Source organism: Camelus ferus, chromosome 19, assembly GCF_009834535.1.
Source record: "Camelus ferus isolate YT-003-E chromosome 19, BCGSAC_Cfer_1.0, whole genome shotgun sequence".
In the NCBI taxonomy this organism is placed as follows: Eukaryota; Metazoa; Chordata; class Mammalia; order Artiodactyla; family Camelidae; genus Camelus; species Camelus ferus.
Genome location: NC_045714.1, coordinates 16,241,744 through 16,366,998, shown reverse-complemented (window position 1 = coordinate 16,366,998; position 125,255 = coordinate 16,241,744). Strand labels below are relative to the sequence as shown.

Here is a 125,255-nt window from a genome sequence, read left to right as displayed (position 1 = left end):
GCCTCCAAGACTGAGAGAGAGTAAGCGCTTCATGAGGCCACCACCCGGTCTGGTATTCGCTACATTCCCAGCAAGTCTGTGTTATGGGACCATGGCCTCTGTGGGCCCGATGCCCACAAGTCTCTCCCCCCCCCGCCGCCGTCCTAGCCCCTCCCCCTCCGTCCTGGCCCCTCCCCACTGCCGTCCTAGCCCCACCCCTCGCCATCCTAGCCCCACCCCTCTCCATCCTAGCCCCACCCCTCGCCGTCCTGGCCCCTCCCCCTCGCCGTCCTGGCCCCTCCCCACCGCCGTCCTGGCCCCTCCCCTCGCCGTCCTGGCCCCACCCCTCGCCATCCTGGCCCCACCCCTTGCCGTCCTAGCCCCACCCCTCGCCGTCCTAGCCCCACCCCTCGCCGTCCTAGCCCCACCCCTCGCCGTCCTGGCCCCTCCCCCTCGCCGTCCTGGCCCCTCCCCGCCGCCGTCCTGGCCCCCCCTCTCCCGTCCTGGCCCCTCCCCTGCCGTCCTAGCCCCCACCCCTCGCCGTCCTAGCCCCACCCCTCGCCGGCCTAGCCCCACCCCCTCGCCGGCCTAGCCCCTCTCCCTGCTACCCCGGCTCTGCTGCCCGACTCCGTGAGCACGGCCTTGGTCGCTGGGGGCCTCGGCCTTCTCACTGATGGTCGCCCCGGCTCCAGGTGGTCTCAGCCATGCTCACTGCGCCTGGGCCTCTCTCCCCTCCGTGACTCTGCCAGGGCCGTGGTGTATTTCTCTCCAGCTCTGGGTCTCATCCCCAGGGGCTGGACCTGATTCGTCTTTCCTGGGCTGGCCCCCCAGCCTGCGTGGTACACGTTACCAGGGCCTCGGTCCAGATTTGGTACATGGACTAATGAACTGTTGATATTGATACATACCGTGTTAGTAAACATTATACATAGTGTTGAGAGGATGGGAGCGCCTCCTTCAAAAAAAAGTAACGAGTTTAAAATAAGAAGAAAAGGAACGCGCGTGAGGCCAGCGAAGGCCCCGGGTGGGGCAGCTCCGGGAGTGGCGCTGCGAAGCGGGAGCCCGGCGGGGCTGCTGTGTCTCCGTGCAGATTTCTTTGGGTTTCGCCCATTTGCGTTAAACGCAAATGTCTGGCTTCCAGAATGGACAGGGAATAAAATCTTTCCAGATTCTCCCAGACGACTTACAGCCATAAATTTTGTTGACTTTTGAACACTTCATAAAACTTAAACCTGCTGAGAAGCTGATTTGCTATTTTATCTTTTTAAAAAGTACTGGGTTCCCCCTATAGCGCATATTTGTCCGCTAACCTGCAAAACCTCTGTATGAAAAATGGGAGGTGGGGCAGTTAGCTGAATTAAGAGCCTGCTCTGACCTAGCATAGATCTTTTGGGCGCAAAGAAATTTACTTCTAGTGAAAAGTCTTCCATTTGAAGGACTGTAGGTATAAATAAATCCTGGATCTACAGATTCTATTTCTGTGAAATTCACATAAATTTAAAAAGAAAGAAAACCTCCCAGATTGAAATACATCATTTCCAGGGATGCTGTAAAGCAGGTTGAAAAATCCTGAACCAGAAAGACCCACTCATCTTCTTGGATCATATTTTGTGCTGAAACTACAAGGGAACAGCCTTTGCAGCAGCTCCAGTGACCAAGTGTCAGACTCCAAGAGGAAAACTAAGGTGAAATGACATCATAAGAGTTGTTCCTGTTTTACTTCTGTTTCAGAGGTAGAAACAACACTGAAGTGTACAAAGCCAGTGTGGCTTCCCGCTTACTCCCGCTGTGCTGACGCGGGGCGTCTGTGTGTCTGTGAGGACACCCTCATCTAAGGCAAAGGCCTCGAGGAGCCTGGGCGCCTGATTTGCGTGGAAGGTCACGTCTAGACCCAGAAATTAGGAGCCTCCCTTCTGGTCACCCCTTCTGAGCAGCAAAGTCTGATGAGGCAGAAAAGCAAACAGGTATAAACCCAGCACTTTGTGCATGGAGCTGAGGCTGGGACCTTTCCTGGCTTGTGTGCCATCTCTGGGTGACCTTCGTAAATCCCAGCCAAGACTGAGAGCCTGCGCTGAGACCTCAGCTGGAATAAATTGGTGCGAGGCTCTGTCAGCAACTTGTGGCTCATAACAGTGTCGACTGGAAGAAAATGCACAAGCTGAAAGCTGAGAGCTATGTTTTATTCAGTGGACATTTCTGAGGACTTAAGCCCAGGATGACAGCCTCTCGGACCACCTGAGGGACTGCTCCGAAGTGGCGACATACAGCCAGGATGTATGAGGTTTTGCAGGACTAGGTAGTCAGAACCTCGAAAGATTACCGTTAACTAAAGAAAGCCAGTTAAGGAATTCGGTGCTTTTCTATGTGTGGGAAGGTGCAAAGGCCTGGGCTCATTGAAATCACTCCTTTCATCTGCACCTTAGCTCTCTGTGGCCAGTGTCCTGTTTTTCCACATCCTGAGTCCCCTCTGGGGGCACCACTGGGGCGGTGGGGGGTGGGGGCTGCCTGCTTGTCTGCATCCTGAGTTCCCCCTCACTGTCGGGGGGACGGTGGCGGCTGGTGACGTGATGGCCGCAGCATCCTGTGTTTACTGATATGGCTGCAACATTTTTCATTCACAACAGATGTTTTATTACGGCCCCCAGCTTGGTGGGTCAGGAGCTTAGGGGGGCTCAGCAGAGATTCTTCCGCTCTGAGTGAAGAGGCGAGAGCACTGGGGATGCTCAGCGGGTGGACAGGCTGGTCTGAGGGTCCAAGGTGGTTTGTTCACGTACCTGCTGCCTTGATGCTCGGGTCTGGGGGGCCAAGCCCAGCTGACTCCCTCGGGGTCCCCCCGTGGCCTCTCCTGCTCTCCCCAGTGAGTGGTTGGACTTCTTCCAGGGAGACCCGGCGGGCCAGCAGACCCACGAGCCGCAGGCGTCTCACGACCTTACCACAGGCCTCCAGGAGGGCTCCTCTGTCACGTGCGAACATCCAGCGGTTAAGCAAGTCACCGAAGCAGCCGCAGTCGGGTCTGGGAGAGGCACGGGCTCCCCTCCTCAAGGGAGAAACGGCGGAGGATCTGGCCATTGGTGGCGCCGTGGTCTCGTTTTCACCATCATGGGTAGCACAGTAATCCTGGGTTTTAAAAAAAGATCGTCATTAGGGACGATCCCAGGGTGACACAGCCGGCAACACAGTCTACACTTGAGGAAATCCAGAACCTTCTGAGAGCTGCCGGGCCCAGGGCCGGCGTTCCCTGGAGTCGGCCCCCCGAGGCAGGCTGGGGGAGGCGGCTTCCTTGGAGGCCTCGGAAGCAGGACATCGAGGGTGCTCCTGACGACACTCTTCCAGGGAGGCGAGCAGGCTGCACCGGTCCCCGTGCCCCCGAACCGACCACAGCCACGGCGCCGGGCATTCCTCGAATGTCGGCTGCAGGGATGGACGCCAGGGACGGAAACCCGGGACCCACCCAGCGCCAAGTGCTTCACCTCCGCCTCTCCCTCGGGGTCGCTGACCTCCCCCTGGGTTGGAACGCCGTAGGGATCTTGCAAATGCAAGGGCTGTTCTTTACATGAACCATGAGGCACTTGAAGACATGCGCTGCCTTAGTCTATCAAGGCGTCGCCAACGGCGAACTTCCCGCGGAGTCCACACCTGCTGGAGAGAGGAGGCCCTCCTCTCCGGTCCTGCTCTTCCCCCAGGCCCATCTGGGGCCCCTCTCGACCCCCTCACCCCCCCAAGGCCCCGCCCCCTAATACCACCGCGTCGAGGGTCCGAGCACATGCATTTGGAGGGGCACGTTCAGTCCACAGCAGACGCTACGTCTTGTTTTGGGTCACATCCCTTTTGAGAAGCCCAGAGCCCAGCACAGCATCCACCCCAGGGATGCTGATCAGCGCGCGGTTGAATTCATGAATGAAAGAAATCACGGCCTTTGAATTTGCATCTGTCAAAAGTAACGGCGTTTCCCGAGGGCAGCGCTGATGGCCACGTGGAAGGGGGTGCGGCAGCTGCAGAGGTGCTGCACCCCGGCTCCGCCTCAGGCTGGGCGTGGGCTTGGGGTGGGTGCGCCGCACTTAGCGCCTGAGTGCTGGGGCGAAGACAGCGCACGGAGCTGGAGGAAGCACCCCCTTTATGGAGCACCTGCTGGCCTCTTATTTCCGGGGGAAACCCTGAGCTTGTCTTCAGATCAGCGGAGGATTTGGGCAGGCGGGGGCAGGGGGTCCTGGCCGCAGCAGATCCCTCCCTCCAGGGAGCTCATGCCACAAAACCCAACACACTGTCACCCACCGCTCAGCTGAACTGCCTGGACATTTTAAGGCGCCCTGAGAAAATTCAATTTCATGAGTAACAAAAAGTTTGGTTTTTGCAGCCATCTATTTCGAAAATGTCAATGTTCTTCTAAAGGAAACACGAGCAGGATTTGTCTTCCCTGAAATTGAATTTTTGTTCAATAGAGAAACCTTTATTGACACTGCAGGCTCCGTGCAAGGGCAGGCTTACGGGGCCCGGGAGGGGATGAGGGCTCCCAGACGGGAGTGACAAGCCAGCCGGGGCCGGGTTTGTCGTCCTGCAACCAACACGGAGACCAGGGAAGGTGGATGATCAGGAGTCCAGGCCCCACCGAGACGTTCCTGCTGAGGGCTGGGTCAGTGTGCCTTGACCTTGGGGACCACGTCTCCTGGATCTGGTGCCAGGAGCACAGGCGCCTGCTGCATCTGACTGACCCGGGGCCCCTGCGGTTTTGGTGAAGAGTCAGGGCAGGAGCAGAAGTTTCCGTCTGAAGGAGTCGGGCCCCTGGAGAGGCGCCAGTTGTCGGGATGGTGGTGCACACACGTCTGCCCGACCCTCTACCCCCACTCACGGTTCGCATTCACGGGCAACTGCTGGACTTTCAGGCCCCTCTGGGCCAGTCGGACTCTCCCCACTCAGGTCAGGCCCGTCCACACCGATCGGAAGACACAGACACGTGTGCACCTAAGACGAGCCCCTCCCCTGGATGCAGCATTTCATCCTGGGCTGCGGTCTCTCCCACCCTGGGTGCGTCCTCTCTCTGCTGGACACGGTCAGCGTTGATGGCTGGCACCTAGCAAGGCAGTGAGCCAGGTGTGTCAACATGTGGGGCTGGGGGTCCATGTCCGTCATAAACTTAGGTCAAGACTAACAATAAATTAAATGCTGACTGTGACCAACTCACAACTAAGAAGTTGAGAACCCGGGGTGGCGGCCTCTGAGCTTCGTAAAAAAGCTGAAGATGAAGGAATGTGCTGGGCAGTCCCGGAGCCTGAGGCCCAGACGCGGTTCCATGGTGGGAGCTCTGTGCTCACTCTCCCTCCAGAGTGTAAAACACCCGGAACGTGATCCCTGTGTGTGCGCATGCGTGTGCGAGAGTGTGTGTGTGTGTGTGTGTGTGCGCGAGTGTGTGTTCGTGCGTGTACAAGAGTGTGTGCGAGAGTGTGTGTGTGCATGTGTGTGTGTACACACGTGCGTGCGAGTGTGCACCTGCGTTTCAGGCTGGGACGTGGGAAGCAGCTCCTTTCCCGCAGCGCGTCCTCTGACGTCCCCGACTGTAGCAGCAAGCCCCTCCAGCCTGGGATCCTCTCCAGCCCGGGGGGGCGTCATGGCCTCTCGCCGTGTGCACTGCGGGCAGGCTGTGGGTTCCGCTGGGTCAGTATGACTCTTGGCTCAGAAAATTATTGATCTGCCCCTTGGGCTCAAAGCAAGTCATGTTGATTGCATCGTTTTATTCCTTCAGTATTTTTGGTCTTCAGTAAAATTCCATAATTTCCTCAGTAAGTCCTGTTTTTTAAAGGGATGTATCCCTCATTGGTCTCCCCTCATTTTTTTATTCTCTTTCTCCAAACTTTTCCAGCCACATCTTCTTCAAGACCTTGTCAGGATCGCCAAAGACCTTCCCCTGCCCACTGCGCTTCCCACTCCTAGAACTCCTTGAACTAATTCTGTCACTCGGGGCCAGACTGGGCGTGCCCACCTGGAGATCTGGGTGCCCCCCAGGCCCCTAAATCAGCTCCATACCCAGGCTTCTCCATTTCAGTAAAGGACGCACCATTCACGCATTGCTCTAGCCCAAGTGCAAGGAATAGTCTTTAGGCCGTCTCCCAAATCCACGCCCAACCCAGCAGTAAGACTTCTCAGCTCAACCCTGGAAACATTTCCCAGATTTGCATCTTCCTGCCACGCCCACAGGTAACCCAAGGCCGATTCATCGTGAGCCCTTCCCTGGACATCACCGGTCACCTGTTTCCCTGCTGCAAGTCATCTGAAGTGAACTTCTAGACGTGTGAGTCTGATCACGGCAGCTTCGCACCCACGCCTCCACGAGCCTCGCTGTGCGTGCCCTAAAACCCCCAGCCCTCGTGACCCACAGGCCGGACGCTGTCCAGCTACCGGAGCGCATCATGTTCTCCAGAAGTGGGCAGACCTACGTGCTCGCCCTCTTCCCTGATGCTCTGGGTGAGACAGAGCGCACACCGGGCACCACACCGGTTCCTGAAACCAGACCTTAAGAAACTGGCAGCCTCCATGTCCCAGCACTTCAAACACTTGATCTTGGGGCCACGAGCTGTCGTGTAGGAAGCCCAGCTCTGCTCCTGCGGGGACCACACAGAGACCTGGACACGGGGATGGAGGGCGGCTGAGCCCAGCCTCCCAGCTGTCTGCACCAGGGTAGCAGAGGCCCAGAAGCCGCCTGGACCCTGCCGGCTAGACCAGCTGTGAGCTGACCACATCAAGTAACCCTGGTCAACACCCGGTGCTGAAGAATCACCCACTGTGAGCGGAACAGAGCAGTGGTCTTGTGTCTGCAACAGCGGCTAACAGGAACGGAGGGCGTCCGCCCTTCCTTCCACAAGGAGGACCCTGAAGCGTCCCTGCCCGCTCGTACTGGGGGCCTGCTGCCAAGGACACCCTGGGAAGCCCTGATAAAGGCTACTGCTTACTGCTCCTGCCTGGCAGAAAGCAGATACATCAAGAAATAATGAACTTCACTCTCAGTTCTCAGCTTCCTTCAGCTGAGATCATCAGAGAGAAACAAGTTTCACTGCACGCGCGGCCTGAGGGCGGCGTCCTCTGGAGTCCATGCTTCACTCTTTCACAGGGTTGCATTTCACTCCCTGTTTTGTGGCACACGAGTGACTTAAGTTGGGAGAGAAGAGACAAGAGAAAAATTTAAACTGAAAAGTAAAAGCTTAAGAATTTGGTAGTAGATCAGTCTGTGGAGAGTGGGACTCCACGGGTAAACCTTTCATGACTGATGCAAAACTGCGATGAACCGCGTGTGCCTCCGGGGGCGGGGCGTGCCGCTCGGCAGGACGCGGGCCCAGCGCCCACAGCGCCGCGCACCCTTCCACGGGGAGCGCGCCTCCGCGATGCGCCTTCTCGTCTTACTCTTTAGGAATGTTTTCTTTTGTTTTTACCTGCACGTCTCTGGTGGGCGGGAGAGTGGATATGTTACTGTATTTCTGGCATTTTTATTGTTAGAAATGTTGGATGTTACTGGATGTGCATTAAAACGAGACCGCTCTGTAACTCTTGAACCTAGTTAACGATTTGGTTTCCCCTCCCTGCGGTGTTTCTGTTCACCTGTATCCCTCTCCCCTTTTTAAGAATGGAAGCGTTTATGTGTTGTCTTATTCATAAACAGACAACACTGGCTTTTTCTCTGATTTTTCCATGGATCAAATGCATATTTATTCGGGGAGAGGGTGGAGCTCAGTGGTAGAGCGCGTGTGTGGCATGCACAGGGTCCTGGGTTCAGTCCCCAGTCCCTCCATTAAATAAATAATTACATAAATAAACCTAGTTACCCCCCCCCAAATTTTAAATGCATATATGTTCCACTTTGCCAGAATAACTCAGGGGGATAACTTGTCCCGAGATGGCACATGTCAGCGGAGCCCGGGCTGCCCCGGTGAACACGCACAAGCCGAGCACAGGGGCCGTCCAGGCGTGTGCTCGACGTCACGTCAAAGGCATAGATTTGCACGAAATCTGGCCCCTGCTGTTAAAGGGCTGTGCGTCAGTGGGAAACAGGCTATGATAAGATTTCATCCTTGGCTGAGCGTGGTAAAGCCTGAGCAGACGTGGCTCAGTTGGCCCTTGATAGAAATAAACTTCAGTCAAAGAGCTGACGGGGACGTGAGCCAGTGTCAGAGATCTGCCATCAGAAACCTCAGGACCCACCCCGAGCTTCCTCCCTGAGTCTTCCCAGTGGAAGTGGAGGAAGTGAAGCAGATGAGAACTTCCTGTCCCGAGAGAGGGTGGGAGACTGACGGGACGGGGACAGACGGCAGCCCTCCCCAAGCACTCGGCGCTGTAAGTGCTCCCTCTCACGGTCTCCCCTCGACGGCCCTAGTGTGAGTGTGACGGCACACCTGCTCCCCGCTCAGCTGCTGACGCGCCGATTGCGGTGCATTCGCATTTGGTGCCTTCGGTGTTCTCTGTTCTCAGCCTCCTTAACCACTGTTTAATTAACGACTTCGCTGATGTGTTGGACTGTCCTCGTGTTTGGCATGTGTCTGTGAGGGACCTAACGGGGCCGGCGGCCCGGCTTCCCCTCTGCCCTGCCCCCTCCCGGGCACCTGGCACCAGCTGCCCTTCCTGCTGGGCAACCCCCCAGCCCCCCAACATCCCCTGCCCCCGTCTCCCTTCAAACCAAACCCCATCTCTCCAGGGCCCCTCAGGTCACAGGGAGGGTGTTGGGGACTCAGACCGCACGAGGCTTGGGTTGCTCTGACTGGTGGCTTAAATGCTGAGGCCCTCGTGGTGGGGGCAGGGCACGAGGACTCAGGCGTCCCTCAGCAGACACTTGTACTTGTCCATCCTTAATCCAAAGTGGGGGTGAAGTGCTCTTCAGCTCCGACACCAAGTCAGATGCAGCCAGGAGACGCTGGGGCACCACCCCACGAGCACAGCCACCGTGCTCCTGGCGTTGGACCCCGGCACGGCCTCTGACGTGCACTGAGCTCTGGTCTAAGGACTTCCCGCGTGAAGGAACTTAGTCTCCCCAAAACGAATGTATGAGGCGGGCAAGGTCATCGTCCCCACCTTACAGGTGGGGAAACTGGGGCACAAGCCACGCGATTTGCCCAAGACGTGTAGGTGGTTTGTAGCAGAGGCAGGTTTTGAAGCGAAGCTGCCCCAGCCGCAGTCAGGGCGTCTGTGACCGGTGCCGGTGAACCCACGCCACGTCCTGGTCGGAGCCGCCGTGGGCGTCAAGCGCCTGCTGTGTGTCTGAGGCCCAGCGACGGGGGTGGAAGCGTACAGCACGGCCCTGCCCTGCCCTGTTCACAAGGAACGTCCGTTCTTACTAGGAATTAAGGGTTTGCGTGGATTAGTGAATCCCTCAGGTGTGTTTAAAATCTGATGGTGCGAGGACGTGACTGCTCGCCACCGGGTCAGGTGAGCAGCGGCAGCGTGGTGGGCAACGGGGCTCTCGACAGTGAGAGGAAGTTTTCTCAACAGAATACAACTTCTTAATCCCAGTTACAGTCCGGTGGAGACCCCGACAAGCAACTCTGATGTGAAAAAATCTTACATTTTGAACCACAAACCTTGAACTATGACTCAGGAAGTAATGACAATTTGGGGTCCCAAGCACACCCCAAGATTGAATTTTGGGGTTTGTTGCAGGACCCTCTGGCCTAGAAGCCTCTGCAGAAAATCACTGTGGTGAAGGAAGTGATCATTAACGGCTGTGCTCATTCTGCCCCAAACGCACCTTTTCCTGAGGCGCCTCGTGTCTCCAACATCGGGCTTCCCCGCGCGCCCCCACCCCCGGCACAGCCAAGCTAGCACACGTCTCTCTGGTTTTCAGCACCAGCTGAGTAAATGAAGCATCCCCATGGGGCCCCTGAAGTTGTGCGTCCTGCACGTGAAGGAGGAGCGGCCTGGACCAGAGCCCGCTGCCCAGACGTCCCAAGGACGAGGGCAGGTGGCCGCAAAGAAGGAGGCAGTTTTTGCTGTCATCTTAAAAACGAATCATCACCGCTGTGGCCGTGCTGTGGACAAGCGTCCCCTCCCACAATCCCGTGTTTGCGAATAGGACTTGGAAGTTCTAAATTGTCGCTGATTACTTGATTATCTCAGCTTGGAGCCGGCTGCGTAGCGACTTCCCAGTAGGGTGCTGAGCTGCTAGTTCACGAACTCCTTCTGAAAAAGCTTTTCAGGAAATTTGTAACAAATCCATTAAATTAAAATGGATCTGTGCTACCTTGAGAGGTAACTGAACCACGTGGGGCCAGTCCAAGTGATGCTCCTTTAATCTGTTTCTTCCTCCAACCCAAGGAAGCTCCCACGGACTCCTCTGCAGTGAGCGAGGCAAGCCCGACTTTCACCGTCAGGGCTGCTACGACTGGCGCGGGGGCAAGTCAGATCTCTCACGGGATACGTTTGGAACGTCCTGTTTAATCAGACATCTGTCTAGTCGCGGTCTAACTTTGCATACAGTGAGCTGGAAATCCTTCGCACGTGTAGGCGCGTTTCTGAGTTGGGGTTCTCACTCTGAAGAAGCAGAGTCGCAACTCTGGCTGCACTTCAGAACCACCTGGGGGCTCCGAGAAACCCAGACGCCCGGGCCCCACTCCAGGCCGGCTCGGTCAGAACGTCTAGCAGGGGACCCAGGCATCAGCATTTCCTTTAAAGCCCCGTGAGGGCTTCCCCTGTGCTGCCCAGGGCGGTGGTTTTCAGCCCTGTGCGTGCGGGAGCCTCACGGGAGGGCACAGTGGAGAAGACGGCTGTCCCCGCTCCCACCCCCAGGACCCCGTCTGCTGGGGCTGGTTTGGGGCTGAGCTTTCACTGTTGGCCTGGAAGTCACACTCTCCAGAGGCAGGACTGCAGGCCTGTTCAGAAAACCCGAGTCCAAGTCCCAGTAAATCAGGGCATCTAAGCCTCATTTTCAACATCCGCAGAATGGGCACAGCAGTGAGTCCTGCCCACAGTCCTGAGAGAATCCAGCGGGACTTCTGCGCACAACCTTGGTAAAACTTCAGGTCTGCCGTATTTGGGGTCTTGCAACTGACAATGAATAGAAACTCTTAAAGGATAATATCCAAAAAGGTAACATCGTGACCTGAATGCAAATGTAAACATGCATTTTATTGACTTCATTAATTAATGATAAGATACAAAAACAGGCTGAAAGTAGCATCTAAGAGCAGGAACGTGATCGGCCATCAGGATGCTGACATGAGCTCCCTCAGAGAAGAAAAACCGAGTACTATTTCAGGCAGTAAAATGTAATGTTTGGAAAAAAAACAGAATGTCGGGCTAATCCTCTCTTCAGGCTGGAGATCAAGTCCATCTCCACGGAGGAAAGGAACTTGCATTGCTCTGAATGGCACGCACCTGCATCACGTGGACGCAAAGCACCCGCCTCACCGCCTGTCGTCCACAAGCCCGCCTCTGTCTGCAGGAACGGCAGGCCAGCAGGGATGGGGCCAGTGTGGAATCGGACGTGCCTGCGGGCGGGCCCACGCCGCCAGGGCCCCAGCGCAGGCCCTCGTGCGCGGCAGCCCGCGCGAGGCCATCGGGAAAGGTCTGCAGACGGCTCCCGCCCGACGCCCCAGCGCGTGGGCTCTTCCCTCCGACTTCTCCTTCTGCCTGGGCGCCCCGGGGGCCCAGCCGCTGGGCACCCGTCCCATCCACTAGACAGCGCCTCCTTGGATCCCACTGGTAGGATTATTTGTGCAAAATGAAAAACTAATCAGCCATTTGAGGAAACCGAGAGGAAGCAGCACTTCCTTAAGTGGCTCCACACACATGCTCAAAACCTCTGACGGAAACGCGAGTGGAGGGACTGGAAAAAGAGGTGGAATCACGTAACACCATTGCTTGTCAAGGGAAAGGTGCAGAGGTTCAGCTTCCTACACTGAAAACCCTGCCACGGGTCTCTGGAAGAGCCCACTGTCCGCCCTGCATGACGCCAGGCCTCTGAACACGTAGAAAGGGGCCAGATTTCCTTTTCAAAAGTCTGGTAGAACTTCCACCCGAAACTGCAAGGAGTCCTCCCCGATTTTTTTTTAAAAGAGGAAAAGCTGAGAAATAAACATTCCTGAAATGGTGACACGAAGCGTGAGAGCTTGTCTGCATTTGTGTAAAAACTGGCTGTTGAGCGCATTTTGATGGCACCCTGTGAAAAACGCTCTCGTGGACCCCTCACCCTCTTGGCTTGTGGTTTTTCTAGAATTTCAAGCTGCAGTGGATTTGCTGAGTCTCAGGGGCGCACAGATCAGTGTACAAGACAGCACCACACTGTTGGGCAAAGTTCTGGTTCCGATTAAACCCCCAGCCGCCCTGGACAGGAACGTCTGCCCTGGTCCCACCTCCCCAAAGTCTGTGCCCGTCAGGGGCTAACCTGGGGTCTGGGGGACACTCAGAGCCCCTCCCTGGCCGTCTTCTCATCCCTTTGACCATCTCTGCATCCATTTCCTGAGAGGCTAGCCCACGTGTTTTGCCCGTTTTTTAAATTTGTCTGTTTATTTTTATAGAAGTGCAGTCAGTTACAACATGTCAGTTCCTGGCGTGTAGCACAGTGTCCCAGTCACGCATATACATGCATGCATTTGTTTTCATGTTCTTCACAGAAGGTTACGCTTTTTTGGCAGGCAGCTGTATACCTATCAGAGTATTTTCTAAAATAATTTAAAACCCTGAGAATCTAGGAGATCCGGAGACACTCGCCCACGTGTATCTGCAAATTCCTTTGGTGATGTCCAGCCCCAAGGCCCCGCTAACTGCGACTTCAACACAATTTATGATTCCATTCAAGGGCCTGATTGCATTTACTTTGCTGGTGACAGACTCAATTCATTTCCCCCAGGAAAAATGATGCATTAGCCGTCAGGCTCCTGGTCCGGGGACGGCACGTCTTCCCAGAGCCCTGGCTCTGCACCCGGGGCCCGGCCTGGGCTCCTGAGATGTCATCACCAGCCGGTCAGGCGCCGGCTCGCCTGCGCAGAGGCCAGGGCGGTGCCCACTGACCTGCCATCCTGGGGAACCGGCAGGACGATTCCGTCAGCTGCAAAGCAGGTGCCTGATGAAGGAAGCCGGACAAGCACGGGAGACCTGGCTTGTGGAACGGCCGGTTTTGGCAGGCTGGCGCGCCGCTCACCGGGAGGACCGACGGGCTCATACAGCGCGGGCAGGTCCGAGCCGGGAGGTGCGTGCAGACCGGCCGCCGTCCACCCTTGTCAGAGCTGGTCCTCATGGGAGCGCCCCCTCCACCTCTCCCAGAGCCTGTCAGCCCCGCACACGGCCACCTTGAAACCCACCCTCTGCAGACATCAGGGGAACCGGGTGCGGGAGCCTGTGAGCCGCGGGCCCGGGTGCTGCGGCTGCTGCTCCATCCTTGTTGGCGGCCGGTTTGGCAGGGTGCTTGTGTTAGACGGAGTGGACGTCTGGAATTTGTATGTTTTCTGGAGACAGAAAAGGAAAGCGCATGAGCGGAAGCTGCCCAGCTGGCCACACATTTGGGGACCAAGCCCTCCCATGACCAAGAGGGGCCTGTGGATTCTCAGGCGAGGGCTGATCAGGCAGGTAAAGACACACGTCAGTGTCCAGAGCAGCCCACCCTCCCTGGGCTCCTCCCCGAGGGCTGGCTGGGCGGGGAGCCCGAGTGGGCGGAGCTGGGCCCCCAGCTGGGAAGACAAGCAGCAGGGGAAGCCCTGCGGGAAGGTCAGAAGTGGCCTGTGCAGCCTGTTCGCTGCCTGACTTTGCCACCTTAGGTCCTGGTGGCGGGTGCTTCCTTCTTTCTTGGAGACAAGTCTTTTTTTTTTTTTTTTTTTTTTTTTTTTAATCAAAGCTACTTAGCTTTGTCTTTATTTTGGGTTTTTTTTTGGGGGGGTGTAGGTAATTAGGTTTACTTATTTATTTGAATGGAGGGACTGGGGATTGAACCATGGACCTCGTGCATGCTAAGCACGCGTTCCACCACTGAGCTCTCCCCTCCTCCTTGAAGATCAGTCTTGCTTTGACATCACCTCTACTCCACTCTCTCTCCCCGTGGCAGTAACTTGGAGGGGCTCCCCAATCATGAAACGCACTCACAAGTGTGAACCTGAGAAACGAGACGTGCCAGCAGGGCCCACCCACCTTCTCAGAAGCGACCTCATGCCCTGGCTGTGGAAACTGGGCACAGGTTTCAGGCAAATTCCTGGAGGTGCAACAGGACTGGGAGCAGAACTGGGTTTCCAGGGCTGGGACCCCTGAAGTCCCGCCAGCAGAGGAGGACCCGGGGCCTGGGAGGGGAGGGGCTGCATCCCCCAGACCCACGGCCCTCTCCTTGCAGACTTTCTGGGGCGGCACCAGGTCCGTGATCACAGGCCCTGCAGAGGGCATGGTCTGGGAGTGCCAGGGTCCTGGGGAGTCTGCCCGGAGTCACTGGGGAGGGACCGCGTGGGAGTCGCGGGCATGGTGAAGGCAGGGCTGATGGATGAGCCCGTTGGTAGTAAGCAATGTGCTCTGTCCCCGTCCGTCCCTGAGAGGTCCTTCTGACTGGTGACAAGGGGCTCCTGAGAAGCCCTTTCTCCTCCCTCACAGACGCGCAGCTTGACTCCGAGATCCGCCAGGTTAACAGCTGGGCCTCCATGTGAGAACACGAGCCGACCAGTCAGAGGACCAGTCAGGGGACGTACAGAGACAGGCCTAAAGGCAGCTCCGCGCTGCAGGGCCACCCGTCCCTGCCCTCCCCGGGCCGCGGTGACACCCGGCAGGCTCGGAGGAGAAGACGGATTTAGTGAGAAAGAACATGAAAACGAACACGTGTGTGTGTGTGTGTGACTGGGACAGTGTGCCGCACGCCAGAAACCGACACGCTGTAACTGACGGTACTTCAACCAGAACGAAGAGAAAACAAAAAACGAAAAAAGAATTTTAAAAAAAGAGAGGACGAGGCGCTTCTGAATCCCAAATTATTTTAATACAGGCCAGTCCTTCTCCTCCTTCGATTTGCCTGGAATCAGCTCCACAGGACAGACAGGCGACAGGGACCCGCAGGCCCTGTTAAACAACCACAAACCTGAAACCAGAAAAGGTATCAGGTGCACAGAGGAGACAGATTTCGGCGACCCTCCAAGTTCTAGTCTTTTCTGCCAGCGCCGCCCGGGAAGCGTGGTGAGTTCCCAGCTGTGGTGACACAGGTGAGCCAGGCTGCCCAACCCGTCCGGACCAGGAGGAAAGTGGGGGGACGGAGGACCAGGACCGGAGGCGGCACAGAGGAAACCAGAGAACCTTTCAGGACAGAGACCATGAGGACCAGAGGAGCAAAGGAGGAAGGAAGCGGGGAAATCTAGCACCACCCTAAATACTCGGGGCTTCGGGCACCCCTTCCTCCCCCGAGCAATCACAGGCCGCTGCCTGCTCTCGGGACGGGCCGGGAGCGCTGCCTGGCGGGCAGACCCCACCCTGGCGCCTTGGCTGCCTCTCCACCGCCTGCCGGGACTCATGGTCTGGGGAGCGTTGAAGCTCCTGCTGAGCTCTGGTCCCAAGGAAAACAAATCACAGTAAACACAACGTCGGGGACCTGAGGTCGGGCGGGAGGTGCGGCCGTCAGTGATCCCGCCGTCTCTGGGCACCGACGGCATCGTCCGCCTGTACCTGCAGCTGGGCTTCCCCGCGTGGCCTCCCTCCATGTCCCTCCAAACACTTCCCTGACCTCAGCGCGGGGGGAGCCCCTAGGAGTGAAACCGACTCCACAGAAAGTCATTCCTCCCTGCGCTCCTTTCCGTCCTCTGTGCCGCAGCCCTCTCCTCGCCCGACGTCAGAATCCATCCTTCTTCTCCCTCGGACCCGTTTCTTGTGTCTTCCTCACCAGAGTCTTGTCTCCACCTCCTGCAGGGCGCTTTTGTCTTCTCTGTGACCCAGCACTCGCTCTGCAAAGCGTCTGTCGCCCGGGGCCCTGCGGCCTTGCAGGCTGCCGCGTTGCCCTTCAGAACCCGCTGCCAGCCGGGGGAGCGGCGCCTGCTGCATTTCCCATGACACTGCGATGTGTGCGACCTGCTCTCGGCGGCCCCCCGGAGCCAGGGGCCCTGCCGGCCCGCTGCGGTGCTGTCCTCCGCCCACAGACGCCAAGTTCGGAGACGCCGCGCGTGACAGCGGGGACGGAGCTGAAGCGTTCGCCCCCCTCAGCTCCCTGGAGCACACCCCGCGTAGGGAACGGGCACAGGTCCCCAGACACAGCCTGCGCGCCAGCGGCCCTGCAGGCTTCCCGGGGGCAGACGGCGCTCCGCAGCGGAACCTGCCGGCCCTGCGCCGCCGCCGCCGCCCGGGGACGCCGTGTCAGAGAGCGCAGCTCCCGCACCTCCAGGCACGCTCCTCTCAGCCCCGCCTCCCAGCCAGCCGGCTCCGCGGGAAGGGGCCTCGTGCGCTGCTCCTCCTGCAGTGTGGGCCCTCGTTTTCAATGTGAAGAAACTTGTGATCTTGTTGGGAGATGGCTAAGCCTGTAGAAATTAAAGAATCGTTAACAGGGGGCCACGGTGTTGGCCTGTAGGGACCTCTCAGCTTCACCCAAAGGGGACTAGGAAAAGAACACTTTAAAGGTAAGACCTCCCTGGGTCGCATTTTGCAGCCCAGGGTCATGCTTGGGGAAGAGGGGGTCACAGAAGAGGCGGCCACAGACTCCTAAGGCCAGAGCTCACCCCTCCATCCTCCGCCTTCGGACAGGAGGGACTGCGCCCCCTGCAGACGCAGGTCCCCGGGGACACGCTCCGGCCCCGCGCCCGCCCTCTGCACGTGTCCTCGCGCTGGCCATTGGGAAGGGCTGCTCTGGGCTCTCCAGGCTGGTTGCCCAGAGTGTTCTGAGGATGCTGTCCAGGGAGAGCCCGGACGCCCACCGCTCAGGCTTCGAGCCCTGGTGAGCGGGTGGTCTCTGCTCAGGGATCTGGGTTAGACCGTCAGGGACTCCGGCCGCGAGGTCCTCGACTGGTCTGTGTGGGAGTCTGTCACCCCTTTCTGCCAACAGCAGAGCAAGAGAAAGCAGCAGTCAACCCCCCACCCCAAGCCTCCGCTGTTACTTCCCTGAGATGAGGAAACGTGGCCTCACAGAGAACAGAAGCCAAGGAGAAGCGCTGTCTAGCTGCCCAGAAGAGGGTCTTCTCTAAGACGGGGTAGGGGGGCCTCCAGCCCAGAGTCCCCGGGCTTATTGCAGATTGTTCTGAAATAAACCCACTGGGAGGAGACCCACGTGCATGAGAAAGGAACTCAACTCGCAAGGGGTGTGGTCCCAGGGAGAGCCAGCCCCCCGGGGACCCCCGCCCCGCGCTCGCTACAGCCCAGCGGCCCTGTCTCCTCGGGGAAATTCAAAGAAAGAGAAAAACCCAGAAAACTCAGTTCCGCTGAGGCGGGAAATCCCACAAAAAGGCCGGCAGGACCCCTAGGCAGGGCCGCTGCTCTCCTCGCCGCACCGACCGGTTCCCTGGCCCAGAGTCTCTATCTCACTTTTTGCCTCTAAAGCCGCTAACTTACACCTAGATTTCTATTGGTTCCCTGAGCTCACTTCTGATTGGTTATTACTCTCACTCCTGATTGGTTATTACTCTCACTTCTGATTGGTTATTACTCTCACTTTTGACTGGTCTACTTCCCTAACTTCTGATTGGTCCATTTGTAGTACTTCATTTGCATGGGGCTCACTCCTGATTGGTCTATTTCTACAAAGCTTGTTCCTGGTTGGTCAACTTCTGTTGTACTTTATTTGCATATGATGTTGCAAAGGGTAAAACTGGCAGCCTATAAAGGCCTGTGTAACGCAACAGCCGGCGTCCGGAGCTTGAAGTGTTATCTCGTCTGGGCCTGTTTTCATAATAAACCTGAGTTATCCACCTTTCAGAGTGCTGCTTGGTCTCTCGACCGCTTCCTGGTGGCTGTCCCAACTGAGTCGTAACACCGGGCTGTAACACGTTTTTCAGCCACACCGCCACGTGGACATTTATCCTCATGTCTGCAAAAGAACTGAAGTGCAGAAGAACACCCTTAATTCACAGGGTGCCTTGAAATTCCGACATCTTCCTCCCAGTCTCCGTCTCTTTGACCCCAATGACTACCGCCCCACGAGGCCTCCTTTCCCCCAAACACTGCCGGCACCAGCCGGGCCTCAGGCCTTCACGGGGACCTTCCCACAGCTGCAGTCTGTCCTCGCTTTACCCTCGGACCGTGGACAGAGGCGGCGACGGCCCCAGGCAGCGGAACCCTCACCCCTTAGAAGAGGCGACGAGTGAGGGAGGAGGTCACACGCCCGACAGTTCACGCCGTTCTTTCATTCCCCTCAGCGTTTGTCAAGCCGCAGGTTCTGTTCCTTGGCACGTCGTTCTGCACCCCCAGTCTCCTCCCACATCCAGGTGCCCCCTCGCAAAGGGGGATTTCTGACACCCCTTTAGGGGTGATCGCAAAGGTGGGTTCTGCTTCTCCCGGGGGTGTGCGCAGGAACGCTCCTGGAGGCTCTACACTTTGTTTATAAACCTTTAAGTCACGTAGTCACAGTGCTGCAACTTGCTTTAGCCTGAGCTGAGATTTTGAAAAATGTTGCAAAGTTGACACCTTTGGAGAATCAAATGATACTCGCCACCCAGCTGTCACTTTTCCCCAGAAAGTGTCCCACCCACCCACCCACTCCTCCCCACAACCAGCGGCGGGCCGACCAAAACTCTGCACCTGGTGCCCGTCACTGGTGAGGCAATTAAAACACAGGAATCATCCTGTGAACAAAGCGTCAGAGGGAAATTACCCAAAAACTATTGCAATTTGATGCTGTATTAGCTTTTACGGAGCGCGGCGTGGTGCAGGGCTTCTTGAGGAGGAGAACCTCCACCTCCAGGTGGACACCCCACTCCCTCGAAACGCAGCATTTAACCAGCCAGGGCTGGGAAATGAGCCTGCTTAGAAGTTCATATTTAAGCACATGACCGAGGGATGGTTACTCATCTCATCCTTGGTTTTTCTGAACTGTTGAGTTGTTGGCCAGAAAGTGAGGCATAGCAACGTCCCCGTTTTCCATGAGAGCCGACCGCGCACAGCGTGGCAGTGTCAGGGCGTCTTCGCGACTCTGTTTGCCGCTGACCGTGGAGGGAGGCGTTAACCTGACCAAAGGGGAGCAGTGCCTCTGTCCCGTCCTGGGAGCTCACCCTGGGCCCTTGGCATTTCCTGGGTGCAGGAGCCTCTGTTCTCCCTGGGGTTCCCCTGGGACCACACCTGGCGTTGGTTCTAAGGAGGTGGCAGTTCTCCAGGAAGGTAGGTGTCTGGTTCTGGTGCCACCCTGGCCTCAGGGACCGTCACAGGGCAGAAGGACCCCCCTGAGTCCCTGGAGCAGTTTCCTGTCCACTCCCTGCTTCCACATCCTCTGCCGTGTAAACACTTGACCAGGCGGAAGTGTTCTGGGACCCAAAGTCACGGCGACCCAAGCGAGCAGAGAGGTCGGCGCTGTGTGAATCGTGGCCTTTGTCTCCGGGGCGCCCGGAGGACTGCGCTCTGAGGGCACACCTGCAGGGACGGGACGTGCTGTGTGCTCACGTGTGGGCACTGGGGCTTGAGTTGTGGTGCATAGATCATAACCTGTAGCGTGTATCTTCACAACACAAGAGGTGGGGGACGACCAGATGACCCACGCGTGGACGATTTCCCAAACGAGCCCTGGGGGAGCTGTGTGCTAGGTCACCACCAGCTTGTTACAAAAGTTAAGAACCGGCGGAGGGCATCTACGCGGAGCACGTGGGGTGAAGAGCAACTCTCAGGATTTACTGTGAAGTTAAAGAAAGGAGAGAAAACCAGGTCAGAGGGAATGTAAATAGGACACGGTATTTTGCATAAAATGGAAAGGGAAACGTGAAAACGTCCCTGCATGTGAATCCGTGAATCGTTTTGTTTCAGAAACGCTGGGAGGACACACCAGGCATGCATTCCCCTGGTAACTGTTTGTGGATATTCTGATAAAGCAGCGGGAGAAGGAGCCGAGGGGGACAGAGGGTGGGATTTTGACCGTGCAGTGCACGTTCGTGCAGTTTTAGCAGTTGAGCGACGTCAGTGTCTTACATGTTCTAAAAAGTTAAAATACAGTAAAAGTGAGTGAATCGCAAATGCCGCCACCTGAGACAAGCCTGCGACAGATGGAAACATCGCCGCTCGGAGGAAGCGATCACTCCCAGGGACCCTGAGCACAGCCCTCTGGCCGCGTGTCTGCGGAGGGTGCGTCCCGCTGAGAGTCCATCGTCTCCACCCACGGCTCTCGTGTTGGTGACCCTGACACAAAGATGTTGCCGCTCCTCCAGGCACCTTGCACGGAAAAGGAGCGACACACAGGCCAGTGTTACCAACCATGCTCTTGGGTAGAAGAGACCAGGTGCAACTGTGAACATTCAGAAAAAGACCCATAACATAGAATTTTAATTGGAAAATTTTAGAAGACGTAAAGGCCTCGTCACCCTTGGTGGTGGGACCTCAGTGCCCAGGCGGTGGCTTCTTAGCGCCACTGGACACGTTTGCTTGGGTGTGATTCCAGAAGCACCACCGCTGGGCGAGGAAGGGAACCTGGGAAGGGAAGGCCACCTGCACGAGTGGACCCTGCGGGGGTCGCCGGGGCCGCAAAGAGACGTGTGTTTGCCCTCCTGGGGGGTGGGAGCGGGGACCCCGCCATCTCCATCCACCTTTGGTTGAGGGGCACCTCCAGGGCACCAGCTCGCGGGATACACCCCCGCCGGCCCTGAGGCCAGGGCACCCCCCACCACCCGGGGACAAAGGCGCAGCGTCCCCAGCCCATGGGGAGGCACCTGCTCACGTGGCCTGTGGGGTGTGTCCGGCTGGGAGCCACAGCCGGTCCTGGGATGGACACTGAGCAGGGATGGGCCCTCTGCTCCCCAGTGTCTGTCCCCTGGTGTCTGCCTGGCCCAGGACCCCACCGCCCGCCCGGCCAGAGCACCTTTGAGAAAATTGGCTCGTTTTCCTGAAAACATTCTGGCCACACCTCATACCACTTCTGTCCTCAGAATAATTAGCTCACTCGTAGGGAAATACGCCCTGGAAATTATCTGAGAGAGTGGACTCGGCACACCCTAGTGGGAAGCGGTATTGCCTCGGGTTCCGGGAAGGCCGTGTGGCCTTGAACTTCCCTGTGGGCCTCGGAGGCCCTGCTGTGAGGCTGAACCCCGTGTCACTTAGTGGGTCAGGGCCGCTGTGACCTGGCCTGTTTGTCCTCCTCTTTCTCACTATGCACTGAGCGAAAGCCAACTAGCCCAAGTTCTATTCCTTCATAAACCACCCCTCCTGCCGCAGCCCTGCCTCCTCCCCAGAAGGAGGGACCGTCGAGGTGACAGACCCGCGCCCCCCGGTTTCCCACACGACAGGAGTGAGACCCACCGGGGTCAGGTGCTACTTAGGGGAAAGTCACAACGCAGCATCGCCGTGCGGCCCCCGGCGGGTGGCTCCTCCGGGGCTCAGGCTCGCACCTGTGCCCAGAGCCGGGCCCTCGGGCCCCAGAGGGAGCAGCGACGTTACCCCAGACGCCCAGCAGACTCACCAGCGCTCGCTCGTTAGGACTAGAACGTCCTCTCTGGTGGGTAGCTCATCACCACTATGTTTAAAAACCTACCACAACCCGTGAACCCCCGCGGGGCAGGCCTCCCTCCGGCATGGGTTCTGTGGGCTCTGAGCAAAGCCCTGAGCGGCGGGAGACGGGCGGCGGGCAGCAGCAGGTCTTGAGCGGGAGGCTGTGTGACAGCAGGAGTGCCCGCTCCCGCCGGGCTGGGCGCACGGGGCCACAGGGACGCGGCTGTCACAGCCAGCTCTGCAGGCTGGGTCTGGGACAAACCGGCGCGTGCTGCCTGGGGGGCTCAGGTCCCTCTCGCCTGCCCACAGCCCACGCCGCTCCAGAAGCAGGGACGGGGCCAAAAACGTGCTGCACAACAATGAACAAACGAGGAAGCCGCCACGGCGCAGCCTCTGTGCCCTCGGAGCCGGGACGGGCGCACACTCAGGGGCCGAGGGCCAGCGGCCGACAGCTCTCACTCTGGACTGAGGTCGAAGCCCTCTGGTCACCCTCCGCCTGGCCAGCCCCTCCTCCGTGTCCCCGTCACCATTCCACGCCTGTGCGACACTCCCCAGGGTGGGTGCGGCCATGGGAGCAAAGTGCCTGGCCCCTGCCCTGGGCTTGCTCAGCGGCTTTTGGACCAGAGACAACAGCCGCGAACACACGCGTGGCCGCTGGGTCTTGGAGGAGGACAGGCGTCCCTGGTAGCACCTGCGGCCCCGGCCTTGTGGGTAAGAGCGTCTCTTTCCTTGCGAAAGTGTCCCAACCTGGACAGTAACGACACGGCCACCCTGTGCTCTGGGGCCTCCAGGCGCCTGTCACACACCTGGACTTAGGAAGCTGAGAGTCCGCCCGCGTCTCTCACCCCAGCAGGCGAGGGAAACAGACGCATGAAGTACGCAGGTTTCCCAGCAGGTCCTCCCCGCCCGTCCGTCTCCAAGGTGAGGGGCGGGAAGAGTCAGGGGCATCACCGCTGTGACGCCAAACACCCGCTCACGGAGAACTATCTCGAAAATGACGAGCAGTCAGCCCTGGCTGGAAGGCCGCACGCAGCGCAGTTCTCCAGCGTCACGTGGTTCCACCCTCGCAGTGACCCTGGGTGGAAATGAGGGCCCCCAGGGCTCAGGGTCCCCCAACGCAGGTGGGAATCCCAGCCTCGGGCAGAGGCCACCGGGGCCCGTCCCGGTCCCTCCAACGCCCTCAGCCGCGGGGCTGGACGCCGCAGCCGCGGTGAGATGCCTGTCAGCCCCTGCTTTCTCCCCGCTGATTTCCGACATCCAATTAATCTTCCAAACGTTCGGCCCGGGGGAGGGAGGAGCGGGCAGAAGCCTCAGGTAACCGTAATGAAGCACTAATCAGCCTCATTTCTGCAAATGCGCGGCTCCCCCTTCGTCCCAGGCGGACGGCCCGTCCCCGCGGTGTTTACATGTGTGCTAACAGGAGATATCAAGAGGCGAGGCGAGCCCAGATGCAAATACCCGAGTGCGACGCTGTGGCCTCAATTAGCGGGGCTGCTGGCAGGGAAGCGGGACTTATCTGCCTTTCTCAGCCCTGCAGGCTTTGTTGGATATGAAAGGACATTTGGCACAAATTAACTTTCTCTTATTGGAAGAACAGAGCAGGGAGACGAAGCTCCCTCGCGCGCATGAGTGTCGGGGCAGCAGGGCTGCGGTGGCTGCGGACGAGGTCCGTCTGCTGGGGCAGATTGTCTTCAGCGGGAAGAGGTCCCCCAGGCCTGGGGCGATCTGAAATAAAACAATTCAGACAACCCCAGCGGCCCCCAGGGCTCGCAGAGCGCACAGCACCGCTCTGAGGGGACGCTGGCAAGCGAGGTCAGCGCTCCCTGGGCTTCACGCAGGGTTCCCTCCTCTCGCACTGCTTTGGAACCGGTGGAGGTGGGTTCCAGTTACAGACGCCCCGGCGGCCGGGCAGGTGGCCGCTGTGGCCTGGCTGCCCGCACGGCGATGGGCGCGTGGGAGACAGCGGGGCCCGAGGGCCCGAGGGGCCTCAGCTGGTGGGCAGGAAGTCAGGTGCAACCGGGGTAGGTCCCTGAGAAGTCGCCCCTCGAGGGCGTGCGGCTGAGGCTGCTGGAGGCGCGGGAGGACCGGGTCGGGAGGAGGTCACAGGAAAGGCACATGCCGCGGACACCCAGCATCGAGTGGAGACACCGGCCGCCCCTGGAGCCTGAGGCCATGAGAAGTGAGCCCAGCGCTGAGACGACGCAGTGGGCCGCCTTCCACACTGCGCCCGGGGGAGAGGCTCGCTCAGTGCACAGAGCCCTGAGGGCGGGCGGGGCTCGGGCGGCGTGGGGGGCCCCTTCCTCGGCAGGCCGCTCCTCCGCCCCGGGTGCCCGTTTCCTCATCTGTGAGACGGACGGGATTAGCATCTGCCACACGGGGTTGAACGGGGTTAAGTGAGAAAATACGTGCAAAATTCTTAAAGCAGGCTCTGAATGGGAAGGCCACCCAAGGATCTTGGGAGACCGAGCCCCTAGGGAGGAGGCCTGCGAGGGCCGGGCGGGGGGTGCCCGCTGGCCCTGCAGGGCCGAGTCCCTGCGGTGAACGTCTCGGTGAAAGGAGGGGAAACCCAGGGCTTCTTGGGCTAAGAAACAAAAGGGTCGGTGAGGCTGGGCCTGACTGTCCACCACATCCAGTATCCAGAGCTTGTATTCATATAAAAACGATCGAATAAATGTAGCAGCAGCTGAATCATCAAGGCAAGAAATAAAGCGGTTCTTTTGTGAGGGACGTGCGTGAACAGTGAAGATGAAGGTTTATGGGTTTTGTTTTTTTTAATGTGAGAGACTTTGCTAAGTGTTTAAATTGTTGAGAAGAGATGGTTAAGGGTTCAGGGTGTGGGGCGGGAGGGCACAGACTCGCTCTCAAAGCCCCCAGCCGCCCACATGTCTCTCCTTCCCAAACTCCCAGCTGTCTTTTACTGTGAGTTGTGGGACAACGGACTTCCAAATGATCATTTGGGGAGTTTTGGCAATTTGATTGCTCCCACCAGGATATCGCCAACTCGGGCGGTTGTAACAGGAAAATGAGGCAGTTACATCAAGGGAGGCAGAGGTCTCTGCGTGGAGGTCGGAGGACGGAGGGTCCACACGGGCATCTGAGCAAAGGAGGTCACCTTGGGGCGTGAGTCGGGGAGGAATGGAAATGTGACCGCTTCCCCTGGCTGCGTGGACTCCTGAGGTGTCGTGGAAGGTCCCCGCTGCCGCGGGCGCATGCTCTGAGGGCAGGTGGAACCGTAGCCGCTGAGACACAGGGGCACGTGGCTCCCGAGCGTCCAGAGGGGAGGGCAGAGCCACCCTGGTGCAGGTTGTGGGGGGCTGTGCAGAACTTAGGCAGCAGGGATGCAAAAAGCGTGGTTCTCTCTTTGGTGGGGGGACCAGGAACGGAAGGACGGGTGCAGGACAGGTGTGGCTGCAGGTGGGTGACGGGGCGGCACTTTGGGGGCAGCTGCGGAGAGGGTGGAGGGTGGTCAGACGCTGGATGTGTTTAGGGGGTGAAGCCAGCGTCACCTGCTGATGGGCTGAATGGGGGCTGTGGGTTTAAAAAGCCTCGAGGAGGAAGCTCTTGTTCCCTGCCTGCCCAGCTGGAAGGAGAGAGGCCCCACTCACAGGTCCAGGAGGGAGCGCCGGGCAGCAGGTGCGCAGGGAGGGCGGGCGCCCTGTCTGGGGCACGTGCAGCGTCTCCATGATTTGATTTCTCTCTGCAGAGGAGTGAGAACTTTTGCATAATGTGGAATTATTTCAATTCATTCCAAAAACAGTCCCCGCGTCTTGCCTTCGCTCCTTTACATAACTCAACATTATACAGCTTTCTAACAATAACTCCAAGAGCGCCCTCACTTCCTGCTGCAACCCAGGTTTCTATTTTCTCCTCTGAAATGACAGCGCTCGGCGGGCGCTATGCTCCTCGCTGTGGGGAAGGCTGGCGTGCCTGAGATCAGACACATGCAGGTGGAGAGGGAGCTTCGTCCTGGGGTGAGGGCGTTGGCCCTCCAGCGCCTGGCTTCTACCTCTGCTCAGTGAGAAACGTGTTGTCTCATTCTCTGCGTAAAAAGTTTAGCTCAGAAATGCCACAGGGACACTCAGCACGAGATGGAGGGCTGGGCGGCGGGTTCTGCCCACCACATCCTCCCCAGGACCCCTCCCCGCGATGGGAGCCCCGCCCTCTGTTCCTGCAGGGCCGGCTGGTTTTCCACGTGGGGGTCTGATGGGGGGGTCCTGGATGGACCCTTCAGAGACACTTAAGTCGACTTCACCTTAAGAGGCCCACGGCTTTCTCTGCCTCCTGCCGCTGGCTCCACGCCAGGAACTGGGGTCAGACCCCCTCAGAGACCCCGAAGGGAACCCAGGAGTAGAAGGTAGAGACTCCATGAGCTTGTATGAGAAAACATGTAACTTTACTTCACTTACGTCTAACTGAAAATTAGAATTTCCTTCTATTATAAATGTTGGCCAAAAGGGGGGAAAAAAACCGTGAAATATTAGCAGTACTTGTTTTTGTCACCAATAAAAACCCCAGGTGTTTTCATATCTCATCACAATGGTCGTTTGGCCCATGAATTTAAGATGACGTCTGTTACCACATCACAACCTCTGAAATAGTTTAGTAAGCGGTCTCTTTCCTGTTACTGTAATTCATTTTATTTTTTAATCTTATGTATTTTATTTTATGTACCTAAAAATAGTCTTCTGAGGAAGACTGTGTGGGCTTCCAAGCTCCTAGAAAACAGGGGTGGTGTTTTGTTTCTCTTGTGACCCAGCCCCAGGGATAGGGACCAACATGGGATGTCGTTTCCTCCCTCTCCCATGCACAGTACACCAGGTTCCCAAGGGATTTCAGTGTCGTTCAAACAGACTTTGAGTGGCTACAAACTGTTGAGAACCCACATGTTGACTTATCCATTTGGTATTGATCAGAATTGGTTCACCACCCATCCATCCACCCACCCATCTATCCACCCACCCATCTACCCATTCATCAACCCATCCACCCATCCAGTCACTTGACAAGGCACACAACACAAAACGCAGTGTACCATGTGTGGACCAAAGCTCATGAATCAGGGATAGCTTACTGATCTTATAATTTGAGAAAAAAAATATGACACAAGTGTCACAGAGAGGTAAAAACTGAAGGTTGAATACTTCTAGGAGAGGAAATGAGGTTGAAGGGCTCAGACTTTGAAAGCAGAAGAGTTCTGGGTCTGGAGTGCAGCCCTTGTTAGACTGGCCGGAGCTGACCCCAGCCTTCTGCTTCCTCGTCTGTGCAAAGGAAGTGACACTATCTGGGCCTACGTTTTTAAGGGCTCACAGTGCTGTGTGACACTGCGGAGGGAGAGCCGCACCCTCAAAGCGACAGGGTGCTGGGGGTGCTCTCGAGTGCAAGGTTCGAGCTCCAGCTGGAGGGTGTCATTCACAGACTTTCTTTGTCTCCCGCAACCAGCCACCTCTTTCCAAACCCCCCTCCCACCCTTGCTTGCCCTCATGTTTCCACCTGCACACCTTCGCTGCTGGCCAGCCGCGGGGCCCATTTCTTAAGGAAGAAGAGGAGCACGTGGAGGGGTGCCCTCCTCGGGGAACCCCAGGGTCTTCGCATGTTTCCGAATCATCTGCCTGTCAACAGATGATCACAGGACGCAAAACCTAACAAAAACTGAGAAACCGGAAAATAACGCAAGCCTGCCTGTGAAGCAGTGTCCCCTGGCTGACGACCTCCTTGGTCCTCAGAGGAGAGCCCTAGGTATTTATTAGAGGAGGGTGACCGTGCCCGGAAAGATGGACTGGGGGGCATGCGAGGGTGAGCCCTGGTGTGAAGGAGGCAGGCCTGGGCCCGTGTCTGCTAACTGCGAGCACAGGGACTTTGGGGAAGCAACTTAACCTTCTGCGATGGCTGGGACGTTTGCTCCAGAGCTGCTGAATTACATCTCTGTGGATAAGGATTAATTAGTGAAGGGGGATTCCCTGAAGCAACCAAGGGTCACATGCTCCCATGGACAGGATTTCATTCCATCTTCACCATATCTTAGGACTCAAATATTAGTAGCCCAGTGTTTGCAGTCTTTGCAAGATACTAACCTATTCAATGCTTTCATCCCAAATAATCTCATGGAATTAATATGATCATGTTTTAATATTATATAGATATATCATAGATATTATAGATACAGGTGTGTGTTTTTCAGAACAGGTGATGTCACCTGCCAGATTAAAAGGCACTGAAGTATCAAAAGCGTCAATTACTAGTTTGCTCCTTTCCAAAAAGCGTTGCAGGAAGTGGTGCCTGACAAACACATGTTTCTCGTGGAATCACGGGAAAGCCCAGACAAGCCATGGACCTGAGCTTTATGCACAGAGCAGAGACCGAAGCCTTCCTGGGGCTCTCGAGGCGTGAAGCTTCGCTGTAAGTCTCGAAAATACTTCCCATGACTTTTTTTTTAATGATTGTTCTTCAGGGCAATGAAAATACAAATACAAACTGTGCTGAACAGTGACGGGTCCACTTCACTGTCGACCTCGCGCCACACCTGCCCCCGCGCTCACGGACGTGCCCGTGACGCGCGCGTCAGTTTCTGGGTGGATGGCGCACGCGTGCCAAGAAGGTTTCCTTATAAGCGGGGTTGCAGGAGTCGCGCCCTCCTGCTCTCCGCCTGGCTCTGCCCTTCAGCAAATCTGCAGCCCCGTCAGCAGGGGCAGCGCGCAAGGAGGAGAAGTGCAAACGCAAAACCGTCCGTGTCTTGCCGGGAACTGAGAACATGGGCCTGAGGAAGGACGCCCGCCCCCCTCGAGCTGGCGTGCAGGCTCCGACCGCGCGCGGGATTCTCCGGTGGCTGCGCTCCGGTCCCGCCTGTACCTGTGGGTGATCGTGACGTGCCTGGATTGTGTGTGTGACCGCGGGGCTTTATGGAAAAAGCACGCATCGTGTTTACGAATCTGGAAAAGGTCGGTGTCACTGAGAGAGTAGCTGGGGCCACACCTGAGGAGGCAGATCGACCCCTCTTCACCTGAATTTGGAGGTCCCTCTCCATCCGCTCACCCAGCTTCTCTGCAGAGGACCCTCTGGCAAGAGGGGCAGACTGTTAAAGAAATGAACCCACCTTCAGTCGACGCTCTTCCCCGGCCGTCACGAGGCTGAACGCTTTCCTTCAGCGTCCCCACGTCGCCGTTTTGAAAACGGCCGTGGACTGAATCTCCGGCACCCACGCGAACTGCGGCTCCCGCCGGCAAGCCCAAAACTGACGCCCCCGCACCCGCCTCAGGAAAACAGCCAGGCCGCTGAGCGACGAACGGAATATGGCAATTACACGCTGCCTTGCTCTTAATTTAAGATCATTTTATTGAATCTTTTTAAAATAGATTCAGAATCCACCAGAACCTGTAAGGGAGGGTCCCGCTGCTGCGCACCGGAGGGAAACGTCACACTTCCAGGAGGACAGTGCCGGGCGGGTCCTGGGAGGGCGGCTCCTGGGAGGGCGGCTCCTATGGGGGAGGGGGCTCCTGGGAGGGTGGCTCCTGGGGGGGCTCCTGAGAGGGCGGGTCCTAAGGGGGCTCCTTGGGGCGAGTCCTGGGAGGGAGGGTCCTGGGGGGGGCTCCTGGGGGCGGGTCCTGGGAGGGCGGCTCCTGGGGGGCGGCTCCTGGTCAGCGCAGGAGGCTTCCTGCTTGCAGGTGCACAGACCACGACCCCCTTCACCGCCACGCAGGGGGCGTGCCCTTAGGGCCAAGCCTTGTCGCCTTTCCTGGGAAATTATACAGAAGGAAACCCCGTAAACATCAGCTTGAAGACTCTGCCGTGACTCCGTCCCATCGCGGCCCTGGGATCCTCGCTGAACGTTTGCAAGTCTCGTTCCTCGTGTGTCTGTGTGTGACACTGCGGCGCTTTTGAAAGCAGACCTACAGTCAAGAAGACGTTTCTAGACAAGGGCTGTGTGGCTGCACGTTGTCAATAATCTCTGCGAGGAAGCAGACTGGCCCTTCTCTTTGGCACGTGGGTTACTTCGAGCTGAAAACAGTCCGGGCGCGAAGCCCCGGGAAGGCGCCTTGACCTCCCCCGGGGCCGCAGGCTCGTGGGCGGGCGCCGGGCCCGGAAGGGAGCGCCGCCGGGTCGGCTGCAGGGCTAGCGGGCTGTGCGGCCAGAGCCCAGCAGGGCCCTCCGGGGCACCCTGTCCCGCCGTCCCTGCCCAGCCCCCTAGACCGCTGCCCGCGCACTCTTCCGTCTCCACGTCCGTCGCCGTCTCCCTCTGACGTCCCAAACCGCTGCCCGCAGCGTCTTCGTTTCTCTCTGGCCGAAGATGACATTTACGGCGAGGAGCTCAGTCCCCGGTCCCCCACGGGCACACGTTGCCGCACTTCTGTCTGTCTCCTGTTAGTCGGCTTCACGCCAGGTTAGTCCGCAGACCATCGACAAGAACCTGGAAGGGTGAAGGGAAACTTCCTCCCCGACATCCCCATGGAGAGACTTCCCTGAAATGGCAGTTGCATCATGAAGATGGAACCCCACCCCTGCCGTGACCCCCACTCGCGTGTCCAGGCCCTTGCTGGGTGGTGGACTTCACTCCAGACATTTTGCGCACCATCCCATTGTTTCCCGTGAGCCAGGATTACCATTACCACCAGCTAAAAATGGACTTGGAGGCCTCTTGGCGGGTCGGTAACTTCCCCCAGGTCAGCAGCTCAAAGCCTCGTGGCGTCACCAGCACCCTCGTGGGGTTGCAAGGCCAGACAGTCTGGCTGCTCACTCTGCCTGGACTAGTTAAAGCGGCTCAATTTAATTGCCAAAATATCGATTCCATGCAAGGTACCCGCCAGCCTGCCCAGCTGTCATCGCCCACCCAAGCTCGGCGCCTGTCCCGCCAGCAGCCACGATGGCAGACATCACCCCGGGCCCTCCCAGTGGAGCTGAGCCGCCTCCGGCGAATCACGACTTCACCTCTCTGACCTCAGCTTCGAGCTGAGTCGGGAAGAACCGCACCTCTGTCTCTGACTCAGGCGTCTGATCACGAGCTTGGTGTCGCTGCTTCGACGGCTCGATGCCCCGTCTCCGAGCAGGTCTCAGCTCCCCGTCAGCAGCCCGCAAGCCTCCCTCTCACGGCGACGTGGCTCCACCCAGCCGGTCGCACCGAACCCTGGCCTCATCGCAGGCTCATTTCTTACTCCCGCACCCAGCGTCTAATCCATTAGGAGACCCCAGTGCTCTGCCTGCAGAGGGAGCCTCCTGCAGCCCCTGGTACCCACCTGGACCTGAGCCACACCGCCGCCCTCATCACCCAGCCCCCAGCTAAGCGGGCTCCCCGCTTCCCCGACCTCCCACAACACCCCACCTCAAACATTCACAATCCAACAGCCAGTCAGCCCCTCAAAACACATGCCGAGCCGGGCCAGCCCTCAGCTCACATCCGTGAGTGTCACACCCCGCTCAGAGTGAGGTCGCAGGACGCCCGCCCCCTCGCTCCTTCTCCAGCAAGACACCCGCTGTGGCCGCGGGGCCACGTCCGGCTGTTCCCTCTGCCGGAGCGCTCCTGCCCAATTTCCACGTGGCTGACCCCCTCTGCAGGGGGATGGCCCTGGCGACCCTCACTCCATTCCCCCGGTACTTCCTTCTTACAGAGGGACCGTCATCTGGATGTCCCTCAGACCCTGCTGAGCGCCACACGAGCGGGGGTCCCAGCCTCAGCCTCAGGCCGCAGCCTCTGCTGGAGCCCCTGGCCACCTCCGCACGCGGACGGGATGAGAGGCACACCGGGTGCCACTGGTCCTGACTCGGGTGAGAGGCGCCACCAGGAGGGCCATGCAGCGTGTGAGGGTCGCGGGGTCACTCCCCACGGGGCACAGGCCCTAGACTGCGCCGGCATCCCCCGCAGACGCCCGCCTGAGGGCCCTTGGTCACGTGTGCTCTGACGCAGGTTACAGCCAGTGGCAGACCTCTGGGAAGCAGGCCAGCCGGGATCCTCTCCCTCGGAGTGGAAGTCCACGTCCCGACCGTCCTCTGACGGGCCTGGCGAGTAGACACTGGCTCCTGGGCCCCTCGGGGCAGGCCACTCTGACATGCTGGCTGCACTCAGATGCCTGAATTCCTCCGGGGCCCCCTTCCCGTCCACTACCTCTGTCCCCACAGGGACTCCCTGGGGTCCTCCACAAGGTGACCTGTTTGCAACCCAACCCTGCCTCTGGTATACGTGCGGCCAAATCCAACCTGGGCACCTTCAGACGCAGAATGCGAGTGTGGACCGTGGACAGAAGCCACGTATGGAGGGGGCAGCTTCTCCATCTGGTCTACCTCCCTCCTGTGAGCAACCATGAGGACGAGGTGTCTCAGCAGAAACTGACCATAGACCGAGGGGTGCCCGTGTGCGTGCGTTTACAACACACACGTGCATTATACATGTGTCTAGAAGAGCATCCTTGCCCTTGCAGGGCTCTGCTCGGTTTCGACAAGCGAAGATCTCAGCTTTTCTAAAGGAAGGTGCTGTGAGTCGACAGGATTCTGGTTGCCTGGAGATTATCTTGCTGATACGCTGGCTGGCTTTTCTATTTCTAAAGAAACTTATTTCACTGCTCCTCTTGCAAAATGCTGAGAGCTCTCTGCTTCTTAACACGCCTCCACATCCCTCTTCAAGGCGGGCCGAGCGTCGCCCGTGCCGTGGCTCCAGCCGGCTCAGTGTTCAGCTCGGCCGCCGGTGCCGGGGCGTGCGAGGCACAGACCCTCCTGTCTGCCCTGCTTCCTTCTGCGCGTCAAGGTGCACGCACAGCTGGTAAGGGCAGCTGCTCGGCCACCCAGCACAGGGAGGGGCACCGCTGCTCCCGGAGACTCCCAGACCGACTCCACTGACGTCGTGAGGCCGGAGCCGAAGGAACACGCTTCGGGGGTCCGCTGCCCACAGGTTTACACGCGCTGCTCTGCAGGGAAGGAGTCGGGGGGCTGCGGGCCTCTGCGGGGAGGGCGTGTGGGGAGTGACCGGGAGGCTTGCTGCCTTTCGTCCGGACACTCAGCAAACCAAGAAGGAACTTGGCTTGGAGGGAGGGCACGGAGATTGGTCCTAAAAGACAAACGCTGGGTCGCAGCCGCCCCAGGATCAGGTGGGAACAGCCGGGAGGTCCTGAGCCGGGTCAGCATCCAGGTGAGCTGCGAGTCCCAGACACACTCAAGCGGGAAAGGTGCCCGGGAGGTCACAGTGCGTCCATCCATTCTACCGCTGATGGGCATGTGAGTCATTCCCAGAGTCCTGCGTCATAGGTGTGCTGCTGTGGGCACTCTGGTACCCGTCTCTGGTGTAAATGTGGCACGATTCCGGCATGATCTCAGTGTCGTGGATTCCAGGTATGTTCCGTCTTGGTGGGGGCTCCGAAGCTCTTTTCCAAGTGGTTCCACAAATTCAAATTCACACTAGAAATGCATTAGAATTCAGTTTGCTCCACAGCCTTCCCAACAGTTGGCTGAAATACCATCACACTGGCCTTCGAGGAAACGCAAATACAGGCGAAATGTAATACACACACATGGGGTGTGATGTACATCCACTGGGACGTCATAGGCACACACGGGGGTGTGACGTGTGCACTGGGGCGTGATGTGCACGCACAGGGGTGTGACGTGTGCACGGGGACGTGATGTGCACGTGCGAGTGTGACGTATATACTGAAATACATGCACTGAATCGTAATGTGTGTATACGTAACTGTTTTCTTGATGACAAGGTATCAGTTTATCTTTTCATGTTTATTTGCCCCTAAAATATCTCTTACGCAATACTTCTTCGAGGCTTGTATTTTTGTAATCAGTTGTCTGTATTTATCTTTTTAAAACAGCACTTTTCATATGAAGTAATTATAGATTTACAGGAAGTTGCAAAGACAGTACAGAGAGGCCCCAGGACCCAGCTATTCCCAGTGGCTACAGCTTCGATAATTTGTGCACAAAATCCAAGTCAGGAGAGTACCACTGCTTCTGTTACGCAGCACGTTGGTTCAAGACGTCACAGGCACGGTGACCCGTTCCTTGCTGTCTCTGAGTTGGCGTCCACGGTTCGGACGGCCCGTCGTTTATTTAACCACCATCTGTTTGGAACACCCTGGGTGCGTTCAGATTTTAGCTACTACAAATAAATAGCTACTGCTGTGAAGAATCGTGCACAGATGTTTACGCTGACTTAAGTTTTTGTGTCTCTGAGATAAGTGCCCAGGAGTGAACTCGATGGTCACATAGGAAGTGTATGTTTAGTGTAGCTTGGTTTTTTTTTTTTAAGAAACTGCCAAACTCTTTCCCAGAGTGTCTGCCCGCTCACGTGTCCAGTGCCGAGCGGCGCAGCTTCTCTGCAGCAGAACCGAGCGTTGACAGCATCTTTTTTTTTAATTTCAGTTGTTCTAATGGGCGAGTAGTGACAGCTCACCGTGGTCTCCTTTTGTCCCCCCGCCGAAGAGCTAGCGACACTGAGCGCCTCTTCGTGTGCCTGCTTCACGCCTGGGCGCCGCCTTCGGCGAAACGCCTCCCCGGGCCTTCTGCCCACTTTCCCCGCAAATTCGTGTTGAGTTTTGGAAGAGCATCAGGTACTCCAGGTGCGAGACCTTCGTCAGACAGGTGGGTCCCAGACTCCTCCTCCCAGCTCTAGTTTGTCCTCTGATCCTCTTAGCAAGAGTGGAGCAAAGGGTTTGAGTTTTGATGAACCCTGTCTGCATCTTAGTAATTTTTACTGTATAATTTGGGCAAGAGCTACGTCTCAAACGTGTGTGTGTGTCTGTGTGTGTGTCTGTGTGTGTGTGTCTGTGTGTGTGTGTCTGTGTCTGTGTCTGTGTGTTTGTGTCTGTGTGTGTGTCTGTGTGTGTGTGTCTGTCTGTGTGTGTGTGTCTGTGTGTGTGTGTCTGTGTGTGTGTGTGTGTCTGTGTGTGTGTGTCTGTGTGTGTGTGTCTGTCTGTGTGTGTGTGTCTGTGTGTGTGTCTGTGTGTGTGTGTGTGTCTGTGTGTGTGTGTCTGTGTGTGTGTGTCTGTCTGTGTGTGTGTGTCTGTGTGTGTGTGTGTCTGTGTGTGTGTGTGTGTCTGTGTGTGTGTGTCTGTGTGTGTGTGTCTCTGTGTGTGTGTGTCTGTGTGCAAACGTGTGTGTGTGTCTGTGTGTGTGTCTGTGTGTGTGTGTCTGTGTGTGTGTGCTGTGTGTGTGGCTGTGTGTGTGTGTCTGTGTGTGTGTCTGTGTGTGTGTGTGTGTGTGTGTGTCTGTGTGTGTCTGTGTGTGTGTATGTCTGTATGTGTGTGTGTGTCTGTGTCTGTGTGTGTATGTGTGTGTGTGTCTGTGTGTGTGTGTCTGTGTCTGTGTGTGTGTGTCTGTGTGTGTGTGTGTCTGTGTGTGTGTCTGTGTCTGTGGGTGGGTGTGGTGTGTGTGTCTGTGTGGTGTGTGGTTGTCTGTGTGTCTGTGTGTGTTGTGTGGGTGTGTGTGTGTGTGGATGTGGTGGTGTGTCTGTGTTGTGTGCCTGTGTGTGTCTGGTGTGTGTGTGTCTGTGTGTGTGTGTGTGTCTGTGTGTCTGTGTGTGTCTGTGTGTGTGTATGTGTCTGTGTGTGTGGTGTCTGTGTGTGTGTGTGTCTGTGTGTGTGTCTGTGTGTGTGGTGTCTGTGTGTGTGTGTGTGTTGTGTTGTGTGCCTGTGTGTGTCTGTGTGTGTGTGTCTGTGTGTCGTGTGTGTCTGTGTGTGTGTGTGTCTGTGTCTGTGTTGTGTGTGTCTGTGTCTGTGTGTGTGTCTGTGTCTGGTGGGGTGTGTGTGTGTGTCTGTGTGTGTCTGGGTGTGTCTGTGTGTGTGTGTGTATGTGTGTGTGTGTGTCTGTGTGTGTGTGCCTGTGTGTGTCTGTGTGTGTGTGTGTGTGTCTGTGTGTGTGTGGTGTGTGTGTGTCTGTGTTGTGTCTGTGTGTGTCTGTGTCTGTGTGTGTGTCTGTGTCGTGTGTGTCTGTGTCGTGTGTGTGGTGTGTTGTGTGTGTGTGTGTGTGTGTGTGCCTGTGTGTGTGTCTGTGTGTGTGTGTCTGTGTGTGTGTGTCTGTGTCTGTGTGTCTGTGTGTCTGTGTGTGTGTCTGTGTCTGTGTGTGTGTGTCTGTGTGTCTGTGGTGTCGTGTGTGTGTCTGTGTGTGTGTGTGTCTGTGTGTGTGTGTGTATGCTGTGTGTGCTGTGTGGTCTGTGTGTGTGTGTCTGTGTGTCTGTGTGTGTCTGTGTGTGTGTGTGTCTGTGTCTGTGTCTGTGTGTGTCTGTGTCTGTGTGTGTGTCTGTGTCTGTGTGTGTCTGTGTCTGTGTGTGTGTGTGCCTGTGTGTGTGTGGCTGCGTGTGTGTGTCTGTGTGTGTGTGTCTGTGTGTGTGTGTGTCTGTGTGTGTGTGTGTCTGTGTGTGTGTGTGTGGCTGCGTGTGTGTGTGTGTGTCTGTGTGTGTGTGTTCGGGTCGGCCGCTCTCCGGCCCAGCAGCCGGCTGGCCTGTCCTCCCAGGGGCCTGAAGCCCTCCCCGCGCCCACACTCAGCCCTGAGCTCGCCGGCCCCCCGGGCCGAGAGCGCCCCCGGCACGTGCCCTGAGTCCAGCCGGGCAGCCGGGCGAGCAGATGGCACTGCAGGCCCGCGCTAGCGGTGGCGCCGCCGGGCTAGTTCTGAGCCAGTTCTCGTGCCCCTTATTCAGATTTTTATTATTTTCCTAGTTGTTTCCTGGAGATGCCGACCCTCTGCTGCCTGAGTTCTGCAAGGACAGCACGTTCACCCTCAGACTGTGACGTCTGGAAATGAGGGACCGTTAACCGAATCCACGTGGCTCGCAGCCGGGCACGCCCCCAGGAGCCGGCGCCGAGTGCCCGTTCCCCAGAGACGCCGCGTCACCAGGGCTTCTCCCGATGTAACAGCCCCCGCCGCGCTCTGCCGCCCTGTCCACACTCTCCCTCCTGTCGCCCCACCTTCGGGCCGTAACCGGCTCCTCTGTCCCGAGTCTCCATGGGCTGCGTGGCCACCTCCCTCCCTCCGCCCTGCGCCCCCTTGGGACCTCTGCATTGTCCCCCAACACCCCCAACCCCACCAGCCTCCCCTCCCGCCCCCTTCCAAGCTCCCTCCTTTCTTCCTGTCACCAGCGTAGTCTATTCTCTGCCCCCCAGTCATGGATTCTTTCTCGTTCCCTCTTGTCACCTTGACCTGAGCCTCAGTTCACGTTACCAGCATTGGGACCTTGGAGAAGATACTTTTTTTTAAAAAATTGTTATTGTTCCCATGAGCCTCAGCTTCCTTGTGCATAAGATGGGGGGACAATGCCTTGGATCTCTGTCGTGCGGGTCGGACCTCACTCGTGGGCAGTATCGGCTGCTGACCTCTGGAAGCAGACGTGATGGTCCAGCAACGCCAAGCACTCACTGTCCCATTGCCCCTCACGGCGTTCCTACAAGCCAGCACCCTCACCATGTACACCTCACAGGTGAGAAACGGGTGCTCAGAGCGGTGAAGGCAGGGGAGCCAGGGCGGAGCCTAGCCTGGCCCAGAGCTGCTCCCCTCCCCCGAACGGGCCATCACCAGGGCCCGGCCAGAACCACAAACATCCAGCAGCTCAGTGGGAGCCTTGCCAGCAACCCTCTGCAGGAGGCAGAACTGCCACCCCCAGTTCACCGAGGATGGAGCTCTCTCGTGGGAATTGCACCCACATTCTGGAGCTCTGGGGAGCTGGCTTGTCTCAAGGGTGGTCCGAGCGTCTCCCCTGCCCCCACCAGCGTATGCAGGCCATTCCCCTTTCGGGAGATGGATTGCCTCCCTTCCCCTTGAGTCCAAGCCTAGCAGCTCACTCAGCTGCTGATGGGGATGAGATCTGGGGCTTCTGGGCTGGGTCCTGAGAGGCCTGCGGACTCCACCCGAGCCCCGTGCCCTCGGAGCACTTGGTCTTGGGAGTCAGAAGGCCACCCCGCTGCTAGATGGACGCAGGGAGAGGCCCCGAGACTGAGGAGACGTTGCCAGGGCTCACTCGCAGGCAGGGCCCCGACACCAGGCAGGCGCCGAGCCCTTACTTTGCTGAGGCCGACCTGTGAGGCTCAGAGAGGCTGTGAGGAGCTGGGTGAGAGCGATGAAGCCAGAATCAGGGACCCTGAGTGAGGTGGGCACCCGCGTGTTAGGATTTCATTGCCCTCGTTCTATTCTCGCTTGTGCTAAGTCTCTCATCCTGTTTATTCTTTCAGTAAAGTTTGACATCTGGTGATAAAGGCCGGGACTGAGCTCTCCCGCTCCTGCTGAACGCGCAGAGGTGCCTGGTCCTTTCTCTAGAACTGCGCTGGTCTGGACACGAATCGCCTCATGAGGCCCTTCTGGGGATTAATCTCCTCGCTCCCGCTCCCCAGCAGTGAGAGCTGAGGGCTGAGAGGGTGCGTGTTAAAGGCCCTCAACCCCAGAGGAAAACGGCTGTCAGTGCGGTGACGGCTGTCCGCTGGCACCCCCCACCGTGGTCGCCGCGCAGCGTGGGCGCCGCCAGATCGCGCTGTACGCCTCAGACGAGCACTCACATGTCGGTCACAGCTCAGCTGAAAGAACGACTTGGGAAACGTTATTTTGAAGAGGGCGCCGAGCGGTGGGGGCAGGTCTTTGGCTCCGGGTCATGCGTGGCTGGTTCGGCAGGTGCACGGGCGCAGCTGGTGGAGAGCCGAACGCTCAGCTTCCCGGGAAACGCACTGGCCCCCGGGGCCTGCGACAGCCGCAGCCCAGCCCAGGAGAACGGCCCCTTCCTGGGGGCGGCGCCGGTTTCCCGGACCGGATCCCCTTCCTGAACGAGACCCTCGGGACCTCAGACCTGCTCAGGCTGCCGCCCTCCTTCCTCAGCACCTGCCCTCCGTCCTGCTTTCCCCCAGACGCTCCCGCCCCAGCTTCTCTGCCCTGCGCTCTGTCCCCACGGGCTGATCCCCGTGGACGAGCTGGTGCGTTGCTGGCTGAGAACGACCGGCGGAGGTGGGAGGTTTGGAGTAGAGAGAAACCAGGTGTCTCCCCCGATGCCCCCGTTCAGGCAGCTGGCTCGGACAGTGCCTGTGCTCCTGCGAGGACCGATCCTGCCAGGGGACCATCCCCCAGGGCAGCCAGCTTTGCGCCTTCACCCCACCTGGTCTGGCCCGTGGCCCTGCCCCCCACCTCCCAGTGCTGCTTCCACGGAAGCCTCTTCGTCTGAACCTCCTGGGGCCAAGCCTGCCCCGGGACTGTTCCCGAACCTCTCTGGGCCCCTGGCTCCACACCCCATACCTCTGCGGGAGGAGCCCCACCCCGATGCAGTGGCCATAGCCCCGGGCGTCCACTCCAATCAGGCCCCCTTTGCGTTTACCCCAATCCCTCCCGCCTGTCAGAGAAAGGAACCAGAAAGGGCTGACTTCGTCTTGACCTAGAAGACGCAAACTCTCGGAAACTGTAGGTAGGGGGCTGTCAGTCTGCGACCCCAGCTTAGCTGGACTGTGGATCCCATCCCACTGGGTTGGCAGGAACACGCCCCGTTTAATTTGGGGGTGCTTCCATCAGGAACGTGCTGTGTCGGGAGCCCCGGGGTCTGGGGTTCAGGCTGCCTGGAAGGGGTCCGTGCCTGGGGAGGGCTCTTGGGCAGCGCTCACCGCCTGCTCAGGCTTCCCCTACGGCCCGAGCCCTGTCTTTTCTTGCACTCATGTCCTCCACGGCCACAGGAGGGAGGGAGCCTTCTCCACGCCTGCGTGCCCCTCCTGAGCTCAGCCGGCACCTCTGCTGGCCGTCTCCTCTGCCTCCTAGACCCTCTCCCACCCCATCAGCCCTGGAAACTCTCACTCCTGCTTTGGGAGAGCCCCTCTCTCCTCCCACCTTCTCCTACCCCATTTCCCCTCTCCATCCACCACCAGCCCTGAGAAATCCTCAGGCTCAGGGCTGTGGACACAAAAGCCAGGAAACCTCTCGGGTTCAGCTCCCTCCCTCCCTCCCCTGGGGCTCAGAACCGGGGCCCCCAGGTGGCTGGGAAGGGGGACGTTCAGGAGGAGACAATCTTTGTCTCAGAAGCATCTCAGAAGATCGCCAAGCCCACCGGGCAGAAACGCGACAGCCAGGTAGTCCTGTTCTTGGGGGAAAGGAGCGGGGTCCACGCAGGCACGGAGCCCTGGCTTCAGCCCCTACGGTGTCCGGCCTTCACTGGGCTGTTTGTCTGCTTTCCCTGAACCGGGGTCTTCTGAATGGACCTTGTGCCAAGAAGGCATCTGGGGAAAAAAGTTCTCAAGATACCCTCAGGCACCTTCTTTTGAAGGCCTTTTCAGACACCACGTATCTTTTTCTTAAAAACAAGGGGCTCCTCTCTGCTGTGGAGGGACCTCACCTCCCCCGCGCTGGCCGCCCACGCCACCACCGTCATGGACGGAGCCCACCGACTCCCTCCTGGCAGGTGAGCCGGGCCCAGGCTCGGGGCTCCTGCAACCCGTCAGCCGGGCTGGGAAGTCTGTCTCCCGACACTGAAGACCCCGCAGTGGCCTGGGTGCCGGCTCGGCCCCGATGCAGCACCACGTGAATGGAGAGAGATTTACACCTGACAGCACCGGGCGCCAGGCGGCAGCAGCCGACACGCTGCCTCCCGGAGAGCGGTCTGTGTGCTCGGCCTTGGCGGGGTGGCCCCGCCCGCCAGGCTCCCGCGCGATTGACAGACTGAGCGCCTTCTAGTTACTCTTCCTGAGAAAGGTTACTTGGCTGTTTTCCCGCAGACGCCGCGGCACTGGGGTGCGGCTGGGCAGACGGGGTGCTCACGACAGTCTGGCTCACACTGGGTGAAGTGGGCGCCCTGCAGGACGAAGCAGACAGAGGACCGATGACCGTGGGTTGTCCTCGATGGCCCCAGGGTGTGGCGTGGGCAGCTGTGAGGGCCCCTGTCTTGACCTGGAGTTTGCATGACAGTGGGGTTGGTTTGCCGTCCCCAGCCCACAGGCCCACGGCCGCTCACCTTCACGGCTGGACGTGTGAGCGCCCCCTTCAGGAGGAGAGCGCAGAACGGCTCTCGCCTGCCCTTTGATCGTGTTCACCAGGGAAGTATTTCACACTGTCTCTGAATGTTTTTGTACATCAATTACGTCTCCATTAAAGGAATAAAATTTCTGATGATGGAAAAGGGCTAAACATCTTGCTGATTAAGCCGTGCACTCTTCTTATGACATCCTTACCCTTAATGGAAACATTCTGCATTAATTCAGCCTAAGGCCCTGGTCTCCAGCTCCTCCAGAACCTGGACACCCAGCTAGACCCGCAGCGCTGAAGCGCGGCACCGGAACTGCCAAGGTCGCCTCCACTGCCCTGTGCGCTGCGGAGACGCACTTTCTGCTTCCAGCATCTCAAACGGCCCTGTGAGGACCTCATCGTCGCGAGGCCAGCGGCTCCAGAGTGGGAACCAGAGGTGCGCCCCACTGCCTGTTGGAGGGGCCCCAGGAGCTGCGTGCAGGGATGTGTGTGCACGGGGTGGAGCTGAGAAGCTGGGTGGCGGGTCCCAGAGATCGGGGAGCCCCTGGGACCACGGGACCAGAGCCCCGGAGTGGTGGTGACACTGCCAGGGCACAGCAGAGGGTCACTGGTCGGAGCCAGAGCCACATCACGGCCGCCTCCTGCTGGACGGGGTGCCCAGAGGGGTCGAGAGGTTCACCCAGGGGCCACACAGGAAGCAGAGAAGGGACGAGAAACACCTGCTCCTCCCTCCCTCACTCCCTCCCCCTCCCGCCAGAGCCTCCATCGTCCAGCCCCGCCCCGACGCGGCTGGCCCAGGGCTGAGGAAGGGCAGGTCCTGCAGGACAGGGGCAGGGAGAGCAAGGTGGAAGGGGCAATCCCGGAGCTGGCCCACTGCCCGCCTCCTCAGATCTCTTAAAGATGAGTCTCCGGGATGAGGTGTGACAGGTGCGTCATTGTCACTGGTCCCTTCATCAGAATCAGGATTCAGTCTCGCCCCTGACAACCAGCCCTCCTGACGGCCCCTCCTCTGTTCCCCACCTGGGTGGGCTGAGCACTACTCCCCGACGCGCACCTCCGGCGACACCCAGAGCCCTTCCCGGCGACGCAGAGCACTGACCAGAAGGCCCGCGCGTCCGCTGCCTCTCCTCCCTTCTCTGCCCTTGGCACCGCGAGGATGGCTGCTTTCTCGTCAGTCCTCAATCCGGGCCTGTCTCCCTGCGTCCCTGTTGAGTGTGGCGGGAACCCGGGGGTGGGCTGTCCTGCAGCCGCAGCGTTACCGGCCAGGTCTCCTCGGACTGATCCTGGCCAGTGAGCAGCTCTCAGCAGCAGCGGGTCCACACCCGCTTTCTTCCCCAGAAGGTCACCATGCCAGACGCCAGCCTGGTGGGTGTGCCAGGGACCCAGGTGTGGCTTGTGTCCCCACCTGGGGACAGAGAGGTGGAAGCACCAGAGCACAGCACAGCGAGCAGCCTGAGCTCAGGGCTGGCCAGCCCCCCGGATCCCAGAGCCCCACCAGTGCCCACGGCATCCCCGTTGAGGACGGGGGCCCTTCCAGCCGTGCAGAACCCACCTCCTTAGAGGGCGGCTACCACTGGCGCTCGGGGTGCAGCCTCCCTCCCAGCTGAAACAGTGGCCTGGCCCCCCTGCCCTTCCAGCAGGTCTGAGCACGTCAGGAAGGTGGGGGCGGTGGGGGGGGACAACTGGGGCCCGATTTGCAGCTCTGTCCCCATTTCCTCCTGAGCCCCACGGGGGAGACCACCCCACTCTGACTGGAGAGAGGCCGGAAGGAGAGGCGTCTTGGAGGCCCCATCTGTCCTGGGCACAGGCCACCCTGCAGGAGGCCCGGGGAGGGCGGGCACGCAGGGCTGACAGCATCTGGGCGACCGGGCAGGACCCCTGGGATCCCCGCCACTTCGGTGCAGTAAGCCTTGCGGAGTGTCCAGGGAAGGGACACAAAATGATTACATTCTCCGTTGTAAATTGACTCTGGGAAGATGAAACTTTCAGGGACAGCGTGAGATTACTAAGCTATGGTTCGTGGGAAACATGATAGTTTTTTTCTTTCAAACTTCTGTTAAGACGCCTACTCCGTCCTGGGCCCTTGTGCAGGGGAGAGCTGGCCACGGGGCGCGTGCGTGAGGATGCTCCAGGTTGCGGCAGCCTTTCTTTGAGAGCAGCCTCTTTCCTAGCGACAGCACCTCTTCTGTCTGCGGTGGCTTTGCTTTCTTTCCCTTTGTGAGATGTGTCCCTCGACACACGGAAGCATCACGGACATAATTCGATAACCCAGCTTCGGGGGTAAAAGCCATTCATTTGTTTTATGGGACGTCTGCCGTTTCAACAAGACGCGGCTGGAGGGTCATTAAGCACTTCGACTGTTCACTTACCACACTTGCACGTCTGATGTGCTTTTTTCCGTGTTAGCTCTGTCTTGGTTGAACTGAGTTGATTTTTATCACACTGGTTTTCACTGTAATGATAAAATGCAGTGAAGTCATTGTCACCTCACCCTTCCTCCTTCAGGTAAGTGGGGACCGGAGTCTGAGTTGGGAAGAGAGACAGAGAGGGAGAGGGCGGGGACCTCACACCACTCAGGGATCTGCAGCCGGGCCGGGCTGGGCCGGGGCAGGAGGAGACACCGTCCCAGTACCGCCGGCCCCGCCTCGGCCTGGGGCACCGCCCGGCCCTCCTGCGCCTCCTGCCGCCCTGCCTGTAACTCCGGCAGGACCTCCCGCCTTCTGGCTTGTCTCCTCTTCCGATGCGCATCTCAAGCCCCTCTCGGCCAGGAAGTCTGCCCTGAGGGTTATTCCTCTGAGAGTCTTTTATCTCAGCCTGGAACATTCACAGCTGAAAAACCCAAGCCGAACAGCACAGGACAACACGGTCTCCTCGCCCCGCCCACAGGCAGCTGGTCCCGGATCCTCGCACAGGACCTGTGCCCACATGTGTCGTCGGCACAGCACCGCAGACCTGCTGCCTTCGCCTGCATCCTGCAGGGAGCTGCTGGGACGCCCCCAGGGCTGTCTTTCTGGGGACAGGGAACGTGGGTATCTACCCGGTGACCCCGTCCCTCATTGGTGGTCCTGGGGCGTTGCCTCCTCGGCACTTCAGGAAGCCCCGCAGGTGCCCAGGGAGCTGGGGCAGCGACACAGACCCACACAGGTGCAGGTGAGGCCCTGTCAGGACTCGCAGAACTGACCATCCCAGCTGCAGGCGACCTCGGACAGGAGCCCGCGGGACGCAGGTGGGCCATCGACGTTCCTGCCACATCTTTTCAGCCGAGCCCAGCCCGAATGATGTCCACGCTCCAGTCCCCCGGCTCACAGGCGCGGCCTGGAGCAGCAAACGGACCTGGAGCTGCAGGAGGCACGTGGGCCGCCTCACATGCCCCCGAAAGACCAGTTACACGGGAACAGATCGCACTGTCTGCAGCCCGGCCCCAAGCGTCACTCACCGAGAGTGTTTGCTCAGAAAGCATCTGGACCCCAGACACTCGGAGACAGTGAACAGCGTCGAGCCCACGCCCCAGAGGGACTCAGGGAGGGACTCGGGGACAGAGAGGGTCCCGCCTGAGCTGCGCCCTCTGGAGCTCCAAGTGTTGTTTGTGTCAAAATCATGGATCCGAGCCCCTTGCTGCGCCTTGTGGGAGTTTCCCGCCGGCCCTCAGACCAGCCTGCGCAGCATCTGGGCAGCTCTCCTGGGCTGCTTCTCTAACCTCTAAAGCCGAGGCATCAGTGAACTGCTCTGGGGGGTGACCTGTGCAGGAGGGTCCCCGGCTCCTTTCCCCGACGCTGCTTCTGCAGGCCCGAAGGCCAGCAGCGGTCTGTACGTCGGAAGTGATGGGGGAACCAGGACTGGGGAGGTCCAGGCCCCGGCCCAGCTCCTTCCCAGCAGGGCCTGTGGGGATGACAGCGTATTCAGAAAACGGCAGGCAGGACGGAGGGTCAGAGGTCAGAGGTCAAGTGGAGTTCGGCCCCAGGCCCCTCGGAGGCTCAGACAAGAGGTGGCCGAGTCTCTGGGACACGGGGACGAGTGGCGGGGCTTCCGCCGGGAGAGGGAGTGGCCGTGACGCCCCGTCCAGCCTCCAGGCCGGGTTCTGCCCCAGCCTTCCTGGGTTCACGTCTCTCAGAAAAAGCATGGTGACGTGCGGGGCTCTGCCTGATGGCAAAGGAGGCATGAAGGCGCCTCACAAACTGAGAGACGACACAGATGCGAGTGGAGCCGTTTCTGTTTACCGTCACGTAACCAGGCTGCGCTCATCAGCGGGCAGCTCAGACGGAAGCGCGTTTGGGAAAGTTTGCCCTTGTCCTTGGTAACACAGCTGCCTGAGGCTGGGCTGCCTCGGGGCCGAGGGCGGACGATCCTCCCGCTGCTGTTGTTCTCATAGTCATTAAGCACTGTTAGCAGATGCTGTCGCTGACCTTGAACTGGACCTGGGCATCCAAGCCTGGGCTGCGGCCGGGAGGTGGGCTTCTCAAGGGGGGCTGCCCTGGGCCAGGCAAACCCTTCACCTGGAGACGCTGGGAGGCGACCCCAGCCCCCACGGGCGATGTCGGGCGAGCAGCTCAGCCCCTGCTTCTGGGTGGACGGCTGCCTCGGAAGCACTGACGGTCCAGCGCCCAGCGGGTCCAGGCCGAGGTCACACTTCTCCTGAACCACGTCTCTGCCCAGGTCCCCTGCCGGATCCCCTCACTCCCCTGCAGGTTCCTCCTGAGAGCCTTCTGGCTATAAATCTCATGCTCAGGCTGTGTTCCCGGGAACCAACCTCAGTCAATGCAGAAACACTTCACTGAGGACCTTCTGTTGAGACAGGGCAGCGTGTGTGTGCACACGAGGTGCACACACTTGCACTGCGGGCGAGGCCGTTTTCCCCGGTCCTGCGACCGGCACACGGCAGAGCTGGGACCTGAGCCCCGCTCACCACGTGGCGTGTGGCCGCCCCTCTCACCGGAAACCAGAGCTCTACGGTTTTCACCTTCTGTCTCGGGTGTTGGAGCCCAGGATTGTGTGCCTTCAGACCCAGCGCGGCTGTGCGAGTGTCGCTGGAGCCGCCCCCAGCGCTGGCCGTGGGCGGGGACGGCCGGGCCGTCTGCCCCTCCTCGACGCGCGTCTGCACGTGGCCTGCAGCGGCCGGGGTCCGGGGACCCCGTGTCCCTGCCCGCTCTCCGGTGACATGGGCGCATCCTAACTGGATGCATGGCCGATCCAGCGGAGAATTCTGATCATTAAAGCAGGCTCGATGAGGTGCCTGTTACAGAGCTCGGACTCGGGGATCTCAGACTGAGGGGACACCCTGCCTCCACCCTGCGGGCTCCGCGTGGGCCCAGGGGGAAGTCGGGCCCAGGGGGAAGTCGGCCCCAGGGGCAGAGCGCGCAGCAGGCAGGGCGCTGGCTCCCGCTGGCCTCCCCTCCAGCCGTCTCCTGCGGGAACTCCCGAGCCTTCCCGGCCACCCTCCAGCTTCCACTCTTTTCCCTCCTGAATGAACTGCGAGGAGGGCGAAGGCACGTTCTGCTAATGAAAGTATTTAACTCGGCCTTTTCTCTTGGCGGTGGGAGCTCCTGAGGGCAAAACTGTACAATGGGAAGGAAATGATTAACAACCTCAATTTGTGTTTCTGAAATTACAATTCCGAATATCCGTCTACTTCAGAGCTCGGATGGAACCCGCTAAGCAGGGGTGGGACTAATACGGGACGGGAAGGAGCCTTGGCACCAGCTCCGCACGGAGAGGCCAGCTGTGCCGGGCGCCGGCCGCGGCCCGGAGGGAAAGCGACTGCAGCGGAGGAGTGGAAGCACCGTGAAAGGCCCAGGAACACGCAGACCAAGCAGCGCAGACGGCAGGCCAGGGGAAGCCGCGCCCACGCGCCAGCTAGCCCGCCCTCGCGGCGGGACAGTGGAACGGGAAGGGACGCCAGCGGCCCTGCGCCGTGCAGCTGGGAATGCTCTTAAGTCCGTCAGCAAACTTAAAAATCACTATCAAAATACTGTGGTCACTTTAAATAAACCTTGGCAAGGTGTCTATAAAGTTAATACGGAAAAGAAAATATAAGAGAGTAGTAAAAACTTCTAAACATCAGTGGTGATGAGAAGCTGTCCTACCAGACCTGAGAGCAGCCACACAGTCAGGCCGGGGAGTCGGCGGCTGACCCGGGCCGCCCCGGGCGGCGAGCCGGAGGGGACGGACCATCGCGGGAGAGACCTGCGCGCAGACACGCGGGCCGCAGGAGCACGCAGTGGGAGGTGAGCCAGTCAGTGCGCCGTACCCCGGAAAACCCGCTCCGTTCCGTGGCAGATTAGCAGCCCTGTCAGCCCCAGCCTCCCCGCCAGCTTACGTTATGTGGCACCAGGACTCGCAGACGCGATGAAGGTCACAGGCCTTGCAGTGGGGAGCGGACCCCCAAACGCCTGGGCCCCCAAACCAACCCCTTGAGCCTTTGAAAGCTGAACTGTCCGCCGGGAAAGGCTGAAGGAGGGTGGGGGTGACATGGTGCTGTTTTAAAGAGGGGGGAAGGGCCCTGAGACGGAGGAACCAGGGGCAGGAAAGGTGAGGTGTGTCCTTCCCGAGTCTCCAGAAAGCAGAGGGCCCCCACGTCCTGGTCTTGGTCCGGGGAGCCCGCATCGGACTTCTGGCGACGTGAGCCAGAAACAGAGTCTTGGTGACTTGTTTCAGCGGCAACAACAAATGAACACAACTTTGGAAAAGTGAGGTTTCTACCATTCCACGGATAAAAATACATTCCGGGTTAATTAACGAGCCAAATGCAACAAAACATCTGGTCCGACAGTTACAAACGCAGCGTCTGTGAGATGTGCGTGGTGGGCTGGGAGGGGCTGAAAGCGGCTTCAGCAGAATGTGCGTCCATCCCTCGGAGTGCAGACCGCCCTCGGAGCTCACAGAAACCCAGAAGCAAGAAAGCAGAAAGATGCGAACCTTGACTTCAAAAACATTAAGACGTTCTGAAGGACAAAAGTAACACGTAGCCTGGCACGTGCAACTGACAAAGTGGTTTCTGACGTGTCATTGGCAAAGGGGTAGAATCTTTATCACAGAAAAATGACACTGCAGAATGCAGGAAAAGTCACAGGCGCCAGATGGAAAACAATCGCGCAGCCTGAGACCGGGAGAGTCCCAGAACACGCAGTTCCAGTGGCCGGCGAGTGCAGAGGAAAAGTGAGACCCAGGGAACAGCAATGACACTGATGGCCACACGTCGTCTGTCAGAGCTGCAGAGCTTTCAAATGTAGGAACGGTTAAGGTCAAACACTTCATAAAGATTTTCCTGTTTTCCTTCATGGTGTGTAAATGTCTGAAGTATATGAGCGAAATGAAGTAAAATGTTTGTCTCTAGCTTGTCCCGTGCTTGTGTGAACCCTGATTTTTCACTTTTCCTTCCATGACACCAGATAAACATATGTGCAGATGCACACACACGTGTGCACACGCACGCATGCGTGGTTGTGTGTGCGCGCATGCATGTGAACACGCAGTCACACACATGGTCACACACAGTCACACACACACCCACTCACACCACTCCCAAAGGCGTCACCCCACCCCCTTTACCACGCTGGCTCCCTGCTCTCCCACCACCCTTGCTCTGTCTGCTGTTCCAGGCCGTCTGCCAGGCTCACTCAGATTTATCTTGAGAAAAGCCCAACCCTAACCCACTTTCCCAGGGCAGGTCTTGGGGGAACGACAGTTCTGATGTAGGACAAGCCGGCTGCTCCGGGGAGACGCCCTGCTTTCCACACAGGCCGTCCTCTGCTCAGCCTGATGGAGCCCGCGGTTCAGAAAGGAGGCCCCCTGTTGCCACGCTCAAAGGGCAAGGGCGGGGCGGGGCTGTGGGCCCCGGGGCCTGGGCACAGGGACTGTCCACAGGTCTCGAAAAGTGAGGAGTGGTTGGAATTGGTAAGCGGGCTGATGAAGCGGCCTTGGCCTGGTGGGTGCAGCACCCGGGGTCTGGAAGGAGTCCTGGGAGCGGAGTCTCTGCCAGGCCTCAGGGAGCAGGCGCCTGCACAGCGTTCTGTCTGCTTCCTCACGTGCGGCTCCCAGCACCAGGCAGCGCGGGGGCAGGAAATCCTGCTGGTCTCAGTTCTCAGCATTGCTCAGAAGGAAGGCAAGCTGGACTCCACACAGAAGGAGTCCCTTTGGAAAGGGCTGGGTGGAAATCCGCACGTTCACGAGGGAAGACCAGAGCAGACCGTGGCCCCCACGGTCACCCGGGGAGCGGGTGGGAAAGCTTCCGTGCCCCTCGGAGCTAGCTGCTGGTTTTTATTTTAATGTTAAACCCCTGCACGATTAATAACGCAACTCATATATTAGGCACAGTTTAATGAATCAATCTGATATTTTTGCAAAAAGTGAGACATATTAAGAATATGAACGTATTAGTGAATCAAATGATTTGTTCCAAACAATACGACTCTGTGATGCCGCATCTAATTAGAGATTAAAATCAGGAAGCTGATTAGAGACAATCAGACTAACAGGTTGGTGGTGTTCAGTGTGTACAAGGTGGTGGGCCAAGCGGACACGCAGCGACCGGTGCAGGACGGCGCTTTGCCGAGGGGGAGCGGGAGCAGAGGAGAGCCTGCGGCTGCGGGCTCACCCGGGGCCTCACCTGAGCCCAACCAGAAGGGCCAGCGTGTGATGACACAGCTCCGAGCTGGACTGGGGAGTTTGCGGTGAATGCTTTCTCCAAATCCAGCCACGGCAACAGCTCACTAGCCGCCTGGCCGAGCCCGGACCCCAAGTCGAGCATCTTGGTTCAGTTCCTTAGCCGCTACATTCACGGTGCAATAAAGTAGAATCTTCTTTTTGGGAAGAACTTTTACATCATGAAAATGGACACGGACCACGAAGCTACATGGAAATAAAGCACACTGTCTGCAAGTGTGCTCGTGACTTCGAGTGTTTTAAACCAAATGTGTAATGAAGTAGCTCTTGCGGGGAGCCCCCTGGTCTGTGCAGAGGCTCCCCCAGCGGTGCGCGGGGCCGTGCGGGCTGCACCGGAGCCGAGCCGGGACGCTGGCCCCCTCCTGGCCCCCGTCCCCTCCCTCGGCGACCCTGCACAGCATGTCTCTCTTCGCTTTGGGTCTTCCTGGTTTTGTCTCCCCCATCCCCAGCCTCCCAGATTATCAGCCCTTTCCAGGCAGAGGCTGGTGTCGCCATCTCCTCTGTGGCATCTAAGGCGATACCTGGGCCTCCGTCAGCAGGGGAGTGACCTGCGTCCCCCACTTGCCCGCTGACCCAGAGGAGGACGCTTCCTGTGGGTTCAGACCCCACCTCCTGGAGCCGCAGTTCCCCGACCGCTCGGACTCCCTGCGGGAGAAAGTCCAGGACTGGCCACCCCTGCGGAAGGCGGGCCCCACCAGCAAGGAGACAGGGAGGTCCTGTGGAAAACGGAAGTCATCCGGCCAACTGAGAATTCAGCAGATCCCCTGGGGATTCATTTTCTAAATGGCTTCTAATTTCCTGAGTGTTTTGTCCTTTTCTCTCTTGTATTCAGGCATCCAGTGAGCAGGACTCTGTGCCATAAATTTCTGACATTCCCTCCCGGGCAAAATCCTCTAATTATAAAGCACCGCTCTCCCCTAGAACCAGAGGGAAGAGTAAATTACTTCACCTTTGTTTCCACAACTGACCCCCGGGCCGGCTGTCTTCTGCTCCCCGCAGCACCAGGCCCGCTCCTTCCCACTGTCCGCAGCCTGTGCGGGGCGCCCCGCGCTCCCCCGCAGCCCAGGGTCGGGGCTTCTGCCTCCCCCCTGGGCACCGCCGTGTCCCTCACAGAAGATCAAAGAAGCTGACGTGTGGATCCGCACTCCCGCCAGCCCAGGCAGCCGGAGGCCAGCAGCCTCTGAGACCCCGACCCCTAGGGAGAATCCTGCCAGGAGTTCCCAAGCTGCCCTCAGGGCTACTTGGACCGACAGGACGGCCACAGAGGATGGAGGGTTTAAAGCACGCTGGTGCGCGTGACCCCGCGCTTTGCACGTGTGGTGCCAAGTCCTCCTCCCCATGTGACGAAGAGATGGTCACTGCACCCATCGCACACTTCGGACCTGAGGCCTGGAGGGGCCAAGTGCTTGCCCGGGGTCTGTCTGTCTCTCTCTTCACAGACACACCTGCTTGCACGCAAGCACACACGCGCACACGGGCGCACACACGCAGAGTCGCTAAGCCCAGAGCCCTCTTTCCCGGGCGCAGGAAGACGTGCCGCAGCAGCCTCAGCTGCCGGGGCTCAGAGGTTCGAACCGGCCGAAACTCCGTCCACGGCGGTGGGCGGCGGGCGTGAGGGGTTCCCTGGAGGCTACAGGGGACTCGGTCAAGGCTTGAACCCCAGGTGTCTTGGGCAGGTTCTCCCAGAGTCAGACCCCGACGTGGGACCCAGGGGCGAGTGACTGATGACAGAAGACGTCCCGGTTGGGTCAGGAGGAGCAGGAGAGGGGATGGGGAGGGAGGTGGTCACACCGGGGCAGGACCTCAGGACAGTCCCACAGCGGGGGCCTCAGCCTGACCCCGAGGCTCTGGAGGGCAGGCGACAGCTCTGCTTTGTCCTGCCAGGAAGGAAGGGAGCTGGGCTGTCACACCCCCGCCTGCCCGTCACTGGTCACCGGCCCCCAGGGGGGACCCCACCCACAGGTGACCCCAGCTCTCTGAGCGCAGGGTGAGCAGCCGTGTGGCCTGAGTCCCCTGAAGGAGGTGCAGGTGCTGGAGGCAGGAGCTGCGAGTGGGCGCACGCTGGGAAGAGGAATCAGGGTGTGCGGGCGGGGAGGCCGGGACCCACCGCTCCGGGTCCCCCACAGGTATCAGACCAACCCCGTCACAGCAGAGCCCCGACCTTGGCAGCGCGTGTTGGGGCTGGGAGGCCGGCGGTGACCTCGGCAACGCAGGCTGGAAAATAGGTCTTGGAAGAAAGGCTGACAAAATTAGTCCACTCAGTCTCAAGAGAAGACGAAACAGTGATCCAGTAACCGCGAGGAGAAGGCGGCTGCTTCGGCAGAACTGGGACACACGGCAAACGCACGAGGGCCGGGTGGCGTCGGACTCAGAGGAGAAGGCAGCCCTCAGCTGGCAGCGAGGCCGGTGCCTCCCGACGTGACTCGCCCCGAGCAGGCGTGACGCAGGCATAGCGCACGAGGCAGACCAAGGACAGCCCTGTGTGGCCCTGGGGGCGGAGAGCTCGGGAGAGCAGCGCACGCCGTCCAGGCTGAGACAAGCCAGGGGGACACGTCTCCCACCGTCCCCAGCGCTCTGGGTCGGGGCGGCATCCTCGAGGGCGCGCCGGCTTCAGCCCAGGGCCCTCGGCCCACTTAACCCTCCGGGGGCCCTGTGGCTGCGGTCAGCGGGTGTGTGTCACCCAGGACGACTGTCAGTGAGGAAGGCGGGCCTGTGCCTGGGGGAAAGGTGGCATTGGGAGCACTCCTCCGCTGGAGCGGGGTTCATGTGAGTCAGCGTGGTGTCATTAAGGGACACCCAAAGCACCCTGAGCATCGGCTGCACCGTTTCTGTTTCTTCCAGCCGTGGACCCGCACCCTCACCACACCGGGCCACGCCCTTCCTCCAGCACCCTGGGCTCGAGGCGCCATCCGGGCGGGACCAGCATCTCCACTTACGCAGGAAACCCGAGAAGCAAGGAGTTGCCGCTCCCCACTCCGGAGCGCGAGCAGGGTTTGTGGGAGTTCCTCCCTCCAATCTCGCGTTTCTGCTCCACCAGCCAGGCCTTCAGGCATCTCCCTCCTTCCCTGCTCCCGTGTTTAATTTTTACTGATAAAATGGAAAGATCGTTGGGGGACGGTGTAGCTCAGTGGCAGAGCGCGTGCTTAGCATGCGTGAGGTCTTGGGTTCAACCCCTGGTGCCTCCATTAAAAAACAGACAAATAAATAAATAAAAGCCTGATTACCTCCCCCTCGAAAACAAACAAACAAAAAGGAACACGCTTTCTTTGAAAGGAGTGACAGCGACGCCCACACAGGAAGTTCCGGAGCCTCAGCTGGGACTGGGCTCCGGGCACCGACGGGGCTGGGAGGACTGGTGCCCGGCACCACCCGGGAGCAGAGGGGACGCCGTACGTCCGTCGGTCAGCCGCTGGGCTGCACGGGTGGCGCCAATTGTGGGGAGCGTTCATCCTTCCGCCCTGTGGGCAGCTCTCGCACGGGGCCCCCACGGTCAGCGAGTCCAAGTGCACTGTGGTCGGGAGGAAGCCCCCACCCAGGAGGCCCAGACGTGGCGCCAGTTCTGCCACTTGGCCGGTGTGACCGGGGCCTGGCCTGGGTCCTGAAGGCCCGGAGGGCTCCGAGTGCCGCCCGGCCCTGCTCGCAGCAAGAGGGCCGTGCTCCCAGCCGGGAGGGCCTGGGAGGGCCTGGCAGGGCAGGACAGCCGAGGTCAGGCCCCAGACCCACACGAGGTTAGGGGAAGCTGAGGCCGGAAACGGGAAACACCATTAAACCCAAAGACCACAGGAAAGAGGAGGAAGGCTGGACCAGTCACCTGGAAGGTGAAAAAGCAAACAAATCAGGGCCAAACTGGGTCTGGGGTGTGGTTCAGGGCCAAGCCCCCCACTCCCCTCCCACGCGACCCGCCCAGGAGCTGCCACCTCTGCAAGTGGTCGGGCTGTGATGCCCACCCTGCTGCTCCCGCCTGCGCGTCCCCGCCACCCACACGCCGTCCCGAGGCAGGGTGGCCGAGGGGACGTCTCACAGGGGACACTCATCCTGGTGCTGCTCCAGAATTTGCCTTCATCTTGGTACTTAGGGGACAGTTAAACTGTTTTCAGAAAAGAGACACATTTCTGTGGAAAACTGCATCTCAGTGAAGCAGTGAGATGTCTTTCCTTACCTGTTGGTTTTTTTGTGCTCAAACAGGGTTTCTTGATGAGACAAAACATGTTGTTGTGCAGCTGGCTTGCGTGCGGGAGAGGTGGGTGGCAGGCGGCGGGCTGGGCCCCGCGCCCCTGTGGGCAGCCGGGACGCCGCCACCCAAGCCGGTCAGCAGAGCCGGCACCGGACAGGAGCCGCTGCCAAGAGCCCACAGCAGTGAGAGCCGCGACAGAAGGTTTTTACAATAGATTGTTATGGGCAATGTAAGTTTTTAATTATCAAACACATCCGTGTGGGAAGGAGAACGAGTTTAGATGATACACCCACATTCCAGGAAGAGGCTCTGCACAGGAGCGTCCCACGGTGCTCGCAGTGTGTGCGCTCTGCTCCCCGACGCGTCCTCGTCCAACCACGGACAGCGCTCGGGCAGCTGCCGCCCAGGAGCTGAGGACACACGCAGCACAGAGTAACTGCCCCGCCCCACGCCTGCACACCGTCCTGTCCCCGAACAGCACCCAGGCCAGCAGGTGTAACAAGTAAGACGGATAAGACAGAGCACCAGGCGGGAAGCGGTCCAGGCAACAGGGACACAGGAGGACGACCCCTCCTCGAAGGGAGGACAGGTCCCACCCAGTTTTGTGTCCTGGGAATGGGGATGTTGGAGTCGAGCCTGCCTGGAGGCGGATGGAGGTGCAGCCGGCGATGCCCTGACAGCAAGCGAACCATGTCTGAGGGGCCCCGGGAAGGACCAGCTCCCGGGACACCTGGGGGCCGTGCGGATGTGCGTGACAAGTCGCCCGGCACACACAGCGCAGAGACAGGTCCCGGCACCTGCCTGAGTGAGCTCCTTTATTTCACAGGCGTTCTTTTCCTGAAATGTGAGTGATAAACTGGACATCACAAAAATGAACGTGCTTTCATTCATGCTTTTTTCCTCCAGTTCCACGTCCTGCAGAATTACAGAAGTGGTCGCTTTTGCCATAGAATTCTATTCTTTCATAGGGGAAAAAAAAAAAAAAGCCCACACAACAAAAACCATAATGTCTTGAGCCAGAAACAAGTTCGTAGGCCTTTTTAAAAAGGCTCAAAATCATGCTAATAATTAATGCCGTGTTTAAACGCTTACTTCTGCACCAGCAAGGTTTTCAAGGGGCCCGACCTCTTGGCTCTTCGTTACTTCAGAGCTGGGCTGGGACACGGGGAGCTTCTGTGCAGCAAGTAAAACACGGTCGTCTTTCGTTTTAGTGAAGGAGGGACACTGTCCACTTTGCTGAGGGTATCAAAGCGGACGTCTGAGTCCATTTTTGAGGCTAGTGTTTTTGAACACATGGCACATGTTCTGGCCTGACAGTCCATCCTGATAGCAAGGTTTTTTTTGTAAAGCTGAGTTTTTCGTAATTATTTTTCTCGTCAATGGTCCTGAAAACAATCCTACTTCTCAGCTAAGACACATTTTCTCAAAGATACAGATTTTTCTGATACTGTCGATCATAATAGATACACACTATGGATCCGTAACTGGATCACGGGAAACTAGTAACTAGATAAAGAAGCCACCTGCCAAGGCAGGTCAGGCGGACCGTGGAGGACCAGCCCCGCCGGCGACACAGGGGCTGTGGGGAGGGCAGGCTGGGTTGATACCTGACACTGCCAGAGATACCCAAGACAGAGTGAGGCCAAATCTGTGTTCAGGTCAAGTGACCGTCCAGCGGGAAGAAATAAACTGCCCAGATCAGGAGAGGGAATGGACGCGGAGTGGGAGACACCCAGCAGGAAGGGCCAGAACACCTGCACGGAGGGCAGGGGGACCCTGAACCTGATCTCGGTCCCGCTTGGTCTCTGGCTGCCCGGCACGAGGGGGCTGTTTGCTGGGAAAGGCGTAGCAAAGGGCCTACCCCAGCTGGACACTGCAACTGAGCCTTCGCCTTCCACTGTCCCACGTGTGTCTGGGGTCCTAGACGTGCTGGGGTCGCTCCGGGCTCTGGCTTTAAGGCCTGGAGCTGAGCGGAGGAGGAGCCCGCGTCCCAGGATGCAAGTGAGACTAAAGAAATAGGCAGGCGCAAGTCATCAGATCAAGGAGGAGGGCCGGGGCGCCAGAGGGACCCGGCCAGGGGATCTGGGGCATCCAGTGACAGGCGCCCTCGGACAAAGGAGGAAGCTCCAGCCGTCCCTCACGTGGCGCTCCGCGGCCTCCCAGCTCTAGCTGGTTGTGGCTCAGAATCTAGATTGTGCCACACCCCTCAACCTCCTTGAGAAAAGCACCCAGCAGCTCAGACAGTCTCGCCAACTGTCTTCAGGAACAGTACCTGCCGTCTGTGCTCAGGAAAGCAGGCAGAGCGTGCAGACATGTCCTGGCCCGTTGCCCCTCCTTGCGCTCACGCCCACGAGGAGACCAGGCTCCTGTGTGAGGACAGTGCCAGGAGCGACGACGCTGCCCACCCCCCCACCCCGGCCGATCCCTCCCGCGCACGCCTCCTGCAGTGCCGGCAGGGTCCGAGCCCCGCTCCCCCACTCACTGCCCAGCACTCAGCCTCTCCCTCGCCTGGGGCCACTCCTGCAGCCCCGCTGAGCTCAGATCAGGATTCAACGCGTGGTCCTGGGCCTACAGACAGATCTTATTTCCAGGGGCAGCTGACAGCAAAAAATGACCCCAGTTGTCTCCCACTGCCATGCATCCGGGTCTCCAGGGGACGTCATGGCACCACCCGCCACAAGGTGCAGGCTGTCTCCCACCTCTGGGACCTGGGCCACGCGCCCAGCTCTGGTCAAGGAGCTCCTGGCTAAGCGACGTGGGCTCGGAAAGCTGTGTGCGTGGGGCCGCCGTGGGCGCCACCAGCTCTGTGAAGAGTCCTGGGCCAGCCCTGGGCAGGGGCAGGGGAGAGGCTCACGGCCCAGCTGGCCCGTCACCCCTCTCCACAGCCCACCAACCCCAGACGTGGGCGAGGCTCCGGACAGCCACAGACCGGGACACCCGCCGAGCCCAGGGGACAGCCCTCGGAAGCGTGAGCCAGCAGAGTGTGAGACTCTAAGCCGCCGCGGTTGGGGCGGTTCTCGCGCAGCAGCGCAACAGGTGCCCTGGCACCACAGAGGCTGCTACCACGCATCCCCCTCCCGTCCTCCTCGACTCGTTCCAAAGTGACGCGAAGGACGCAGAGGCGAGACTGCGAACTGGGAGTGGGGATCCCAGCCTGGGCTCCACGCCAGCTCAGCCCACCCGGCGCCGTCTCCGCACCGGAGCAGCAGAGGGCGGCCCCAGGCGGGCGCCGAGCGCTCCAGCTTTCCAGCATCGACACGTCTTCTCCCCCTTCTAAACTCACCACAGCACCCACCCAGAAACACGCCTGGTCTTGAGTCCCTCTCCCGCTACTTCTGACACCAGCTCACACTTTTCTTAGAGCCTCACCTTTCATGTCCGCGTGGCACATCTGAGTAGCCGTCCCCTGTGCTCCCAAGCCCACAAGACTCCTGGCAGAAGACGTGGCCGCATTTCAATTCCTGGATGTTGTCAGTTCAAGACAAAAAATTTAATAACAGATTGTGCAGGGAGAAAAGACAAGACTCGGTTAATTACATGGATGTCACATGGGGTCCACCACTCTCCACCATGAGTGTTGCCATCAACGTGTAACGAGAGTGAGCATTTCACACGTTTGACCTGAAGGTGGTCCTGGAAGGAGCCCCACTGAGCAGTGGGCATCCCGCGCGGCACTGCAGGGCAGCTCGGAAGCCTGGCCCGGGGTCCGGAGCCTTTCAGTTCAAGGCACGTTGAGGAATATTTCCTACTTCAGCTTCTCCTGAAAGTCGTCCAGAAGCCTGACAGCTGGCTGTGCCTGAGTGACAGTTCACAACGCCGACCTCCCTGAGCTCTGAAGGTTCTGTCATCTCTCCTAAGAGATGAGCATTGTCAAGAAGGTTCCCCGATGCCCAGGAGACCTGGTGACTCCCCTGCGCTCCGCCGCTCCATACCCAACAGCTCTTCGTTTGCTTCCTGATTTCAAAGCTGCATCACAGCTTAGGAGTTATGCTGTGAGCAAACTCTGAGCAACCACTCAGGATGCAGACTTCAGAGACACCACCCTATACGTGCAGCTACCTAGCATTCCAGACCAGCCCAGTGCTCCCAGGAGCCCTGGAGGCCTTCCAGAAGTTTCCGCATCTGCCAGGAGCAGGAGACGCCCCTCTCTTCACTGGAGATTCCTGGCTTTGGCCACTTTCCTATGCAAAGAATGGTAACGCCCATTGGGAAACACTGAGAGATGTGTGTGCACGTGCACGGAAGCAACCTAGGTATCCATCGACAGAGGACTGGATAAAGAGCTGTGGTGTATTTATACAACGGAACACTACTCGGCCATAAAAAAAGAATGAAATAATGCCATTTGCAGCAACATGGATGGACCTGGAGTGAAGTCAGCCAGAAAGAGAAAGAAAAATGCCATATGATATTGCTCACATGTGGAATCTGAAAAAAAGAAAAAGAAAAAGGAGGACACTAATGAACTTATCTACAAAACAGAAACAGACTTGCTGCTACCAAGGTGTCCTCTAGATCCCAGAGCTGCAGTGCTGTGGTCTGGAACACTCAGAAAAGGGTGTGAGCTCCTCCCGTCTGGAAGAACGTCTCAGATGGGAGAGAACTGCCAGCTTACCCAAGTAAACTCACCGCCATTCCTGGATCCTTTCCCGACCAGAACCTTCTGTCATCTGACCCCCTGGGCTCAGCAGATACCATTACACTCATCTGAGGTGGAGAATCGTTACTCCGATTTGCCAGGTGAAGAAGCTGAGGGTTTTTTCAGAAGGCCACCTGAGGTTTCCGCAGCCGCAGGACGCCAGCTCTCGCCTCTGGGTGCACTCGTGCTGGTCTAGGTTGTGGACTGGCTTTGGGGAGAGAGAACTCCAGCCTGGGTTTCAGCTGGGCCTGCCTGTGCCCCAGGGCGTGGCTGGCAGTTTAAATTGGACTTTTCCAGGTACAGCAGTGGTGGAGCCAGGAAGTCACACAGGTGGATGTAAAGCTCTGATGGTGCCAGCTGGTTCCGTGGACCCGCGCCTCCACCCAAGTGCCTCCTGCAGGTGCACTGAGACTTAAGCTTTCTCTCCCGGCTGCCAAGGACCCATAGGAGCCAGTCCTGCAAAGGAATCTGGAGGCCCCACCTCCAACTCCAGTCCTCTGGAAACCCCACCTGAGGAGCCAGGCAAAGGGAGAGGCAGAGGGCTTGGCACCAAGGAGGGTCTCCTGGGGCACAGCTGACTTTGACACCAGGGCGTGAGCCGGATGGCAGGGCCGCAGGCCCCTGTTGCCTCTGTGCCCAGGGCAGAAACGGGCTCACAGGTCCCTTCCCTGAACCACTTTTGACTCCCTTCCCGGTACTTCATTCTTTCTCTGCGAAATCCAAGCTGCAAACACCACTTCCCCCGCGTCCCCCAACGTTTGCAACGCAGGCTATCTTGGGAGGTGCCGGGGCTCTCTCCCTCCCCACTGCCCACTCTCCTCACCAGGATTATGCCCTGCCATCCCCCATCCCCAGCCCTTTCCCCTCCCCCCAGCCCCCCCCCCCAGCTTCCTCTGAATTCCCACTGCCCAGGGCCAGCCCTGCAGGCACATCAGCCAGGTTTGGGGCTGGGCTGGGGTCCTGGAGTCTGGGCCCCGTGCCTGGTTACCTCTTCGTGGTTGGCTGGTCAGGACTATAAGTGGGTCCTTATGAGCCTCAAAAAAAAAAAAAAAAGAAAAGAAAGAAAGAAAAAGAAAACCCAAAACAAAACCCAAGCCGGAGCCGGGGGAGGCCTTTAGGACCGAGGGGAGCCGTCTCTTCTCAGAGCCAGGCATCGAAGCTGCCCTCCTGGTCCCCGGCGGATGCCTTCTTGCCCAGCCGCTCGCACCCTCACATTCCCAGACACCGACCCCGGGCCACCTGCCAGACGCGATCCCTCGGGGCCCCGGGGGCCTAGGGCACAGCTGGCGACCGCCTTCGCGCGGGGCCGCTCCCTCCTCCTCCGCCTCCTCCTCCTCTTTCTCCTCGCTGCCATCCCCCGAGCCCGTGGTCGCCGCCTCCGGCACGCGTGTCTCCAGGCTCGGAAGCCGAGCGGCGCGCCCCGGGCACCCCTCGCCCACCCGCCGGCCGGGCGCGCGCCGCGGGAGTCTCCCCGCACCCTCCTTTCCCGGGAGCCGGAGGGCCCGGCTCCGCCCGGCCGCCGCCGCTGCCCGGCGCCCGGCGCTCCAGCACGCGCGGAGCAGCCGGGGGCGCGGGCGACGAGCGCAGGGCCGGAGAGGCGCGGAGGAAGCGGAGGGGAGGGCCGGGCAGCGGCGGGGGCGGGGACCGGGAGCCGAGGAGGCGAGGAGCAGAGGCGGTCGCCTCACCGCCCCACGCCCCGCGCCCCGCGCCCTCGCTCCCTCCGGAGACGCGCGGGCCGCCGCCTGGGCGCACTAGTGGGTCACCTTGTCCAGGAGGTAAGTGCCTACCGCCCCGGCAGCCTGGGCAGCGGAGGGGCCGGGGGCAGCGGGGCGGGGGCAGCGGGCGGGCGCGGGAGGCGGCCCCCGCGCGGGAGGGCATCCTGGCTCCGCCTCGGAGCGCGCACACCGGCGGCGGCGCGGCGCCCGGGTGAGTCGTGGTGGTCCGGGCGGCGGGACCGGGGAGGCGAGGGGTCGCCAGGCGCCAGGGAGGGAGGAGCGGGCGATGAAGATGCGGAGGAAGGGGCCGTTGCTGTCAGCCAGGGCTGCAGCTTGGCGCCTCGCCACCCCGGGCGCCCCGGTGGCGCGGAGGGGCCGCTGTGCAAAGTCGGAGAGAGCTGCTGAGACCGAAACCCGGGAGCGCCGCGGAGCGGGGCTGCTGGGGGCGGTGGAAGCGCGCGGCGGGCATGGGCTCTGCGGGTCCGGGAGACCCCCTCGAGCGACCCAAAGGAGACCGGCTGGGGCTGGTGAGCGGGGCCGCCGCGGAGCTGGGGACCGAGGTCCATCTGGGACCGGGAAGGGAAACGGGCTTCGATTCTCCGAACGGAGGGAAAGAGGAAGGCGAGGGTGCCAGCGCGCTGGAGATGGGGACTCTCGACAGGCGACCGGGACGGAGGTGGGGACCCCGGGAGCCCCTCGCGCCCGCGAGCTGTCTGGTCCCTGGCAGCCGCGACAGCCCGCAGCCCCGGAGCCGCCAGCCCGGCGCTGAGAGGGGATGAAGGATGCGCTTTGGGGCTCAAGTTCTCGTCTTGATTTCCCTCGGTATGATTTCTGACCCCTCCTGTGCGCTCTCCCAGCTACAGAGAAAGAGGCTTGGATTACAGACAGAATCGGGCACTTTTCCTAGGGTAGGGGCTTTGATGGGGTGTGTCTTCTGCAAGACCCCAGTGGAGTGGGCACTTGACAGCCTTGCCCGGGGGAGGCTGCCAGTGAGGTGGCTTGGCTTTTCTGAAGGACTCGAGGAAGGGGTCCTCTGCTAGCCTTCGTTTCCTTGGGGGTCCCCTTGCAGGCAGAGGCTTGGGTGCCTAGCTCAGACTTCAGGTGCGCACAGCCCTTCTGCGGCGTCAGCTGCGCTGGCGCCAGCAGGCTCCTGGCCGGACTTGCTGTCTGCGCCTTCGCTGGCCGCGTCCGGGTGTTCAGTGCAGCAGACACTAACCAAGAGCTTGGCTGACTTAGGGGCTGGGGGGGGGGTCCCCAGTTGTTAGTCAGAGTCAGGCTCAGTGGTGGGGCAGGCAGCAGCGTCTGAGTCGGTCCCCCTCCTGCTGGCCAGTGCGTCTGGTCAGAGCCCAGAGGGAGCGGCTGCAGACCTGCAGCCGTGGGGCGAGCCGCCTGTAACCAGCCCCAGAGCCGGCCAACTTTTCCTTGCTGAGAGACACTGCCTGGCAGTCAGTCGGCAGTGGTGCCAAGATGTGGTCCCCTGGGGGGCCTGGCTCCGTAAATGCTCGCAGCGGCCAGAGTGGAGAGCCCCCCCCCCCCGTGGCGGTCTGATGTCCGTTCTGGCTAGGACGGGAGGTAGCTGGAGCGAATTTTTGCATGAATTACTGCATGCTGTGAGCCTGGTGGTTCTGTGAACTGTCTTTCTGGAGGTCGGACCACAGGCGCAGGCCTGTGAGACGTTTGAGGGTCAGCCCTCGGTCTCCCCCGACTCCAGCACCCTGGCCCCTTTGTTTGTGGCTGATCTGGTGCCCCCTCCCACCCTGCCCCCACCTTCTGCATGAGAATGAAATCATCATAATCAAGAAGGCCTGGTTAAATAAAGGAAAAACTGGGGAAATCTACGTCTAAAGTTGTTTACAGTGGGAAATTTCCATGGTTCACAAAGGTGGGGTGAACAGTGCACTCAGCCCACCTCACCCTCTCCCCGTTGCCCTCCCCTCTGTCGACACCCTCCCGGAGTCCGGGAGCTGTGTCTGAGGAAGGATGTGGAAACCCTCCACCTCTAAATGCGGTTGTGACGTTTCATTTCCTCGCCATCCTCAGAAACAGCTTCTTTGAATGATTCCTTTTGGGGGTTAAAAAGGAAAACTGCTAACATTCCTTGAGGCACAAAGAGGGGAACTGAAGGAGGAGAGAGAATTTCAGATCCTGAGAAAAGAGACATTTGAAACATTTCTATTTAACTTGTATCGGCAGACAGACATGCCAGGCGGAGTGGGGGGTCGGCTTCCGGTTGAACCAGGATGAGCAAAAGACGTTTTCTTTCGGTTAAGAAAAAAAACCTTCAAAGCTCAATTCATAAATTGTAAACAATTCATTTCTTCCTCATTTAGCACGGGCGTAAATTGCACTCACCTTTCTCATTAGCTCCTAACGCACGTCTTCTCGGGAGTCATTACTGTTATAAGAGAATAAAAGATGTTTTCTTACGTAAGTTTCCCAGGGCAGACAGCAGTCGGTGCTATTCTGAGGTTGGTGAGAGTATTCCATCTCCGTTAGGGAACACACGATTGAGCGTCACCTGGCACGTCTGAGATGCCCTCTGGAGACCCTGCTCCTTCAGATGGGTTCCGAGTGTGGGGTCTGCTGGCTGGAGAGGGGTAGCCTGGGCTGGCCTCCAGGGACTGGGGGAGGGTGGCCCCCCACGTGGCCCCCCCACCCCGCACACCTCTGTGCCTCCCTTTACAGAAAAGCTGTTCCTAAAAATTGTCAACGATGTGCCTGGAGGATTCAGCCAGACCTCTGGGTACCTTTGTAAGGCGTCCTTGGCTAAGCTTTTGTGATATGATTGAGCAGCCCACAGGCCGGCAGTTTCATGTCCTCCGACCCCCTGGTAGAACCAGCGTGACCCTGAGCCTCTCCCGTTGGCCTTCTTGGGGCCCGTGCACCCTTGTGGCCAAACCCGCCGAGCGCTGCTGGGACCTGTGGTGCGAACACTCACATCGTCAGCAACCTTCTGAGCGCGAGGGGCGCGGGCCCGGCGATCGGAGGACCGGGTGTCGGTCTGTCGGCATCAGCAACACGAGGGGCTGATGAGAAGCAGGACGGCCTGGCCCCTCGGTGGGAAGTCACGGGGTCGTTTGGGGTGAAAGGCGCTGCCGCGGGGGACCCTGGAGCCGCGGCCTGGCCCAGTGTCACTGCACCGGCAGTGCTGTGCCAACGCGCCAGAAACACCGAACGTTAAAGGCTTCGCGTGTTGGGTGCAGCGGACGCTGGAGGCACCTGCCCGCGTCTCCAGGTCAGGAGGAGCGCGGCGCGCCGGGTCACCGGCGCTGGTTTGGCACGTGAGTTTTCTACATTTCTCACCGCCAGCTACTGAGACTTCTCAGATTCCTCCCGGGAGTTCACAAACCTGTCCTAAAGGCGAGCTGCTCTGACTTTTTCAGGCCCCAGGCTGCACCCGCGTGGCCTCAGTGTGGCTTTTCTGTGACACGGGCAGCGTGAGGATTTGGGTGGGGAGCGAGGAAGGTGGCTTTTCCCGGCCCGACAACTTCTGAGGCTCCTGCCGGGAGCCAGGCCTCCATCTCTGGGCTCTGCTGCTGCCTGCTGCGTGACCGAGACCACTTAACTTTTCTGAGATTCTGTCTCTTTTCATCCGTGCTTCTTTCCAGGATCTTGCAAACAAAATATTTATAGCTGACACAATTTCTTAAAAATGAGACAGACTCCAGCTTAGGAGCACTGGCGTGTCTTTGGACGCCTCTTTGGGTGAAGGTCGCGTTGCCCGGCTCTCCGAGAACACAGGGTGAGCCCAGCCCTGCCCTGCGCCTGCAGCGTCTTGTCAGCAAGGGTCAGAATAGGGCCGGTGTGCCCAGGTCCACACGGTGTGTCCCCAGGTGGGAGCTTGCCTGGGCGGTGGGAACACTCCCGACAGGTGGGTTGCGAGGGGACATCTGGGAAAGGCCCGTGAGCGTTAGCTTACACCTGCGCCTTCAACACAGCTAAACCTGGCCTCACGTCGCGTTGTGAGAGCTCTGGGCGCGGGGAGGGTGTGGCCCAGTGGCAGAGCGTGTGCTTGGCGTGCGCGAGGTCCTGGGCACAGTCCCCAGCACCACCACTGAAAATAAGTAAGCCTCATCATTTCCACCTCCAAATAATTAAATCGTAATTAAGAAAAAAAGCTCTGTAACGCACGTTCTCTAGGATAAAACGCTCTAAAGCAGACTACCAACGAGCCGCGAAGCACCACTGACCACACGCGATGATTTACGTTACAAAAGTTGTTTAGATCAAACGCCCAAATCATCTTAAACCCTTTTATCATAAATAACCTGTTAAATTGCATAAAATGAAATAAGATACAACATGTAAGTATCGGGCCCCAAGATAACTGTTAGAACTAAGACCAGCAAGACTGGGAGACAGAACACGTGTGCAGAAAATGACGCACACGGAAGCTGCTCCCAAAGGCGCCGCTCAGACCAGCCCAGGGACGCCCCTGCCGCTGACTCGCATGGAAGGGGTGGACGCGGGAGCTCAGCTAACGTTGTTCTGGAGAGGTGGGGGTTTTTCTCTTTGGGGCTCTGATCAGTGTTCAGAGGAAAACGTTTCGAGGTTTTAGTTCCCGTTGGCTCTTGTCCATCAGTCATCTCTGAAGGGCTACAGGGACATTTAGGGGCCGTGACTCCGAGGGAGAGAGAAGGTGGCTGTTTACCGACTGCAGGTTGATGCTGCTCAGCTGAGATTCATACCTTAACAAGTGTCACTTTGCAAACACTCGACCTCACTGAGGGACCACTTTCCAGACGTGCCTCCCGGCTGTTTCCTCCGTGATCTTTCTGCTGGGAAACGGCAGTGTCCAAAACAAAACCGAAAGGCAAACAAACATTTCAGAAAATTAGAACCCCCGCCTCAACTTTAAACCAAAAAGAGTCCCGCAGGGGGAAGACATCCCACCTCAGACATGTTGGGGCTTCCAGCTGCTCACGTCGCCCCTCCCTCCATGGGCGCAGCATGCAGCTTTGGGTTCGCTCTCCTGATCCTGGCCCCGCATCTGGGCCACGGGCTCTCAGCTGCTGCAGGGGTTTGCAACGGGGGTTTGCCTCCCAGGATCCCAGGAGGATGAAGTCCCGGGACGGGGTGGGGACGCAGCAGCTGGGGTGGGCTTAGGGTCTGTGGGAGCACTAACTCGAGGGGCCCCACGGATGCCCACGCCATGCCCCGAGAGATCGCGGCCCATTCTCCCGTCATTTGCAGTGTCTAAAATTGACTTGAAATAAAGTACGTGCCTTCTGTAGCCGACCTCGGCCCCCACCCAGGCGTTTTGGGGGGTGAGGTGCTGTGTCCTGTGGGGCACGCAGGAGAGTTAAGATGAGCCGGGTGGGCCATGTGCTCAGGGGCTGAGGCTCTGTCTGAGCACAGGGCCTGGCCCACGCCTCTGGCTCAGGCGTCCGGAGATTTCTTTTAAGAGCAAGCCGTCTGCTCCAGACTCCACCCTGTGGGACTCGGACGGGGAGGGGACCCTGCCCCGGGCAAGCCTACCTCTCCCAGCCCAGCCTCATATGAAGCCATCCCCACTTGTCCCCAAAGCAGCTTTGAGACAGAGACTGTCAGGCGCCCGATGGTGGACCCTCCTAACCTCCCCGACTCGGCCCAGTGTCCCTCTCCAGAGACTCAGAGCAGGAGGGCCCTGATCCCACCGTCTTGGGGCCTCTGTGTGACGTTCCTGGCAGGCCTGCTGAGCTGGATGCTCTGGGTGCAGGCGTGTTAGTGTGAACAGGGGCGCAGAGTGTGTCTGGGGACATCACAGTCTGATTTAAAACCACGGACGCAAACTGTGCAGAATAAGCACTTTCTTTCTGTCGCTGCACCTGGAGCGGCTCATTTGCCAAGTCCCGTCCCAGGAAGGCCACGTACTTGGGGCTCTGCGGTCACGGACCTGCTCCTGCCCAGATTCCAGTCATCTCTGCGTGCACACCGAGAGGCCAGCCGGGCGGGGGGGACCCAGAGCAGCCGTGCCCCCCACGCTGGTGCCCTCTGTCCAGTGTTTGATCCGGGTGCAGAGCAGAGCGGTGGTCGCCCGTCCACGGACCAGGCGCCAGCATCCATCAGGAAAGTGGAAGCTTTGGAGGTGTCCCTGTGCCCCCTCTTTGCCCCCAACACAGAAGCTCCTCCAAAGTCACAGGCTGATCCCACTGGCTGATGGACGGCTGGCCCTGCCTCCCCTGCTGCTCTGTGCACCCAGGACAGGAGCAGCCAAGCTCCCAGATGGTGCCAGAAAGGGCTTCCCGGTGACCTCGATGGGGGGTTCCCGAGCCACGGCCCACCCAGAGCTGCTTGTGTCTCGTGGTCCAGCTGCTCCAGGCCCCGGGCTCCTGCGTGGGTGTCCAGCAGCCTTCAGATTGTCCAGTTTAGACCTGCAGCCACATCCCCTTGTGGGCTGGAGAAACACTGCCTCATGGGAGGGACCCTGGTCCGTCTGCCATCGCTGCTCCGCTCGGGCACTGGGACACAGGGGAAGAGGAAGAGGAGGAGGAAAGAGGCAACCAGCTCCTCCTCCGTGGTGCTGTGGCCACCCCACCCCTCCCCCTGCTGTTGGGGAGGGACCAGCAGATCCTTCCCGACGCGTCCCAGGGCCTTCCCAGGGCACAGCTCTCGCCTCCAGCCCGGGTTCCCCACGCCCTCGAGCACCTCTGCTCCGTCTGTGGAGCGGGAGCGTGGCCTCCGCTCCTGACAGCCACCCCCAACTCAGGGCCGTGCTCTGGGCTTGCCGCGTCAGCCCTCGGGAGAAAGCCGTGTGACCTCTCGGGTCCATCCTCGGGGCTAGGGCCCCGCAGCCTGTGTGCACATGGGCGCGTGTAAGCCGGGCCTGGGGGCCGGCGTCCCGGGTGCAGTGGGGCTGCTCTGGGACTGGGTGACCATGAGAGGAGGGGGAGGCTCAGGCAAGACCGCAGGTTTCGGGACTGGGGACGTGGCGGGCGGGGGAGGCAGGGAGGGCGCGTCCCAACGGGGCCGTGGCACACCCTCCCTCTTGGCTGCAGGTGTCCTGGGCCCTTCAGAGAAAACTGAGGCTGTGGGGCGATGGTGAGCGATGCTGGGGCCCAGGGAGGCAGAGAGCTGGCGGAGGAAGGGCCTCTCTTCTCACGGCTGTGGTGCTCGGACGCCAGACTCGGGCCCGTCTGGACCTGCGGCGCCTGCAGGACTGCATCCGCTTCCCGAGTCCCCGCGAGGTGGCCCTGCTTTCCCTTCTCCCTTGGGCAGAGCTGTTCTGCCCACCTGAGCGGGCACCTCCCCACAGAGCTGGCCTGGCCACACTGAAGGGCCCCCCATTTCTGGGTCACTGAACTTGGGGCCGGACAGTCTGCCGAGTCTCCTAGCTGGTCTGCAGCTCGTCCCGGGCGTGCTCCGGGAGACCCACAGGAGCCTCTCCCGCTCGCCCGCGCACCCTCAGCACCCCCTCCCGGGCGGGGGTGGGGGGAGGCTGGGAATTGTGCGCGTTGTTCCATTTGAGTCCACGCCAGCCTCTCCAGAGCCCTTCTTGCCCTTAATGGGTTGAGCCCCGGGGTTGCCTGCCGGCTCTGTGACCAGAGGAGGGCCTGGTGTGTGGACCTGGGTCCTCAGGGTCTGTTTGTTTAATGTTTGTCCCTAAGTTCACGTCTGCCCACCCCCACGCCTGCTGTGAAGCTCAGATCCCTTGCTGGTGCTGTGCACCTGTTGGACGGACACATAGACGCAGGAGGTTCCATCTTTCGAGAAAGGCCAGACAGGACAGGTGGAGTTGGCGGTCTGTCCTTCTGTGCTCGTGGTGGCTTCCACGCAGGTTGGCAGACGGGGACCGGGCCTGAGGGAAAAGCCCAGCTGTGACCCTGCCAGGAGCCGTGGGCCTGCAGGCTTCCTGCAGAGCACGCCGCGGCCGGAGGGCAACTGTGTCCTCTAACGCCACAGGCCCCAGGCGCTGCACAGGACATCCAAGTGCACTGCATGGCGGCCACCCAGCGAGCCCTGTCCGGCACCGGCCTGCTGCAGGCTCTGGGCGCGAGGCTTTTCCCAGAAGCTGGAAGCGCTGTTTCTCTCAGACGCTGCCCAGAAACGCCGCTCTTCCTGGAATTTGTATTCAGAGTTTCGGATGATTCAGAAATAGATGTGTGTCCACATCCCCCACCAGCCCTGCACTGGGTGTCCCGGGGAGCCAGCCTCAGAGAGCCGTCCTCTGCCTGCCTCCCCAGCCCGCCCCACCCCGCCCCGCCCAGGCCCCTGCCCGGGGTGAAGACACACCGTAGGCACACGCGTAACTCACCCCTCAGGCTCGCCCTCGCCCTTCCTCCTCCTCCTCCCCGACACCCCTTCCACCATCAACACCGACTAGACACACACCTCCTGCCGACATCTCTCAGTAGCTTCTGAAAGGTCTCCACCGGTTTAGGATAAAACCTCTCCATGAAGTGGGTACAGCAGGAACACACAGCAACATTACAAAGGCCACACACGACAAACCCACAGCTGGCATCCCACTCACAGGTGACAGACTGAAAGCTCTTCCTGGGGGGTCAGGAATAAGACAAGGATCCCCATGGTCCCCACTCGTGTCCGGCACAGCGCTGGAAGCCCCAGCCGGAGCAGCCAGGCGAGAAACAGAGATGAGAGGCACCCAGATCGCAGAGGAGGAAGTGAAGACTGTCACTACTTGGCGATGACATGATACTGTGTGTAGAAGACCCTGAGGACTTCTTATAAACACTGTTAGAAGTAATTGATGAATTCAGTAAAGTTGCAGGATACAAAATTAATACACAGAAACCTGTTTCTTTTGTATACGTTAATCATGGACCATCAGAAAGAGAAATTAAGAAAGCAGTCTCGTTTACAATTGCATCATAAAATTGAATACCTAGGAATGAAGGTAACCAGGGAGTGAAAGGCCTGTGCACTGAAAACTGCGAGACATGAGAGGAACTGAGGAGGACACAAATAAACGGAGAGGCATCCCACGCTCACAGCTTGAAAGAACGAGAAGTTGTTAGAAGGTCCATACCACCCGCAGTAACCTGCAGGTTCAGGGCAGTCCCCACCGAAATTCCAGTGTCGTTTTCCACAGGCACGGAGCGAGCAGTCCTACGTAAGAAACACACAAGACCCTGAACAGCCAAAATAATCACGCCCCAGGGGTGCTCTGTGCGGCACGGTGGCTGTAACTAGCAGCCCTCGCTGTATATTTGAAACTTGCCGAGAGAGTAGATCTTCAAAGTTCTCATCACAAGGAAAGAGTGGTCATTACGCCCGGTGGTAAATGTCCGTCAGACTAATCGTGCTCGTTTCAGAGTGTGGACCGGTGTTGAGTCATGGGTCGCACACCTGGAAGTGGTGTAGTGTTGCGTGTCAGCTAAGCCTCAGCGCAGCAACAGCACGGCTGCGGGACGGGTAGCTTGGCTGTTTCTCACACTCAGCGAGCCCCGTCTCTGGGCACGAGCGGTGGGGTGGATGTCGGACCATCCAAAGGAAAAAACGCAAGCGCCCAGGGGACGAGGATGAGGCCACCCGACTCTGGTGCTTCCCCATCTGCAGAATGGAGGAGGCGCCTGCCCCCTCCTCGCTGGGCTTACTGAAAAGGCAAGTGGAGATGAGCGGGGAGAGGACTCGAGTCAGGGACGTGGGGAGGCTCAGCGCAGAAAGAGTGAAGACAGTCTGGAGATCTCCTTCACAACATGTGAACATACTGAACACTGCTGATCCGCACACTTGAAAGCAGTCCAGATGGTGAATTTTATGTCGTGTGTTTTTACTGCAAAAAAAAAGCAAAACAAAAAACAAAAAAAAAACCAACCCTATGTTAATTGGAGCACCAAGGCTCTAATTTCCAGCGAATAGCTGACGTGGACCTTTCCGATGTAGCCACAGGAGCAACGCATCCCTGCCACGTCCCCTCGGTTGTGTGTGTCACCAGCCCAGTTATTGCTCAGAAGCATGTTCTGGAATGTGACGCTGAGGCCCATAGTCAGAAACTGGGGCATGAATTAATACCACCAATTTTGCACATTCTGTGGGTGCTTTCCTTGTTACGTGAGTGAGTTCTAGGTCTTCGGAGTTCCGTTCAGTCTTACCGTTCTCCAGAGTTCTCACTGAGTTGATAAAAGGGACAAGTGAGAAAAAAATGGAGTTTGTGTGCTTGCGTGTCTAGCAGCCTCTCTAGATTTACAAGAAATCAGTAGCATGGCAGATTAGGGTCTAGCTTTTCGGCTTTTTCACTTTTTTTTCTCTTTTTCCTTATTTATATGCAAAGTAAAAAGACCTGTTTAAACAGCTGCGTGAGTACATAGGCTAGAAGTGAAACAGCAACAGATGACGGGAAAGCAGGGCGCAGGAGCTGGTCTGTGGGTTTGTTTTTCTGACGTGGTAAAGCCTGGGGTGGGGTGCTGACTCGGCAGCTCGGTGGGGTCAGGCTGCATCGCTACCACCTCCTGGCTCCCAGGTGGCTGCTGCAGCCCCAGCCATCACATCCGAGATCAAGGCAAGAAGTGGGAGAGGTGGACAGAGCCCCCCGGGTGGCGTTTGCCCAGAGCCGTTTGTGAGGAAGCCTGGGGTGAGGAGGAGGATGTAACCTTTCCAGCCTCCTGGTGCAGGTGGGCAAAGGCGAGACCCTGCAGTGGGTTCCCCACTCAGCCGGTGACTGTCCGCAGGTCTCAGTGAGAGGAGTGCCTAGGCGTCCTGTGGGATGGGAGATCAGACGGTGTGTTTTTGAACACAAGAGAGCACAGCGGTCTGCTGGTGCTGAAATTCCGCGCGGTGTCTGTGGGAGGGATGGCAAGCCGGTGGGCTCAAGGGAGGCGCCCAACCTTGGGCTTGAGCCGGGTGGCCAGGAGGAGGGCTTCGACTCAGACAGAGCCTGGCTGCTCCGCTGGGTGACCCTGTGCATCTCCTGGAGGTGGCAGATGCAGGTTCTGGGGCAGCGGACCATGGCGGGTGGCCCTGCACCCCGAGCTGATGCTGTGGCCTCGGGTGGCCCAGGTCCAGGTGGTTCTCAAAGCTGGCTGCACGGTGGGTCCACCGGGGGACGCTGAGAATTGGTGTGCACACAGCCAAGGTGAAGACTGCAGACTGAGCTTTGGTGACATTAAAGGAGCAGTGGAGCCGGCTTTGCGTAGGGAAGCACCTGTTAAAGCTGCACGCGCTGAACTCCGGTGCGCACAGACCCCTGGGGGTTTGCAGACGTGCAGGTCCGGGCTCAGCAGGCCGAGGTCAGAGCCTGAGGTCTGCGTTTCTGACAAGTGCCAGTGAGGAGGCACCGCGGCTCCCAGGGGTGGTGGGAGGCACAGGGTCTCGGAAGATGGGGAGGGCGTCCTGTCCCAGGTCTGAGCCCAGGGAGGGTCCCAGCTGCTTAGCAGGCGATGTCCCCACGTGGGGACACGAGGACAATGCTCAGACAGGCTTATTCACCAGACGTGAACTTGCAGAACCTGGATTTCGGGTCAAGAAACAGAGTAGGCTTTAAGTTTGCCTTTTGTAATATTTTTTTAAAAACCAAGCTCTTGATGTCCCTTTTATTTGAACACCTAGAGGAAAAAAACAAATGCTGGAGGTGGTGACTGCTGTGCCTCTGGGTGCACTGGGGTGGGTGTCACAGGAGCCGAGACTGTCCCCCAGGCTCAGGGGGGCGTCCCTGCCTGCCTGCGTTATTTAACGTTTACACATCAGAGACGAGAGCTGTTTTCTCAAAGAAAGTGATGCAACATCTCGCAGAGGGACTGGCACACTTGGCGTGCAGTGGGGCTAAACTACACATGAACGCACGTCCGCGTGTGCAAACACGCTGTGCGTGTGTACCTGTGTGCGTGTGAGCGCATGCAGGAACCCACGTGCGCCACCCGTCTCCTTCCTTCCGCAGGATCTTGCCCCGTGGGAGGTGCAGTAGCTTGTTTGCAGACGTGAGTTTCTCTCATCTCCCCATGCTCCCCTTTTCCTGACCCCTCACATCACGAGAAGTCCACTTCTCCGCCCTTGAAGGTGGCCTGGCCACCTGCTTGACCAACACTGCTGGTTCTGACATGAGGGCTTCTTCTGGTCCTTGCCTGCCCGCCAGCTTGTGACGGAGCCCAGACTGGCATGTGGTCCAGCCCACAGCCACCAGGACCACCAGATGCGTCACTGAGGCTGTCCTGTGCCCTCCCACCCCCATGGAACCCCAGTGACTGCAGCTTCACAAGTGATCCCAGGAGAGACCAGCCAAGACCTGAGAAGCTCAGCTCAGTTCACCTGCTGACTCAGAGGACTGTAAGCAAATAAAACAGCTGCCATTTTAACCTGCTACATTTTGGGGTGTTTGTTACACAGCAAGTAATAACTGATACATGTGGCTAGAAAAAAGTGAACTGGAAAATCTCTGCCTAAAAATCTACATTTATACAAAATTCAATATTGCAGCCTATAGGCAAACATCGGCCGGGAGTTCAGCCGGCCGGCAGCTCTCCTGCGAGGGGGAAGCAAGGGCGGTGACTCAGCCGGGACCCCTGAGCCCGGGCAGTACCGGTGAGCTGCTGTGTTGTCACAGAACCTGAGCCGGCAGCGGGCAGACATCGCTCATTCTTCACTGACACCAAGTGCTTGAAGCAGTGCCCTGCAGCGCGACCTCCTCGTCATCGGTGCTCCGACCGTGTCCCTCTGTGACCTGGCTGTGGCTCCCGCTGCCTGGGGCACGAGGAGGACGGGTAGAGCAGATGGATGAGCACTAGTGCGAGACAGTGCTGACTGTCCAGCTCCAGACCTCCTGGGCGGCAGGACCGCTGAGGAGGGCGGGCGTCCTCTGCGCTGGGACCCGTGGGCTTGGGGGCAGGCTCTGCTCAGACAGATGGATGCTGAATTCTGGGCGCGGGGCCCCAGGGGTGGGCGTTTTGCAGAACAGGAGTTAAATATGGAGGAAGACCCTCCTCTCAGCTAGAAGCAGCTCTCCTGGGCCCGCTGGGACAGACTGGGGCGCTGCTGGCTCTGGACAGGAAGGGCTGGCGCCGACCCCTGCGTAGCAGGCAGAGAGCCTTCTCCGCATGAGTCACTGCTTCTCCTGCCGTGACTCGGCCCTGTGCACGGTCCTGGCGCATCTGAGCTGCCCGCGGGGGCAGAGCTTCCTGCAGGGGCCCCGACGTGGAGCCGGGCGCCCGGCTTCCCTGAGAAGGAGACACTCTGCACAGAGGAAGGTCGCGTCCCCTCCCCACTCCTCACGCATACACATGCACAGACATATTCACAGAGACACGCACACATACAGACACACGCACACACACGTACATTCACAGAGACGCACACGCACACGCTGACACGCACACACGGGTGCATCCACTTCCAGAAACACAGCCTGAACGTAACTTGCCGCCGTGAATGTCACTGCTGTGGAGCTGCTCCCAGGGGCCGTGGGGGACGGAGAGCCTGGGGACGGCCGGGGGACAGACAGCCGCAGCCCCGGACTGTGTGCTTTATTCTGCACTAAGCAGCTCCCTGCTCCAGTGTGTCCGAGCACCTGGCTCGTTCAGCTGGCGGGATCTGTACGCGGCTCCCGGGCTTGGCTCAGCCGCCCCTGTGCCCACGCAGCAGCAGGGGGCCGGGGTGCAGCCAGGGAGCACGTAGGGGGCGCGGGGAGAGTCTCGGCCCAGGCTCCTATGTAGGCGATTCTCTCTGCTCTGCTCCCGTGTGACTGGCGGGAGGAGGAGGCAAAGGGGCCCTTCTGCTGTGCCGGGCCCTCTGGGGGTCGGTCTGTCTCCCCACCCCACGCAGGGCACACAGTTCCCAGAGAACTTTACGTGAGGCTTGTCTCTACAGCCTCCTGATTTTGATTTAGAGTTATTTCACCTAAGGTAGACATTGTGCTCTGCCTGTGAGCCCCCAGGAAGGGGTCTGCTTGTGGCTGGGAAATGCAGAGGCAGGGGCTGGGGATGGAGGGGTTGGTGTGAAGGTCTGGGCCGGGGACTCTGCCGTCAGCGGCCCGGCCTTGAACCCTGGCTCACTCCCGCCCTTTGCGAAGTTATTCACCCTCCCTGTGCCTCGGTTTCCCCATGAGTGGAGGGGAGACACAGCTGCCCCTAGCTGTTGTCAGGACGATTACGGGACAGGAGGGGCAGCGCCCAGCAGTGTCGCTGAAGTCAGGCCAGCGCACGATGGCTAACAGTTCCTCACATGGGGCCTGAGCTGAGGCCTTAACTGAGGCCAGCCAGGGCGGGCTTTGCACGGGGGCGAGGTGGTGCTGGGAGCCAGGGCAGCCAGGGTCCAGCGGGGCAGGTGCCAAGTCAGCAGCCCCGCAGACATTCTGTAACCTTGGAGCAGAGCCGGGGAGGCCAGATCCCAGGGGGTCTTGGGCGACCTCCCGAGCCTGGCAGAGGGGCCCAGTCCAGATGGCCCTGGGCTTCCCTGGGGGCCCGACAGCGGCGCAGGTGCAGGTTGGCCTTCCAGGACAGGGGCCGGGAGAGGCCAGGCGGAGCGGAGAAGGGGGCGGAGGTGGAAACTGCACAGAAAATAAGGCTTCAACGAGGGGGTGTGCCCCGTCCAGCAGGCCCCGGGGTTTGGTCCTCAGGACACCAGCTGACTGGCAGAAGTGATCGTGAGCCCGTTGCGGTCAGGTCTGTGACCCCTCAGAGGGCACAGGTGGCGACCAGCGGCATAGAATACAGCAAAGGGTGCCTAGGGGCTCGCGGTCTGCACGCGGCTGGGAGGCCAGGCACGCGCAGCGTCTGCTGCAGGACGTCAGGTTGCTCTTGGCAGGCAGGCAGTGTGATGGAATACAGAAGGCCCCTCGGACGCTGTCACCTGGACGTTCCCAGCCCGAGGTTCTGGCCACGCAGGGCCCGTGCGGGGGGCAGTGGGGTGAGGGAGGGGCTTTGGCACCGAGCCAGTCAGGGACCCAGAACAGCTGTCAGGACCACTGCAGCCTGGGGCGCAGACACATGTGGGGACACACCCTAGGGGGCTCCGGGGAGGGAGGGCCGATGTGAACACTTACGTTATGATCAAACGATGAAGAGGAAACATAATGGTGACGCTGGCAATGACATCGACTGGAGTGCGCTCTGGGGACTGGAGAGAGTCAGAAGCAGGTAGTGACTGAAGACGGTGGGGTCCCCCCTGAGTGGCAGGTCCCTGGGCACCTCCCGCGTTGGGCACATCCTGGGAACACAGTGAGACAGAAGACGCCGCCCCTCCCCTCGGGATGCAGCCACTTTCCTCCGATGCAGGGGCATTTTGGAAGAAAAAACAAAAAAGTATAAAAATTCAAAAAGAATGAGAGACTCTGAGAGTGGGTGAAGGAGTAAAACCAGTAAAAACCTAAAGTACTCTGTGAACGAGGCATGAGACACTGTCACCCCCATGGACAGCCGGGGTACCTGACGCTTGGGGGGTCCAGGTCACGGGGGGACCCAGGTCACAGGGGGCCCAGGTCTTAGGGGATCCAGGCCACAAGTTCCCAGGTCACAGGGGATCCAGAATACGACGGTCCCAGGTCACAGGGGGCCCAGGTCACAGGGGATCCAAGTCATGAGGGTCCCAGGTCCCAGGGGTCCCAGGTCACGGGGGGCCCAGGTCACAGGGGATCCAGGTCATGAGGATCCCAGGTCACGGGGGTCCCGGGTCACAGGCAGCCCAGGTCACAAGGGTCCCAGGTCACAGGGGATCTAAGTCATGAGGGTCCCAGGTCCCAGGGGTCCCAGGTCACGGGGGGCCCAGGTCACAGGGGATCCAGGTCATGAGGATCCCAGGTCACGGGGGTCCCGGGTCACGGGCAGCCCAGGTCACAAGGGTCCCAGGTCACAGGGCCCCCTGGGTCCAGCCCAGCTCTGTCTGGCCTGAGTGGTGCTGTGTGTCACCCTGGTCTCCTGCCTGCTGCACCCGTGACCTCCGGCAGCCACAGGGATGCTGAGCAGAGCCTTCTCCATCCAGGCGCTCAGAATGTGCTGCCCCCTTTTCTGGCCCCTGGTGGGCACCTGCACTCCTGTCGGGGCCGAGGCTCAGCCCAACACTGGGCCCAGGAAGCGGCCCCCACGGCCCTGCCTGGAGAGAGAGCCGTCCTGGCTTGGGTGACTCTGGTCAGCCACGTCCAGAGAGAAGCAGCAGACCTTGTGGTGGCCCCACTTAGGACAAAGGACCAGAAGGCCTCTGTTTTGTGCTGAGAGTGGGCGGAGCCAGGCCAGCACAACCCCACCCACACCGCTGGGCAGTTGGGAGCAGAGCCCAGTCAGGTGGGCAGTGAGACTGACCGCGCCTCCCGCCTTCCCGAGTGTGAGCGCCTCGCTGACCAGCTCGCCCCCAGGCAGCCCCTCCCGCCACCCGCCGTCCACCAGGACCTCTGGCTGCCCCAGATCCTCTCAGCAGAGGGAGCGCACGTGTCCTGCTGAGTGGAAGGAATTCCAGGTGTTGGTGTAGGGGATGCTGGGTGGGGGCAGGGATGGGGTCTTTGTGCCGGCTGGAGATGGGGTTTGTGGCGGCCCTGCCACGCCGACCACTCCCTGCAGGGTTCGGGCTTTAAGGCGCTTTGCAGCTTGAGGCTGTGGAGCGCTGAGACGCTCGCACTGAAGCGGAGGAGCTCTGGCTGCTCTGCAAGACTCACTCTCCCTCCAGGTGCTGTGAGGTCGGCTTTGTTGGAAGCGCTCGGTACACCAGCATACCTGCACCACACGGCCCCTTGGTCTGAGACTCGCGCGCTCACAATTATCTGTAAATCTCGTTGAAGGTTTAAATGCACTCACTTCCTAGGACGGGTTTCCTCCGGGGCGTGATGCCCACTTGGGCGCCCACTACTGTGAAGGCTGCTTCGTGGTGTAAGTGGATTTCTTCTAACTGGATTTTCCCCCCAAATCAAATATCCTTTGCCAACAGTCATCTCTTACATTAAAATAAGTTCCGGAGGTTTTCAGGCGGCCTTCCACTGAAGTCTCCATGCAGAGCTGCGGCTGGTCTGACTCCCTCGGCGCCCCTGCTGTCCACGATGCAGGGCTCGGACGCTGTCCTGGTGGCCCCCCGAGTCCAGGGTCGTGGGCGAGGTGAAGCCAGGGCCCCGCAGCAGAGGCATGACTCACACTCACAACCGGGTCAGGTAGGAGCAGGCTGAGCGGGTGACAGGCGCCCGGGCATCCTTCTGACCTGTGCCCCAGCAGTGGCCGGGCCGTTGGTGAGTCGTGAACCAGCCAGATGCCATCCAACGCTCGGGGTGCGAAGCGAACCTGCATGTGAATCAGGCATCTCGGGAAGCGGGGCTGCCGCCTTCCAGGAAGCCGGTTTCTCCATCCTGCTGAGCGTTAGCAGGTGCGCAAAGGGTGCGTGCGGCCCGAGGCCGGGCCGGGCCCCAAGGAGACATCTGTTCGTTGGCTCGTTTAAATCTCACAAAGGGTCATTCTAAAAGATGCGAAAGGGTGATGTTTTTCCTTTAAAAATGGACAAATGCCACTGGAAGACGTTAACGCCATCACGGCCGGGGGACGACGCCGGGAGAAGTGGGAATGCCTCACGTGCCACCAGGGAAGGGCTGGGGACCCTCTTTACAGGAAGGTCTGTTTTCAGTCCGTCTTCAGTGAGTTTCCCGAGCGCAGGCTCTCTGGGCACTTCCGTACCAGCTCAGAGGCCTGACGTGTCCGCTGGCAGACGGGAGCAGGTCCTTCTCAGTCTCTGTCTCCACCCAGACAACGTGCCCCCGTCATTTCTAGGGTGGACAATCCAAGGCAGCGTCCGTGTCCAGGCCTCGCGGGGCGTCACGCTCGGATGCGGTTTGCACGTCCATTCCACGAGGCGCTGGGTTAACGCCCAGCCTTTGAAGTGCTAATCACATTAGCACGTTGTCCGAGCGCCTGCGCTGCCCGGGGAGGCCAGCTCACGGGACGTGGGATCTCCACCTGGAGGCCGGTGCCCGGGGAGACCCCTTCCCGCAAAGCAGAGTGAGTTACCCTCGTGATCTGTGCGGACGGTCGGCCCTGTGCCCAGGGCCCCGGGGGGCCCACTGGAGCGTTTTCTAATTAGTGAGGGAAATTGAAAGCAGAGGCAGATGGCTTACCGACTCTTCCACATAAACACGAAAAAAGTGAAGAAATGAGACTTCCGCAGGCTGGCACGCATCTGGAGTAACTTGCGGCTTTTAGGAAACGAAACGTATCTAGTTGTCTCCTGATCTCAGTACCTGGTGTGTCTGCGCATTTCATGTATTTCAGTACGTTGCACACTTTATTTTGTACTTTGTGTCGTAGTACGAGTGTTTGGCTTTGAGTGTTCTTCTCTAAATCACACACTAAACCTCTTGAAAATTGCTATTTGGTTGTGCTGCGGGCTGAGTGTGTGTGTCCCCTCAGAATCCATATGTTGAAGCCCCAGCCTCGGGGGGGGGTGGCAGCTGGAGGTGAGGCTCTGGGAGGTGACTGGGGTCAACTGAGGTCAGATGAGGTCAGATGGGGCCAGTGGCCTTAAACGCAGAGGAGGAGCGAGGTCTGTCTGTCCAGTGCAGGCCCCTGGGACGGGCGTGTGAGGACCCTCTCGGAAGCCACGCTCGCCCCTTGGTCGTGGGTTCCGGCCTCCGGATCTGTGGGGGGACACGTCTCTCCGGGGTATCTGACGGCAGCTGTGCCGGCCCCGGGTGGCTGCTGCGATGTCATTCAGGTGACACAGCTGAGCCCCATTTGTGGGCCCGCTGGCTGCGCACAGCCAGGCCAGGCCATCTCTCTGCCCAGCTGCTCTCCCAATGGGAAGCTTCTTGGAGCAGAGCCTGGAGACAGGGCTCTGGGGCCAGACTGGCTGCGTTCAGAATCCAGCTTTGCACTCAGTAGCCGTCTGGCCGTCAGACCTCAGTTCCCTCTTCTGAAAAGGGCAAAGGTGGTGACAATGCCCCCCTTACAGAGTGGCCGGGACTTACCGACTGTGAGGTGCTTGGCCCCCCGGCCTCTGTGGGGTCCATCCATCTCGCTGCCAGCTGTACCCTGTGGAGGCCAAGAAGCCGTCCTCTCACATCGTCCGAGAGTGTCACGTGTGGGTTCGCCTCTGTGTGCTACCTCTGCGAGCCCGGAGCTGCTCCTGGCAAACACCTGCACCTTCCCCCTGTGGCCCTGGCCCAGCAGGAGGGCCGGGGTGCGAGTGCCTGGGAGCAGCCGGGGAGCAGCGGTGGGCAGGGCACGGTGTACGAGGCCCCTTGGGTGGGGCAGCCCTGCGAGCAGGCTCCCGGGCCCAGCACCTGCAGCTCACACTCCCTGGGCCCTTCTCTGCGGCCACTTGCTCAGCTCTCCCTGCCCGGTGTTTCCAGAACCGCCTCCCAGATGAACTGTCTCCACTCTAGTCCTCGTCGTGGGGCCTGCCTGGCAGACTTGGGCGTCACCGTGGACGCTGAACCGGGGTCCCACCGGGATGGTGTGCCGAGGCAAACACCACCCCCGGCCAGCGAGGCGGGCCGGCTGTGTCACTGGGGGGCAGCATCCCTTGGGAAGGGGCCTCGCCTGTGTGTGTGGTCGCCCTGGGACTCGCAGAGCGCCACGACTCCCAGGATGAGTCATCTCCCGGGCACCTGAGGGGAGGGAGTCTCAGGGAGACAGACGCACGCGTGCTCACAAAGGCATCCTCCCCTGCGGAGCCACCTGGGGAAGAAGGTGACTTTGGAACAGCCACCCGTCGGCCTCCGAGGGCACTTCAGTGATTTCATAGACAGAGGTCGTCCCCTGGGCCTCCCTCCCAGAATCTCGTAAGAACACGTAACTCGCGTTTCCAGACCCAACCCCCCTCCCCAAGTGCAGTGGCATTTGGCTTTTGGTCAGGAAGGCGTGGAGCCCTGCAGGGCTGTCCTCAGCCACTGAAGGTGACAAGTCAAAGTAAGACGGGTGTCGGCAGCTGAACCGCAGAGCGTCATCGGACACCTGCTCCCAGGGTGTCTGGAAAGCACCTGCATTTACATTTATTCTACCTTAAACTCTGACCAGTTAAGACCTTCAGTGGACATTGACTTAACTCTGACAGGGCCGTGCCGCGCTCTTTTGGACGTCATGGTGTGACGTATGTCACACCTGTGCACCACGTTTTGGGGGTCCTTTATCCCCGCTGTGTGAACAGGCTTTGCCCCAGATTTGTGGCTGGGTCCCAGCGGCTCTGTGGTCTTCCAGCACCTGGTGAGCGAACCGCCGCCCCCCTCCTCTGAGCCGCTCCCTCCTGTGGGCCTCGGAGGGAGGCTGGCTTCCCTCGCAGGAGCAAAGGCTGCTGGCGGCTGGGGACTGATGAGATGGTTCTGCCTGGATCGATCACCAGGGCGTGAGAAGGACGCAGGTGACAAGACTGGTTAATTAACCAACTACTGCGTAGGTGGCACCAGCAAGGTGAAGGGGAAACACTGGGGAAAATGAGCCAGAACCAGGAGAGAGGCCAGTGCCCCAGATCCGTATCCTGGCGTCCAGAACCAGCCGTGCTCACAGCAGGCGCGCAGGAGGGAAACAGTCAGCACCGTGACTCACCGCGTCCACGCGGTAAAAATAGCCAGGGCTCCTGAGACGCTCGCCCATCTCTGCTCCTGAGATGAGACGCAGAGTCCTCACGGGGGCCTCCCCACCGCTCCCGGTCCCCGTGCCCGGCCCCAGCCTTCCCACGGCCCCACCTGCGCGGCTCACCTGTGAGACTCACCGCTGCCTCCCAGCACCAAGGACAGCGCCCGGTCCCGCGCAGGCGCTCGGTCTGTGTTGCTGGATGAGTGGGTTGAAGACTCTCCTTCCTTCAGGTCTGCTCCTGACAAAGACGCCCCCTGGGCTCCAGCCGGAGCAGCTCGTGCCACAGGCGTGCTTGGCGGGTGGGTCTGGAGTGGCCTGTTCCAGAGCAATGCAGGCCGCAGCGTCTTCACTCCGAGGCTCAGAGAAAGATGCTGTGTAAATGGGACCATGTAAATAACAAAAATGTTCAAGGAAGCCCATGGAAGGAAAACAGGGAGTGGTGGGGGCTGAGACAGAGTGCAGAAACGCGCGCCGCCCGCGGGCTGACCGGCCCTGCCCTGCGCCTGGGCCCCCGTCTGTGGCTGCGAGGCCATTTGGGGGCCGGTCCTGGGGTTGTATCTTTTCGATTGTGAAGCATAGACATTCTTAAGTTTGCCGCCTTCTTCAGAGTGGGTCAGGACCCAGAGTTGAAATCTGTAGTTCATAAAGAGTAGCTTTAACTTCAGGGAAGTAAAAACAGGTCAGCGGGGCTGGAGCACAGAAAGTTGGGGGTCGGAGCTGAGGTGCAGAACTAGACGGGGCTGGTGTTTGCTGGGCCTCCTGGGCCTTGGTCGGCACCCAGGACCGGTGTCCCTGGTGGGATTTACCCGAGTGTCACCAGATCACAGTGTTTCTGGAAGACCCCTGTGGCCACTGCCCCGGCCGGGAACAGGTGTGGAAGGAGCCTGGAGACGGTGAGACGGCCTGGGTCCCAGCTGGGAATCAGGATTTTCAGTGACTCGATTTCCACGATGAGAAGGAGGAGGGGGTAAAACAGGCTCCCAGGTCTGGGACTTGGACAGGTGGCCAGGGGGTGGGCGTTGACAGACACAGGCAGGGAGAGGAGCCAGCAGGGGGCCTGGCGTGCATTGAGTCTGATGCTTTGAGAGGTCCTGGTGCGGGTCTGTTGTCTGTGGCACGTGGGTGGCAGTTGGCATCCGGGGAACAGGGACGTTATGCAGGAGGAAGGATTAAAGCCAGCACCCAGGGCTGGATGGAGGAGGGTGACCTGGCAAAGGGTGGGGAGGCCTGGGATGAGGGGGCCGGGGTATGGGAGGGCCTGGGCCTGCTGTCAGGAAACCAATCCAGGTTTGGGGGAAGAAGGCCCCCGGCGGCGGAGCGTAGCAGCAGCCCTCCCTGATGCCTCCAGCATCCTGGTGTAGCGTCACGTTGTTCCCCTGAAAGCTGGACGAATAAAATCTCAAACTTAAACTTTCCAAAATTCAAGTCTCTGGAAGGCCTGTAACCAGGAAAGGTCCTGACCTGGACTGGCCCGTGGCCTCACTTCCAGGGCAGTGGTGCCCCCTGGACCCGCCCTGCAAGTTGGTGTGGTCGCCGCGGCTGGCGGGCCACCCCTGATCAGCTGGTCAGTTGGCCAGACAAGGAGAGAAGCGAGGCGACAGGCAGGTAGCTGCAGCCTGGGTCCTCGTCCAGTCCAGGGGGGACATGAGAACAAGGAGGGTCTGGCTGGAGGGTTTGGGTGCAGGTGGCTTTCTTGGGAAATGACTCAGGGAGGATAGGGTGCAGGCAAGGGGAAGGGTGGTGACAATCAGTGGCTCCTTAGCAAGAGTCAGCGCACGGGCGACCGGTCCAGCCCGAGGGTGGTCCCGGCACCACCGGGGTCCATGGTGCCGAGGTCGCTCCTGGGCCGCTGACCCTTCCCCCAGCCGGCAGGCACGCGGGCCAGACCACACCTTCTGCGGCGCCTGCTGCAGGATGGGCATCGCGGGCGTATAGGCCGGTGGTCAGTGTCTGTCGCAGCAGGATCAGGAGCTGTTCCTGGGTTCTCCTGAGGGAGAAGCCAATGAGAATCGGCGAGAGTCTGGGCTTTTCCGGGAGATGCTGCTGCTGGGGGCTCACTCCTAAGGCCCCTCCTTTGTGTGGATCCAGTTCGAGCCTGTCCCTCTGCACTTCCAGGAACCCAGACCTGGCCACAGTCAGAGGGCTGTGAGCTCGGGAGCCCAGGGAGGGGCCGCGGGGCTGGGAAGAAGCCCCTCCCTGCACCAGCACAGCACACAGGGCAGTGTCGGCGAGGCCGCAGGCTCCCCTGGTTGCTTCTGAGGACGTCCCTGCTGGAGAAAAGAAAGTGCGCCCCCAGCAAGTGTGAGCTGGGCACTTGCACCCGGACCGGCCTCCTCTGCTGTCCGACCAGGCCGTCTGTCTCCTGGTCCAGGACACACTGTGGACAGTTTGCCCAGAACTTGTGGACCCATGCAAGGGTCTCATCACTAAGAAGGGCAGGGGGTGGGCAGGAAGTGCACTGTTCCCACAAATCCAGGACTCGCTAAGCAGGAAGGTCGGGGGCCGTGGTCCCTCGTAAGAGCCCCGCCCAAGGGGCTGCTCAGGGGTAACTGGAGTGGAGGGTCTGGGTCTCCCTGAGGCACGTCTGGGCTTAAAAGCAAAGTCCAGTAAAAAAGGAAAAAACTGCCTGAGAAGAGGAGAGGCTAAAACACGGACAAGGGAGGTGGGAAAGATGCAGAGAGATGACCACACAGTGGTAACAGTGGGGAAACGGGGAGTTAAAAATAAGGAGATAATATTGTAACTGTCAAATCACTCAAAGCCCCAAGAAAGAAACAGGTCGATGAGATTTTAAAAAGACTGACAATACCTGTTAAAAATAAGCAAACAAAAAACAGAACCAACACAATTAGGGAGGAAGTCTCAAAGTTAAAGATCGTAATTTAAAATAAAAGCCAAAAACATCAGTATCACTAATTATCAGAGAAATGCAAATCAAAACTACAATGAGGTATCACCTCACACCAGTCAGAATAGCCATCATTCAAAAATCCACAAATGACAAATGCTGGAGAGGCTGTGGAGAAAGGGGAACCCTCCTGCACTGCTGGTGGGAATGCAGTTTGGTGCAGCCACTGTGGAAAACAGTATGGAGATTCCTCAAAAGACTAGGAATAGACTTACCGTATGACCCAGCAATCCTATTCCTGGGCATGTATCTGGAGGGAACTCGAACTCAAAAGACTTGTGCACCCCAATGTTCATAGCAGCACTATTTACAATAGCCAAGACATGGAAACAGCTTAAATGTCCATCAACAGATGACTGGATAAAGAAGATGTGATATATTTACACAATGGAATACTATTCAGCCATAAAAAAGTAATACAATAATGCCATTTGCAGCAACATGGATGGACCTGGAGATCATCATTCTAAGTGAAGTAAGTCAGACAGAGAAAGAAAAATACTACATGATATTACTTATATGTGGGATCTAAAAAAAAAAAGGAAAGAAAAAAAACAGGACACTAATGAACTCATCTACAAAACAGAAACAGACTCACAGACACAGTAAACAATCTTATGATTACCAGGGAAAGGGAGTGGGAAGGGATAAATTAGGGAGCTTGAGATTTACAAATGTAAGCCACTATATATAAAAACAGATTTTAAAAAAAGGTTTCTTCTCTATAGCACAGGGAATCATGTTCAATACCTTGTAATAACCTTTAGTGAAAATGAATGTATGCATGTACATGCGTGACTGGGACACTGTGCTGCACACCAGAAATTGACACATTGTAACTGACTGGACTTCAGTGAAAAATAAAATAAAAGCAGAAAACAAACGCGCACTCAAATTTTCCAACAAGACTAGGAATTGGGAGCAAAATGCAGCTCTTCAAAAGTGATAAAAAAAAAAATAAAGACATGATTTTTCTGGCTCCCAGGCTCACCTTCCCCACAGGCCCACTTGGGAAAAACAGAATTGAGGGAAAAAGGAAATAAATAGGGACAGAAGTAAGGAGCCTGAGATTAAATAAAGAGCATTGCTGCCAGGCCCGTGAGAAATAAAAACACGGTTACCCAGATGCCAAGCCCCGCGGCCGAATGCGTTCACAGTGATTTGAGAAAGTAACACAGTGTAGAGAGACTATAAATAAAGTGTGTGAAGGATTCCGCAGGCTCGAGGTGCAACTCTCTCTGGGGTGAGCGTCAGTTCACTGGATGGTGTCCCTGGGATTTTTGCAGAAACCGCTGGTGCAGACACCAGTCACTCGGAGTTTACGGCCCGATGGGCTACAGGTGTGCTCTGCTTCACCCAAGAGGGCTTCCAGGGACTCAGCAAAGGCGCACACAAGCGCACACGTGCGCACACACACAATCTCAGTTAGCTGTGATTTTAGAATAAATCTGGAGCTCCAGTTCCCCATGTGCTCTGAGCTCAATCTCCCATTTATCACCGGTGGTACTACCCTCCTCCTGTGCTGGTGTCGGTGATCCAGCCTTGCCCGGTGCCTACTTCTTCTAACTTTGGGGCCCGCTCTGTTGGAGCCCCCCAGCTAGGAACAGAGGAGGCTCCCAGTCCCGTGGGCTGCATGGACCATGGGGCGTCTGCAGGGCGGGGGGCATGAGGACTGGGGCCTGTGCTCCGGATTCCCTGGAGCCATCAGGGGAGGGACGGCGATGGCGTGAGGCTGAAGCAGTGTCTGTGTCCGGGAGGCGGGGAGCCAGGCAGGGCTGGCGGGGCCGGTGGTGAGCGAGGCCGTCGCTCAGAGGCAAAGCCTGAAGGCATTTTTGCAGTTGCAGTAGGTGTCGTGCAGAAACCAGTTTTCCAGCAGGAATTCTGCTGTCCTGGTGGAAACACTGGATCACCTGGTGATCCCTTTTCTCACTTCCTAGGACGTAACCAACCTTTCAGCAAAATGTTTTTGTCAAGAGAGACGCCTTGTTCTGAAAGAAAGCTCCATCCTTCCAAAGCTCCTGCAGAAGCTTACCTGCCTGGCGCTCCGTCCAGCTCCAGCCGAGTTCTGAAGCAGTATTTTGTGCATGTGTGTATGTGCATATGTGACTTTAAGCAAGGACAACAATGGTACTCAATCGGGAGGCTGATCAGAAGCAGCACATCCTGAGGTTCTTGTATTTTCTGCAAAGTGGTAAAAGAACGAACTTATATTCCACTCAAATAACTCCAATGTACCACATCTTACTGACTTGGACACCAAAGTCCTGGCTTCCTTTTTTGAAGGAAGTCATTTTTTATTGCGGTAAAACACACCTTATGTAAGATTCACCATTTTAACCGATTTTAAAGTGCGGCTCAGTCACTTCAAGCACATGGACAGTGCTGAGTGACATCACCCCACCCGTCTCCAGAGCCTTCCCAGCCTCCCAAGTTGAAACTTACACCCACGGAGCAGTGAGTCCCCGCCCCTCCCAGACCCCGCTAGCCGCCACCCTGCCTTCTGTCTCTGTGCATTCGACAGCCAGGTACTTCGTGGAAGTGGAACCAGACGGTGTTTGTCCTTTGGTGCCTGGCTGCTCTCGCTCAGCTTCCAGCTTTCGCCCATGTGGGCGCAGGTGCAGAATTCCCTTCCTTTTTAAGGCTGAGTAATGTTCCACGGTGTCCAGATCACACTTGGTTTATCCGGGCATCTGCTGATGGACACCTGGGCTGCTTCCAGGTGAAAACTGCTGCTGTGAGCACGGTGTGCACACGCCTCCCCGAGGCCCTGCTTTCAGCTCTTCCAGATAATTACCCGGAAGTGGGAGTGCTGGGTCGTGCGTAGCTCGGTTTCATTTCTGAGGAACCACCTTGCTGTTTTCTGTGGTAGCTGCACCCTTTGACATGCGCACCAGCAGTACACAGGGGCTCTGATTTCTCTGAAACAATGGTTACTTTTGCTAGGATAACAAAATACAAAGTAGTGGACGAAAATAGCAGTGAGAATTCCCACGCCCTCAGCTCGGGGCCTAGCACCGCATCCGCGCCCCCAGCCTGCCCCCGAGGCAGCGCGCGCCCACCCGCCCCTCCCGCCGCCCCGCCGCCCCGCCGCCCCTTGACGCCCACTTCTGGCTCTGCGCAGTGGCCTCCGTGCTTCGGGAGGGTGGGCTGTGGCTTACCTGGGGCCCGAATTCAGGGCACCAGGTCCCGTCTCCTGCCCCCGCGCAGCCGTCCGGGGGTGTAGGCTTCGGCTCTCGTCGGTCACTCTTGTCGCTGCGCCTGGACACGTCTTCCTCCTGCAGGAGGAGGCGGCGGGCGGCACATCTGCCCCTCCCTCCCTCGTCCCTGTGCCTTCCCGGCGGGGTTGACGGTGTCCTTGCCTTTCCTGGAGCGCGTGAGTCCAGCTCAGCACCTGTGCCAGACCCTGAAGTCAGGCGCCCAGGCCGGGCCTGGCTTGCTCCCAGGTGAGACACGGAGCCAGTCACTCAGCCTCTTAGTCCTCAGTTTCCGCGTTGATGGAATAAGGATAATGGGAGAACCTGCCTCGGGGTCGTTGTGAAAATTAAACGGAACAAACCTCATCAGGGTTTTAGCTCCATGCCTGACGTGCAGGGAATGCCCAGCGCTTCGTGGCCAAGACGATGGTGATGATGATGACGGAGACCTGGTGACCTTTAAAATCTGTTTCTCGTTACGTAGATTCCAGCTGCTCAATTATCAAACGCTGTCGCCCTGATTCTGTAAACCCACGTTGGGTGAAACACTGTCTCCTCCTGACCGGCTGCCAGTGTCCGACCCGCGGTGCCCGAGAAGCATTCTCAGTGTCTCGGTCAGATGGGCTCTGTCTTTTGACGTCCGTGGCTCCCCAGGAGAACGGGGCCTTTGGTTTTCGTGTGTGTACACGACGGAGTTCTGGTAGCTTTTCCGGTTTCCTTCTGGAGTCGCTAAATGACCTTGTCTGGACCTCGAGGGCGAACGTGTGCCTTCTCCCAGCGTCGCGGGGGTCGCAGTGTCGCGTTTGCTCTCTTTCCCGCTCTCAGAGGCGGCCTCCGTGGAGCCCAGATGGCGGGTGGGGGCTGGGCAGCCTGGGCAGGACAGCTGGGGCTTCTTTTCACCCATTTCTAGAGTTATTCACTGTTTCTTTTATCCCTGTTTACCCGCTTCCTTAGTTTTCCGCTGTCCTTTTTTTCTGGAGTCAGTGTACGAGCTCCTTATTCAGAGGGCACGTGTGAGCTGAATTCTCTGAGTGCTGGAGGACTGATCGCCGTCATTCTGTCTCCCTTTTTTCTGGGCTCACACCTGAACGCTTGCCTGCTCGGGTGCGCAACGTACAGTTTTCCTCCCAGCTTTGAAGGCTTTACCCCCGCTGTCTTTCTGGCCTGTGCTGTCCTAGTGGGAAGCCTGCTGTCAGCCCACGCGCCCCCGTGCCCTCGGCCGCACCCCTCCTCCCTCCACCTGTGTTTTGTTAAGTGTTGGCTACAGCTGTCTCTCCAGGAAGACCCGTAACATTTGTTTAGCAATAGTTTAATGCCGTCTTCGAGAGAGGGAAGATCATCAGCGTGCCAAGCGGTCCGTCCGGAGTCCGGAGCCTGGAGGGTCCCGGGTGCCCTGCCCTCCTCGGGGCCACCAGCGGGCAGGTTGCGGAGAACCACCTTGGTGGGTCGTTCTCTGCGCTGTGCCTCCGGTCCCTAGTCCACTGTCTCTGACCCCTTCTCTGTCGCTACCTTTCCCTCTGTTGTTACGACTTTGTTGACTTGGGGGTTGACGCATCCTGTTTAGCCTTTATCGTCCTAAGTGACGCGTTTAAGGCTCGCTTCCTGCCGAGTCTCCCTTCGCCGGCACTGCCAGACTTTGATAAGTAGTTGGTCTTCATCTGTGGCTTTTCCGGCACAATTCAGTTCTCAATAGTTGTGTATTTTGTTATGATTCTTCTTCGATCCATTGGTTGTTAAAGTGTTTCTCTTTTTTCTTCACTTCCAAAGAAGAGTGGTTTTATGAAGCGTATTGACTTTTACATCAACCGTGTTGTGGTTACAGAACGTGGTCTTCAAGGTACTACCTGTGTGCGATGTGGTGGCACTTCCTGGCTTGGTCCTTGATCCACTTCTGGAAAGGAGGGAGGGAGGGAAGGTGAGGAGAAACAGGAAAGGAAAGAACACCTGGGCCGGGAAGAGTCTCCTCTGGTTTTGGGCGCAGCCCTTACGCACGCTTGTTGGTCAAAACTGTTGTGTTTTTGACAAAGAGGCCGCATTATCCCCGTGAGCCTGTCGATCCTGCCCGGGAAGCGGTGGCGCGAGCTGCTGTGTGCCCGGGGCGTGCGCGGGGCCAGGCGGGAGGCTCTGCCCGGGCCGTGCTGGGCGCTGGCATCGCCGCCACCTGGCGTCTGCTTCGTTTAGACTCATTAAGCTCCTCCGGGTCATTTTCTGCCCAGGACTCTCCTTGTGCGTCTTCCCATCCCTTTGCTTTCAGTGCTTCCGTGTGTCTCCGGTAAACAGCATACGTCCGGATACTCCTTCAAATCCAGAGGGAAGGCTCGCGTTCGCTGCACTCCTCACGAATCAGCGCCGCTGCGAGCACCGACGGCTTTCACTGCTGGTCTCGGTCTTTTGTGTTTGTTTGCCCTGCCTTCTCTTTGCAGGCGTACGCATTTTTCTCTCTCCTGGTTTGAAACGCGTGTTCTGTTTGGTCGTTATCCTTGAAATCTACGCAGGCACAGTTGACCTAAGTCTAAAGCTGAATCATTCAACACGCCTCCGTTGTCTTCCTGCTGCCCGGCGGCTGGGCAGCCTTCGTCCTCCAATGTTGGTTGCTGAGCAAACTATCTGCCCTGCCCCTCCAGCTGCTTTTACGGTCTCCCTGAATGTCGTGTCTGTCGGTCGAGTGCAGCATGTGGGTCCCAGCCGTGGGGAGCTTGCCCACTTGCTGAAGGCAGCTCATCTCCTCAAGGGCTTAATCCCAGACTCTGGCTTCTTGTGCCACGTGGATCATGTGTCCCAGACCGTGGAGTCTCTGAGACCCGTCTTAGCATGTCCTCCCAGAAGGTATCTGCATTTGCTTCTGCCAGTCAGGGCGGAGGGTTCACCGCCCCAAGAACCCACCCCCGAACCAAGTATTCAGCTGTGATTCTCCAGGCTCAGGGAGCGGGAGCCCTCGGGGCGTGAGTGCAGGCTTGTGGCTGGACAGTCTCAGAGATGAAGGTGCCCCAGCACCCGCCCAGGGCAGCAGGTTCCCCCACGATATTGGCCACAAGGATGCTTGCTTGCAAGACTCCTGTCCCTCCCGCTCACTGGAAGGGGGAAGACTTCCTGCTGAATCTGTGCTCTCATTCACAGTCTTCTCACAGTTCTTTGACCCGTGGGCAGCTCCATGTCCCCAAACCATGGAGTGGGCTGGGGTGGCTGTCGCTGCTGTTGACGGTCAGGGTGGAGGCGGCGTCACTTGCACTGAGGGTGCTGGTGGTGTTCATGGCGGTGGTGGCAGCGGTGGTGGTGGTGGTGGTGGTGCTGTGGGAGGGGTGATGGCCAGGAATCGGTCAGCTTTTTCAATAAGAGCCCGAGAACAAATATTTTAGGGTTTTAGACCATCTGGCCTCTGTCACAGGTGCTCGACTACTCTGCCCTTCTCATGCCCAATAGCCGTGGGCACGTGTGAATGAACGAGGGCACGGAGTGTGGTTCAACAAAACTGTATTTATGGATTTTGGAATTCCTTACTTTTCATGTATCATGGAATATACTTCTTGTCTTCAGTCATTTAAAAATGTAAAAGTCTTTCTTAGCTTGTGGGCTGTACAAATGCAGGCACTGGGCGGGATTTATCCTGTGGCCTGTAGTTTGCCAATTCCTGGCAATGGTGGTGATGGTGGTGTTAGAGATGGTGATGGTGGTGATGGCGGTGGTGGTGGTGATGGTGGTCATGGTGGTGGTGGTGATGGTAGTGATGGTGGTGGTGATGGTGGTCATGGTGACAGTGGTGGTGAAGATGGTGGTGGTGGTGGTGATGGTGGTGTTAGAGATGGTGATGATGGCGGTGGTGGTGGGGATGGTGGTGGAGATAGTGATGGTGGTGGTGATGGTGGTGGTAATGGTGGTGATGGTGACAGTGGTGGTGGTGATGGTGGTGATGGTGACAGTGGTGGTGAAGATGGTGGTGGTGGTCATGGTGGTGGTCATGGTGGTGGTGGTGGTGACTGTGGTGGTGAAGATGGTGGTAGTGAAGGTGGACACAGAGGAGCTATTGGTGAAGGAGCCTCTTCCCACATCTTCCTTAAAACTGAGATGGAGACTCACAAAGCTGAAGGAAGTTGGCACAAGTTTCACAGACAGCAGTGGCCTTTGGTCTTCTCACTCCCAGTGTCCCAGCATCTCCGCCAACACTCATTGAACAAATCAGCCTCAGGATTCCCGCCCTCTCCCGACGTGTTGTGGCGAAGCCCTGCTCCCAGAAGGGGCCTGGGCTGGCTGTGTGAGCAGGAGTCCCAGGCGACCAAAAGTGACGAGGTGGTGAGGCAGCATTTTGCGGTTGTGATGTGGCATCTAAATGTTAAAGACCGATCCGGTTCTGAATGCTTTGGTAACTGTCTCCACTGCCAAATCACAGGCTTTTCCGTGTGTGCTGAAGGCAAATATTAATTGTTTTAATGAGGATTTGCAGGCAGCTCTTGGGCCCTGGTGGGGACATGTCTATTATCTGCTTGGCAGGAAGTACTGCTGTTTACACAGAAGGCTTCTGACAGAGTCGGAAGGGAAGCCCAGCACCTGGCGTCCTAACGCTGTGCGGACTGAGCTGCGCGAGAGGAGGCTGCAAGGGCCCGGCCGCCAGGCATCCCGGGCGCCCGGCTGAGCGCGTCTCTAATTAATTGAACTCTCGTCATCAGCTGCCTGGATGGTCGGTTCTATTCTCTTTCAACTCGGAGGTGCTGCTCTGAAGGCATTGCATGTGTTAAGTGACAGTCACCGCCCCAAATCTTTGGCACATGAGGATCTCATCAGGCACAGACCTCAGGTCCTGTTTGTGAGCTCGCGCCCAGCCCTCCCTGTCACTGACCTTCACGGCTCCCTGTGGGAGGAGGGGATGGGGGGGCAGGAGGGGGGCCGGAAGAGACAGATTTTTTTAAAAAATCCAAAACTGCTCACAGGCTCAGAGAAAGGGACAACAGGAGGAGGTTCGAGTTCTTCGCTTGTCTTTCCTTCATTGCTCAGCCTCCGTTTGGAAAGGATGACACTTACCACTCTGGTTTCCAAAACTGTCTTTTGATTTTTCTTCCTAGTTATTTCCTCAGAGCAAAGCATCTGTTAAACATTAGAAGTGAGCTTGAGAGAAATGCAGCGTGGAAGGTACCGTCCCGGTTTCTACGCGGACAGGTCTGGGTATAATTCTGCCGTCATCGTGACACGGGGTTCCAGGCCACCAGCTGCATGCCTCATGTTACTCTGCATTTTGCAATAATAAAGGCATTGATGTTTAAGCCAAAAAAACAGGGGACGCTCAGATTCCTTAACAGCGGTGTTCCTCGTGGGACAGATGCCGACGGAGCGCAGCCCTGCTCAGATCTGCCTCCGACGGGGAAGGCAGAGGTGGAGGCTGCAGCCCGGGCCGCCTGACTCTGAGGCACCAGCCGCGTTGGGGTCGCAGCTCCCCGCTCAGCGAGGAGGCAGGCTCAGGGCCCCCTCCGTCCGCACGTTGCATGGCCCGTCTGACCATGGGGTTTCTCTGGTCTAGCTGATGTGGGGGAGACCCCCCTCTGCTTGCAGCCACTCTGTTCTGGGCCATACGCGAAATGCTCACAGTTGTGGAAACTCCAGCCACGGACCTGGCTACTCAGAGCACCTCTGTACCACCTGTTGTCAGAGAGACGACGTCGTGATCTGTGCTCTCCCAGGTTGTGCCGCCCTGAGGGTCCTACAGACATCGGCCCCTCTGGCTGCGTCAAAGCAGCTGAGCTTGGAGGGTTCCCAACTGCACCCCGGCCATGTCACCAGTGTGCCCGGGGCTCCCTCCCAGGCCCATCACCCACACTGTCCCCAGCCCGGCTGCCCGGCTGCCTCTGTGACATCACGGCCCCTGGGAGCCATACTTCAACAACACACACAGCGTCGTTGGAGCAGGTGGCCCAGAGTCCATGACAGTAGGTGTCTGATGTGTGCAGTGGCACCCAGGACCCTCCAGAGAAGCGCCGCCCTTCTCCTGGCCCCCGGCCCCTCTGCCAGGGTCTCCCCAACACCGCCCGTGCCCGTCCTGCCTCTGGGCCTCCGTTCCACGCCGTTCCCTCTGCCTGGAACATGGCTCTGACACGTCGTCACCTGCTGGCTTTTAAAACCCTTTATTATAGAAGATTTCCGACATACATGGAAGTAGAGAGAACTGGATAGCAGACCCCAGGTGCCCATCAGCCAGCCTCGCTGACTATCGACTCACGGCCAACCTCGTTCTCTCTGGAGCCCGCCTCCTCCCTCTACAGGCGATCTTTAAACAAATCCCAGACGTTCAGTCAGCTGTTTCACCTGTAAACACCGTGTAAATGCTTTGATATGAGTCTCTGAAAGTAGGTAGCTCTTTTTTAATCCTCATTATAACCTTCCAAAAATTAGCAACGCCTAAAAAAAATTACATAACATCTCTGTGTCTGCTGTCTAGGCAGCGTCCTCATTGCTCCCTGGTCTCAGTGTGTAACTGTACATGTGCGCAGTGTATAAAAAACAGAAATATGCAGAAATGTAGGGAGACACGTGTGTGTGCACGTGTGCGTGTGAGTGCACGTATATGCCTGTGCACACACACACATACAGTTAAAAAATCTCAGCTCATCTGTTGGAATTAGACCCAAACAAGATTGATATATGCAGTTCGTGGCTCAGCTGCCCAAGTCTGTTAAATCCGTAGACCCCCGTCCCGTGATCCTTGCGATTCTGGGGTCATTTTTCCCGTAGGGGCGTCCCCGTTCCGGCCTTTGCTGGCTTCGTACACCCACGTGTTTGAACATTTGACATGTTCCTCTGTCGTCTGAATGTCCTGTAACTGGTAGTTAGATGTGGAGACAAGAAGAAAGTAAGGCTGTGCTGTGCTGTGTCGTGTGGTGTGTGTTCGGCAGGAAGGCCTCTCCGGGGTGACGCGGTTCCCGCCCGACGGCGTCCAGTCCGTGTCTTTGTTCCCACAGGGCTCGCAGCCGCCAACACCCGCCTGGCGCCGGCCGCCCGCCCCTCTGGTCGCTGCGTGGCCAGGTTCGCTGCTGATTCCGCAGGAGGCGCCGTGGGCCGACCGCGTCTGCGGCCCGCGGGCCTTCAGCTCAGGTCAGTCTGAGTCGCTGTGACGTCTCTGACTCGCTTTCCTGCCTCGAGTCTTCCGGGGGCTCCTCCACCGGCTTCTGCTCCGCAGCCTTTCGTGGACAAGTCCGATGACAGTCTGATCTCCTGACCCCTTTGAGGGTCCCAGGCTTTTCTGCTGAGTAACCGAAGGTGTCCTTGCTTGTTTCCCTTCACCCCTTAGTAGAAGTGCTATGACTTAACCGGGGCTGGGCTTCCTCCGGCCGCTCTCCTGGGCGCCGGCTGAGCCTTTCAGCGTTAACTACAGGATCGTTTTCTCAAGTCCTAGTTGCCGTGTTGGGCCTTGTCCACTGTCTCTCTTCTCCGCAGCTTCCTTTTATGTGCTTGGTGGGTTGTCTTTGCCTTTATTCTGCATTTATCACTTTCTTTCAAAATATTCCCAGAACTTGACACGCACACGGGGAAACGCACACTCTGGTGCTGAGGTCTGGTAGCGAGCGCGTGCGTCCGAGTCCCCTCTGCCTTCCTGGGACGCGGGGACTGCATCTCCCTCCGCACAAAATGGTCCTCTGCGCTGATCCAGGCAGTGCTCTGCGTCCACGTCGGAGCACTTTGTCTGCTGTGGAATTTCATATAAATTGAAGTAGTCACGCTTTTTAATTTAAAACATTTTTCTGTTTTCCATCTGCTGTTTCTCTTAAGGGATGATTCACTGTGTTTATCCAGTCCTGTTCCCTCTGGGTTGGCCTTGGTTTCTGAAATTACTTTGTTTTTTACTTCTGTCTCTTCCCTGAGTTCTGTTCACGTACTTTTCTCAAATTCTGTTGCTTCTGATTACTTCCCCAGTTCTGGTTTCCCTTGTTCTTCACGATTTCTCCCATTTTCCCGACCCTTTTAGCTCTTTGTGAAATGTAGCTCTCCGGGTCACGTGGGCCTGACTTCCGGGCATGTTCGTTGTCCAACTACTGTTACGGCGTAGTGGCTTTGCTTTTCCTTGATCCAGCGTTTGATCTGATGCTGTGCCTCGTGACCGTCAGCAGTCGATAAATGTGTATTTTATTGAACTGAAAGCTGCACTGTTGGGGTCTTTGTGAGGTTTTCACTGCCTCCAGAGAAGCCCCCTCTGACCCCTAAAGCCCTGAGACTCGCGGGCCACGAGCAGGGAGACCTTGATGCCTTCCTCACTCTGCCGCGTCGTCAGCGAGGCCGCTTCCGTGAGCAACGCGCCAGAGACGGCACAGGCGTTGAGCAGCAACGCTGAGGCTCCCTCCCTGCCTCCGGCCTCTCGCCTTAGCCCTCCGTGTGCCCGACAGCCTCGACACAAGGCAAGGCATGTTCCTCACACGTGAAGGGTGCGCCGGCTCGCCTGCCGGCCTTTGCTGGTTTCCCTCCACTGCCCGTCAGTGTCCTCGTCCGCCTGTGGTTCCCCGGCCCCGGGGCGGCGGCTCCTGGCGCCGGGCTCCGAGCGAGCCCTACGGAAGGAGGCGGGCGGGCGCGGGCGGGCGCGACGTCGGCACCGCATGGCTGGCCACGGCCTCGGCCGCCGCGGGGAGACGCGCCGGGCCCCCACCCGGGGACGAGGTGGGCAGCCGCCTGCTGATGCGGCCAGAAGGCGAGTCGGCAGAAGGCAGGCGGCGTCCTGGACGGAGCAGGGGCTGTTCAAGCCGGAATAACGATCCAGAGGTTCTCCTCTTTGCAGCTCCTGGTTCTGTATTTCATAGACTGAGGGACAAGTGAAGTGTTGCCTGTTACATAATATAACCATTGCATTACGTAATTCTGTGTCTGTTACAAAGAGCCGTAGGCGAGCGGCGCGGTCGCTGGGTGAGACTCGAGCGCGCGCCCTGAGGACCCCGGAGGCTGAGCCCGGTCCTGTTTTGTCTCTGGGCTGCTGACTCCGGCTGGGGAGAGGCTCTGTCAGGTCGGAGCGGGCAGAAATCCACACAGGAGAAACGAGCAGGTGGAACTGTGGGCTGAGCTCAACGCACGCGGCAGGCAGGCGGTTCCAGGAAATGGTGCTGAAGGATGCTGACGTGACAGAGATGAAGCTCCACCCACCTCAGCCCCTCTGCTCAGATATGCTCGTAATCTATGACACCCCCGCTGAAGGGTTCGCTTCAAGAAGGAAGTAAGTTCCTCAAGAATGTACACTGTTGTATATATTTGTTTTAATACTTTTAAAAAGGTTGCTGCAAACTGCTCAGCAGCAATGTTGTGTCTACAACAGCCAGACCTGCGCTGCTGGCTGAGGGCCCCTCACATCAAGGTGCAGGGAAGCCCCCCTGCTCCTGTTAGTGCGGATTCCGGCTCGGCGGCTCCAGGCCCTGACAGGCCCGGGCGGGACCGACGCCGCGTTCCCAGCCGCAGCTCAGCTCGGGTGGAGACGGAGCTGCGCCTGCCCCAGGGCGCTGGGGCTCCCACCCCCCCCCCGGGGCAGCGGCAGCTCGGGGGTTCTTCTGGGGGGGTCCTCTAACCTGCAACCCTTGAGACTGTTGTTCAGCAGGCGTTCACGGGGTCCGTGCCGCGGACCAGGCGTTAGGGGTGGGAGTAACCGTGGTTCCCTGGTCTTGGGCGCCGGGCGGGGCTGAACGGGGAGGTGGCGTTGGTAGCGGTCATGCTGGCAGAGAAGGATGCTGTCGGAGGAACCAGAGCACGGCTGCTGGGGGCGCAGCTGAACAGGGAGGGGAGACTGGCTGGTGGAGTAGGTGACTCCGTCCAGGAGGAGGAACTTGAACAAGTGCCACCGAACGTCAGTTGCGTGATGCTCCCAAGAAGATTATTCTGGCCTTGGTGGGATGTCCACCCCGCACAAGGGCCCGGCTTTGAGATCAGCCCGGCGGCTTCTCCGTGGAAGGAGGAAGATCAGAGAAGCCAGGCGTGTGGACCAGAAACACGTGGATAATCGTGCCGTGCTGGCTGGGAGGTGACCAGGCACAGGGGCCGTGCTCACACACAGCGAGCTTCCCGGGAGCTCAGAGCGCGCTCAGTGGTTCCGGCTCTGACTGCACTGTGTCCCCAGGGACGAGCACGTCTCAGCGCACAGCAGGGTCTGCACTGCTTTCTCACCTCTCTTCGTTTGTCACAGTGTCACCTTGGTGACACCCTGGTCACCTGTCAATGCTGTCGAATTGCTGTTTTCCAGTTACTCCTCTCTCTCCTCCTCTGCTCAGTCTGGAATTTCAGATTCCTGTAGCTCCCCCCTAAATAAAGCAGCTGTCACGGAAGACAATTCTTAAATCACATAGAAAGTCAGAGCACCCCAAAGCCCCAAGGTGGAACCTTTTCCTACAGAACAGTTCTTACCTTGAGGGAAACTTGCCTCCAAAACGCTTGGCTTGGGTGTCTCCTTTTTCTTAACATTTGAAACTCTAGGAAGGCCCACGATCTAGGGAGAAGCGTTTAGAAGCTGTCTTAATTGTACCCCAGGAACCTGGACGTTCCTCTAGGTTGAGCACCATTGAGGCAGGGAAATTTCCAGTCCGCTTCCTGGGCCCCTGCTGAAGGCCGGTGGCGTGTGTGAGCGTTGAGTGAATTCTAATACGCGCGTTAGAATGTCCTGGAATGTGCGCGTGGGATTCCCTTCGCCTGTGGGGATGTCTGTCCACGCACAGTTAGTGTGGGTCTCCCATCACACATCTTCCAAGTCTGTGTGGGACGTCGGGGAAACCCTTCCTTCCTTGGTGCATGTTGTCTGCTCGGATGAGGAGCCGTGGGCCGGGGGGACCAGCCCCATCTCCCTGTGGCTAGGCTGGTGTAGGGGTCCACGTGGGGGTCTGAGGGAACCAGCCCCATGTCCCCGAGGCCAGGCTGGTGTGGGGGTCCACGTGGGGGTCTGGGGGAACCAGCCCCATGTCCCCGAGGCCAGGATGGTGTGGGGGTCCACATGGGGGTCTGGGGGGGTAACCAGCCCCATCTCCCTGTGGCTAGGCTGGTGTAGGGTTCCACGTGGGGGTCTGGGGGAACCAGCCCCATGTCCCCGAGGCCAGGCTGGTGTGGGGGTCCACGTGGGGGTCTGGGGGGGAACCAGCCCCATGTCCCAGTGGCCAGGCTGGTGTGGGGGTCCACGTGGGGGTCTGGGGGGACCAGCCCCATGGCCCCATGGCCAGGCTGGTGTGGGGGTCCACATGGGGGTCTGGGGGGACCAGCCCCATGTCCCCGAGACCAGGCTGGTGTGGGGGTCCACATGGGGGTCTGGGGGGACCAGCCCCATGTCCCCGAGACCAGGCTGGTGTGGGGGTCCACATGGGGGTCTGGGGGGGAACCAGCCCCATGTCCCCGTGGCCGGGCTGGTGGGGGGCCCACGTGGAGTCCGGGGGCAGCTGGGACCACGGGTTTCTCTCAAGCTGCAGTGGTTCCAGTTCCTGCAGCGTCTCCTTCATCTGGAAGCAGAGACTTTGCAGAGGTGTGTGGAAGGCTCTCGCTGGCCGGGTGCCTGGGGAGTCCTCCTGAAACTGGCAGACGAGGGACCGCCGGACCAGCGACGCGGCCATGCCGAAACAACTCGGGTCTGGACAATGGGCAGCTTTTCGGGTGTGGTTTTCTTGTCTCATCTGTGTGTCCTCCTCCTTCAGGAGAAATGGGCCCTGTGAGGCGAGCGTGACCCTCGTGTCCAGCCCTCCAGCCTGCCTCCCGGCCGGCAGGGCCAGCGCCATGGCCAGCGTCCTGGAGCAGGAGAGCGTGCTGGTGCGCGGCAAGCTCAGCGAGGCCGGCAGGAGGAACGGCTTGATCAACACCCGGAGCTTCACGGCCGAGAGCAGGGACGGCCGGGCGTCCGTGTACCCCGCACACCAGTGCCAGGGCGGCCGGGGGGCAGACAGCGCAGCCCCGGCCGCCCTGCACGGCAGCAGGAACGAGCCGCTCCAGCAGCTGCTGGACCCCAACACCCTCCAGCAGTCGGTGGAGTCCCACTACCGCCCCAACATCATCCTCTACTCCGAGGGTGTGCTGCGCTCCTGGGGGGACGGCGTGGCCGCCGACTGCTGTGAGACCACCTTCATCGAGGACCGGTCGCCCCCCAAAGAGAGCCTGGAGTACCCCGACAGCAAGTTCATCGACCTCTCGGCCGAAGACATGAAAATCCACACGCTGTCCTATGACGTGGAGGAGGAGGAGGAGTTCCAGGAGCTGGAGGTCAGGGCTTGCGACCGCCGTGGGCCCTGGGGACGGGCCGCGGGCGGCGTGCGGCGTGCGGCGGAGCGCCAGGGTGGGACAGTGCAGAGAAACCAAGGCCTTGGGTGCCCCTCACTCGGAATATTTGTGGAAGACGGAAGGATGGAGGTGGAGGCGAGGTCCAGGCCACAGGGACTCTGGTCAGTGAGGACCCGTGGTTGCGGCCGTTGGGCAGGGCTGAGGGATTAGGGTTGACAGTGCTGCCCACTTGGCGGGGACCCTGCTGTCCCCGCGGCCACAGGGGAGAGTGTCTCCAGCAAAGTGAGCAGGTGAGGGAGGGCGCGTGGTCCCAGGTCACATGAGGCTGGGAGTGCATGTGTGGGGACAGCTGGGGACATGTTTGCTGCCATGAGTGGCTTCTTTGGTTTGCTATTCCAGAAATAGCTGACCTGCTGGAAGAAATAGTTGAAGTTGATGGTTTAAGGGCAGATGAGCCGAATTATCTCTGAGTCCTGTCTTCAGTAGACAGGAGGGCGGCCGGCCCCGGACCACACGCTCAGAGATCACACAGCAGCCCCGGGCGGGGAGGGGGAGATGCCGCTGGGTCTGAGCGGAGGTCACACGTCCACCCCAGCCTGGGGCGGTCCCTTCTCTGCAGGCTGGAGCCGGCTCTCCCAGGACGTGGGGCGGGAGGGAAGGGCCTCAGGAGGGAGGGAAAGGAGGTCTGTTTGTGGCTTTGATGGGTGAGTGCGTTTCGTAGGTGGAGGGATGCGTCCCCCGCAGAGGACGCAGGGTCAGGGCTGGGGGGCAGGCACATGTGTCCAGGCCTTTCCCAAGGAGCCGGCGCGCTGCTGTCCGAGGCGGTTAACCGCCCAAGTGCTCTGGGTTGAAGAGGAAGGAGACCAGGCCGTGCTGGTGGAGACTCAGCGGAGCCTGGGAGTCACCTCAGGGCGGAGACCCAAGGGCAGGGGTTTTAATATAAAAAGTGGGTGTTTAGTTCCAACAAATGCTTTTTCTGTGTCATCACGGTGGCCTTTTGGGTCCCTTACTCTGTGGACGTGACCATTTCATTAACTGACTTTCATGCATCAGACAGTCCCTACGTTTGGGGACGAACGCCCCGAGGCCAGGGCAGAGGACCCCCCCCCCCCAAGTACCGCTGGGCTCTCCGTGCTGGCGGCTCAGTGGGGGCTTTGGTTTCTGCGCACGAGGCTCTTGGTCTGCAGTCTTCCTCCCCCGTGTCTTTGTCTGGCTCTGGTGTCAGGGTGGCCTGGCCCCCAGGCTGACCCGGGAAGCGGCTCCTCTTCTCTCCGCAAGACCCTGCATCAGTGTTTTTTCTTTTCGAGTGTGTGTCTGCCGTCACCGAGACTCCTCTGCGCCGGGCTCTTCTCTGCGGGAAGATCTCCGCTTTCTGGTCAGACCTGTTTCTTTGTTGCTGTGAAGAAAATCTTCAGGGTTTCCTTTCTTCTTGGCTCAGTTTTGTCATTTGTGTCACGCTAGGAACTTGCTTTTTAGCGACGTCGCCCTAACTTGTCGGCATAATGTCATTCATAACTTTCCATTTAAGTCTTACTTTCTGTACAGTTGGTGACGTCTCCTCTTTCGTGCCTAATTTTGGTGAGTTGAGTTTTTCCACTTTTCCCTCGGTCAGTCTGGCCACAGGGTTATCAATTTTGTTCACCTCCTCAAGCCACTGACCTCTGGTTCCTCTTGACTTGCCTCTGGCTTTTCTGTTTTCCACTTCAATGATTTGCACTCAGATATTTATGATTTTTTGCCTCTGTTTCCTATGGGATAAATTTGTTCTTTTTTAATCTAGTTTCTTTAGGTAGGACCTTAGTTCTCAGTTTGAGATTTTTTTTCTTCTGTATTACATGTACTTAAAGCTATAACTTCCATAGCAGCACTATATACAACAGCCAAGACATGGAAACAACCTAAGTGCCCATCGACAGGTGACTCGATAAAGAAGCTGTGGTATATTTATACAATGGAATACTACTCAGCCATAAAAAAGAATGAAATAATACCATTTGCAGCAACATGGATGTTCCTGGAGAATGTCATTCTAAGTGAAGTCAGCCAGAAAGAGAAAGAAAAATACCACATGATAGCACTCATGTGTGGAATCTTAAAAACACAAAAAAAGGAAAAAGAGGACACTAATGAGCTCATCTACAAAACAGAAACAGACTCACAGACACAGTAAACAATTTTATGGTTACCAGGGGAAAGGGGATGGGAAGGGATAAATTAGGGAATTTCAGATTTACAAATATTAGCCGCTATATATAAAAATAGATAAACAACAGATTTCTGTAGAGCACAGGGAGCTACGTTCAATATCTTGTAACAACCTTTAATGAAAAAGAGTATGAAAATGAATACACGTCTGTATGTGCAGGACTGGGACGTGGTGCTGTACCCCAGAAATTGACACATTGTAACTGACTGTACTTCAATTTAAAAAAATAGTAATAAAGCTACAACTTTCAAATCCTGTTTTAACTGCATCCTGTAAATCGGATGGATTGTGTCTTCATTTTCTAGTTAGCTCAGAATAGCTTCTAGCCTCGTTGTGATTTCTTTTTATACTAATGGGTTCTTCATAAAAGTGTTGTTTACCTTCCACACACTTGGGGACTTCCCACATTCTGCCTGTCGTTTACTCCCAGTTTAGCTTCACGTGGTTGAAGACGGAGTCTGTGTAATTCCTCTTCTCCGTGTGCTGAGATGCGAGGTGTGGCCTCACACGTCCTTGCTCTGGGGATGCACCTCACGCCCGCGTGGGGGCACACGTGCTTGTCTCTGTGTGACGAGTCCGCTGAGCGTCTGTCGGGTCCCGCTGGCCGTGCTGTTCGCGCTTCCTGTTCTTACTGCTTGTCTGCCTGGCTGTCCCATCCGTTCTGTGTGGTTTTGCTTCACAAACGTTGGGCTCTGCTGCTCGGTGCATGTACATTTGTAATTATCGTATCTTGCTGAAGTGCCGACCGTCTTATCACGGTGAAATGCCCCTCCTGGTGGCTGATAATACGTCTCGCCTTCGGGTCTGTTTTGTGTGACGTTGGCGCCGCTACTCCAGCGGTCTTGTTATCACCGTTTGCATGAGGTATCTTTTCCCACCTTTTAGCGTAGAGTTTGTTTCTGTCTCAGAATTTAAAGCGTGCCCATGGATTGTTGACAGTTTTGTCCAGCCATTTCTCCGACTTGCCCACCTGCTGGCTGTGCCCCCAGAAGCCTCACAGGGTGTTGTCTGAAATGCTAGGTGCATTTTTCTGCAGACGCAAGATACGGACAAAGAATATGTTCAGATGTCCACAGATGGCTCGGGGTTAGGTTAAGAATTTCAATCGAATGAATTATCTTTCAATAATATGACCTACGTCCACATCTGGAAATTACATTTACCTTTACGAAATAAGTATTTTGAGGGCGTGCTAAACACTTAAGATTTCCAAAGACAAATCCAGGAATACGACGTGAAATATAAACATGACTGGAGTCGTAGCATGCCACCTACCATTTTACTTTTCTGTGTCAAGGAAGACTCTCATTTAAAAGTGGGCTTACGGCATGTTTCTGGCCCAATAAAAATCAACACCTTTATAGCGTCATCTTACATATGCCAGGAAAAGGCACTGGTGTGTGTAATTACAGCCAATCTGATTTGGAGAGACTCTGTAAGCTGAGAAACCCATCTGTCATAATAACACGAGGGGACCGTTTGTCGTATTTCTCCAAGACACTTTCCGGTAAGCAGAAGGGTGGGGGCATCACACCAAATCTGTGCGCTCGGGAAACAAAAGCCTCTGAACTTTCTCCAGCTCGCGCCTCTCAGCTCTCTTGGCTGTGGCTTCTGGGCCCCTGCTCAGACCTGGGGAGAGGAGAGAGCTGTTATCTGTGGCCACGTCCGCGAAGGGAGTCGTCACCAGAGGGCGAGAACCTTCCTCCTGTGAGGCTGCACGCATTGTGATGGAACCGGCTCCGTGCGCTTGCAGGGCGCTGGGAGCCAGACGCGCACACGGTGAAGGTGTCTCGGATGACAGTGAAAGGAAGGGCCCGGACCCCGGAAGCCCCTCCCAGGCCCGCTTTGGAGCAAATACCAGTAAACGTGATGCTAACCCAAACTGCGGTTCCATAAATCCTCCCCAGGCTTAGCTGAAGTTTCATCCGTTTCAAGCAAGTCACGTGAACAAAACCCAGCCCCAAAAGGACCCTTTGGAGACGCAGTTTCTGCTCGATGGTTCGTGAAACGGGTCTCCTCGTGGGCCTGCCGCTGACTTCCGTGTTCGGTGGCCTGCACGTGTGCGGAAGGCCCCGGAAGGCCCCCTAACCTTGGCCGGCGTGGACCACGATGCCCTCCCACTCGGTGTGTCGTAACAAGAGCTCCAGTTTGTTAGAGGAAGCACCTCCTCTGAACTCAAGGCACTGGTGATGACGCCCGGCTTTGGGGCCTCGGGGAGCGTTGCCCTTGTGCCGTGGTTCTTGTAACTTTCTGTCTGTCCTGCTGCAGGAAAACAATAGCAGAATAAACGCAAAAATCCAGGGTGAGCCCAATTTTATAAGAGTCGATACTTTCCATTTTTCCCCCTCGCAAACCATCTCACGATGTTTCTTTAAAACAGAAGGAAACTCACAGGCAGTTTGGGTGCATCTTGGGCTCCGAGAGGCAGAAGGAAGCTGATGGGCTGGGGACCGGCTCCCGGGCACTTGCGTGAAGCTTGACTTCTGTGACAAGAGGCATGAGGCTCGTGTGAGGATGTTCAGAGGGTCGAACCGATGGACAGTGAGAGAGACTCTGTCTGTTCGGAGGGAGAGCCGGCACCTCGCCCTGTGGCCCGGGCAGCGGGGCGTGGCCGGTGCGTGTCCTCACCTGCAGGAGACAGACACTGAGGAGGAAGAAAAAGACCTCGCCATCCAAAGTGCTGAGGGTCCCTGTCCGGGCTCACCTTCCATGAGTGGCTGTCCCTGCTCAGCAGGGGGAGGAAGAGGGGTGGTCCCACCTCGGCCGTCCCGGGGGTCGGGGCTGGCTGAGGGTTCCAGGAGGAAGGATGCTGGGAGCCGCGTCGTGTACCACGAGCCCATCGCTGGGGCAGCAGGAGAACTACCTCTTCCAGCCGGAACATCAATCGCAGGAGGCTGTGCTTTCAGGGGTGATTTCTACAGGTCATCACCAGAGGAGGTAATGATGCGACTGACAAGGGCTTAGCTTCCAGCACATGCAAACAGCTCACACAGCTTAACACCAAAAAAGCAAACCACCCACTCCAAAAAGGGCAGAAGACCCAAACAAGCAGTTCTCCAGTGAAGACATACAAATGATCAATAGGCACATGAAAAAATGCTCAGTATCACTAATTATCAGAGAAATGCAAATCAAAACTACTATGAGGTATCACCTCACACCAGTCAGAATGGCCGTCATTCAAAAATCCACAAATGACAAATGCTGGAAAGGCTGTGGAGAAAAGGGAACCCTCCTGCACTGCTGGTGGGAATGCAGTTTGGTGCAGCCACTGTGGAAAACAGTATGGAGATTCCTCAAAAGACTAGAAATAGACTTACCATATGAACCAGGAATCCTGCTCCTGGGCATATACCCAGAAGGAACCCTACTTCAGGATGACACCTGCACCCCAATGTTCATAGCAGGACTATTTACAATAGCCAAAACATGGAAACAGCCTAAATGTCCATCAACAGGTGACTGGATAAAGAAGAGGTGGTATATTTATACAATGGAATACTACTCAGCCATAAAAACCGACAACACAATGCCATTTGCAGCAACATGGATGCTCCTGCAGAATGTCATTCTACGTGAAGTAAGCCAGAAGGAGAAAGAAAAATATTATATGAGATCACTCATATGTGGAATCTAAAAAAATGACACAAATGAATTTATTTACAAAACAGAAATACACTCACAGACATAGAAAACAAACTTACGGTTACCAGGGAGGGGAAGGGGGGGGAGGGGTAAATTGGGAGTTTGAGATTTGCAGATACTGACTGGTCTATATAAAGTAGATAAGCAAGGTCCTACTGTACAGAGCAGGGAACTATATTCCGTACCTTGTAGTGACGGATAACGGAAAGAGACGTGTGTGAGCACGTATGGCAGAACTACTCTGCTGTGCCCCGGGCCTTGACACAACATTGTGAACTGACTCTCCTGCGATTAGAAAAGAAAGAGAGAAAGAAACCTCAAGTTTGGGAAGGTGAGAGGCACCAGGGGATCCGTGGAGGTCTGTGCCGTCATCAAACGCGCAGAATACGTGAAGTCAGGGGACCGGCCTCGGGGCCGAAAGAAGTATATTTAGAAACAGAACATGTCGCTGGAATCGTAACCTCCCCTCAGAGGCCCCACAGAGGTCCACGCTGCCAACCACAGCTGCAAAGAGGCGGTGTGTCAGGGAGGCCGGGGTGGAGGCCGGGGTGAGATGGGGTGGGCCGCCTGGGCCTTGAGGTCAATTCCCAGAGGACGGCGTCCTCCCAGCAAACCATCCAGCGCTCTCCGGCCGGGCAGGGCGGAGTCTGGAGGCGTGTCCGTCAGCAGATTGTATGGGATTTTCCTCTCATGTTCTTCTTGAAAGTCGGGGTGAAATTAAGCCTTTATAGGCTTGTCCATTAGTGTCTCCTCTTCCAGTGCTTCTGGTTTTGTCCCTTTTGAAATACCGTCAGGCAGCAGATCACCCACCCAAAGAGGGTTCAGTAAAGTGCAGCCCCGTGGGCGCCCGTGAGCCGTGCCCTGCCCGCCCTGCCCCGTCCCCAGCACCCAGGCCTCCCCGTCCAGTGCCCTGCCCGCCCCCCCAACCCCCGCCCCGTCCCTGCCCCGTCCCTGCCCCGTCCCTAGCACCCGGGCCTCCCAGTCCCGGGCGGTTGCGCCGCAGCTGGTGTTGCGCCTGGATGCTCCTCCTCCCCGTCAGCGTCCAGGACTCCGTGCTGAGGCCGTGGTTTCTGTGTCGTGTGTGTTTACTTGCGTATTTTCCATTGTGTTGGACACAGGCGTCTGAGGTTGAGTTTCCCAGGAGCGGACAGTGTTGTGAGGGTTCATGACACGTGATTTACTGGGAAATGCTCCCTGGGGGACCGGCCAGTCAGTGGGGGAGCAGGACGGGAGAGGTGTCCAGGAAGGAGAGGGCTCCGAGCCAGCGCAGAGGGGCCCCAGCCTGGCCGCGGGGGCCTGGAGCGTGGCCGGCGTCCCCGGCCTGAGGGCCGCTCCTCCCCCGGGCTGCGCTCAGTGGGTTTTAGCGTCCAGGGTGAAGGGCAGAGCGGGAGCTCCTGGCTCTGTCCGCAGGCTCAGCCAGAGTGGGCGCCTGGCTGGCTTTGAGCTGATCAGTTTACCAGTGAAAAGATAACGCTCCCAGAGGAGCCCTCCCAGGTCAGCATCCTGCTCTTTTTAGTGGAAATGAGGCCAAACTCTACGTGAGCACCCGAGCGCCTGGAGATCTTCCTCCTGAGCATTTTATGGACCTTGACTCTGTTTAATGAGGTGCTTTAGAAAGTCACCCACGTCAAGTGCGCAGGGCCGACGTGGGAGCCGGCCTCCGGGGACACGGCGCCTGGTGGCTCCTGGCCTCCCAGGGGGGCCTCCTGGCACGAGTGAAGTTGCCCCCAAGCAGCGTTCAGCAGTGTGTGGACACACAGGAGCGGACTGTGTTTTTCCCAAACCACGAAAACAAAGACAGACTCCAAATAAGGAATAAGGAGAAGGCAGGACATGAGGGACTCGCCACTGGCATTTCAGTCATAACAGAGAGGCCCCAAGGTCGTTTTAACCGGGTAGGTCTGCTCTGTGACAGCCGGGCCGGGAGAGACACAGCGATGGGGCCGACACCCCCTTGGCCGGGGCCCGCCTCCGCGATGACCGTGTCCCCCGGCTCTTTTATGAAAGGCAGTGGTGCAGAGGCCGTGCTGCAAACCAGCCAGGCCAAAACTGCTGGGGGCAGCGTTGTCCTCACAGGCCTGCAGGTGACGTCACGTTAGAACCCCCAGCCCACGATCTTCACCAAATCCAGCTATCCTTTTCTCTTCTTTAAGTAGAAGTGTAGTTGACTTACAGCATTACAGGAGTTCCACGTGTACGCATAGTGATTCGGTATTTTTATACAGAACGAAACGATGACCACAGTGAGTTTTGCCACCTGTCGCCAAAGTCATTACGATACTCCCGACTGCATCTGCCGCGCTGTCCACGGCACCCCTGTGATTTGTTTTACAACAAGAGTTTTGTGCCTTCTAGGCAGCAAGTAAGTAGCAGGCAGACGCTGGGGTCACTCCTGACACAGGATGGGGGAGACCCCCCAGTGACTCCTCAGCCCGAAGTCTCTCCTGAGCCCGTGGCCACTGTGTGGGCGGGTCCTGGGTGTCTGCATGTCTGCCAGCCCCCAGCAAGGCCGACACTGGGCCCCGAGACCGCACCCCGAGCAGGGAGGACAGAGCGCCCCGCTGACCAGAGGCCCGGGCGGCTTCCAATCCGCTTCCCCTCGGCCTGACTGGGAACATTTTCTGTCTCTGGAGCTGGACTGCCCCTTGCAGCTCTGGGTGCCGGAGAACCGCCCTCCTTCTTCCAAGCACGGCCCCCGGCCCTCACAGCCTGGCCCCGTCCCCAGGCCCTGCTCCTCCTGGAGGGACAGCAGCTGGCTCTGCTCACTTCCTGGCCCTTCCGGGTCTCCCAGGGGATGAGCGGAGACGTGGCCTCACGCAGAGGCGATCTGCCCGCGTGGGGCACACGGGGACGCCCTGCCCCCAGTTCCAGATGCTTCACCGTGGGGTCTCGGCTCTGAGGCCGGCCAGCTCTGCCCGCACCTGGGCCATCTGGAGGCACCTGCCTCTCTCCAGCCAGGCTCTGCCCTCATCTCTCACGCTGCCCGTGGGGGAAGACGTTGGCCTGAGACCCTCTAAACGTGTCTTCTTCGTCTAAGCGTGTCTGGCGTCCCATCCAGGTGCACGGAGGAAGCGGGCGGAGTCCTGGCCCCATGGCGGCTGGAGCCTCAGCGGCGTCCTGGCCTCGGGCCGTGGTCTGGAGGAAGGCGTGAGCTCCTGTCGGGGCACTGCCCTGTCCTTTGTCAGCAGGTCGGCCGCCGTGTCCCAGCTGGACCGGTGCCCACGTCACGGCCCCATCTGGAGCCCACCTGGCGGGCAGGACGTCAGCATCTGGAGACGGGAAGCCAGGGAAGGATGGCGTGGGCTCGGAGACTGAGCTTGAAAGGAGCAGGGGGGAGACCGCTGGCCGAGCGTCTCTTTCAGAAGGTTCGCGGCACATAAACGTGCTCACTTGAACAGGTGGCGGCAGTGAGCCCGCTGGTCACTCAGCTCCTCAGGGACGTTGAGTCACCCAGCCCAGCACACAGCAAAGCGCGGTTCCCTGAGGCGGCACGAGTGCACAGCTCAGCCCGACACCCTGGGGTGTCGCCGCCCTCTCGGTGCCGCCCGCATGGGCTCAGGCCCGGGGGGACTCTCCGTGCCGTCAGCACACGAGCTGTGTGCCTGCTGCGTGCTGCCCCGGGTGCCGGGAGCCGAGCCCGGGAGGCGGAGCGTGGCTGAAGAGCCAGGGCCGGCGTCTTGGCTGGGCTGTTTCAGTCGCTCTGTGGGCGGTGGTGGCGCCCTGGCCGACGCAGGCGTGGGCACTGTGGGTGGAGGGCGCTGGCCTTGACCCCCAGTGTCCTGGTGGGTCTGTCTGCATCGCGGGGCTCAGCTGCCATGCTGGGTTCCGGTCCTGCTCCGCCAGCGGCTCACTGGGCCCGTGATGCAGCGTCTCCCAGCCAGTCCCAGGGAAGCCAGGACGGGGCTGGGGAGCCCCCACCGGTCAGCACGTCTGCGCCTTCGTGAAAAGTGCCGTTACCAAATCACCCTGCTCGCTGTAGAAAAATCTGAAACTCACAAATGCAAGGAAAAAAATCACTGAGAAGCCTGCCATGCAGAAGCGTCTTAATGTCCGGCATTCTGGAGGAAGCGTGAGCTCTTCCACTTCCTGCCCCGGCTTGTACCTCGGCTGTTACAAGCGTCCTTCCGGGGCGATAAGCGGCCCTTGCACCATCGGGTTCCGTGGCCACACAGACTCCCTCGCACACTCCTCTTTGACTGCGCTGCTGGAAGCACTGCCGTCAGGAGCACTCTGCAGGCTGTGCGCCTGCAAGGGGACCCCTCGCAGGAAGCCCCAGGTCCGCGTCCATCATGGTCTCTGGGCCCCCCTCCGCCTCGGGGCCTCACGGAGGTGCTCCCCAGAATCAGCGAGCGGAGGAGGCCGGGGACAAGAGGGAGTTGGGGCCAGAAGAGCTGGAGGGCTGGTGACGCCTGGAGAGAGGGCAGGTGACAAGGTCGGACCCCGCAGCCCTGCAGCCTCGCTGAGGGCCTCCCGCCTGGCGCCCGGTTATTCTGTCAGGTCTTCCCGAGGAAGAGACCCCGGGGACGAGAGCCAGCTGTCCGGGGGGCGGTCGTGGCCCTGGGGGCGAGCAGCCCTGCCCCGCTCTGCCCCTCGTGGGGCCTGTTCCTCCAGCTGTGAACTGTAAACGCCTCTGGACCGCGTGCCTCCGCCCTGCGGACGTCCTCACCCGCTGACCCACGAAGGGGAAGACGTGGAGCCGAGCTGGCTTCAGCTGCCCTGTAATTTATCTGAAATTTTAAAATCTGTTTTAATCAAAATTGACTCGTTATCTTGGTGCCACATGGCCACAGCTTTGCCATTTACAGATGTGGTTCCCTTCCACCACTAAATAAAACCTGCGAAGATCTGGGGACAGCCTTTGCCTCCCAGGCGTGGTGGTGTCCCTTGACGCCCGGCCATCCCTGCGTGGTCTGTGGCCACCGCTCACACCACACTGCTCTTTGGCCGGGACACTTGCCACTGACCACTCTGGCCACCGGCCTCCCCGTGGCCACCGTGACACAGACAAGTCAGGGAGCCGTCGTCAGGTTCCCAGGCTGGGGTGGGATGTGGGGTGCAGAGAGGACGTCCCGTCTCTGGACAAGAAGCACCTGAGGCCATGGGGCTGGTGTGCGGCTGGACTCGGTGTCCAGACCCAGCACCCACGTGGCAAGGGGTCCGGAGCCCAGGACCCTCAAGGGGTGTGTGAGTGTGTGTGTCTGTGTGTGTGTCTCTTTGTGTATCTGTGTGTGTCTTGTGTGTGTGTTAGTGTGTGTCTGTGTGTGTGTGTGTGTGTGTCTGTGTGTGTGTCTGTGTGTCTGTGTGTGTGTCTATGTGTGTATCTCTTTGTGTATCTGTGTGTGTCTGTGTGTCTGTGTGTGTGTCTGTGTGTTTGTGTCTGTGTCTGTGTGTGTGTGTCCGTGTCTGTGTGCGTGTCTGTGTATGTGTGTCTGTGTGTGTGTGTCTGTGTCTGTGTGTCTGTGTGTGTCTGTGTCTGTGTGTGTCCATCTGTGTCTGTGTGTGTGTGTCTGTGTATCTGTGTGTGTCTGTGTGTCTGTGTGCGTGTGTGTCTGTCTGTGTGTCTGTGTGCGTGTCTGTGTATGTGTGTCTGTGTGTCTATCTGTGTGTGTGTGTGTGTCTGTGTCTGTCTGTGTGTCTGTGTGCGTGTGGAGGGCAGTCAGGTGCTCTCTGGACAGACAGGGCGTCACCGCTTCCATCCGGGGTCCCTGGAGAAGGTCGCTGTCTGTGATTTGAGTGAACCCCTTCGAATTTGCTTGTTTTCACTCAAACAACCGGACAGAAACAGTCCATCTGGAAGCTTCTGCCGCAGGCTGATTAGAGGCTCCAATTGGCAGTTTTATGTGCATTTAATTAACCAAAACAGGAGGGACTCCAGGTCACAGTCACCTTGGGGCTTCCTCTGTCGTGTGTGTGGGGGAGGGGGCCGGGGCGCTGCGGGGGCAGTCCTGGAGGGGCAAGCATCCTCCCAGGTGTTACCATCACACTGGCCCCCCGGGGGGGGTGCCTGGCCCCTCAGGTGACTGCCTCGCCCTGAGGCTGCCTGGGCAGATGCCGCCCAGTGTCCCCGAGCGTCCCCGACGCCCCCAGCCCCAGCAGGAGGCCCCACATGTGACCACCTCGGGGCCAGCAGAGGGAGGCAGGAAGCTAGTGACCTTCTTTCAGGAAGAAATGCTCCTTTTCTTTTTAGAAACGAAATCTGGAGTAAAGTCTGACTCCAGATACAGTGCTGGGTACAGTCAGCACAGACGGAGTGGCCCTGGTTTTCGGGGGGTCAGCGTGAGCGCGGTGCTGAGGAGGGGGGTCAGAAGCACCCGTCAGGGAGATGTGCCCCCCACCAGGGGCATCGGGGGCGCCCGGAGCGGCCGTGCTTTCAGGACAGAAGCCGCGAGCGTCCTGTCCGGGGGCTGGGGTCCCTCTGTGGGAAGTGTGCCCGGGGGCCCGGGGCCTCCTGACTGTGGGCGTCACCTGAGCTGCTTCTTAAAACTCCCTGTGCCGGGTCCCCCACCTGCCAGCAGGCTCTGTGCAGGCCTGTGCGGGGCCCCCGACGAGCGCGTGACCTGGTCACAGGGCCGCCTCAGCTCCAGGGAGGAGCCGGACACCCGGGCTTGAGACCAGGCCCAGCGACACCCGAGCTCAGGTCGGGGTCTAAGGCAGGAGGGGGCTCAGAGCAGCTCCCGACCCCGACAGCGGCCCCGCCTTGTCCCCGGAACCCGTCTGCCGTCCTGGAACGGAGAGGAGGTGCGCGTGCCCCCCGCCCCGCTCCGAGGGGTGAACCTTCACCCCTCTGTCCCGCCCTCCGTCCCAGAAATCTGAGGGTCTGTGGTTTTTCCCCTGAGCGGCCCAGGAACCGGCCCTTGGGGTGCGTCCCCTCCTGTTCCTGTAAGAGCTTCCGTGCCAGGAGGGTCTGCCCCGTGCCCGCTGACTCCCGTGTCGGGCGCAGCGTAGAGGGACCCCCGCTCACCCCGTTCTGCCCGTCTCTCCCCGCAGAGCGACTACTCCAGTGACACGGAGAGCGAGGACAACTTCCTCATGATGCCCCCGCGGGACCACCTGGGCCTCAGCGTCTTCTCCATGCTCTGCTGTTTCTGGCCCCTGGGCATCGCGGCCTTCTACCTGTCTCATGAGGTGAGGCCCCTGCCATGCCCCGCACGCGGCCAGCGCGCCCGGCTGGCAGCCGCCTAGGGGCGGGGGGACCAGGTGGGAAGGCGTCAGCCGGGCCCGAGCCGATGCTGCGGTGGCGCCAGTGGGGTGGCTGGGAGCCGGACGCGCCGAGCGGGGCCGGGGATGGGAGACTAGCTGAGCACGGAGAGCAGAGGGGTGTCTGCTTCGTGAAAGGCTCGCCCACATACCTCAGATGCCGGTTAGCCCACCCGTCTGAGCTCATCCCAGGTCCACGCTCCGCTGGAGGAAACGGCCTGTCCCCGTGGGTCATCGAGCATGCGGTCCAGTGCGAGGGCCTCCGACGGGACCAGTGTCCAGCCCTTTCCAGGCAGACACCCACCTGTGTCTTCGCGGAGCCCAGGTTGTGAAACATTTCCTCCAGCACGTGGGAAGTGTTCATCCAGAAAGAACCTGCGTTCCCCAACCGCGGTACCCCAGCCAGACCAGAGGGAGGCAGCCCCTCGTTGGCCCCTTCGCTCGCCGTGTGCTCAGGGCACCCGGACGCCCCAGCCCTCGGACTCCCGCTCTGGCCCTGGGCCCGGGCTGCTCACAGAACAGACCCCTGGCCTCTCGCCGCTCCCTGCACTTTTCTGTACTGACTGGATTTTGTCTAGTGAGTGGAGGGACCCTTAGTGTTTTCCTTTGTCACCACCCCCCTATCCTGACCCCAGGAGGACCCGCTAGCGGTGCCTCTGTGCAGGGACAGTGAGAGACCCCAGACACACTTCCAGGGGACGTGGCGGGCCGCTGCCCGGTGCTGCTCTGGGGTCCCAGCTCTGGAGGGTGGACGGATGGGGGTGGGGGGCTGGGGGCTGAGAGGTGGGTCCACATCGAGCTCTGGCCTGGAGGGTTGATCTGAGCTTCTTTTTTGTGTGTTCGCCTCATCCCACGAGGGTCAGAGACCCCTCCGCTGGAGGACACGGGCCGCGGCGCACGACTCGGGTCTGTCAGGGGCCTGGGTGGCTGCGAGTGGAGCGGGCTCAGTGGACGTGGGGGCTGCGTGCGCGGGGGCCTGGGGCGCACGGCGTGGAGGCCCGAGGGTGGCGTCTGCCCACGACTCATTTGACTCTGGCAACACCGATCGTTTGAGCCAGCTCCCGGTGCGAGTGGGCTTTATGAATGGTTACAGAGGGGAACGTGCTGTGTGTGATCTTGGTGGAGCCACCAGGAACCCATGCTCCAAGCGGCACTGAGGCTAAAAGAACCCAGGTTGCTAAGTGGTGGCCATAAGCCGGTCCAGCTGCCCTCTGTGTCTTGTTTAATCTTTGCAGTGAGACTGAAAGGCTGGGATTTATTGCACCCATTTAATGGATAAGAACACTGAAGTTTCAAGGGATTGAATAACGCACAGAAATCAGAGAGGCAGCAGGGCGCACGACGCAAATACCGACATTTCTAACCCTTAAAATCAAATTTCCTGCAGTTTAGCTGACTTTCCCCTGCAAACAAAAATAGAAGCACAGAACTCACTTCTAAACCCACCGTCTCCCCACTGTTTGGAGCGAGTTACAGTGAAGGAGAGGTGCCTTCCAGGCGGGACTGGGCGCTTACGTGGGAGCTTCACTCAGCCCCGTGTGGCAGGGCGGGCTGGAGCTGGAGGACCCTCCACCCTGAGACCCTGGATCCGGAGGCCTGAGGGCTCCGTGTGCTGCGTCTGCTGCAGACATCTGCATTTGAGCATCTATAATGTCTTGATTTCATTTCATTTCGTAAAATGTTTCTTTCCTTTACCAACTGCACCATTAGAACAATAGTTAAATGAGAAAAGGGAATTAAGGATCAGATTATAAGTTTTACAAATAGCGCCAGCAACTGGGAGCTGGATGAATTGGGGGAAAGAGACTCTCCGTATGGCCCTGAAGTCTGGAGAGCTCGAGTCCAAGAGCCGTAACCGCGCCCTCGAAGTCCATCCACCCACCGATGCTGGCTGAGCACCTGCTGTGCGCCAGGCTCTGCTCCAGGCGCAGGACCGAGCAGCGCAGAGCCCCTCGTCACAGGGTGCCTGGCGGCGACTAGCTATGAAGGAGGAAATTCAAGCTGGAAACGGACATGAGTTCACATCTTAAACGAGGTCACAGAGGGGCTGCTGAGTGCACAGCATTTCAAGATAAAACTACAGGCCAGCGATGAGGATCTTGGGAGGAAGAGCTTTCGGGCTGAGGGCAGCCAGTGCAAAGGCCCTGGGGTGGGGACATGTGGGGTGCAGAAGAGAGAACGACCAGGTGACCCTGACTGTGTACATCTCCTCCCCAGGCCCCACGTGCAGATGGCCCGTGGGTTCCTCCGCTCACTGGTGCAGTGGCTCCCATGGTCTGCAGGATGGCCAGAGCCCCCCAGCCTGGACCCCTGCTCCCTACAGCCCCATGAGCCACCCCCACAGCACCGGCCCGCCCCCACCACCTCCCAGGGTCCTCCCTTGGCCCACCTGCCTTGCCGGCCCCCTCGCTATATGGAGCTCCTTGTGGGGGCTCTGTGACCCCAGTACTTGCAGTGGTGTCCTCAGAGAACCCTGTGGGCCTTTGTGCTGTTTCACTCCTCGGTGCCCATCTCACACGAGTGGGGCCCAGCTCTGGGCACAAGGCGCCCAGGGAATCGGGCCAGACCTGCCTTCCTTCAGCATCCGACGTGATCCAGGAGGGGAGGACCCTGCGACTCAGGATTTCTGAATGAAATGCAGGGACGCCAGGCACCGGCTGTCCTGTCGTCACAGGTCCCCGTGAGCGCACTTTGTCCACGTCCCTCCGTCTGTGCTGGCAGCTTCGTGAGCCCTGATTCAGTGACAAGGAAATACTGCCGGAGCACGGGAACCATGGCCGTGCCCACCTGGCCTGCTCCTGGGCCCGCCGAGCCGACCTCCCCCCTCCGGGTGGTCTCTTCTCACAGGCAGCTTTGCTGGCGACACCGGGCATGGGAAACCCCCACGTCGTCCCTAAAACAGGCACCCGCGTTCACCCCCCCAGGAATGCCCTTCCAGCTCAGAGAACATGCACTGTCCTGTCCAGAGGGCAGGTGCCCAGACGCCTGAGAGGCAGGAGAATCATCTGGAACTTCTGCGATCAGGGTGGAGCGAGCTCCTCAGGTTTCACCAGCCTCTGACTGAAGCTGAGCGCTTCTCCCGACTGTGACCGCGGGCAGCGCCTCTGCTGAGCCTCCGTCCCCCGTGGGAAGCGCGGCCGCTTCTCATTACAGGGGCCGTTGAGCGTGCTGTCTCGAGATACCGTTCACGCTCACGTCTGCTCGGGGAACCCACGCTCCTGCACGAGGGGCCGGCTGGAGCCGTTAACAGAGCGTCACGCATAACGTGATCACGAGTGGCTTTTTAACGTCTTCATGGCTCTGTTTCAGTAGATTTGGTTCCTGTTGTAACTCTCTGTATTTCAGCTTATGAACCTAAAAACACTGTCCTGAGCAAGTCCATCGGTTCCACCAGCTCTCAAAGGGGTCCAGGCACCAAAAGATGAGGGGTCCTCTGGGGGTGTGACCAGGCCCCCATCCCCCCCGGCGCGGTCCCACCGGCTCTGGGTCCCCCCACCCCCGGGCCGCTCCACGCGCCCCTCCCAGCTCCGCGCTGGGATTTGACAAAGGAGAACCCCCGGCTCCCTGTCCGACGGGACTAAGGGGGCATCGCAGGCTCACGGCCGCCCCGGCTGACTGTCCCACCTCCCTTCCCTGCAGGGAGGGGCCTGCCCTCTGCACTGTCGGCCCCGAGGTCCTGGGGGAGCCCCGGGGGTGGTCCCGCAGCGTGGCTGCCTGTCAGGACGCCGGGCTCACGGGCACCAGCGGCTCCGCCTGTCTGTCCTTCTCTTGCCAGAGTCATTTCTGGCCCACAAATTACACTCCTACCAGCCCGTTACTCCACCAACCCGCAAAGCCGAGGAGGAAAAGACCTCATCTCCGCAGCAGTCTCATTACCTTCATATCTTACTCTCATCTACTGAAGCTGGAAAAAAAGACACTCCGAGGCAAAGCGCCCCTTCCCGCTGTGCGTTCGCCCGCGTCCTCCACGCAGTAGAGCTGATGGCCAGCCCACGCGCTGCAGGCGCTGCCGCGACCTTTCCTCTCTCCGGAAGAGTCTCCTCGTTTTCCTTGGCTCTTTTTTCACACCGTGCATGTTGTGCACCAGTCCCCATGGCCGAGGGCGGGGCGTCTTCGAGAATTAGTGTTTCCTCAACTGAAACAGCAGCGACAACCGTCAGACGCCGTGGAGGACGAGGCGCAGCCCCCGCGAAGCCCGGGCCCCGTAGCCGGAGGCTCGGGCCTGGGCGCCGGGCCGGCAGGTCTCACCCCGGACAGGCCCGTCTCAGCCCGCGACTCAGTACTGCTCGGGGTCCGCTGCGGAGGTGGCCTCGGGCTTAGCGCTGGGCCAGCTTTGCTGGGGGATGATGGCACGGTACCAGTGAATCACTTCCGCCGGAACAACGAGCAGGTCTGTGCTCAGCACCAGCATCTCGTCTGTGCTGCTGGAACCTCGGCTGAACTCACCGCGACCGGGCCCCCAGGACCCCTCAGGAGGGTGGGTGGGAAGGACCCGGACTGGGTGGGGCCCCTCAGAGCCAGCCCCCCCGGCCCCCCAAGCTCCACGGTCACCGTCGGAGCTCAGGCTGTTTCCTCAGGGCTGCCGCTGGGGGGACGGGAGGCAGCAGGTCCCTGCACGGGCACCGTCAGTGTGTCCTTGTCCCTCAGCACCTGGGAGGTGTGAGAGACACAGGCAGAGGAGGCCTGTCTGTACTGACCCGCAGGGGGGCCCCCCCGAGAGGAGCTGTCTGCCAGGGTGGGAAGCACTTCTATTTTGCTTATTCTTAACTCACCTAAAGGCTTGCTGTCAGTGCAGAGCAAGAGCAGTGACATGTAACAGCGCTTACCAGCGCTCGGTGACACAGGAATACGTGCAAGTGACAGCAGGGTTGGGGGCACAGGGACCTTCCGTCACGAGGTACCTGGACCGCTCTCGAGACGGCGTGGGGCTGTTCAAAAGTAGACTTAGATGACTGAGATACAGACTTCAAAAGGAAGTGTATGTCCATCGGCAGACGACTGGATAAAGGCGCTCTGGTGTATTTATACAGTGGAATACTACTCAGCCATAAAAAAAGAATGAAATAATGCCATTTGTAGCAGCATGGATGGACCTGGAGATGGTCATTCTAAGTGAAGTCAGCCAGACAGAGAAAGACAAATGCCGTGTGATATCACTCAGATGTGGAATCTAAAAGAAAAAGAAAAAGAAAAAGAAAAATGATCTTATTTACAAAACAGAAAGACTCACAGACACACAGAACAAACTTATGGTTACCAGTGGGTAGAGGGGGTGGGATGGGATAAACTCAGAATTCAAGATTTGCACCTCATGGGTCAAAGAAGACACAAGGGAAATTTTTCAATATTCTGAACTAAATGAGAATGAAAATAAAACATCAAAATTTGTGGGGTGTCATTAAAACAGTGCTGAGAGGGAAACTTGTAGCATTAAATGCAAATATTAGAAAAGAAGAAAGATCTAAAAGTCATAACCCAAGCGGCCGCCCTACGAAACCGGAGAAACAAGAGTAAGTTAAAGCACACAGAACGAAGAGAATCATTAGCATTAGAGAAGAAACCGGCTAACACTGAGAGCAGGAGAGCAGTAGAGAAGCCATCAAAATGAGAAGCCACCTCTTTGAAAAGAGGAATCAATAAAATTTGAAAAGATCCATGAAACTAATAAAACTCTAAAAAATAAAAATAAACAAACAAAGCTCCAGCCAGGCTAGCCAGCGGGCGAGGGAGCGGACCCTCCTGTCCCAGGAAGGAGAGGCCGCATCTGCGGAGGCTTCACGGGGGAGAGCTCTGTGCCGGAGCCCAGCACCTCGGGGAAGTGGGCCGGCTCCTTGAGAGCCAGCTGCCAGCCCTCGCGAGGACCTCGGCTCACAGAATCGCTGTCTCCGTGCGACGACGGTCCCCTCCTCGGCCGCGTGTCGGAATCACCTGCGCCCGTGAGCGGCTGGCACTCGGGCCCCCCTCGTAGGCTTCTTTCTGTGACGGGCAGGGTCCGCGTGGGGCCGGGGTGCTCGGTGTCTCCACGTTCTGACGTCCTTTGAGGAAGACCGAGTTTCCTGCTCTAGGAGCCTTTCTCCTGGCCGGCCTGTCGACAGCTGGAAGCATGAGGGGTCCCCAGCCCCAGTGCCCGGAGCTGACGCTGGCTTCTACCTCCAGCCTTGGAAGTGGAAAACCATCCTTCTCAACAGCAAGACGCTTTGCTCCCAGAGTGGAAAGGGGCCTTCGTGGGCCTGTGTTTGATGCACGGGGTGAAGAACCTAACGCAGGGGCCCCTCTGGGCCCCAGACCCAGCTGGGGAGGACCCCCCCCGACGGTGCGAACTTGCATGTCCGACGAAGTGCTCATGGCCACCGCACACGGAGATCCTCGGGGCTGGAGAGCAGAGGCAGTGACAAAAAATTAAGGAGTTGGTACTCTCGGCTGTGGCAGTATCTTTAGATCTTAGATTCATGGAGTGGGTGTAAGCGTGGATGTTAAACCATTTTCACTCGTTTGTGCTTATGGCACTCAGAGGAGAGGCGAGTGGTCCCAGCTGGGAACCGGGGAACTGAGTGAGGGCGGCCCGCTCGCGTGTTCCAGCTCCCGGGCCATGCCTAGCTGCTCAGCGCCTTCCGTGTGTAAAACTTCCTTGGAAGGAAAAGGAGAGGAGCAGCCCCAGCTGCCAGGGGCACATGGAGAGCTCTGGGGGGCGGCCAGAGCCCGTGGTCGGTCAGGTGACCCTCTTTGGAAGCCGTGAACCTGGAGTCTGGATGGAGCAAAGCATCTTCTGTGTGGAGCCCAGGTGGCTCTGCCTCCTGGCGGTGTGTTGGTGGGGGGCCCTCGGTGGGGGTCACCCCCCTCAAGGCCCATCGACTTACAGCAGAGGGAACCGAAGACGTCCACAGGAAGGTCGTGGTCAGTGGACTAAGGACACAGGGAGCTGCGTGCACCTGGGAGGGTGTCTGTTTCAGGAAGGCCCTTGTAGAGGACGATGCTCCCCTCTGGGCACTGGTCTCCAAGAATCCAAGGTATCAGAGCTTTCAGATGTCCCACCCCAACCGACAGAGGACACCGGGGTACGCACGGCAGAGATGGGGGACACTGGCCACAGCCAAGTTTGCCATCCTCCAAGGGACGCACCTGGCACCTCACCCACCCTCATTCCACCTGCCTCACCTCTATGTGGCCCTTCCCTCATCTGAAGGCTGATCCCAGCCTTTTCCAAGAATCCGGAAGTGAAAACCAGTCTCAACTCCGCGGGCTCCGGCCCCCAGAGCCCAGGCAGGAGGGGCCGTGGTCGTCCCACACGGAATCTAAGCTCTAGACCCTGAAGGCAGGGTGCGGTGGGCACCCGGAGAGGGGACCACTGCCCTGCACATCGCGACCCCGGGTCCAGCGCTCACACCACCAGGGAAGACCCCCAAGGTGGGTGGAGCCCCAAGGTGGGTGGAGCCCCAGCGGTGACACAGTGACTGCCCGAGGCCATGTGACCAAGGCGTGCCTCCCTGTTCGCCCGGGAGAGCCGAGACATCAGGGTGTTCCAAACAGGTATGGAAATCTTGAAACAACAGAGAGACAAAGAGATGGGGCCAGAGGAGGAGGGAAGAAGGAAGGGAAATGAGGCCACGGGGAAGAGATCCAGCAGTCCTGTCCATCACCCAGCTCCACAGAGTCCACGCCGTGCACGTGAGCCCTCGGAACTCACCATCCGGGCCCTTCTGGCCATTTATAAAGCACTGAGGCACCAAAATCGAGAGTGACTCAGAGCCCAGCACAATCCCAGCAAAGAGAAATGAACATAATGCAGGATTTGCCGAACCATTTTCCAGCCTGTTTCCGGGGGGCAGGCAAGGTGAGGCACAGGCAGCTTCCAGGAGCTGAGATGGTGTTGGTCGCTGCGTCCCCGCCGTGCACACCAGGACCTTGCTGAGCAGGCGGGACATCCACGGTCACCCGGAGTCAGAAGCTGACCCCAAGCCCAGCGCTACGCAGGCCAGCCGCCTGAACGCCTCACTCTCCGTGTCCCATTTCACTCATCTGGTGGTGGGACATGTCCTCCCTTCCATATAGAGAAGGACAGTGACTCAGTGATAAAGACAGATTTTTATTGCTCACGTGCAAAGGAAGGTGGTGGAGGACCAGGAAGCATGGGAGAAGGGGCTCATAGCCGTGCACCCCCGGGGCACGCAGTGAAAACCAGCAGGCCCCCCGCAGCGGGATCATGCTGGCGATCACCATGTCCATGGCCGGGGGTGGGGGGGCGCTCACCCACTGCCAGGGGGGAACATGCAGCGATGTCTTGTAAACATCAGCGTCCGTCTCCCTGCTTCCCGCCTAGACATCTGCCCACGAGAAACGACCCCCGTGGGCACAGAGGAGCGTCTGCAAGATCGTTCACAACAGTCACTCGTCACAGCCCCAAACAAACAACCTAGGAGAGCCAGAGTTGATCTCAGGGACCCTGAGGGCAGAGGGCGGTTTACCGGCCTGTCAGCTTGGTCCAAGCAGCCTTGGAACCCCGTCGGGGGCTCCTGAGATGTCGGCTCCCAGAAGCCCTGGTGCTGGTCCTTCAGGACCTGTTTACCTTCCACAGGCACCTTGGCCGCTGCCCCCTCGGGCCACCCACGCTCCTGTGTTGCACCCACCCCAAGTTACGGGGTCTCCTGGCCAGAAGGGAGGTGGTTCTGAACAGCCAGCTGCAGGGGTGTCAGTACCCGACCAGCGGGATTCAGGGAAGAAGCTGTGAAGAGCGACAAAGCGTAACACTCCGTGAAGACGTGCAGGGCAACGATGCAGGTCTCAGGGGCAGTCGCAGGGCCCGGGGTCATCCTCAGGCGACGTAGATTAAAGGCTGCCCGCGGAGACCCGGGAGGAGGTGCGGCGTAGGTGGCGACCAGCAGACACCTGGGGAAATCAGGACAGTCTCAGAATTTCCTGGCGGTGGGCCCAGGTCAGGTTGAAGCCAGGACTTGGCGTCGGCCCACGGCCCAGCCGCAGGGCAGGGGCGTCGACAGTGGGGCGTCTGGAGCCGAGCCCTCCCTGGGGGTGAAGGCCACGCGGGTGGGGGCCCAGCAGAGGCTCCCCGCAGCCTGCAGACACAGCGGCCTCGTGGTCTCACCCAGAAGACAGCGCTGTCCCCACGTCCCGGAACTCTCAGCCTCAACCTCGCGTGCTGTTCTCGAACGAATTTACCAAAACATTTATGTTCAAGCAAAGGAGATGTTTTGTGTCATAGGCGAGGAGCGTGGTCGGTTCATTAGGCGTGTTTTGGACGGAACCTGAGCCACCACCCGCGGTACCAGGTCAGCCTGGGGGTCTGGACATGGCAGTGGGGGTGGGTCCCATCTGCAAATGGGCAAGCTGTGAAAATGGCAGGAAAAGCCCTTCCGCGTGCCCCCAAGCCTCCCTGGGTAAGTGATACGCAGACCTTGTCCTGAGGGGCCAGGGCACTCTCAGGGACCCTTCAAACAGCTGTCCTGACGTTAACCCCGCATCGCCTGGCTCTCTAATCCCAGCTGGCCACGTTGACGGCTCCGAAGCCCAGGACCCAGCCTTCCCGTAAGAGCTTAGATTTCTGGTACTTTCACCAACCAGGCCCCCGTCCCTGGGGAGCCCATCAGGCCGTGGATATGCAGCTGAGACACGCCGTGGTCAGCGCTGGGCTGCAGGCTCTGGGGCCCGGGGCCCTTTTCCCCGCAGGGCAGGGAAGGGGAAATCGATGAGTTGGGATGGAAATGCTGTGAGCAGCGGTGGAGAAGTCCCCTAGAGGCAGAGAAGTGCGGAGAAGCCCACCGCACCCCGCCTCACCTGCGCCCACCTGACAGGGAACCCGCATCTCCCTCCCGCCTTCCCCCTCGGGCTCTGAGGCCGCGGTTTCCCTGACCCGGGAGAGGAGCGTCTCTGGCTTTGCAGACGGCCCCCGTCTGCTTGTCTGATCTCGGAGAGTCCTCTCGAATTATCTCCATGTGAGAGTGAGTGCTTTCAACTGCGTTTTCTGCCAGCTCCTGCCCCTCCCCAGAGACGCCCTCCACCCCGGCCTCCCTGCCAACACCATGCACGGCTTGGCCTGTTCTGTACTTCACGGGCTAGAACCTGGCAGAACCCTGTGTCCAGCTCCTTCTGGCCCACGCTGAGTTCCTGAGATGCATTTCACCGCGTGTCGGGGACCGTTGTCATGTGTCCTGTCACTGTTGGTGGACTTGGGCTGGCTTCGCGGTCAGGGCTGGGATGGTCACGGACCACCCGTCAGCGTCCTTGGGGACCAAACACGGAACTGCCGTGGGGAGGTTTGCGGGGAGTGGGACACATCTGTCGCGAGCGTGAGTCTCCCAGGCAGGGATGAGAGTTCACGCTCCCACCAGGTCTGCGGGAGAGCTGGGATTTCCCGCATTCTCCCAACACTTGGCGTGGAATCTCTCTTCCCTTTGGGCCCTTCTGGGGTCGGCGAGCAGCATGTTCTCGGTGGGGAGGATGCCGGCACCACGCCCCCCGCGCCGCTTCCATGAAGGGCCCCCAGAAGCCGGTCCTGAGAGGCCAGGAGGCCAGGCTGCTGTCCTGGGGGGACTCGGTGGACCGGAGGCCAGCAGGGCCGCGAGGAAGGAGCCGGCAGGTCCTGGCAGGGATGCTATGAGCAGGTTCCCACTTCAGCTCCCAACCCCGGACCCTCGGACCCCGTGGGAGGTTGGCATCTCATTCTGGATTGAGGTCGCACAGCGGTGGGGGGTGGACATCAGCAGAGGACAGTGAGCCCACCGTCTGGAGGGAGGGCGGGGGCCTGGATTCAGCGCCGGGCGCCCGCGGGTCAGGCTGCCGAGGGCGGCCCTCAGGGAGCCTGTCCCGCCTGGGCTGGGGCCCAGCAGGTGCCAGCCTGTAACAGCCGAGCCGTGGCTCCCAGCTACCATGCGTCACAACCAATGTGCGCGAAGCCAGACGCGGCGGGTCAGTGCTCAGCCCTGCGGGGGCTGGGTGCCCAGGCCCGGCCTCCTCCCCCTGTGGCTTGCGTGGCTCCACGGGCGGGCCCAGGCTAGGCTGCAGGGAAGGGTCCCCTACAGAGCAGGAGGCAGGTCCGGGGAATTGCGTGAGGGGCCCTGCAGAGTCTGGGGGCCACCAGATATGGCGACGGCAGCCGAGACAGAGTGAGTCACCATTGTCCTTGTTCTCTGCCCGCCCCCTCACATCCAAGCCCAAAATCGGGGGAGGAGGACTGAACGTCCCTCGAGGCCCAGAGTCAGAGAAAAGGGAAGGGGGCCAGGAGCCAAGCCGACATGAGTCCAGATCTCACCGGGTCAGGGTCAGGGCCACGGAGGGCAGAAAGTAGCTCCTGGTGACCCTGAGTCTGACCCTCTGCAACCTCGCTGTTTTTCAGTTTGAGTAAAAATGTAGAAACACACCAAGGATGCACGGAAGTGGGGTCCAGTGAGAGTCCAGGGTCTGCAGGTGGGTCCTGAGGGACTGGCCCCACCTTTGCCCTGACGAGCAGTCCCCCCAGCCGCCGGGGGTCAGACCTCCTCGGCGTCACATGGGGCTCCCGGGGTCCTGCCCTGGTGGCCTCCACCCTCGTCTGCCACAGGAGCCGTTTCACAATGGTGGCCCCCCCCCATGATGTCACAGCTGGATCACGTGACAGTCCTCACAGTCCGGCATCTCCTGTGTCGAGGGGGCTGGTGGAGGGGCTCCACTATAGCAACTGCAGCCCCCCTGCAGGTGCTCAGCTGGACGACTGCTGGCCGCGGGTATCTCCCAGGGCCCCAATTTTTTTCTTTTAAGCTTTGACTGCCTCCCAGGGTTGGGGGGTGGGGGTGGGCAGGGGTCAGCGACAGCCCGAGTCCTCCCTCCCCTACCGTCTGCTGGGAGCACGCAGCCTCTCGGCAAGTCCTCTCTGGGGTCCGCTAGGGTCAAGGCTCCTGTGCCGGGCCTGCTCACCATGACCCCCGTTCTCTCCTCCCCCCTCCAACTCTGCAGACCAACAAGGCAGTGGCCAAGGGGGACTTCCACCAGGCAAGCACCAGCTCCCGGCGGGCCCTGTTCCTGGCCGTGCTCTCCATCACCATCGGGACCGGCATCTACGTGGGCGTGGCCGTGGCCCTCATCGCCTACCTCTCCAAGAACAACCACCTGTGAGCCTCCCCGGGCGCCCGGAGGAGCCTGGCCAGCGGGTGCAGGCGCGGAGCCGGCGAGGGTGGACCCGGGCAGCCTGTGGGTCTGTGTGGTGTCCGTCATCACCAAGGATACTTGGAGTCCTGGGACCTCTGCCCACACAGCCTCTGTTTCCACCCTTCCACGTCCTTCTCAGAGCCGTGTAGTGCTCAGACGGATGGGCACTGCCGACCCTCCCAAGCGGAAACTCCAAAGACCCTGACCGCGAGGCAGCCTCCGGACGGATTCTGGGGGATCGGCGAGGGCGCGGCGGCCAGCGCCTGGAACAGCCGTCACATTAGCAATATTCAGACTGGAAGGTGTGTTTATTCCCACAGAATGTGGTGCAGTAGGCAAGGGGCTGGGGGCATGTGCTGGTCCGCCTGTGGCCTGGGCCGTTTCCCCTGGCAGCCCCAGCCCACGCACCTTCCCCGCAAGAAGGAAACGGGGCACCCCCGGCCGTCACCGGTCTTCAGACAGCTCCAGCCCTGAGAATGCAAAGCCAGGACAGCGGGGACCTGCCCCCAGGCCCCAAGCGCGTCTCCCTCCACACTGTCCCCACCCTGGGAATGTCGGGCCTCCTCCAGAACGTGTCCACACTCAGCAGCCCCCATGCAGCAATATGCAATCCGTGGCCTCGTAGGTCGGGGGCTGGGGGACAGGCCAGCCCCTCCCCAGGCCCCTCCCGGGGGGGGCCCAGGTTTGCTCCAGGACCTCCAGGCAAAGGAGCCGCGGACGCCCCTCAGCATAGGGACACGGGCCGCTTGAACCACCCGCCCTGACACCTCGGTGACGACAGTGGCACTGGTGGTCGCACACGGGACACGAACCTTCTCCGTCGACTAAGCCAACAGCTATTTCCTTGTCCTTTTTTTAAGTGCAGCTGCTGCTTCTACCGCTTATGTTATCAGACCAGCGCTGAGAAGGACGTGATCACAGACATTTTAATACCATTTCACTGCTGTTTCACGAGTGTTCCTTATTTAACAAATATTATCTTTTAGCTTCTTTGCTTACGGCTTTTCTTTCTGACCAGTATCAGCCCCTGAGTCTCACGTTTCCCTTGTCAGTAAAGCAGGTGCAGAGCCCCCAGGACTTGGCGGCCGGAGCAGGTGTCAGGTGCCCGCAGGTGGGTGTCCCAGGGCTCCCAGCAGCCACGCGGACGAACAGCATTATCCTAACCCCTCGGGGGACGCAGAGGCCGCCTCCCTGTGGTGCCACCCAAGCACTTACAGAATCCCTGCCTCCCAGCCCCGAAGCCGTCTGGTTGGTCAGGGATGCAGCCTGGCAATTCCAGAGCACAGCGACAGTCAGGGGCGGCCATCCCAGAGTGAGGGCTCAGGCTGACTGCCCGCCCCCACTGCCTCTCCCCCTCTCCGCCCCACACACTTCTAATATCCTGAAAATTGTTAGCACGGCCGTCCCGGGTCATATCTGAGACCCACCTGGCATCAGCGTCTGCTGGACGCTCTAGCAGCACCCCGAGCGGGGTACACGGAAGAAACCCGAACCCCGGGGAGTTGGAGCAACCTGGGGGAGAGCGAGGGTGCGGGACCAGACCCCCGGGCTTGCGGCCAGGGCGAGCTGTGTGGTCCTGGGGAGGTGCGCACGCTTCTCTGGACCTCGTCTCCCAGAGACGGGCGGAGCGAGGCCCGCCCCCAGGGCTGCTGGTGAACGGAGGGCGCTGGAGGGCGCTGGCCGCTGCCGGCATGCGGGGGATGGGTGGCCAAGGTCTCTCAGGTCCTGGGAGTCCGTCCGTGGCTCGTCAGCGTCCTGTCTTATCAGCCCAGTCTCTCGGGTTTAC

General features: G+C 59.0%; 1 protein-coding gene across 2 annotated transcripts; it reads left to right on the top strand.

Annotated features, from left to right (window-relative positions):
- Positions 1 to 59,499: 59,499 nt before the first annotated feature.
- Positions 59,500 to 124,657, top strand: SYNDIG1 (synapse differentiation inducing 1). 2 transcript variants are annotated; one of them, XM_032461705.1, is made up of 5 exons: positions 59,500 to 59,647; positions 97,713 to 98,271; positions 111,128 to 111,265; positions 123,278 to 123,432; positions 123,609 to 124,657. In XM_032461705.1, exons 2-5 carry the CDS (start codon positions 97,792 to 97,794, stop codon positions 123,616 to 123,618), a joined length of 783 nt encoding a protein of 260 aa, XP_032317596.1. In that variant the 5' UTR covers positions 59,500 to 59,647; positions 97,713 to 97,791; the 3' UTR covers positions 123,619 to 124,657. The 2 variants fall into 2 exon arrangements, with proteins under 2 accessions (XP_032317596.1, XP_032317597.1); XM_032461706.1 differs by having other exon boundaries at positions 123,278 to 124,657.
- Positions 124,658 to 125,255: the final 598 nt, after the last annotated feature.

What these genes read in the sequence shown, in the direction of transcription:
- SYNDIG1 (XM_032461705.1), top strand. Translation starts at nt 97,792, where the DNA reads ATGGCCAGCGTCCTGGAGCAGGAGAGCGTGCTGGTGCGCGGCAAGCTC. An exon ending in AGGAGTTCCAGGAGCTGGAG is followed by an intron (nt 98,272 to 111,127) that starts GTCAGGGCTTGC and finishes CTCTCCCCGCAG; the next exon opens with AGCGACTACTCCAGTGACAC. An exon ending in CCTTCTACCTGTCTCATGAG is followed by an intron (nt 111,266 to 123,277) that starts GTGAGGCCCCTG and finishes CCAACTCTGCAG; the next exon opens with ACCAACAAGGCAGTGGCCAA.